The sequence below is a fragment of the Vidua chalybeata genome, chromosome 16 (assembly GCF_026979565.1).
Source record: "Vidua chalybeata isolate OUT-0048 chromosome 16, bVidCha1 merged haplotype, whole genome shotgun sequence".
In the NCBI taxonomy this organism is placed as follows: domain Eukaryota; kingdom Metazoa; phylum Chordata; class Aves; order Passeriformes; family Viduidae; genus Vidua; species Vidua chalybeata.
Window position 1 is genome coordinate 14,979,787 of NC_071545.1, and position 137,589 is coordinate 15,117,375.

The 137,589-nt window shown below is 49.4% G+C and overlaps 8 protein-coding genes and 2 long non-coding RNA genes across 16 annotated transcripts in view; 6 read left to right on the plus strand and 4 right to left on the minus strand.

Annotated features, from left to right (window-relative positions):
* LOC128796229 (uncharacterized) overlaps positions 1-77 on the minus strand; it is a 1,450-nt gene extending 1,373 nt beyond the window's left edge. Inside the window, exon 1 of the long non-coding RNA XR_008433753.1 lies at positions 1-77. This exon is cut by the window's left edge and continues 10 nt beyond it. This is a non-coding gene — a long non-coding RNA (uncharacterized LOC128796229).
* LOC128796228 (uncharacterized) overlaps positions 1-3,497 on the plus strand; it is a 3,961-nt gene extending 464 nt beyond the window's left edge. Inside the window, exons 1-2 of the long non-coding RNA XR_008433752.1 lie at positions 1-490; positions 1,967-3,497. The exon at positions 1-490 is cut by the window's left edge and continues 464 nt beyond it. This is a non-coding gene — a long non-coding RNA (uncharacterized LOC128796228). The remainder of the gene's footprint in view (positions 491-1,966) is intronic.
* Positions 3,498-23,940: 20,443 nt separating this feature from the next.
* On the minus strand, positions 23,941-27,912 carry LOC128796347 (uncharacterized). The gene is made up of 4 exons (XM_053957883.1): positions 27,590-27,912; positions 26,501-26,752; positions 25,014-25,172; positions 23,941-23,944 (listed from the first exon to the last, which is right to left on the minus strand). The coding sequence occupies exons 1-4, from the start codon at positions 27,910-27,912 to the stop codon at positions 23,941-23,943; spliced, it is 738 nt and encodes a 245-aa protein (XP_053813858.1).
* On the plus strand, positions 27,710-42,838 carry LOC128796360 (uncharacterized). 3 transcript variants are annotated; one of them, XM_053957898.1, is made up of 20 exons: positions 27,710-27,795; positions 29,173-29,540; positions 29,936-30,065; positions 30,200-30,293; positions 31,222-31,372; positions 32,590-32,752; positions 33,417-33,542; positions 34,546-34,614; positions 35,444-35,566; positions 35,857-36,012; positions 36,612-36,665; positions 37,085-37,302; positions 38,176-38,252; positions 38,396-38,506; positions 39,179-39,265; positions 39,981-40,088; positions 40,290-40,411; positions 40,693-40,815; positions 41,745-41,787; positions 41,922-42,838. In XM_053957898.1, exons 2-20 carry the CDS (start codon positions 29,339-29,341, stop codon positions 41,997-41,999), a joined length of 2,235 nt encoding a protein of 744 aa, XP_053813873.1. In that variant the 5' UTR covers positions 27,710-27,795; positions 29,173-29,338; the 3' UTR covers positions 42,000-42,838. The 3 variants fall into 3 exon arrangements, with proteins under 3 accessions (XP_053813873.1, XP_053813874.1, XP_053813875.1); XM_053957899.1 differs by lacking the exon at positions 27,710-27,795 and adding an exon at positions 27,879-27,955; XM_053957900.1 differs by lacking the exon at positions 27,710-27,795 and adding an exon at positions 28,005-28,026.
* A 5,741-nt stretch (positions 42,839-48,579) lies between these two features.
* GNG13 (G protein subunit gamma 13) lies at positions 48,580-50,986 on the plus strand. The gene is made up of 3 exons (XM_053957818.1): positions 48,580-48,768; positions 49,546-49,668; positions 50,489-50,986. The coding sequence occupies exons 2-3, from the start codon at positions 49,571-49,573 to the stop codon at positions 50,592-50,594; spliced, it is 204 nt and encodes a 67-aa protein (XP_053813793.1). The 5' UTR covers positions 48,580-48,768; positions 49,546-49,570; the 3' UTR covers positions 50,595-50,986.
* Positions 50,987-51,018: 32 nt separating this feature from the next.
* On the minus strand, positions 51,019-61,807 carry CHTF18 (chromosome transmission fidelity factor 18). Its single transcript, XM_053957991.1, has 22 exons — positions 61,693-61,807; positions 61,390-61,554; positions 61,150-61,276; positions 60,895-61,069; positions 60,720-60,809; positions 60,537-60,589; positions 60,189-60,330; positions 59,444-59,656; positions 59,234-59,331; positions 58,311-58,434; positions 58,063-58,190; positions 57,351-57,444; positions 57,154-57,252; positions 56,188-56,318; positions 55,511-55,673; positions 55,197-55,421; positions 54,958-55,107; positions 54,491-54,621; positions 53,201-53,333; positions 52,332-52,442; positions 51,641-51,698; positions 51,019-51,256 (listed from the first exon to the last, which is right to left on the minus strand). The coding sequence occupies exons 1-22, from the start codon at positions 61,784-61,786 to the stop codon at positions 51,120-51,122; spliced, it is 2,841 nt and encodes a 946-aa protein (XP_053813966.1). The 5' UTR covers positions 61,787-61,807; the 3' UTR covers positions 51,019-51,119.
* Positions 61,808-61,953: 146 nt separating this feature from the next.
* Positions 61,954-66,762, plus strand: RPUSD1 (RNA pseudouridine synthase domain containing 1). 4 transcript variants are annotated; one of them, XM_053957497.1, is made up of 6 exons: positions 61,954-62,435; positions 62,574-62,765; positions 62,850-62,973; positions 63,454-63,556; positions 63,639-63,740; positions 64,390-66,762. In XM_053957497.1, exons 2-6 carry the CDS (start codon positions 62,584-62,586, stop codon positions 64,779-64,781), a joined length of 903 nt encoding a protein of 300 aa, XP_053813472.1. In that variant the 5' UTR covers positions 61,954-62,435; positions 62,574-62,583; the 3' UTR covers positions 64,782-66,762. The 4 variants fall into 4 exon arrangements, with proteins under 4 accessions (XP_053813472.1, XP_053813474.1, XP_053813473.1 ...); XM_053957499.1 differs by having other exon boundaries at positions 62,626-62,765; XM_053957498.1 differs by having other exon boundaries at positions 61,954-62,369.
* Positions 66,763-69,203: 2,441 nt separating this feature from the next.
* On the plus strand, positions 69,204-76,276 carry LOC128796349 (mesothelin-like protein). The gene is made up of 13 exons (XM_053957886.1): positions 69,204-69,831; positions 70,236-70,267; positions 70,686-70,732; positions 71,102-71,251; positions 71,347-71,437; positions 71,669-71,813; positions 72,383-72,558; positions 72,735-72,893; positions 73,075-73,208; positions 73,896-74,029; positions 74,175-74,275; positions 74,503-75,417; positions 76,169-76,276. The coding sequence occupies exons 1-13, from the start codon at positions 69,786-69,788 to the stop codon at positions 76,274-76,276; spliced, it is 2,238 nt and encodes a 745-aa protein (XP_053813861.1). The 5' UTR covers positions 69,204-69,785.
* Positions 76,277-77,844: 1,568 nt separating this feature from the next.
* Positions 77,845-114,183, minus strand: LOC128796137 (mesothelin-like). Its single transcript, XM_053957496.1, has 28 exons — positions 114,126-114,183; positions 111,268-111,302; positions 109,673-109,694; positions 109,535-109,562; positions 107,612-107,696; positions 105,790-105,951; positions 105,323-105,525; positions 104,703-104,794; positions 104,079-104,209; positions 102,740-102,861; positions 100,834-100,996; positions 100,070-100,285; positions 98,239-98,409; positions 94,284-94,430; positions 94,101-94,150; positions 93,506-93,626; positions 92,364-92,449; positions 91,624-91,753; positions 90,024-90,214; positions 88,689-88,779; positions 87,468-87,579; positions 86,965-87,149; positions 84,057-84,209; positions 83,068-83,201; positions 82,321-82,448; positions 81,717-81,811; positions 79,388-79,577; positions 77,845-77,950 (listed from the first exon to the last, which is right to left on the minus strand). Exons 1-28 carry the CDS (start codon positions 114,169-114,171, stop codon positions 77,856-77,858), a joined length of 3,384 nt encoding a protein of 1,127 aa, XP_053813471.1. The 5' UTR covers positions 114,172-114,183; the 3' UTR covers positions 77,845-77,855.
* Positions 114,184-128,346: 14,163 nt separating this feature from the next.
* Positions 128,347-137,589, plus strand: part of CIAO3 (cytosolic iron-sulfur assembly component 3) — a 12,495-nt gene continuing 3,252 nt past the window's right edge. The window contains exons 1-8 of one of the 2 annotated variants that reach the window (XM_053957269.1): positions 128,347-128,462; positions 131,739-131,834; positions 132,893-133,036; positions 133,255-133,387; positions 134,001-134,135; positions 134,404-134,522; positions 135,805-135,934; positions 136,168-136,240. In XM_053957269.1, coding sequence (XP_053813244.1) covers positions 128,397-128,462; positions 131,739-131,834; positions 132,893-133,036; positions 133,255-133,387; positions 134,001-134,135; positions 134,404-134,522; positions 135,805-135,934; positions 136,168-136,240 — 896 coding nt within the window. In that variant the 5' untranslated portion in view covers positions 128,347-128,396. The remainder of the gene's footprint in view (positions 128,463-131,738; positions 131,835-132,892; positions 133,037-133,254; positions 133,388-134,000; positions 134,136-134,403; positions 134,523-135,804; positions 135,935-136,167; positions 136,241-137,589) is intronic. The other variant, XM_053957270.1, reaches the window with a different exon arrangement.

The window sequence follows — 137,589 nt, forward strand, 5'->3', positions numbered from 1 at the left end:
AGAGCAGCCGGAGCTGGAGCTCTTCCCAGAGGGGCAGCTCAGCTGGGATGGGATCTTTGGGATCCACCGCAGGAATTCTCCTGGTCTTCAGCCCTCCTGGCTGGTCCTGGGGCAGGTGGGGAGCAGGAGTGAGGTCACCCAGGAATTGTGAGGTCACCCAGGAATGTGAGGTCACCAGGAATGTGAGGTCACCAGGAATTGTGAGGTCACCCAGGAACGTGAGCCCAGATCCCTCTCCAGCCTCACCAGCAGCACTGGGAATTTGGGAGTTGCTGTTTCAGGGAGGCAAAGGAAACTTTTTTTTTTGCCTTTTTTTTTTCCCCCTTAATGTCCCCACTCGTGGTTGGTTTCAGTCTGGAATTACCTCCAGTCACCGGAGCTGTACCTGGGATGTCATGGGAGTCCCCAAGGCCTTTAACCCTTCCCTCTCCAAGCAGAGATGATGGATCCCTAAATCCTGCCCAGTCCTGGGCTCCAGGCTGAACTCCAGGTGAGGAATTTCTGTTCTGTCTCCACATCCCCAGGGCTGCTCCCAGCCCAGCCCAGCCCCCTGCCCTGGCAAGGATCTGCTGCAGGGGCAGAATTCCTTTTTCCCCTCATTTATTTTCTTTAACAAGTGAATTTTTACCTGCGAGCACTCTCTCCATGACTTCTCCTTGGGCAGCCCCTGTGCCTTCCTCCCCTCCCACTGCTCCAGTGCAAAATCCCAAAGAAAATCCCTCCTGGGAGGAGGAACCCCGAGGCAAACACCCTGGAGAGCTCTGACCCTCTCCAGCCCAGGAAATTCCGTGGCTGAGCGGGTTGGAAGACACTAAAAATCCCATTTATTGCAATATTCAGGGAGACAAGGTTTGGGTATTGCACCCACAGATCCCCCACAGCATCTCCCAGCAGCCTGAGGAGGATTTATTTTGAAATAAATGACACTGTGGTACTAAATACCTGATATTAGGAAGTACATATTGAATAATTATTAGGTTTTTTTGGGTTTTTTGGGGTTTTTTTTTTAATACAGGTTTTTCCGGCCCAGTCCCTCATTACAGAGGTCGGGATGCAGAGCTGGGATCTCGGGATGTCTTTCCGAGCCCTCCCTGTCCCGATCTGCAGGCGACAGTGCCCTCTAGTGCGCCCCAGCCCTGCCCGGGCCTGGCACAGCCGCCCGCCGAGTCCCCGCCGTTTGTACAATTTCATTTCTGCTTGGCCTCGGTGGTGTTTTCCAGCCCTTGGAATCTGTGATTCCATCCCAAGTCATCATTCAGGCGGCGCCTGGGGATGGTGGGGCACTCAAGGTTATCCCTGCGGGGAATTTCCATCTTCCTGTTGCTGACGGAGACTTTTCCCACTATTATTCTATTTAATTCCTTGAATATTCCTTGAAAAAAATATTTATATTTATATTTATATTTATATTTATATTTATATTTATATTTATATTTATATTTATATTTGTATTTATATCTGTATTTGTATTTATATTTATATTTATATCTGTATTTGTATTTATATTTATATTTATAATAGTTAAAATATATTTAAAATATATCTTATATATATATAAAATATATTATAAGATGTGTTATATATCATAAAATATATTACATTAATATTATTGTATTGATTATATCATGCTATATTATATTTATATTATTATATTATATATAATAGTATTCTAGTATAATAATATTATTATATTATAGTAATATTATATTACATTATATTATTATATAATATATGATATTATATATTATAATATTATTTATTTATATTATAGATTATTATATTAACATATTATATTAATGTTATAATAGTATATTAAATAATATACTATTATATAGTATATAGTATATTAAGTAATATAGTATTATTGTTTCTATTAATATATATTAATCTAATATACATTAATAGATATTAATCTATTATATATTGTAATATATATTAGATATATGATATATTATTATTCCTACAGAGCCATGGAGCAAGTCCTGAGTGCCTTCTCCAGCTCGGGGACCTTCAGGTGCTCCTCACCTGCCCTCAGAATTCCTTGGACTCTGCCCTGCTGAGCATCCCTGGATGACATTCCAACTTTGAAATTAATTAACCCTAATTAATTACAGCTCCCACTGGCCCTGCCTGCCTTCACTTCTCAAAGTCTCGCCTGGGGACGAGAATCCCAGAATCTTTTAGGGTGGAAAAGGACTCCCAGGTCGCTGAGCGCCCGATGCCCGGAGCTCTGAGTGCCACCTCCAGGAATTCCTGGGCACCTCCAGGGACGGGCACCCCAGAGCTCCCTGGGCAGCCCCTGCCAAGGCCTGAGCCCCCTTTCCAGGGGGAAATTCCTGCTGAGGGGCCGTGGCAGCCGTGCCAGCACCCACAGCCACGCCAGCCCTCACGAGACCCTCAGCCAAACTCCTCCATCTCCCGCTCAGGGAAAGGCTCCGTGAAAACCCTCGGGAATTGGGGGCTGAACATTCCTGGCGTGGCACAAGCAGGAGGGAACTGGGGAAGGGGCTCAGCCTGGAGAAAAGAGAAAAGAAAAGCCTGAAACCAACCACGAGTGGGGACATTTGGAGAGGGGGAAAAAAGGCCAAGAAGTTTCCTTTGCCTCCCTGAAACAGCAACTCCCAAATTCCCAGTGCTGCTGGTGAGGCTGGAGAGGGATCTGGGCTCACGTTCCTGGGTGACCTCACAATTCCTGGGTGACCTCACAATTCCTGGGTGACCTCACATTCCTGGTGACCTCACAATTCCTGGGCGACCTCACAATTCCTGGGTGACCTCACAATTCCTGGGTGACCTCACTCCTGCTCCACACCTGCCCCAGGACCAGCCAGGAGGGCTGAAGAGGTGGGAGAATTCCTGCTGTGAATCCCAAAGATCCCATCCCAGCTGAGCTGCCCCTCTGGGAAGGGGCTCAGCCTGGAGAAAAGGGGGATCAGGGGGAATTTCTGGCTCTGCACAGCTCCTGCCAGGAGGGGACAGCCAGAGGGGTCGGGCTGTGCTCCAGGGAACAGGGACAGGAGAGGGAACGGCCTCAGGCTGGGCCAGGGGAGCTCAGGGTGGATATTTGGGAGAATTTCCTCCCGGAAAGGCTGCTCAGGCATTGGGAGTGCCCAGGGAGGTTTGGAGTGCCCACCCTGGAGGTGTCCCAGGAATTCCTGGAGGTGGCACTCAGAGCTCTGGGCTGGGGACAGGGTGGCGATCAGGCCCAGCTTGGAGCTCTTTTCCAACCTCAGCGATTCTGGGATGAAAAAACTGCTTTTCCCAGAGCATCCCTGCACTCCCCACCTGGCAGTGCCAGAGGTGGGAGCTCCAGCAGGGCCCTGGCTGCAGCTCTTTAACACCCTCGGTGCTCTGAGGGCTCTTTAACCACGCACACCTTTGTGTTGCAAATGCAGGCGAAGCCAGTGGGAAGGAACGCTGATGTGTGACTCCAGCTCAGAAGGCTGAATGATTTCTTTATTAGAACTGTGCTATAATACATTAATATATTATATAAAGGAAGATATTAAAACTACAAACCTGCTTTTCTAACTGCCATATCTAACTCACAAGTCGTGACCCTCTCTGAGAGTGCAGCCACAGTGGGTTGGGTTGGATTGGGTTGGCTTGGGTTGGATTGGGTTGGGTTGGATTGGGTTGGATTGGATTGGGTTGGATTGGATTGGATTGGATTGGATTGGGTTGGATTGGTTGGATTGGGTTGGGTTGGATTGGGTTGGATTGGGTTGGGTTGGATTGGATTGGATTGGATTGGATTGGATTGGGTTGGATTGGTTGGATTGGGTTGGGTTGGATTGGGTTGGGTTGGATTGGGTTGGGTTGGATTGGATTGGGTTGGATTGGTTGGATTGGGTTGGGTTGGATTGGGTTGGGTTGGATTGGATTGGATTGGGTTGGATTGGGTTGGGTTGGATTGGATTGGGTTGGGTTGGATTGGACTGGATTGGGTTGGGTTGGATTGGGTTGGATTGGATTGGGTTGGATTGGGTTGGGTTGGATTGGATTGGGTTGGATTGGATGGATTGGATTGGATTGGATTGGGTTGGATTGGATTGGGTTGGATTGGGTTGGGTTGGATTGAGTTGGGTTGGATTGGATTGGATTGGGTTGGATTGGCTTGGATTGGGTTGGGTTGGATTGGGTTGGATTGGGTTGGGTTGGATTGGGTTGGATTGGATTGGGTTGGATTGGATTGAACTGGATTGGTTGGATTGGGTTGGATTGGATTGGATTGGGTTGGATTGGACTGGATTGGATTGGATTGGGTTGGATTGGATTGGGTTGGATTGGATTGGGTTGGATCGGGTTGGGTTGGGTTGGATTGGATTGGGTTGGATTGGATTGGATTGGATTGGATTGGGTTGGATTGGATTGGGTTGGGTTGGATTGGATTGGGTTGGGTTGGATTGGATTGGCCACCAGCCCCAAACAATCCTCACCAGAATCCAACCAAGCAATCACCCCAGGGAAACAATTCTCCAACCACATTCCACACGGGAAAAACAAGGGGCAGAAATAGAAATTGTTTTTTCTTTCTTTTTCTCTGTGCTCCTCGATGAAAAATCCTGAGAGAGAGAGAGAAATGTGCTGCCACACGTTTGTGTTCCTTGCCTCTGCCAGGGAAATCTGCTCCTCCAGGACTTCTCATTAAGCAAAAAAAATCACGAGGGAGGGTGAAAGTGGAGTTTTGCTGTCTGAGGCCAGGGGCAGCCGTTTCGAGTCGTTCAGCTGGGGAGGACGGGGGAAATTTCTCCGGTGAAACACAAAATTTCACTTCTCCGTTCGGAGACTCCGTCAGCGCATGGAGCAACGCCTGGAGTAACAACCTGATCCCTGTGGAGGCAGAATAAAAGGGAAACACCTCAGGATTTGTGTCCAGTGAAAAACAACGTGTCCATGATGGAAAACCTTGTGGGGTTTGATGCTAATTTTCGTGGTCACCTTGGCTGCGCTTGAGGAAGTGGCCGGCGCTGCCAAGAGCGAATTTCCCTGATGATGGATGAGGAATCAGAGCAGAAAATAAATAAATATCAGCAACACCTTTTCTTTTTCCTGCTTTTCTGGCAGATTGGTGTCATCCAAGGTCACACATTTGGGTGCTGGAAGCGCAGCCAGAGCTCGGTGCTTTCAAATCATGCTTAAGTCAGAGCAGCTTCTTGAAGGGCTCGGTTTAAAACAAGAAAGATTGAAGGAGAGTCTCCCAAAAAAAATCCTTAATTCATTAATTTTCAGCCTTCCTTAATTTCATTAATTTGAAGGAGAGTCTCCCAAAAAATTCCTTAATTCATTACTTTTCAGCATGCCTTAATTTCATTAATTTGAAGTAGAGTCTCCCAAAGAATTCCTGAATTCATGAATTTTCAGTATTCCTTAATTTCATTAATTTGAAGGAGAGTCTCCCAAAGAATTTCTTAATTCATTACTTTTAATCATTCCTTAATTTCATTAATTTGATGGAGAGTCTCCCAAAAAAATTCCTTAATTCATTACTTTTCAGCATGCCTTAATTTCATTAATTTGAAGGAGAGTCTCCCAAAAAATTCCTTAATTCATTACTTTTAATCATTCCTTAATTTCATTAATTTGATGGAGAGTCTCCCAAAAAAAATCCTTAATTCATTACTTTTCAGCATTCCTTATTTCATTAATTTTAAAATTCCTTAGCTCATTAATTTTCAGCATCCCCCACACCCCTCTAGAGTTGATTTTTTTTTATCCTGTCCGTGGAGAAAAAAATGGAGAAAAAGGAGGATTTTTGGACAAAACTCTACAAATCTCAACAAGCAGCGATCCCAGAGCAGCCCCGGGCAGGGCAGCAGCTCCTGCCACTCTCGGAGGATGAATTCGGGACTGCAAACCCTGGGAATTGCAGCCATTCCCACCTTTTTCTGATTTCTTTTCATTATCCCGGCCAGGGCTTTAGGAGGAGTAATGTTTCCACGTGATGGGACGCAGAGCATGGCATGAGCTGTTTTCTGTGTGCTCCCCCCCTACAAAAAAAAAAAAAAAAAAGGGTGAAAATTAAAAATCTTTGGCAAATGAATGTGGAAAAGGCCTGGGAGAAAACAGGCAGGAGGCTCCTGAAGTCACCGCTGATCCCACAGGCTCTGAGGGCAGCGAGTGTCACTCCTGCCTCTCCAAGCTGGTGCTAATTCCTGGGGGAAAAAAGGGAAAAATGAGGAAATTCCGCTGTAAAATCCCATATAAAAATAAAATAAAATAAAATAAAATAAATGTTTTATTTGTGTGGAACTCCGGCCATTCTGCAGGTTTGGAGATGACCCGGAAAGATTTCAGGATTGGGGGATTGTTGGGGGTTTTTTTTGTGTTTGTTTTTTGGGGTTTGTTTTTTTTTTTTATTATTATTATTTTTTTGGGGGGTGGGTTTTGGGGGTTTTTTATTTGATTGGTTTTTGGTTATTTTTATTTTTTATTTCTATCTCCCTCTCCAAAAAGGACGGAAGGAGATGTGTGAGGTGACAGCAACGACACAGCCCCAGAGGGAGGAGGACAGAGCTGGCGTGAGGTGAGGGAGGGATGGAACAAACAGAATTTATGGCAACCTCTGGAAAAATGATAAATGGAAGCTGTAATTTTTATTGGGAAAGGGGAGCAGAGCACGGGTGAGGGACCAGAGTAATCAAAAAAGCATAAATTAGAAATGGGGTTTGACAGGAGCACACAAAGCTTTTGGCTCGTGGAGAAGGGGAGTTTCTCCTGGAGTAAGATCCAGGGAAATGCACGGGAATTTCCTGCAGGAAGGTTTTTCAGGGAGTCACGCTGGGCTGCAATTCTCTGTCGTGGCTCCATGGGGATTCCCAGTGCTCCCAATCCCATCCCGCAGCCTGGGAGCAGCCGGGGAGAGGGGCAGGAACGAGGTGAGCTCCAGGCTCGCTCCCATCCCACGCCCCGATGTGAGGGTGAGCGTTCCCGAGGATTCCACGGCTCAGGGTGTGACGGGAATGGCCCCGGGTGTGCGGGAGCAGCCAGGAACGGGGATGCACTCAGCAGCTCTCCAGAACACTTCCCATCTCTCACCCCCCAGCCTGACCAAGCCTTGCCCTGAGCGCGTTTTTCCCTAAACCTGCGGGGTTTTTGGTTTGTTTTGTTGTTTTTTTTTGTTTTGGTTTGGTTTGGTTTGGTTTTTTTGTTTGTTTTTTTTTTTTTTTTTTGCTTTGAATCCACCTGCAAACCCCTTTTGATGGCAGAAAGGAGCCAGATTTCCCTGGGAATTGTCCTTTGGATGAGTTTGGGAAACTGCCTGAGCTCTGAGCTGGAGCAGCCTCGGGATCTTGGCGGGGCAAAGCCGGAGGAGCTTGGGAAAGGCAGGGATGGAGCTGGGGAAGGAAGGGATGGAGCCGGGGAAGGAAGGGATGGAGCTGCAGGGATGGAGTTGGGAAAGGCCGGGATGGAGCTGGGAAAGGCAGGGATGGAGCTGGGAAAGGCAGGGATGGAGCTGGGAAAGGCAGGGATGGAGCTGCAGGGATGGAGATGGGAAAGGCCAGGATACAGCTGGGAAAGGCAGGGATGAAGCTGGGGAAGGCAGGGATGGAGCTGGGAGAGGCAGGGATGGAGCTGGGAGAGGCAGGGATGGAGCTGGGGAAGGAAGGGATGGAGCTGCAGGAATGGAGCTGCAGGGATGGAGCCAGGGAAGGCAGGGATGGAGCTGCAGGGATGGAGCTGGGAAAGGCAGGGATGGAGCTGGGGAAGGAAGGGATGGAGCCACAGAAGGCAGGGTTGGAGCCAGAGAAGGCAGGGATGGAGTTGGGAAAGGAAGGGATGGAGCTGAGGAAGGTAGGGATGGAGTTGGGAAAGCAGGGATGGAGCCGGAGAAGGCAGGGATGGAGATGGGGAAGGAAGGGATGGAGCCACAGAAGGCAGGGATGGAGCTGCAGGGATGGAGCCAGGAAAGGCAGGGATGGAGTTGGGAAAGGAAGGGATGGAGCCACAGAAGGCAGGGATGGAGCTGGAGAAGGCAGGGATGGAGCAGATGTTGAGTGCAGGGAGAACACCGGGAGCCTGGGAGGATAAATCTGAAAAATTAACACGTGGGAGGCCGCGAAAAGGAGCAATGTGTTTTGGTAATCACCGGGAAGTGCCGACCCCTCCTCCTGCAGCTCCCAGACCTCGGGCACCACGCAGATGTCACTCAGCCCCTGATTAACACGTTACCGAATTTCTGCCGGCGTTTCATAAAAGTTTGACGTAACACGCAGGTAATTGCTTCCAAATGGCAGGGGAACAATGTGGCCCTCTGTGCATGGCATTGTTTTAGATCAGGTGAAAACTCCTCTTGTTGCCTCCACATCAGGGAAAATCCCCCAGCCAAGACCCCGCAGCTGCTTTCACCGTCGCTCCAGAGACAAAGGAACGCCCTGGGAAGAGCAGAGCTCCCAGCCCGGGAATATTTGTTCCTCAGATTTGTTCAGATGTCCACATGCAAGAAATTCGGGGAGATGCTGTTCCCAGAGCATGGAGTGGCAGCCAAGGGGGAATGGGTTTGGACTGCCAGAGGGCAGGGATGGATGGGGTGTTGGGATACAGGAATTCCTCCCTGGAAGGGAGGGCAGGCCCTGGCAGAGATTCCCAGAGGAGCTGGGGATGCCCCTGGATCTCTGGCAGTGCCCAAGGCCAGGCTGGACGGGGCTTGGGAATAGTGGGAATAGTGGAAGGTGTCCCTGTCCATGGCAGGGTGGCACTGGATGGGCTTTAAGGTCTGGTCCATTATGGGACTCCTGGAGATATCAGGGAGCTCCAAAGGCTCTTTCCTGTCCAGCTCCAGTGCTTTCCATCCCACCAGGACAAATCCCTTCCAGATCAAAGCCCCCCAGCCCAGAGCAGTGAGGACACACGGGAAGGACTCCTGGGCAGGAGCCAGCTTTGGGAAAATGGAGCAAAGTCTGGATAAAGCTCATGCGATGCTGATGCCTTGATTATTTTCTTTTTGTTTTTTTGGCCTTCTCTTCCTGCAAAAATCTGTTTGAGGTGTGTGGATATCACCTGTGCATGGAATGGGATTGGGATCTGAGGAGCTGGGACACAGGAACAGCAGGAGCTGTGTGGGTATCACCTGGGCATGGAATGGGATTGGGATCTCAGGAACAGCCTGGCAGGAGCTGTGTGAGCATCACCTGGGCATGGAATGGGATTGGGATCTCAGGAACAGCCTGGCAGGAGCTGTGTGAGCATCACCTGGGCATGGAATGGGATTGGGATCTCAGGAACAGCCTGGCAGGAGCTGTGTGAGCATCACCTGGGCATGGAATGGGATTGGGATCTCAGGAACAGCCTGGCAGGAGGGCTTTGCCTCGCTCCACATCTCTGTGCTGAAAAGAGATGCTGACATGAAACCCTGTGGCTCCTTCCCCCTCCTCCAAGGCAAACACAGACACTTCCATTCCCACTCCCAAAAATCCATTTCCCTGGGCTTGTGTGTGCTTTGTTTCATCCGGTGCCGCGGAGCTTGGACGCCTTTTCCATCTCACATTGAGCTTTGGATGCTGCCTCTTTTCCTCTCCTGCCTCCATAAAGAATAACAGTGGCCCTTGCTGTGTTTTCCCTGGATCATGGGCTGCTGGAAGCCAAAGGGAAGCTCTGGAGGAGGAGGAGGGCAGGAGGATCCTTTTCCCCAGCAGAGCTGCAGGCCGGGCTCTTTGGCCTCCTCAAGCCTTCATGGTGAGCAACAAATTGTCCTATAAAAATTCCCCTCTTGAGTTTTATTTTGCTAAGGAGCGAGGCCCAGCTTGGAAATCTGGGATTTTAATGTCCTACTTTTTAACAGGACAGCAAATCCAAGAGAAAAGGGCTGAAATCCAATGGGTTCTGCCTCTCCCTGAAAACAGAAGGAAAATTAAGACCCCGTGTTCAAACCAAGAAGGAGGAAAGGCTGGGGAGACACCTGAGCATCCCTCTTTTCACTCATTTTTCCCTTCTTTCCTGTTCCAGCCTGTGGACAACATCCAGGGAAATGTGGGTTTGGGGGTCTCTGAGACGCCTCAAAAAATCTCCAGAGGTTGGAATGACAGAGATCCTCCCATTTTACCCTGATTGTAAATAAGGTGCTGAGCAGAAATTCCTTTCAGAAAGGGATTTCTTCATCTTTCAGCCTCTGGGCTCTCAATGCTCCAGCTTGGATTATCTCCTAAAAATGAAGCTTCAACCCCCACCCTCCTTTCCCTGTTGGATCTGTGGTGCTTTCCAATGACCTTGGGAATGCTGAGTAACCCGGGATAGTGGAAGTGTCCTGCCCATGGCAGGGGGGTGGAACAGGGTGATGTTTAATGTCCCTTCCAACCCAAACCACGCCAGGATTCTACGCTGGAATCACTGGGCAATGTTTTGCCTCTGCACCTTGAGCTGGGAGTCCCTGGGCGATTTGAAGGGATTTGAAATCCGTGCCTGAGATTTGTGGTCGGTGCCACTCTCTGAGCTGAGAGCTCGGAGCTGGAGTCATCCAGAGCAGCTTTCCTGGGACCTGAGGCACCTGGGAGCGGGTTCCCAACAATATCCTTCCCAGCTGGTCCTCCACCTGGCAAACCCCATCCCCTCTGATTTCCTTAAACACATCAGCCTCTCTCAGTCTTGGGCTGCGAATCTGCCCCAAAGCGGGGCCAAAACTGCCCTGACTTTGGTTTTCTCAGTGGCACAGCTGGAGCTGCAAATCCAGGGTGGAGGATTTGGGATGGGCAGGGCTGGGAACAGCATCCTCCTGGGCCACAGGAGCATCTTCAGCTGCACAGAGCATGGAGACAAATGAACTGGAGGAAGCGTTTCCTCTGCCGAGGGCTCTCACCCGCGAGCTCCCTGCTCCAGCAGAGGTCAAGAGTTGAAAAATGAAGAAGAAAGGAAGAGGGATAGAAAGATTCATCTTCCCTCATGAAATCCCCAGAGCAGGGGCATTTGGAAGTCGTTTTTCACCGGGCTGAGAGCCGTTTCTGGCCTTTAGCAGACATTATTCTCTCCTCAAACCTCATAGATTTGGATGTTGGGAAGTGTTTCCCCCCATCCTCACGGGTGTTGGAAGAGGAGCTTACCCTGGGTGCAGGGCTGAACTTCCACACTCTGGTTTGTGTTTTGGGCTAAGAGGGAGCCAAATTCCCACTGCAAATTGCTCTGTTCCTCAAAATCCCAAGATTTTAAAGGCGTTGGGGCTCGGATGCAAAGAGGAATGAGTGGTTTGGGTTCGCTGGGGTTCATGCACGGGGAGGGCTCTGATAAAACCCATGCAAGGGGAGGAAGGAGAAGTTCAGCCTGGCTAAAGGAAATCTAAATAAAATTCCTTTCTGGAAGGAAGTCAAGAAAATTATTTTCCTTCTGTGTTTCTGTCTCTCTTCTTCTGGCTTATAAAAACACCTTGGCTGGGATATTCCACCAGCTCTGCCTTTTATGAAAAACCCCTGCTCGGGCTGTTCAGATTTCACGCTGTTCCATGAAAGTAAAATTTTATGACCAGAAGCTGAAATTAGGAAGGAACTTTTTTGCTGTTGTTTGTTGTCGTTGTCATGGCTTGGATTTTGATGGTAGTCAGGAGAGTTTGTTTATTTCTGCTTTTTCTACAGCACAGCCAGGTCTGAGCTCTCCAGGGTTTCTCGGGATGCTGCTCCAAACAGGTGCTGGTGGTGGGAAGCTGAGCAAGGGGTGGTGGTGCCTTCCCTGGAGCAGGAAGGGTTCCGTGGCTCTGTGAGGACAGATGTGTGGGAGAGCAAACATCCCACAGCAGGGGACGCAGGTGACCAGCCTGGAACAGCCTCATGGGGTGACGAAGTGGCTGTGACAAAGCAGGAGTTATCCCCTCCTCCCCTCTGGAAAGCCAGAGCCTGTGGATCACAGCTTGCTCTGAGCTCACATCCAACACCAGCTGCTTCTTGGCTGGCCAGTGCCAGCAGGCTTTTTCTGCCACTTCTCACTTGAAATGGAGCACTTCTGGTTTTCCATTAATTCCTCCTCCTCTGCTAAAAAAAAATCCTATGGAGAGGAGGAAAAAAAAACATTCTAAGAGGTCACTTGGTCCCTCTTTATTGGGTGAGTTCCAGTGACCCTGAGGGGTTGTGACACCTGGAGGGGTTAAAGGAGAGTTGCACAGGCTTAGATGAAAGTCAGAGCTGTTCATTCCAGTGTGGATTCCTCCAGGGTCCATCCCTGCAATCCCTGGGACAATTCAGAGCCCCCTGGTCGGTGGGAACAGCGACTGGGACCATCCAGTGACTCCAGCCTGGGCTCCTCTCCCTGCCCAGAGCAGCATCCCAAGGGGTTCCAGGGCACGGATCTGCTCTCCCTGCTCCAGAGAACACCCCAGGTGGGATGGGGGATGCAGGCCAAGCCCCCAGCCCTTCTTTTCCTCCCAGCCCAAACGTCTGCGCAGCCTCGGCAGATTTACGGGGCGGCCGTGAGTATTTCACCAGCTCTTTATTAATAATGCAGCCAGAAAAAGGGGCAGCCTTTCTTTCCAGGGCCTCTCCGAGCCCGGGATAATCCCAGGAGGGATTTGGCTGCCCCCAACAGAGGGTTTAGTGGTGGGCAGTGCTTTGCAGCCCTTTGTTGGAGCGGGGCTGCTCCCCCAGCATCAAACGGAGGCTCGGGATGGGCTCTCCATAAATCTCTCCCCTCTAATCCTTCCCTTCCCACCCTTTGCAAACTGGGGGAAGCTGGAAGGGCAGACTGGAGTGGGCAGGGCAGAGGTTTAACCCTTTGTGCTTTGGGGGGATCTCCGTGGGAGCAGAAGGGGCCGTGGGTGGAAGGAGAAGCAGGTTTGGGTTGTGCTCAGCAGATAAATCCCAGAGGCAGATCGAGGAGCTCCTCTGGGCGTTTGCTGATTCCAGCAGTGGATACAAGGAACAAATCTGGCTGCATTACAGTCACCTCAAGCTACTGAGGCCATAAATGCAGAGCTCTGAGGGTGATTTTGGTGTTTGCACCAACACCTTTGTCAAGGCTGGGTTTTGTTAGCCTGGACTGGCCTGTCCTGTGGGGCCAGCAGCTCCTGGGTCACGCAGGGATTTTTATGCTCCCAGCACCACTGGAGGTCAGGAACAGGTACCAGGGCCAGCAGTGATCACCTGGGGGTCACAGGTGGGAGCACACCTCGTGTGTCAGGGATTCCCACCCTCCTGGCCCTGTTCCCATCAGTATTCCCAGTCTGGGATATCTCCCTGCCCAAGAGAGGGCCAGGAGCAAGCCCAGGGCAGGAGTGGGGCAGCGAATTCATCTCTTCCTCCCCCCATCTCCATCCTTTAGGCACCGAGAGCTGAACTTTGTGTCCGTGTGGCCGTAAAAGAGCGCGGTTTTTTTTTTTTCAAGGCAGCTTTCCAGCAGCGATGAAAGGTCCTGCAGCGGGCAGAGGCTGCTTTGGGAATGGAACAAATTGTGGGTTTATGGCTCCCGTGTGTGTGGGGGGCTGTAAATCTCCCAACTTTTAACGCATCTGTTCTTTTCCGAGCAGGCTACCAACGGCTCGAGGAGGAGAGGGAGAAATATCCGACATTTCCTGACATCGGCTGCCCTGGGGAGCTCCTCAGGAAGGTTTTTAAAGGAATATTTATGGATGATCCTGGTGAATCAGGCCCTAAAAGGTACCGAGAAAGGGCTGGTGTTCATTAACATTTGGGAGCTGTGCATTGAGGATTTCCCTGTGGAGGGGCAAAAGAAATGGAGTGAAAGTGAAGGAGCTTTCGAGTTAATCCCGTTCTTTTTTCAGGTTATTGTTGTTGCTAAAAATCAGAACCTTATTTTTGATGGAGGGGGAAAAAAAAAATTACTAAAAGTCCATTTTTTGTACGATTTTCCTCCGAAGTTTCTTTCCAGAATTCCATACTGAGAAAAAGAACAGAATTTTGAGATTTGTGAAATCCCTCAGAGGTTCCTCAGTATTAATTACTCTGGGTTTAGGAATAGGAAAATCAGCACAGGATGGGTTGGTGGAAGAGCATCCTGGGGTTCTGACTTGCACTGCCTTTTCCTAAGGCCAACTTGAGTTGCTCAAGAATTTACCTCTGTAAATTCAGTGATGAGAAAGCCCCTCAGAGTTTGAGGATGAGGAACTCCTCCCAGATTTGTCCTTTCTGGAAAGTGCCTTTGGAACAGATTTTTTCAATGGATCCATGGGGAACATAAGGCTCCACAGTCCTGTTCCTTTCAGTGTCCTGTCTCCAGGTTTATCTGGGTGTGCTGAGTCAACCAGAGAAAAAGAAAATTCCGGTGTTTTGGCTAAAAATGCACAGATCCCTCCAGAATCCCCAAAGTCTGGGATTTTTGCTGTGGCTCTGCTCCTCCTGCTCTCTGAAGGGACCATTTTTCTGTGGCTCCCACAGCGTTTTCCTTTGGTCCTGGGGTGGGTGGGCACAAACTGGTGCTGGATGGGGCCTGCACCAGCGGGGTCAGCAGTGGTGATCTCGGGGTCTGGGTGTCAGGATGACCCCAGGATTGTAAATTCCTTGTTTTCCCAGCCCAGGCAGCCAAAGGAGTCTGAATGTGCAGGATCAGCTTCTCCAGGTTATTTATTTTCTCTTATCTGTCCCATTCTCTCTCTGCCCTGCTGAGCTCTGTCCAGCAGCTCGTCCGTGGTGTTCACATTTTATACCCAAAACTCCGTGTGCCGTGGCTACAATAACGTGCCAATGTCTGTCATTGATGTTGGACAGTGTGTCTGTGCCTTAAACCAACAGAAAAGTGTCACCAGCACAGCAGGACATGGAGGGCAAGGAGAAGGAGAAGGAGGTCAGGACACACCCAAATGTCTCCATCTTGTCCCTGAACCCCATTCTAAAAAGCCCCAAAATTCCACTTTTTCACCCTGTGTTAACTCAACTACCACACCACTCAAACTCTTGTGGCTGTAATTCTTCACACAGAGTTGGCAGCTTTTTCCACGGGCTAAAATCAAAGCCACAGGTGTTTTTGACTCTGTGCCAAGGTCCCCGAGCCCCCTGCCAGGGTCTGGAGCCAGCCAGGGCAGCCAGAGGGATGTCCTGGACTGTGACATGGTGACACTTCATTGATGTCACTGAAGCTCAGCAGCCACCCAGGCGTGAGGATCAGTGCCCAGAGCCCCCAGACTGTTGCTTCGGGGTCTCCTTCCATGCCTGGGATGATTTCAGAGGCTCAGCTGGAGCTGCAGGGCTGTGCATGCAGAGCCCTCAAGGGCTCCAGCAAGGATTCCCTGGGAGAAGCAGCTGGGCCACTCCTCTTTGTCAGGGGTGATGTGCAAAGTTCCAGGAACAACCAGGAAGTAAAAGTAAATTCTTCCTTCTCCTCACGAGCTTTGGAGCTGTGGTACCTCAGCTTGGGCAGTGGCAGCCAGAAGGACCTTGTTGAACATTTTCATCCATGAAAAAATGCTTGGATTCGGCTCTGCTCAGCTCTGGGTGCTCTGGGAACGAGGCAGGAGCTGAAGAGCTCAGCCCAGGCAGAGCAAACCTGTCCCCAAGGCCTGAGATCAGGGCCTGGGGAGGCACCAGGCAAGGACATGAGGATTTTCTGCCTTGAGATTGAGATTGGGGTCCCAGAGAGGCACAGGGCAAGCACACAAGGATTTTATACCCTGGGATTGGGGTCCCAGAGAGGCACAGGGCAAGGACACGAGGATTTTCTGCCCTGAAATCAGAGACCCAGAGAGGCACAGGGCAAGCACACAAGGATTTTATACCCTGAGATTGAGATTGGGGGCCCAGAGAGGCACAGGGCAAGCACACGAGGATTTTATACCCTGAGATTGAGATTGGGGTCCCAGAGAGGCACAGGGCAAGCACACGAGGATTTTCTACCCTGAAATCAGGGTCCCAGAGAGGCACAGGGCAAGCACACAAGGATTTTATACCCTGAGATTGAGATTGGGGGCCCAGAGAGGCACAGGGCAAGCACACGAGGATTTTCTGCCCTGACATTGAGATTGGGGTCCCAGAGAGGCACAGAGCAAGAATATGAGGATTTTCTACCCTGAAATCAGGGTCCCAGAGAGGCACAGGGCAAGCACACGAGGATTTTCTGCCCGATGAGCTGAGCTGCAGCTGCTCTGCTCCATCCTCGGGGGAGGGAGACAAGGAGGGGGTGCAAAGGCAGGATGACTTCAGCAGCAGGACAAGGACAGGCTGGTGTCCAGCTGATCCTTGTGAAACACCCTCTGGAGCGTGCTGGGAGCCGTGCCCAGCCCCGAGCGTGCCCGGTCCTCGCTCGCTCACTTCTAACCCAATGCTGGCTTCTTAGCACAGGCATGGAAAAGGAGTTTTTTTGCTTCTCAGCGACCTCGTGAATCCAAGACACTGCCAATTCTCCATCCATCTTGGCATTTAAAACATCAACACCTCCCTCGCAAATGGAAAGGGAGTCAAAGGTCCTGTGCTTCCCCGTGCCCTTTGCTCTGCCTCTGTCCTCAGCTGGGGATTGGCCTTTAGGGAAGCCCCCTCTGCTCCACTAAACTGGATTTGCAACTGTGGCCTTGTGATCCTGCACCCAGAGCTGCAGTGGGACGGGGAGCAGCCCTGGGGATCCTTGGATTTGTCACTCCAGCTCAGGAGCTCCTCTGGGACAGCTGGCTTTGGTCCGCGGCTGTGCATTCCCTGCTCCAACTCTTCACTCCCACGTGTTTCCAACATCTCTGCTCAAAAGAAAGCTCCATCTCTCCCTCCTCTTTGCTTTTCGCTGAGACTCTGCTTGGAACTTGCACAAACCCTCCCCAGGAATAACCCTGGCACCTCTCCCAGCCGTGGGCGTCAGGGCTCCTGCGCGGGGAAGGGGACGGCTGAGATCTCACTCCTTTTTGTGGCACATTTTGGTCACCTCTGGCACTTCACTGGTTCCAAATTTACAAGGTTCCTTTGCCTTCCCAGCTTTTGCCTCCTCTCCTGGGTTCACCTCTGCCCCTTGGAGGCCTCTGGAAGCACGAAGGGTTTTCTTCCGGAACGTGGCACCAACAAAGCCATAAAAGTGGCCAATAAATCCAGGGAGTTTTCCTCCTTTTTCTGCTTCCTTTGGGATGACATGAGGGTGCAGCAGAGAGGATGAGGCTGGCATCTTGTTCTGTTTGTGCCCTGGCCTGTGGGTAATTTTTCTTCTGGCCTGAGAAGAGTTTTGAGGATTTATTTTACAAAGGAAAACAGAGGGATAACGGCCACGGGTGCTCCTGGGCTCTTCCTGGTGTGCTTGCTCTGGGAAGCAGCCCTTAGGTCAGGGGTGGATAATCAAAACTGGGGGGAAAACCAAGGGCCCGGTGCCCAGCTGGTAAAAATTGGCCAAATCCTTCAGATTTTAATGAGTTTGACCCTCACAGTCACCTGTGTAACTCCCTCACATGCTCCTGGGGAGAGGCATTATAAGGAGAAGGGGAAGTGATTCCTCTTGGAAATCTCTTCACCTTCCCTGTGCAGAAGGGAAACTGAGTCCTGGCTGATCCAGGCAGGTTGGAGGAACTTTGAGACAAGGATGTGGCTTGGCTCTGTGGCAGTGTGGAATAGCTTCCTATTTAAGTACATAAATCACAGGAAAATGTCCCAAAATGGTGGGAATGAGCCTCGAGAGCAGCCTGAGCTGCGGGGAAACAGCAGCAGGAGAGGTTCAGGAGGGCTGGAAAGGCAGCCCTGGCCGTGCTCTGAGGACAATCCCCTGTCCCGGGGGTCTGCACAAGCCCAGGACCCACCTGCAGTGCCCGAGGGGTGACCAGAGCCACCTGGGCTGGGGACAGCCCTGCCAGGGACACCCTCCGAGGTAATTTGACCCTGACCCAATTTGAGCCATGGGGACCAGTGGTGACTTGTGTTAAACCAGCTGCAATCCTGCTTTTCTCCCTCCCCTGGGCACGGCTGCAGATTCCCTGGGCTGTGGTCGGAAGCAGGAGCCCTTCCCAGCCCCGGCCTGTCTCTGGATGAATTTAAGATGCTGTGAAGTGCGAGGTTTGGGGGTGGGAGATGCTGTCTAAAACTTGTTTGGAGGCCTGGCTGGATAAATCCCCGTGGAATTCAATTTAACTGAGCTGACACCAGTATGAATCACGGCAGCATTCCCAGCTCTTGGACACTTCCTACCAACTGCCTGCAGGGCTCTTGCTTTTTCAAGGGGAGACTAAAAGCATCTCAAAACTATTAAAGTCCTAAAATAATAGTGGAGGGTTTGGTTTTTGTTTTTTTTTTTTTTTTAATTTCACTGAGGAAAAAACAACATCTGCTATAAAAATCTGCTGGCCAGGGGCAGCGGGAGCGGATCCCACTTCTCAGGGTTTGGCTGGTGGAGGCTGGAAGTGCCTCAGCCCCGTGATCCCAGCATATCCCAAAGCCGTGCCTCATCCGTCTGCAGGATTAGGGGGACAGAGAGAGGCTGGAGAAGTCGGGATAAAAGAAAGGACAGAGGGAATTTGATGGAAAGAGGAAGGAAATGAAAGAAAGGCTTCCAGGAAAGGGAAGGAGACAACGCTGTATTTATAAATACTGGGTTGAAGTGAAGGCTCTGGGACACAGTCAGGCTGCTGCACAATGAAATCCATGAGGTAGCTGTCTGTTCCCGGGATTTAACTGAAGAGTGACATCTCTTCAGAGGCAGGAAAGTGGTCAGGACTAAGCATGAAACATGTAAGATGGCAGAATTCAAAAGGATAAACATTATTTGATACCTTATTTATAGGGCACCACAGGGGAAAGGTAAAGGTTTCAGAAAAGAAAGAAGCACTTTAATTTTATCTGGAGATTTTCCAACAATAAAATCTAATCCATCATTCTCCGTGTGTGACTGCTCTTAATGAAAATTTAGAGGCTGTGAGTGAAATTTAGAATTCCCAGGGGATGCTATTAGGAAGATGTCTAGCAGCTATGCAAAACCTGTTAGATCAGAGCCCTGCCAGAGGCTGGCCAGGGCTGCAGTGTGAAAAGGACACCTCGGAATTCGGGGAGCCGAGGCCCCGCCAGCCTCTCCCGGTGGGATTCCTCGGATGGACACTCATCCCAGGGCTCCCCCCGGCATCAGGGACACCAAAATCCAGCCACAGCAGCTGTGTTGATCCCAAAAGAGAGGGAGCTGGGCCACTTGTGTTTGTTTTTCACCCAAAGCACCTCATGGTGCTGAGAGTTGTGGATTTCTCTCGTGCGCTCCCCAGGTTTTTTAACTGATCCCAGTTAAGAGCTCTCAAAAGAAGCAGAGGGGAAACTTATTTAATCAGAGAATCCTGGAGTGCTTAGGGGTGGAAGGGAATTTTAAAGCTCATCCCTTTCCAAAGAAGGGAGAGAAAACCTATTTGATCAGAGAATCCTGGAGTGTTTTAGGGTGGAAGGGAATTTTAAAGCTCATCCCTTTCCAAAGAAGGGAGAGAAAACCTATTTGATCAGAGAATCCTGGAGTGGTTAGGGGTGGAAGGGAATTTTAAAGCTCATCCCTTTCCAAAGAAGGGAGAGAAAACCTATTTGATCAGAGAATCCTGGAGTGGTTAGGGGTGGAAGGGAATTTTAAAGCTCATCCCTTTCCAAAGAAGGGAGAGAAAACTTATTTAATCAGAGAATCCTGAAGTGGTTTGGGGGGGAATGGAATTTTGAAGCTCATCCCTTTCCAATCCCAACACCCTCCACAATCCCATCCAGCCTGGCCTTGGACGTCTCCAGGATCCAGGGGCAGCCACAGCTTCTCTGGGAATCTGTGCCAGGGCCTGCCCACCCTCCCAGCCAGGAATTCCTGCCCAATATCCCACCTAAACCTACCCAAGGTTGCTGCAAGGCACACCCAGCCTGGCTTTGGACTCCTCAGCCCGTCCTGGAGCTGCCCAGGGCCACAGAGTGCCTCTCATCCCCGCTCATTTCCAATCCTCTGCGCTTTATTTTTAATTAAAGCAGATCACCAGACTGTTTCCAATAGTTTTTAATGGTCCAAAAAGGGGCTTTGGTTATAAAGACAATAATGTTCAATTATTGAAGGGCCTGCATGTACATCATGAATCAGTTTAATACCAAAGTCACTGCCAATTATTCAACTGATTCAAAATGAGGCTCCATCAGAAAACGTTAAATCACAGGATAGATCTGTCCCGGGCAAGGCTTTAGTAATCAAAATTCTCTCAAAGCAGAAAAAGCTTTTTTTAAAAGCAGTGGGGGGGAAAGGTTACAGCCTAAGCCAGACATTAAATAGTAATGCCAGATGTTAAACAGTTGACTGAAATTATTGGCAGCTATCAGATGCAAGGTACTACTGGGTGCAGAGCTCTGCCACCAAGTTTGCAATCTGGGCAAGGGGCTTAAATATTCCTGTCATTTTCTGCCTATGGATAAGAGGCAATTTGGATTACAGGATAATAACCTCCTAATTCTCAGCAGATGAGCATCAGCCTCCTGCAACATCAAAAACCAAGCCCAGGTTTAATGTGGACCCTTCAGTGAGAGTTGGTTTTAAACTCTGTAATTCTGCTGGATTGTGGAATTAAGCACAAAGCGCTGCTGGGACCCCTGTGCCTGCAGACAGCAGAAAGCACCTCGAGAATTCCTAAAATGCAGAACAAAACACCCCAAAAAAAGGGTTTACAGATTTTCATGTCAATCTTTCTAACCCAAAATTTACTTTATTTCAGTTTTTCCATGGATTTCTGTGCTGGAGAACTCCAGTAGGCCAGGACCACTTGGAGCAGGTACTGCCTGCCCATGTGGGGTCTCAGTTCCTTGGGTGGCTCTGCCTTTCCCCCCTCTCCTTCCCCTCCCACATCCCCCATTGTCCAGCAGGATTTGGGGGCCTGCACTGGCACTGATTTATTGTGCAGCACGTGGGGTGTGGGATCCTTCAGGACTCCAGGCAGGTGTCCTGCACCAACCCCTGCTGTGGCATCAGCCACTGCTGCCATCCATGGCGGGGGAAAATGGGATCTGGCACTGCCAGCTCGGGGCAGGATGTGGGGAGTGCAGGAGGAGCAGTCAGGGATCTTCTCCCAGCAGGACGCTGAGCACCTCCTGCCCTGCAGGATGGCATCTGCTCTCTCTCCATGCTCAGCTTGGGCTACGTCAGAAATCACTTCTGTAGTGACAGGACAAGGGGGAAACTGAAAGGGAGGTGGTTGAGGTGGGATATTGGGAAGGAATTCCTCCCTGGGAGGGTGGGAAGGGACTGGGATGGAATTCCCAGAGAAGCTGTGGCTGCCCCTGGATCCCTGGCAGTGTCCAAGGCCAGACTGGACAGGATTTGGGATAGTGGAAGCTGTAGGTGGTACAATGGGATGGTTTTTAAGGCCTTTTCCAACCCAAACCCTTCAGTGATTCCGAATTTCTATGAATGGAGCTCTCCACAGGCACAAGCACAGCCCCAGCCCGTCCCACTCACTGCACCCTGTAGGAAATTGTCCCCAGTGCCTGGGCTGAGGCTGAAGTGACAAAACTCAGCTGCTCGGGCGAGCCAAACCCCACATTTGCTTTAATTTGGAATCATTTTCTCCCTCTTTTTCTCCCTCCTTCCTTGCTGGAGAGCCGAGAGCGTGGACAGCACGGCTGGGTTTGTTCCTGCCTCGGCAGCAGCGGGAACATCCCAGCTCCAAGGCTGGAGGATGGGCGAGGAAAGGGTCAGGACACATCCCCCGACTGCGAGCTGGAGAAAAATGTTGGCAGAGCAAAGCTTGCCACAGGAAGAAAAGGCTGTCCTGGCTGTTCATATTCCTCCACATGGGGTGAGTAAACCTGTCGGTCAGCCTGAAGCGTCTGATGCACAGAGGGGAATAAAAACTCATTAAAGGGCCAAAAGGAAACCCTATTAAAATATCAGATATAAACCGGAGGAGACTTGATCACCCAAGTGCTGGAGGAGTGTCAGGGCTTGAATGAATCCGACGTTTTTTTCCCCTGAAAGCAGAGGAAATGCGTTTTGTGGAAAGCCAGGTGGGATGAGGGGCAGGTAGGGTGTCAAAGAGCACTGATAATATTTCAGGGCCTCGCTCGGAGCCGGGAGTACGAAGGGGATTTATCCGGTTTTCGGCGGGGAGGAGAGTGCTGGCAGATTTTTGAAGGAATTCCAACGAGGTTCAGGCTCATCTGGTTCTTAAATCGAGAGCTCTTGGCCGCCGCCGTGCCGAGGCAGGAGCATCTCCTCTCCTCACTGCCGGGACACAGCCTGGCTCGGGAACCAGCGCCGGCGGCTCCGCCTGATTCTCCTGCCCCGGCCTGGCTCCTGTCCTGCTGGAAAGCCAAAAAAAAAAAAAAGAGCATTTCATGTGTTCTGAACTACCCAGAGAACCGTCCTTCTCACAGCATCTCATTTCTGCTTTATGTGGTCTTGAGAGAGGGAAGAAATTACAGGAGGAAAGAGCAGAACAAAACGTTTTCTTTCAAGCGCTGACATCTGTGTTGGTCCTGTCAGTGCTGGAAGGGATGGAGCCTGGTGTGCAATGGATTTGTGCCTCAGGGCTGATGGACTTTTAAACCCAACTGAACTGGGGCTCTGTCAGGCTTTCACCCCTTCCTACACACCAGGAAAACCACGTGAGGGGGAAAAAAACAGGATTTATCCCTCACCCAGAGCAGCTCTTGCCTGGTCAGCCACCCAGAGTCCTCTTTTTGGGGTTTTTCTCTTGTGTGGACCTCTGGTATCTCAGAGGTGTGAAGGCTTTTCCGTGGTTTGGGAATGTTTTCCCATTTCTTTGTGGATTTGAAGTTTTTTGGTTGTGATTAAACTCAGAGAAGGCATCAATGAAGGGTTTCTCACAAATCTGTTAAATGTGGTACCTCTGGGATTTGGAGCTGCTGTCCGGTTGGTTGAACTTGGCACCAGAATTCAGGAATGACATTGGGATGAGGTTGTGAGGGGAACATCACTGGGCCATCACCCCAGAAATTTCATTCCCTCACAAAATCGGGGCTCAGGTAACAGCTTGTTTCTAACTGAGGTGGAGCAGAGCCCTGCTGCAGGCCCTGAGCTTCAGCCACGTTCCTCGCTCTGCTCCCATTTCCCTCCCGCACAGTGAGGCACGTTCTTGTCCCAAGCCCTCCTCCTGAATCCAGGATTTTTTTGGACACCTGGGCTGGTTTCCTCCCATCTCAGCAACACCAGGGTACAAACAGGGCCCGTTGTTCCCTCACAGACACATTAGAATCACCTAAATCCTGTTTCCCCCTGAAACCTGAGCTGGTCCCACACAGCAAAGCGCTGAGGGGCTCCCCAAAGGTGAAAAGGGGGGACATGCCCTCACAACCCCATGGAAAGAGCTTGAAAATCCCACAGCTCTTTCCCAAAAGCTCAGTTCTAAGAATCTCGTTTCCATTTCCAGCTCTGAACATCATTTTTGGGGCCAAAAGAGGCGTGGCAGGAGTCAGCTGGGGTGGGCCCAGCTGCTGGATTAGCACCTGCCCAGGTGGGATTGGAGGTTTTGATCCTCAGAGCCTTTTCCAGTCCAGTGATCTCTCCCAAACCTTTCAGCAGGTACAAACTGTGCAGCAGAATGAAGTAGCAGTGAATGTAAATGGGACGTGGGAAGGGTTTTTTTAACAGATGTTTTAATGGTCTGTTTGCTGTTGTGGTCAGAGAGAAATTCCCTTTGACTTCAGGAGCTGGAGGGTAGAATCCCACTGCTCTGGCCCTCAGCTGCTCATTCCCAGGGAGCTGAAGTCTCCAGGTGATGTCCCAACAGCTGCAGAGTCTCCTGGAAGCAGGGATGTGGGAACCACCTGTCAAAGACATCAATCTGTTTGCATTTCTAGCTGTGTTTTGAGATGTTTCTGGCACAGATTCCAGAGAGGCTCTGGCTGTCCCTGGATCCCTGGCAGTGCCCAAGGCCAGGCTGGACAGGGCTTGGAGCAACCTGGGACAGTGGAAGGTGCTGGGATTGGAACTGGATGAGCTTTAAGGTCCCTTCCAGGATGCTCTGATTCCATGATGTCAGTCCCAGACGTCGAGCTTGGCTGGATCTGGGCACAAAACCCACCAGGGCAGAGCAGACCGAGCTCAGGCGATGTGAAATTCAATATTTTACACCCACACCACTAAAAATAAGCCGCCGCCGCCAGCTCTTCATCTGGAAAGAGGAACCACCGATGTCACTGTGTCTTGGACAAGGCACAGCACTTAAGTCCTGACCATATTTAGCCATAAGATCATCTCCCAGGACTTCACAAAATCATGGAATCACAGGATGGTTTGGGTTGGAAGGGACCTTAAAACTCATCCAGTCCCAACCCCCTGCCACGGGCAGAGAATCAGGAATTTCTGCATGAGAGCAGAGTTTTAGAGAAAAGTCTTCTGGCCAAGGGCCAGCTCTGCTGTTGTTATTTCTCCCTGCTATCTCCATACTTCATTTCATCCCCAAATTGCCCTGTTGAGTTACTCAAGGTTGCTAAAACCGTGTAGTGCTAAGGAGGCAGCAAGAGGGAGGAAATTATGTCTCTAGAAAATGCCCCACAGAGCTGAAATCAGGCCACCTCTTTAGGTGTCGGGTTTAGATTTTGTCACTGTAAGCAGAGAAACTTGAAACATTTTGCCCAAATGTGTTGAAAGCCACGAAGACATTAAAGATTATTCATGGAATAAATATTCATTTGCAGGAAGAGGGGTTTTTGGTTTTTTGTTTTAATGCATGAATATTTCAGGCAGGGTGTGCAGTTGCTTGAAGGAAAAGGTGATCATATTCTGAGTGCTGTTTAAGTGGTTCCTAATATTAAGGATAAGAATTAAAGGTATCAGGGCACTTCATTTTTAACATGTAACCATGGAATAGAATTCCAGAATGGTTTGGGTTGGAAGGGACTTTAAAGACCATCCAGTTTCAACCCCCTGCCATGGGGTTGCTTAAGTTAAAATCCTTCCTAGATTTTCTTTAACTGATTCCTATTAGTGAAAAACTCCCTCAGAATCTGTCCTCAAACTTTCCCTCCCAGGTGCTGTAACACCATCACTCTGCTGAACAACCTTAACCACAAACACATTGCGCTCGTAGCCCTGAACACCAGAAAAATATCTTTATTTTATTCACAGGTCCCGTCGGCTTTTCCCCCTTCAAAAACTCGATTCTCTGTGCCAGCAGCACATCAGAATTCCTTTTTTTTTTTTTTTTTTTTTTTTTTTTTTTTTTGAGGGCGAGTCCTGGCTGAGCCTGTGTGGAGCTCTGGTACCATCTAGTGTTACTGGGGGAAGCCTCAGCTGCTGGATGCGGCTTTTCCTCGCTGATGTCGCGACAGAAGGTGGCGATTGGGGTGAGCATCTCCTCGTCCAGCAGCTGAGGCTCGGGGCGGGCAGGTCCAGCAGGGCTGGGAGGGGGAACAACTCAGAATCACAGAATCAGGGAATAAATATCCCGAGCTGGAAGGGACCCCACGGGGATCATCCGGTCCCGCACAGAACCACCCCCAAAAAATCACATTTCCCTGGCGAGGAACCTGCAATGGGGCTCCTCTCTCCTGTGCTGGGTGCTCCTGCTGTAACTGGAGTAAGGACCTGGATGATTGTGATTATCATGGATGATTGTGATTATCTGAATTATTGTGATTATCTGAATTATTGTGATTATCATGGAATTCTGGAATGGTTGGGGTTGGGAGGCACCTTCAAGACCGTCTCGTGAATTATGGTGATTATCACAGAGTTCTTGTGATTATTATGGAATTCTGGGATGGTTGGGGTTTGGAATTACCTTTCAAGACCATCCTATTAATTATTGTGATAATCATGGAATTATTGTGATTATCATGGAATTCTGGAATGGTTTGGGGTTTGGAGGCACCTTCAAGACCATCCCATTAATTATTGTGATAATCATGGAATTATTGTGATTATCATGGAATTCTGGAATGGTTTGGGGTTTGGAGGCACCTTCAAGACCGTCTAGTGAATTATTGTGATTATCACGGAATTATTGTGATTATCATGGAATTCTGGAATGGTTGGGGTTTGGAATTACCTTCAAGACCATCCCATTAATTATTGTGATTATCACGGAATTATTGTGATTATCATGGAATTCTGGAATGGTTTGGAGGCACCTTCAAGACGGTCTAATCCAAATCCCTTGAACAGACCAAGTTCCCTCAACTGTTCCTCATTCGGATACTCTCCCACAGTTCAGTATTTTACATTTTGGTGACCAAAACTGCTCAAAATATTCGAGGTGGGGCCAACCCCAGTGCAGAGTGTGGTGTGGGGGGGGGTCTTCACTAATGAAAAATGTAACTAATTAGCTCTAAGAACGAATCAGGTCCTGGCAGAATGGGTGTGGGGGAGTCGTAGTAATTAGCTGACTAATTTGTCTTAATGTGGCAACTAATTGTGAAACAAATTAATTAGTCACTGGTAGAAAGGGTGTGGGGGTAACTGCAGGAGAAATGGGTGTTAATGTTTTTTGTAACGACTACATTTGAAAGAACCAATAAAGGTCTGGAGGAATGGTGTGGGGGTTGAAGAACCTCAAACCGATCAGATTCGTTGGTTAAGTAGAATCAGGGAAAAACATGCAGGTTTCATAGATCTGTGAGTAAGAACTTCATCCAGGTTCGGTTTAAATCGGATCTTAATGGTCATGCAACGCGTGATGGGGGAGGATACATGTTAAATGGGGAATATGTAGTATTTGGGACCGTACCTCCCTACTGCCTCGGCCAAGGGGTAAAAGAGGAGGGAAATGCGGATTAAAAGGAGGCTGTGCCTTCCAAAAAAAAACTCCCGAGAGACCCCACAGAGGTATGGCTCTGTCAGAGAGACCCCACAGAGGTATGGCTCTGTCGCCGTGGTCCGAATAAAGCTGATTTTTGCAGGACTCCTCTGCCTCTCGGTGGACGCTGGCCTGTCGCAGCGGCACTTCCCGCGGGGTGTGCGGTGTGAAAAACGCCAATCCCTTGTTTCAAAAAAAAAAAAAAAAAATTATAAAAGTTTAATAAAAATAAAATGGTTATAAAAATAATAATGCATGTATAGTAATAAATGTTAGACAATTAGAGTTAGGACAGTTAATGAGACAATAACAGCAAAGAGTTACAGCCCGGGCTGGGTACCTCTTTCTGGACAAAAATGAGCCAGGAAAAAGGACACCGTAAAAAGAGAATTTACTCCTTAAGAGGGGTAACCTGTTGCATATACAAACCACTTAATGATTATGCATATATTTTATTTAAAACAAGAAATTCGTCTGGTACTTGTCAAAAAGTTTCTGTTAATCCCCAGGCGCCTTCGAGTCTAAGTCAGGCTTGAAGAAGTTCGTTTCTGTTGATAGGGAAAGCCATAAATTCCTCTCCTCTGGAAAATTTAGGGGTTTCTGTAATTGCTATCTCTGTGCGAAGAATTTCTTGATTATCTTATCTCACACACATAGTTTCTATTTCAACTACTAAAGCTTAATTTTAATTACAAAACTACATTGACTCTATTATTAAAATGTTAATACAGCATAACTTTCCAACATTACACATATAATACTCATTTGTAACATTTGCGAAAAGCCAATCATAAAACACGCATTTTTCACATCAGGAACCAGCACGACGGAGACACCGGAGGCACCGCCCGCAGGGCGCTGCGCGGGTGCCGATTTTGCGGAGATTAAAGCGTTGGTTTAACCCCCTTTTTTTTTTTTTTAAACCGAAAGGGTTTTATTTTTATTATTATTAATTTTTTTTCTTATTTTTATTTTACCGAAAGGGTTTTTATTTATTTAGCCCCCAGCCCGTGCCCTCACCGAAGATGGCGGCGCCGCGCTGAGGGCGGAAGCGGCGCGCGCGGCCCGGCCCGGAAGCGCTCTCGGCCTTCAAAGAGTGGCGGGCGGCGGGAGCGGGAAAACAAACGCCGTGAATCCCGGGAAAACGCCGGGAAAACGCCGGGAATCCCGGGGAGAGCGGCACGGCTGGAAGGGCTGAGCGGGCAGCGCGGGCTGCTCCAGGGGAGGTTGGTCGCGGGGTGCGTTTGCGGCCGTTGGGGCTGTGGGGGCGAGGGGCGGGTGAGGCGTTGGGGGTGTCGGAGGGAGGGGAAAGGAGCGGGACATGAAGGGACGTTAAAAACCATCCCTGCCATGGGCAAGTTCTGCTTCAGTTAAAATCCTTCCTAGGTTTGCTTTAACTGATTCTTGGTAGTGAAAAAAATTCCCCCGGAATCAGCGCTGAGATTTTTCCCTCCCCGGTGCTGTAACACCCTCCCCACTTGGTGTTGTGGGGAGGGCTGGGATGGAGGATTTTGGGGTTTGGGAAGGGGGTTAGATGGGGAATATTGGAATTTGGGAATGGGGTGAGGTGGGGAATATTGGAATTTGGGAATGGGGTGAGGTGGGGGATGTTGGAGTTTGGGAAGGGGGTGAGATGGGGAATATTGGAATTTGGGAATGGGGTGACGTGGGAGATGTTGGGGTTTGGGAATGGGCTTAGGTGGAGGATGTTGGGGTTTGGGAAGGGGGTGAGATGGGGAATATTGGAATTTGGGAAGGGGGTGAGATGGGGAATGCTGGAGTTTGGGAATGGGGTGAGATGGAGAATATTGGAATTTGGGAATGGGGTGAGATGGGGGATGTTTGGGAAGGAGTTGAGATGGGGGATGTTGGGGTTTGGGAGTGGGGTGAGGTGAGGGATGTTGGGGTTTAGGAAGGAGATGTTGGAGTTTGGGGAAAGGGAGAAGGGAGTAGGGTTGTTGTTGTTGTGCTGAGTGTTTCTGGTGTGGCAGGTTTAAGGGACAGCTGAGTTGTTGTTAACAGGAGTTGTTGTTGTGGAATTCTGGAATGGTTTGGGACGGGAGGAACTTTAAAGCTCATCCTGTCAGCAGAATTTGGGAAGGATAAAAAAACCTCTCCAGCACTACATAGTGATAGAGAGCCAGGCTTTACTTTGTTCTGGCCAGGATGTGCCACAGAAAATACTCCCTATACAGATGGCTTTTTACTAGATACCTTGCAGATTCATACAAGAAAAACCCAAAGCAATTCCCCTTCATTGGTCCCAAATTTAATGTTGCATCATTTCCAGCAATCCAGTCCCACCATTTGCCATTGGCAGGGTCACCTTCCATTAGATCAGGATGCTCCAAGGCACATCCAGCCTGGCCCTGGACACTTCCAGGGATCCAGGAGCAGCCACAGCTTCTCTGGGAACCTGTCCCAGGGCCTCCCCACCCTCCCAGGAAAGGATTTATCCCAAAATCCCCTCTAACCCTTCCCTGTCACTGGGAACTCATTCCCCTTGTCCTCATTCCACAGCCAGTCCCACCAAACCCACCAGAAGAACAGCTCATCTCATAATTTAAAGTTTTTTTCTTCTTTTTCCCTCTCCTTATTTTCAGGGTTCTCTGAGCTCTGGATGGAAGCTCCAGTGGGTTTTGAGGTGCTGAGTGCACTGAGGATGAAGCATCTCTGTCTCTAGTGTAATTTACCCAGCAGAGAAGAAGAATTTGGGTCTCGGAGGAGTCTTTTTCTTCCTTTGTTGAAGAAAACACCTTAAAAGTACAAATGGACAGTCAGTGTTACCCTGGTGGCTGCCAGATGGTTCCAATTTGGAAGTTGGTGGCCATGTGGCCATCAGAAAAGGAGAAGGAGGGGAACATAATCCTGATCAGTGATGATGATGATGATGATGAAGTGCAATGCCCAGATGATGATGATGGAGGGGGAAGCACCCAAGGGAGTTCTGTCCTGTTTGTAGAGCCACAGGGTAAGAGCTGTTCCCTCGCCGCTGCTGGAGTTCCCTGAAAGATTTATTCAGGGAATATACTGAATTAATTCTCTGTTATGCTTGAAATCTGTCCTTGTGCTGCACAAGTGAATAAAGCCAGGAGGAAATCCCCAATTTGTTGGGATATCACTACTCCAAAGGCTGCTGCTGTGTAGTTTTCAGATACTTCAAATTTGGCTCAGACTGGGCCTTTTCGATGTCAGCTGGGTCCTTTTTGATTTGCTCTGATAGTTCATGGAAGTTTTGTGTGCCATTCTGTGAGATCCCCCCAAAAAAATGTGCTTTGAAGTGTTCAAAAAGTAAACGTCGGTAATTTCTAAGGACTTTGTAGCTGCCTTCACACTGATTTGCACCTCGTGCTCTCTTTCCTGCAGAGAAGTCTCCCCTGGAAGAGAAGAAATCAGAAGAACTGGTGGATGAGGAGGGGGATTTAGTGGTCACCTACTGTAAACAAGCCAATGTGATGCCCCACGCCAGACACGACTGCACCACGCACCCCTTTGAGTATGTCCAGGGCTGGGCAATCCCCTTTGGGCTCCCATTTTCCACATTTACCTTTGTAACAGCTGCAGGCAGCAGCAGAGCTGGACAAGGTTGTGATTTTTTCCTCATTAACCTTCTGGTTTTCAACCTTGCAGGAGGAGAGAGAGTGATACTTGCTTCCCCCTGGGGAAAAATGCAGATATTTGTGACCAGTGCTACTGCTACATCTGTGACAAACTGGCTGCTGAGGTAAGGGCAGGGCACAGCTTGCAGGAGACAAAACTGTGGCTCAAATGAGAGCTTTGGCCAAGCCCTGCCTTAGGCTCAGATTTTTGGCAGCAGCTCTGCTCAGGTGACTGTGCCTAAATCACTCTGGCTCAGGAGTTCTTTAGGTCAGATCTAATATCAAATGAGTTATTTATTGAATAGACAGGAGGGAGCAGAGAAAGGGCTTTTAGCAGTTATTTATTGCACAGGATAAAACAAAGCAGGTTACATAAAGCAGTGCACAATAACAAGGTACCTGTATTAAAGCTGGCAAAGAAACAGGATAGATGAGGAGTCAGCAATTCTACCCTCCCAGGAAAGAGTTTGGGGCTCTAAGAGAATAATACAGGAAATTTGATTAACAGTTCCTCGTAACTACTTAAATGTGGTTCTGTTGAGGTTTATTTCTAGTCCAGGCAGCTGTTGGAGTAACATACATTTATTTATATGTCCTGTTTGCTTTGGGCACAAAGTGCATTTCATAAAATCAGATTGCTAAATCAGACATTTTTTTAAATGAATTAGAGAAATGTCAGCTTTCTAGACTGTCCCCACTGGAGTTAGGAGTGGAGGGGATTGTGTGAGGGTGGTTTATTTGCTTGGACCTTTTGTGAATTTCAGAAGACTTTGAGCTGTGGGCAAAGTTGGGGTGAACCTACAAAGACAGGGCTCTGTTCCCAGTTTCCAGTGGGGAGCCCTGGGGGTCTCTCTGAAGGGCTCAGCAGTGACAGGTAATCAGTGAGAGGCTCTTCTGAAATGGTTGCCATCATATCAAATTATTGCTTGTCTATTTTAAAATATTTACTCAGGTGCAAGGAGGATAAAAGGAATTACAACCCCTCACTCAATGCTGAGGGGAAACACAAAAATCCATCAACCTCTCCCTTTTTTTTTGTATTTTCTGACACAGTGCCAGCTCTGGACAACCCCTTCCCTGTGCCACTGCAATGCCCACAACAAAAGCAACTTCTGGAAGGCACAGAGGAACTTTGCCCTGGCTGGGATCCTGGCCACCTTCAACCTGGAGCTGCTGGAGCTGGACACAGAGCTGCGGCGTGGGGGTGGGTGTTCTGTCCCCAGGGACCTGGGGCTGCTCAGGCCCTGTCCTGGGTGCTCTGTCCCCAAAGACCTGGGGCTGCTCAGGTCCTGTCCTGGGTGTTCTGTCCCCTGAGGGACCTGGGGCTGCTCAGGCCCTGTCCTGGGTGTTCTGTCCCCAGGGACCTGGGGCTGCTCAGGTCCTGTCCTGGGTGTTCTGTCCTCAAAGACCTGGGGCTGCTCAGGCCCTGTCCTGGGTGTTCTGTCCTCAAAGACCTGGGGCTGCTCAGGCCCTGTCCTGGGTGCTCTGTCCCCAGGGACCTGGGGCTGCTCAGGCCCTGTCCTGGGTGTTCTGTCCCCAGGGACCTGGGGCTGCTCAGGCCCTGTCCTGGGTGTTCTGTCCTCAAAGACCTGGGGCTGCTCAGGCCCTGTCCTGGGTGCTCTGTCCCCAGGGACCTGGGGCTGCTCAGGCCCTGTCCTGGGTGTTCTGTCCTCAAAGACCTGGGGCTGCTCAGGCCCTGTCCTGGGTGTTCTGTCCTCAAAGACCTGGGGCTGCTCAGGTCCTGTCCTGGGTGTTCTGTCCTCAAAGACCTGGGGCTGCTCAGGTCCTGTCCTGGGTAAGACCTGGGGCTGCTCAGGTCCTGTCCTGGGTGTTCTGTCCCCAAAGACCTGGGGTTGCTCAGGCCCTGTCCTGGGTGTTCTGTCCTCAAAGACCTGGGGTTGCTCAGGCCCTGTCCTGGGGAACAGCTTGGCTGCTCTGCTCCAATCCTTGGGAAGTTTTTAAGGAGTAAATTTATTTTTCCATGCTTGGACCAGGGATGGGTTTGCAGGTGCAGATTCCTGCCTTTCTCCATCTGGGAGTATCATAAGAATGGTTTGGGGTCATCTCATTCCAGCCCCTTTCCTTGGGCAGGGACACCTCCCATTCTCCCAGGGTGCTCCAAGCCCCATCCAGCCCGGCCTTGGACACTTCCAGGGCAGCCACAGCTTCTCTGGGCACCCTGTGCCAGGGCCTGCCCACCCTCCCAGGGAACAATTCCTTGCCAATATCCCACCTGAATTTTCCCTCTTCCAGCAACAAAGTTTTCCTGACCAATAAAACTGGATGCAAACAATTTCCTAAATAACTTCGCATGGGCAACTTTTTTTTTTTTCCTAAATAATTTCACATGGGGAACTTTTGATTTTGGAAAAAAGGTGCAAAACTCTATGTGCAACTTTTTTATTTTTTTTTTTCTCTCAGGAGATCTCCTAGAAAAATTCATCAGGGATCTTTCTGTAGCCTATAACAAATACCTGACAGGAGAAAGGGTGTGGCCCCCAGGACATGAATGCTGCTGCAAGCCAAAATTGCCCCCAGGGCAGTGCAATGTCTGCAGCTCACAGAACTTCGAGGTGGTGTACAAGTAAGTGACAATAGATTTGGGTTTGTCCGGGCAACTTTGATTTATTTTATGACTTATAATCAGAATTGTGGCACCTGAGACAGCAAAAATAGAGTGGAGAGAACTTGTATGGTCAGCAAGATAAAATTGCATTTGGCTGTAGTTTAAAATCCCTCCTAAATGTGTCTTTAAATCACCTGAGCTGTGCAGGACACCTGATGATCTCTGATTATTATAACCTGGGAAAGTGGGAACCTAAGGCCGGGGCTTTGGGGTGGCTTTAGGTGGGATATTGGGAAGGAATCCTTCCCTGGCACAGATTCCCAGAGCAGCTGTGGCTGCCCCTGGATCCCTGGCAGTGCCCAAGGCCAGGCTGGATGGGGCTTGGAGCAGCCTGGGACAGTGGAAGGTGTTGGGGTTGGAATTTAAGGTTCCTTCTAACCCAAACCATTCTGGGATTCTGGGATTTTTTACTTATTTCTTTCTTAGAATGAGTTTCACCTTTTCACTGGTATAACAAACCTTCAAAATACCCAAAGTATTGGTTGTGCCAGCACCTCAGGGTGCTGGAGATCCTCTGAAGGATCCTGATTGCTCTCAAGCTCTGGGATGGCCACAATTACCACTTGATTAGGAAGTCCGTTGTTGCAGACCCTTGATCTTACAAGCCACTTGACTTTCTCAGGTATTCTGATGTTTTCGAGCTGGTAACAAGATTTTTAAATCGGGCAGAACAAGAAAGCCCCAAAGCTGCTGCTGTCATGCTGCTGGGAGCAGCTAAACAGATTGCCCTGCACAAAGACCCTGCTCTGTAAGTACCTGACCCACGGAGAGAGGGGGATCTTCCTTCTTTCCTCCAGGGGAGGGGAATTAGTGAGAGAATCCCGGGTTGTTTTTTTTTTTTTAGGGGTGAGGAACGAGTAAAAATCCCTGCCTGGGCTGCAGCACAGCAAGAGGAAGATGAACACACAGAGGGAGAAGTGGGATCTGGGGGGAAAGGAGAGGTTGGATGTGAGAGGGAAAAGTTAAGCAGGAATGAGAGTTTGAGATGACTTTTAAAAATCCCCGCTAAGGGAAAGCTAGATTTAATATTAAACAACCAAGTTGGTTGGCAAGATTTGCTCCACTGCTTACAGGAGAGTTTAGGCACAACAAAGGAAAACAAGCAACAACAAAACCGAGCATAATCCAGGCATTCAGAAAAGGAAACAAACCGAGAACCACCGAGGGCAGCGTGGGACAAAGGGAACAGCAAAGATTAAAAGGAGCTCGGCCTTAAAAGCTTAACAGCACTCCCACTTAACAGTACTTTAAATTATACCTTAAGCTTAACAATTCAACAAAGAAACAGCGCTTAACACCTAACTTAAGCTTAGCTTAAAACTTAACCTTAACGATTTAAGGGGAGTAACACTTTAACAGCATTTAACCTAACTTAGAACTTGGAAGTTACACTTAGCAATTCAGCAAAACACTTCACAACAGCACAAGGAGCTTTGTGAAACCTGAACATTTTGGGGTTTAAATGCAGGGGTTTTGGTAAAAGAGAAGGGAATGGTGTATGGATTGGTTGGAAACAGCAGCTCCCCTGCAGTTCCTGCTGAGGAATGATCCAGGTTTGCAAGGAGCAGGCTGCATTTGTTATCTGGGAATTTTGCACTTCAGCACTTGTTTCAGTCTTTGCAGGAATTTTTTTTCAGCATGCCAGCTTCCAAGATTTTTCTTTAAAAAGTGTTTTATTCAACAGTTGAGTACAGAGAAGGGGAAAAGGCAGGAAAGGGAGCCAGGCATTAATTAGTGCTGTTTTTTTCCAGGCTTAGGAGCTGTCAGAACCTTGGCCACACTGCTTCCCTAAGGATTGCTGTCCCATTTCTGTTCCAGAGGTAAGATTGGTTTCCTTGCTGGCTGCAGACTTTCTGCTTGGCTTTAAAATGCATTTCAGGTGACAGAGGGCAGGTTGTGGGTGTTACACCAAGGAGTAAACAGTGGCTGGCAGAGGTGACAGCAGCAGCCTGGCAGGATTCCCCTGGGGTGGAGCATGGAAAAGCTCCCTAGAGGTGGAGAATGAGGACACCCAGCTCCCTTGGCTTAATTCACTTCCCATTTTAGCTCTGGCCTTCACCTTTCCCCCCAAATTCACCTGCCACAGAAGGTTGATGAGTGAAGAATTCAATTCTTTCCAACCCAGTTCTATATTCTCACCTTCTCTAGAACTAATGACAGGTACAACCTAAATCCTTCAGCAGTTCTCATTTTAAATTGCTATTCTTGATGTTTTTTTAATTTCTTACTTGGAACAAAAAAAGGGAAGAGTTTGTCTTTACCTCCCTGCCAACATTTTAAAGAGTAAAGTCTTCTTTTTTTATCTCCACTTATCAATTAATACAAAAATGGTTCCAGTAGCAGGGAAGGTGCAGGAGCTCAGGCCCAGCACAGTTTGAAGTGTTTGCTGTACACATTCCTTGGAGATCTTTGTTTTAAAGCTTAAACCCCACAGAACCTTGGTTTTAAAAATAACAGCACAATAATAATTTTATGACTCACTACAAAACTTAAACCAAAAATTTAAATACAGATCCAAACAAACAAACAAACAAAAAAAAACCCCTCCAAACTTGTGCAGTTTCCCATATGATTAAAAAAGACAACTCGTTAGTAACTCGCCTCATTTTAAAATACCCTTTTAAAATTATTTTTCTTTTCAAATCACAGGATCACAACCCGACTTCAGAGGATGCTGGTGTTGTGTGACTTCCCAAAAATTCTGTATGAAAAGTTTGTTGACTTTTTCCAGTCCATCTCCCTTCCCTGCCACTGCTATGCCTTCTCAAACAGGTGAGTTCTTGGGCCTCTGAGGATGTTTGGATCCAGCTGCCTGTGGAATGTTCTTTCCCTGATAATAACAAAAATGGGAGCATTTTAGAGGAATATTTCAGTATTTGCTGCTTTCCCTGTTTGTTGTTTGATGCCATGACTGAGCTGTTCTCCCTAAATTTATTTCCTTTCCCCCAGAACTGAGCTCTAAACCCCAAAATGTTTTATTCATCAAACTTCACAATCCTTAATGGAGCTAATTAGTGTGCAACAAAACACAGTTAAAAATTACTTTCTTTTTATCCTTCCAGCTTGAATGTTTTGCCCTGGGACCACATGTCACTGACCACAGTTTTAAAAGGCCAGAACATCACTGGGCAGAGGAGACAGAAAGGAAGGAAAATGTACCTGTGGGAAGCACTCCCTGTTGTGGAGGCTCGAGTGGAGAAACTGCTGGAGAAAAAAAAGTGAGATTGGTTTGACTTTTTTGCACTTTGACAACTCAATTCTTATATTTTGACTGCTCCAAACCTCTTTACTTTGGTGTAATGGGGAAACACAAAACAAACTTTTTTTTTTTTTTTTTAAATTTTTTTTTTTTTTTTTTTGCTTCTCAACAAGGCCAGGAGCTTTTTAAAGTTTCTCAAAGCCCTTTGAATGCCTCAGGACCAAAAAAAGATTGCTGGAGTGGCTCATTTCTGTCTCTCCATGAACTCTGCAGGTTTTACAGGTTGATTTTCCAAGCAATTCCTCTTCATCAAAGGCTGGCAAGTGGAAGGCAGCCAGGAGAGTCTGTTCTGGGTCTTCAGAGGGTTGTGCTCCAGAAAATCTAATATTCCAAAGAATCCAGTCCACTTAAAGAATTCACCTTTTATTTTGCCAGAGCTGAGATAATCTGGGAATAACCTCTAGGAATTTATTTCCAGCTGTATTTCTGTCCTGCTGTGCAATGTCTCTTGTGTGGGAAGCTCTCCTGGTTTGCTTCTTTCATTGTAGGAAATGTTTGCCCTGTGCACAGTTTTGCACTTACTTCCCCTTCCTTCTCCTCTTCTGTTTTTCTCCCCAGGTATAAGGAAGTTGTTCGGTACCTGAGAGCTGTGAAGTGCAATGAAAACCAAAGGTAAATGGCTTTTCCCTTTCTTTTCCCCTTCTTCTTTTTCCTCCCTTTCCTTTTCCCCTCTCTTTTCCCCTTTTCCCTTTTTCCTCCCCTTCCTTTCCCCCTTCTTTTTCCTCCCTTTCCTTTCCCCTCTCTTTTCCTCCCTTTCCTTTTCCCCTCTCTTTTCCTCCCTTTCCTTTTCCCCTCTCTTTTCCTCCCTTTCCTCTTCCCCTTCTTTTTCCTCCCTTTCCTCTTCCCCTTCTTTTTCCTCCCTTTCCTCTTCCCCTTCTTTTTCCTCCCTTTCCTTTTCCCCTTCTTTTTCCTCCCTTTCCTTATCCCCTCTCTTTCCTCCCCTCTGTAATGGTCAAGCACAATCAGATCTCTCCACAAATCCTATAAAAACTCATCCTAATGAAACCCAAACCTTCATTTCCCCTTCCCAGGCTCCGAGACCTTCGGGATCTGATCCCATTCTACCTGTGCAAAACTGGGAATTTCCTGGATGCTGCCCATTCCCTGCTGTTCCCTGTGAACAGCCTGGCCTGCTGCTCTGCCTGCCGGATCACTCCCTGCCAGTTCAAGGTCTACCTCAAGATCTTCAGGACAGGCTGTGTTCCCTCTGGGAATGACATGCTGGAGACAGAGCCCTGGGTTACAGCTGGCAAGTGTCATTCCTTCCTTCCTTCTCTGAGAATTTCATTCCAGCTCTTCACTGGCAGTCAAAGGAGTGACACCCTGAGCCCAGCTGAGAATTGGGTGAGGGTGGAGAGGCCCCTGCATCCCTGGAAGTGTCCCAGGCCAGGTTGGACAGGGCTTGGGACAGCCTGGGATAGTGGGAGGTGTTGGGTTGGAGCTGGGTGGGCTTTGAGGTTCTTTCCAAGCCAAACCATGAAAACAGCAGGCAGGAAGGATGACTTTGTACTGGAGCATGCATTTATTCACTTCACTTTGCTCAAAGCACTCATTTTGTCAGCTGTGAGCTTCTGCTGAAAGCAAAGCAAGAGAAACTATTCCAAGAAAATCCAGAGGCCTTCATTGCCTCCCAGCATTGCCAGTGGGGGACTTGGCTTTATGTCTCAGCCATGACCTTGAGGAGAAAACCTCCTGATGGGCAGTGTTTCATCCTCAGAATCATGAGCTCAGCCTCTGATAATTTGTCTTCATCTGTCCTGGGCTTTGTCACTTCTCAGGGTGTCATCTGCCACAAAAGATTTATTTGGGAATTGTTCCCTACTGGCAGAATCCTTGGAAGTGTGAGATCTCTCAGTGTGGTGTGATGTCCACAACAAACACTTCTCTGGGATCACCTGGCTCAGGCTGGATTGTGTGCAGACTTTGCAGCTTTCCAGAACTGTGGTTTCTAGCTGATATTTATCTATTCCACCAACAAACCTGTGTAAAACAGCTGTAAACACTTGCTGGCTCTGCAGAAAGAAGCCTGTAACCAAGTGAATATCCTGGTTGTGTTCCTGCTGTGGAGTTATTTGGGGTGTGTAGGATCTGGCTTTGATTCTTTTCATTTCCATCCCTGCAGGCTCTCCCCTGAGGAACACTGTGCTAATTAAGCAGGCACTCAAACTGCTCTACAGCAGCAAGGCACTCTACAGGAACGTGAGTGAGGCCAAAATTCCCTCTTCTCTCCTCTTCCCACTCCTTGAGAGGGCAAGGATTTACTCTGACCCCTTTTTTCTCTGAATAACTCACCCCTCTGCACAGATTTCACTTTGTAACACAAATGTTCTGTTGGTTTTTAGGCCAAATGTTGGAGTTCCTTCATCACAATTTTGGGGAGCAGTGATTTGCTGGAAAAGAGGGGGCACCTGCTTCCCTTAGCCCTGGGAGAGCCCCCCCTTGGCTTCCAAGAGGTACCAAACAGTGCTGGGAGAATCTCCTGGCTTGGGTTTGGACAAGATTCCACTGGATGTGGGAATTGGCTCCTTCTCCCAGATGCCAGAGTTAACTTCCAGTGCCTCATCCAGTGCTCCTGTGCCAGGGGTGGCTCTGCAGCATGTGGGGATTCAGGAATGTTAAAGGCAGCTGGAAATGGGTTCCTCCTGCTCCCAGCTCAGGCCTGGCACTGGTTCTGGATCTGTTCATGGTGAGATGGATCAGATCAGAAAGGGGGGAATGGCTTCCCACTGCCAGGGGCAGAGTCAGGTGGGAGATGGGGAAGGAATTCCTGGCTGGGAGGGTGGGCAGGCCCTGGCACAGATTCCCAGAGAAGCTGTGGCTGCCCCTGGATCCCTGGCAGTGCCCCAGGCCAGCTGGGACAGGGCTTGGAGCAGCCTGGGGCAGTGGGAGGTGCTTGGCACAAGGTGATTTTTCCATCTCAGCCCTACAAAAAAATAAGAGTTTTTTATAGAGTTTGGTTGGTGCTGCAGAGCCTCAACTTCCCTTGAGTGTGATGTGGAACAGGCACCATCCTCTGCAGAAATGCTGAAGGAGTCACTGCAAAGCACATGAAACCCCATTTCTGGCAGGTTTGGTGTTTGTTTGGGGAGGATCTGCCATGCTTGTCCCTCACTGTCCCCTTGCAGAACGTGCTGGCAGCCAGTGGCAACTTCCTGGAGGATCTCAAGTCTGGAGTTAATGTCTCTTTACCATCTGCTATTTTCTCTGGTCAGGTGAGTGATGACAACAAAGGAATTTATCCCCAGCAGTGAAGAATGTTGGGTTATTAAAAGCTTTTAAGAGGGGCCTGGAAGGTTTTTTGGGGGTGTTCAGCTTAAGATTAGCAGATATCTGGAGCAGATATGGAGGTAGAGAACTGAGGGTCTCTTCTGCTCTACATCTTCAGGCCAGGAGAAATCTCTATCCCTGTCCAAATGTATGGATTTATAAAGGAGGAGGGCTGGGAATAATTGATTGTGTCTTAACTTCTCCCAGGGTTTGGCTCCAACAGGACCCAAAAACTCAGAATTGCCCAGAAGTTCTAAATTTCTTTTCAATTAAGGGTTTCAGGTATGTGGGACTTGTTTGAAGGTAGCAGGAAAAACATTGCATATTCAATGCAGTCATCTAAGGAGCTGCCTCATTATTTTTTACTTTCTTGGAGGAAATTTTAGTTTATTCTCCCAAGATGTGACTCCTGAGCTGAATTTTTTCCCCTTTAATTCTCTATTTCTGCTCCTGTGTGAGATTTCACTTTTATGTGAGCACTTTGAGAGCACCAGAAATAAAACCCCTGGTTTTAACTCTTGATAAGGTTCTTGTGGATTTGTTGTGTGCCCTCCAAGCTCTCTGGCTGAACTGGAATAACTCAGTGCTGGTTTGAGTGGATAAATAAAGGGAAAGCAGCTGTTCAATCCATTTCTTTCCTTGTTGCTGTCTCTTGTGTAGCTGCACCACGAGGCTTCTCTCATCCTGGCAGTGCAAGCAGTGCAGCAGATGCTTTGTTGTGACCTTCCCCACTTGACTTCCTTCTTAGAGATAGTCCTGGCTTTTGGGGTGAGTCCTAGAAACTGATTCCTGTTCTAAGAGAAGAAAGCAAATAATGTTTAAAATCTCTGTGATGATGAAAACACCATCCTGGAAGTTTTAGCCATGTTTAATTTGACTTTGCTTTGATTTTTTTTTTTTCTTTTTTTATTATTATTATTTTAAGGAATGATTGGCACTGAGGTGAAATCATATTTTGTCTCTTCCTAGAAAAACTTCTGGGCTCTGAGGCTGTTGCTGGACCAGCTTTCCTGTGAGGAGCACATCCTGTGTGGCACTGCCAACCTGCTTTTGAGGGACCTGAGTCGTGAGGAAGCCACCATGCTGAGAGTGTGAGTGCAGCCCTGCTCCCAGAGCCTGGGAATGCAGCAGAGGGGATAACCTGGCCTGCAAATCTGGGGAATGCTCAGGTGGAGTGGAGTTCCTTCATCATGGTTCTGGGGAGCAGTTGCTGGAAAAGAAGGGGCCCCTGCTCCCCTTGGCTTCCAGCAGTGCTGGGAGAATCTCCTGCCTTGGGTTTGGATGAGATTCCATTGCCTGTGGGAATTGGCTCCTTCTCCCAGATGCCAGAGTGAACCTGCAGTGCCTCAGTCCTTGTGGTTTTGTTGTCCAGGTGGCAGAACCTTGGTCCCCAGTACGTGGGGGAGTTCCTGTGCCTGTTCCTGACCTGCAGACACAAGAGGATGCAATCTGTGGGGCTCTTCAGCCTCAACGTGGTCATAGAGAACCTGCACCTGTGAGTGACTGGGGACTGCCCAGGGCCCCCTGCAATCCTGGCATTGTCCCACTGGGACTGCCCTGGAACCACCTGAAATTCTGGCATTGTCCCACTGGGACTGCCCCAGGGCCCCCTGAAATAAATCCTGGCATTGTCCCACTGGGACTGCCCCAGGGCCCCCTGAAATAAATCCTGGCATTGTCCCACTGGGACTGCCCCAGGGCCCCCTGAAATAAATCCTGGCATTGTCCCACTGGGACTGCCCTGGAACCACCTGAAATAAATCCTGGCATTGTCCCACTGGGACTGCCCCAGAGCCCCCTGAAATAAATCCTGGCATTGTCCCACTGGGACTGCCCCAGAGCCACCTGAAATAAATCCTGGCATTGTCCCACTGGGACTGCCCTGGAACCACCTGAAATAAATCCTGGCATTGTCCCACTGGGACTGCCCTGGAACCACCTGAAATCCTGGCATTGTCCCACTGGGACTGCCCTGGAACCACCTGAAATAAATCCTGGCATTGTCCCACTGGGACTGCCCCAGAGCCACCTGAAATAAATCCTGGCATTGTCCCACTGGGACTGCCCTGGAACCACCTGAAATAAATCCTGGCATTGTCCCACTGGGACTGCCCTGGAACCACCTGAAATCCTGGCATTGTCCCACTGGGACTGCCCCAGAGCCACCTGAAATAAATCCTGGCATTGTCCCACTGGGACTGCCCTGGAACCACCTGAAATAAATCCTGGCATTGTCCCACTGGGACTGCCCTGGAACCACCTGAAATAAATCCTGGCATTGTCCCACTGGGACTGCCCTGGAATCCCCTTGGCTTGGAGCTGTGAGTGTTGGATTTTTGTAGGTGTTTGAGTCAAGCAAAGGCAGGGGTGGCTGCACCTGTGGCCAGCTGGGAGGGAATGAGTGGGAATTTCTCTCTCTTTCAGATGTCCCTGGGCAAAGCAGCTCTGCACCTTTTTCCACGAGTCAGTGAGTATCCCAATATTTGCAGGATTTAGCAGCAATGCAGATCAATCACACCCCTTACCAATTAAATATTGAAATGGTTTTTGTATTAAGAAACCATTCCTGAAGGGGATTAATTGTGCTTTGTCTCTTCCCAGGGGTTGGGGCAGCTCCCCTTTGGCACCACAGTTCACCAGGAAGTTTCCAAGTTCGTCAGTGCTTTTGAGAAGCTCTAATTGGGACCAAATCCTCAGGAATGTTTTCCAGTTGGTTTTTCATCCAGGCAATCTCTTCCTGGAGAGTTGCTTGGGTTTGGTTTGGTTTGGTTGTCACCTCCAGGAAGAGTCAGCTAACAACTGGGACTGGCTCTGGAGTGAGAATAGAACATTTGGGGAGTTTCTTGCAGTTCCACGTATTCAGGAATTGTTGGAAGAGGCAGCAGCTCGGAGTTGTTTTCAGAAGCTGACAAAAGCAGGGAAACACAGATGGAGCAGGAAGCAGCAAAGAATTTTTCCTCCTGTTGGAAGAGGCAACTGCTGAGAGGGAAAAGCTTAAACCAGGAAAACAGGGAGCTGAAAACTCCCTCTGCAGCAGTTTGGGGTCAAGTGCAGTTTGCACAGCTCTGATTTTGGGTTTCATTCTAAACCAAGAGGCTGGAAGATAAAACTGAGCTTTATTTTCTTCAGACAACCCCAGTGTGGGGCAGTGGGGAGCTGATTTGATTTGGAAATAATCCAGCTTTCAGGCTGGGCTGTTATTTTCTGCTGAAAATAAGGTTTAGATTGGTGCATTTCCCAAATCCTAATTCTGGGGGGAATTTGGAGTTCACTCTGTCCTGGGCAGGGGAAAGAGCTCTGGAGCCTGGGCTGGGCTCTGCCCCTTTGGGATCCCTCTGTGCTGCTTGGGCAGGCAGGAAAACAAACCTCAACGTGTGCCCAAGGGCACTTTGCACATTCCCAGGGGTTTGGGGGCTTCTGCAGCTCTTGATAGCCCAAATTTCCTACAAAAAAATGCACCTGGATGGAAATTTGACACCTTGTTCATTAAAACTGCCCGAGTTCCGTTGTTACATTGACATTTTGGGTGGGTTTTTTTTGTTGTTTACTTGGTTTGGGGTGGGATTTTTGGGGTTAGATTTTGTTTTGGGCTTGGGTTTTTGGTTTTTTTTTTTTTGCTTTGGTTTCTTTGGGGTTTTTTATATTTTTTTAATTGGATATTTTGGTCCTGTTTTTTAGGAGGGTTGGGTTTTTTTTGGCTTTGAGGGTTTTTTTGCCTCTTGGGGTTTTTTTGGCTTTGAGGTTTTTTTTGCCTCTTTGGGTTTTTTGCTTTGGGTTTATTTTGTTGAGGGATTGGGTTTTTGGATTTTTTGGGAGTTTTTTTGGGAGGTTTCTAGGAAGCTGAGGGGTTTGGGGGGTTTATGGTTTTTTTTAGGAAGTTGAGGGATTTTGGGGGGGTTGGGTTTTTTTAGGATGTTGAGAGGGTGTTGAGGGTGGGATTTTTTTTTGGACTTGAGAGGGTTTTGGGGGGGTTTAGGGGTTTTTAGGAAGTTGAGGGATTTTTGGGGGTTTAGGGATTTTTGTGGAGTTGAGATTTTCCTTTGAGTGTCGGGTTTTTAGTTTGGGATTTCTTTTTGAGGTTTGAATTTTTGCCTTGGGGTTGGACTGGGCCAGGCTGAGCCTCCTCCAATCCCTCCATCCCAGAACCCCAAAGAGGGAATGGGAACAGATTTAGGGCAGGTGCTTTGTGTCCCCTTCCAGCCTGGATTTCTCCCCCCTTGGCACAGAAAATCTGGGAAGTGCTTCTTTCCTGTAAGCAAACCCTTCTCCATTATTGATCCCTGCTGAATTTTAATGCCTTGGAGCAGCCCTATGGATCCTTTAGGTAATGATTTAATCTTTTATGGATGAGAAAAAAAAAAAAAAAAAACCTTTTCTGGAGCTCTGCACTTCTCTTTGGGCCTGGAGTGGTCCTGAAGGAAGGCTGAGCTCTGCTCCAGGTGAAATGGAGAGAACAGAGCTCATTAAAAATGGAAAAGTGGCCTCTGGAGCAGGAAATGGGGCCCTGGAGCTGCCTCATCCCAGAGCTGGAGCAGACACAGCTCTGCTGCTTCAGCAGGGCTGCCAAGCAGGAAGGAGCAGAGCTGCAAGGAAGTGACAGCACCAAAAGTGACATTTCACCTGGAAAATGGTGACATTTCACCTGGAAAATGGTGACATTTCACCTGGAAAAAAAAAAAAAAAAAGTGGATTTCACCTGGAAAATGGTGACATTTAACCTGGAATAAAAAAAAGTGAAATTTCACCTGGAAAAAAAAAAAGTGAAATTTCACCTGGGAAAAAAAAAAAAAAGTGAAATTTCACCTGGGAAAAAAAAAAAAAAGTGAAATTTCACCTGGAAAAAAAAAAGTGACATTTAACCTGGAAAAAAGGTGGATTTCACTTGGGAAAATGGTGAGATTCCACCTGGAAAAAAAAGGTGGATTTCACTTAGGAAAATGGTGAATTTAAGGGATTTCCCTAAAATCTGGAGTGGGAATGTCCTCCCCAGCTCCAGGGGAGGGCTGTCCCTGCCTTCCCTGGGGGCAGCAGTGTCCAGGGGGGTCCCAAGGACCCTCCTCATCCACTAATTGCTCACATTTCTAATTAATTGCTCTCATTTCTAATTAATTGTTTCCAATCTCTCCCCTTACTCCCAGTGCAGTGATTAGAAACCCACTCTGAGCATATTTTAAGGAACATTTCCAGCCCTCCACCCTCACCCAGCACCTTTCCCTGCTGGTGCAGTCTGTGCTTGGTGCCTGATCTCCAGGAAATCCCTCTGGGATTGGGGACTGCACATTCCTGGGATGGCCCAAACACGAGGGAGCTGGGCAAGGGCTCAGCCTGGAGAAAAGGGGGATCCCAAAGGGAAAAGCTTTGCTGCAGAGCCCTCCCCAAACTTCCCTCACTTTTTAAATTTTCTTCCCCCCCCCGTACATTTTCTCCCACTTTTTGATTTTCCCCTCATGACAAGAGAGATGTGGAGGGGCTGGAGAATTCCTGAGGGAGCTGGGAAGGGGCTCAGCCTGGAGAAAAGGGGGATCAGGGGGAATTTCTGGCTCTGCACAGCTCCTGCCAGGAGGGGACAGAGGGGGGGGGGGGGGGGTCGGGCTGTGCTCCAGGGACAGGGGGAGAGGGAACTCGCCTTCCCTCGGGTTGGATATTTGGGAAAATCCCTTCATGGAAGAGCTGGAAGGGGCTGCCCGGGGCAGGGACGTCCCTGGGAGTGTTGGGGACAGGAATCAGCGTGGGCTCTGGGGCAGTGGCCAGGCAGGGATCGATTAAAGGCTGGATTTTGGGATTGTGGAAGGAATTTTCCACCCTGAGCCTCCCCTGGCCCAGCCTGAGGCTGTTCCCTCTCCTTGTCCTTGTCACCCTCGGCTGTCCCCTCCTGTCAGGGACCAAAAATTCCCTCTGATCCCCCTTTTCTCCAGGCTGAGCCCCTTCCCAGCTCCCTCAGCCCCTCCTGGGGCTCCAGCCCCTTCCCAGCCCCCTTTCCCTGTCCTTGGCCCTAAATAATGTGGGATCAGCTCTGAGGACCGGGATTGAGTCCCTGCCCAGCTCCCCTGGGGTCACGGGGATTTTTTCCAGCTGCTCTCCCAGCTGGAGATGCTGGGATTTAATCCCAGGACTGTGGAAATGCCGGGTTAACAGATGGCTGAGCTCGTTGGTATTGCAGAGCCCGGGGAGCTCAGCGTCCCTTCATCTGCAAAAACCGGGGGGATGCACCCCAAATCCCTGGAATCCCCCCCTGCTCCTGCCTGGAGCACGGGATTCACCCCAAATCCCTGGAATCCCCCCCTGCTCCTGCCTGGAGCACGGGATTCACCCCAAATCCCTGGAATCCCCCCCTGCTCCTGCCTGGAGCACGGGATGGACCCCAAATCCATGGAGTCACACCCTGCTCCTGCCTGGAGCACGGGATTCACCCCAAATCCCTGGAATCACACCCTGCTCCTGCCTGGAGCACGGGATTCACCCCAAATCCCTGGAATCCCACCCTGCTCCTGCCTGGAGCATGGGATTCACCCCAAATCCCTGGAATCCCACCCTGCTCCTGCCTGGAGCACGGGATTCACCCCAAATCCCTGGAATCACACCCTGCTCCTGCCTGGAGTGTGGGATTAACCCCAAATCCCTGGAATCACACCCTGCTCCTGCCTGGAGCATGGGATTCACCCCAAATCCCTGGAATCCCCCCCTGCTCCTGCCTGGAGCATGGGATTCACCCCAAATCCCTGGAATCCCACCCTGCTCCTGCCTGGAGTGTGGGATGGACCCCAAATCTTTGGAATCACACCCTGCTCCTGCCTGGAGCATGGGATTCACCCCAAATCCCTGGAATCCCACCCTGCTCCTGCCTGGAGCACGGGATTCACCCCAAATCCCTGGAATCCCACCCTGCTCCTGCCTGGAGCACGGGATGCAGCCGCACTCCTGGGATGGAGCAGGATTCCCGGGATGGAGCCGCACTCCGGGATGGAGCAGGATTCCCGGGATGGAGCAGGATTCCCGGGATGCAGCCGCACTCCGGGATGGAGCAGGATTCCCGGGATGGAGCAGGAATCCCGGGATGGAGCAGGATTCCCGGGATGGAGCAGGATTCCCGGGATGCAGCAGGATTCCCGGGATACAGCCGCACTCCCTGCCCGCCCGGGGCTCTCTCCGGTGCCGCGGGGTTTCCCCGTTCGGGCCGGGCATTCCCGGGAAGCGGCGCCGGGCGGGACGGGAGCCGGGCACGGGCAGAGCACAGGGAACACAAATCAGCTCCTGAGAGATTTTCCATATTTTATATCCGTACTTCCTGTGCACGTCCTGTAAATGCCTCTTTCAGGAAGCCTATATATGTTTTTATATATTTATGTTTATATCTATATTTTTATTTTTATTTTTTAATATTTAATTTATATATTCATATTTATATTTTAAATTTCATCTTTAAATTTTTATTTTTATATTTATATTTTTATATGTGTATTTTTATATTTATATTTTTACTTATAATTTCTTATCTTTATATTTTTATCCTTATATTTTTGTCTTTATATTTTTATTTAGAATTTTTATATTTAAAATATTTGGTTTTATTTTTATACAACTATTTAGATAATAACATGCTAATTATAAATATTTTTATATTCATCATTATATAAATTATATTTAATTTTATTTATTATATTTATTAGATTATAATCATAATATAATAATATATGATAATTATAATATATAATAATTATATATAATATTATAATATAAAATTATATTATATAATTATAATATAATATATATTAAATATTATATTATATTATATTATATTATATTATATTATATTATATTATATTATATTATATTATATTATATTATATTATATTATATTATATGCCTTATGGAGAATATTTAATGTGTAGGAATACTTATATATGCACACATATATATGCATGCTTACATTTATGTGTGTAGATAGAAAATATAAATATAGATACATAAATATATATAAATATAAAAAATTCTATTTAATATACTCAAAATTCTGCCCAGAATTAGGATTGGGGGAATGCACAGAGCCACCTGAACCAATCTAAACCTTATTTTATATATAAAAATTAAATATATAAAATATGAAAAATAGAAATTAATATAATATAATATAATATAATATAATATAATATAATAATATAATATAATATAATATAATATAATCATAAATTAATGAATGTAATAATATAATATAATATAATATAATATAATATAATATAATATAATATAATATAATATAATATAATATAATATAATATAATATAATATAATATAATATAATATAATATAATATAATATATAAATGTTATATATCATGTTAGATATATGCTATAATATAGATTTTTGATTTTATTTATATTTCACCTCCATCTCGTGCCTCCCCCAGGGAATTCTGTCCCTCAGGATTGAGGGAATGCCTTCAGCCCCCGTTCTGTGGCTGGGACCAGCCCAGCCCAGGCGCGACGCAGAGACACAAAACCCAATATGAAATCCAAATTCACATCCACATTTACTATTAATCCGATATGAAATCCGTATTTATACGATTTTTATTCCTATAAATATTCGCTATTTATTCCCCTGGGCCAGGATTTGGGTGCGCTTTGCTTTGTGCAAGCCTTGGTTGGGTTTTTTTTCAAGCAACAACTTTTACCCCAAGTTTGTTTTTAATGGTTTAACGAAGGCGGGGGGGTCGCACCCCTGGTTTTCCATTGATTATTTTGGCTTTAATCAGCTCCAGCTGTTCCGGGCGTTTTGTCCTTCCCCATAAATCCCTCCTCGATAATTTTGGTTATTGATGACGCTGCCCTTTCACCCGCCGGGTGTTCCGTCCCAGCTGCTCACTCCTGCCGGTTATCCTGCTTTTGTTCGCCACTTTTTTATTCATTCCCAACCTCTCCAACTCCTCCAGCACCCGGGAAGGGGGAAAAGCCACAAAATCCAGCGGGGGAGCAGAGCGGGAACGCCGGGGAGGGATGAGGGAAAGGGATGAAGGAAAGGGATGAAGGAAAGGGATGAAGGAAAGGATGCGGGAAGGGATCGGGGCAGGGATGTGGGAAGGGATCGGAGCAGGGATCGGGGCAGGGATCCAAGCAGGGATCCAGGACCTCCCTGGGGATGTCCCCCACCCATCCCCTCCTCCCTGGCTCCCTCAGGAGCGGGGGGCAGCCGGGATAACCCCAATTCCAGAGTCCGGCCGGGTAGCGGGAGGCGCCTCCATCCCGGGCGCTCCAGCGGAGCCAAATCCCCCGGGAGCGGCGGGGGGAGGACGCTGCCGTGATCCGGCTCCTGCCGCACCAGCCGTGCATTAATAGATTATCCCGAGCTTTTGGGACCGCCAGGAGCCAGGGCAGCGCTGCGGGCGGAGCACGGGCAAGGCCAGGGCTGCAGACGCGGCCCCATTTCTCTGCTGCCGGCATTCCCAAACCAGGTGGGAGCGGGAGGCGCTGGGGATGAGCGGGAGGCACCCCCGGGGCAGGGAAGGGGCTGATCCCGCTCCCAAACTGGGATGGACTGGGGCTGGCATGGAGCTGTGCCCGCGGGAGGGTCTCACCCTCCCCGGCACCTCCAGCCCTTCCCTGCCCGTTCTCCCGGAGCTGGGGCACCCCTGGGGTTCACGGCCCCGGGGCTGGGGCTGGGCTTGGGGACAGGGCAACGTCTCCTTGTGCCACCAGCTTTTGGGGTGGCACTTGGGCCACCCCGCTGTGGGCACTGCTTGAGCCCCCTCAGCTGCTGTGCCTCAGTTTCCCCGTCACGCCCGTCCTCCCCCATGGTCACTGCTGGGGGACAATGGGGTGGGGGGTGCAGAGGGGTTTGCTTTGCTCCCCAAATCTGTGCTGGCCGCCCCCTGAGCCGTTTCCAGCGCTCTTTAGACGGCCCCAAATCCCTGCTGGTCCCTTCAGAGCCGTGGCCAGGCAGGACAAGGACAAACAGCCCCTTCCCAGACAGCCTCGGGCTGCTCCTTGCTGCTCCCCACCCAAATTTCGGTCAAATCTGCCTCAGTCCCTGCGTTTTGCATGAGAGGGGCACTGGGCAGCCTTTGCCCCAACCAAAACAACCCCAAAAGCTCCTGGAGCCCTTGGCTGCTCCTCTGGGGGCTTGGAAATCTCCCCCGGAGCCTGGGACACGCTGTCCCCATCCTGGGGGGGCCTTTGGGATGCAGCTGAGGGATCAGGGCAGGACAAGGCACCAAAATCCCCGTTCCCAGCCCAACGGAGCCCTCGGAGAGCGCGATGGACGAGTGGGATCTCCCACAATGGAAAAAAGAGGTGGAAAGCCTCAAGTACCAGCTGGCCTACAAGAGGGAGATGTCCTCCAAGACCATACCGGAGTGAGTGGGGGTTTCCTTTCCTTTCTTTTCCTTTTCCTTTTATTTTCCTTTTCCTTTCCTTTCCCTTTTCCTTTTCCTTTCCTTTCCCTTTTCCTTTCCTTCTTCCTTTCCTTCTTCCTTTCCCTTTCCCTTTCCTTTTTCCTTTCCCTTCCTTTTTCCTTTCCTCTCCTTTTTCCTTTCTTCTCCCTTCTTCCTTTCCTTTCCTTTCCTTTCCTTTCCTTTCCTTTCCTTTCCTTTCCTTTCCTTTCCTTTCCTTTCCTTTCCTTTCCTTTCCTTTCCTTTCCTTTCCTTTCCTTTCCTTTCCTTTCCTTTCCTTTCCTTTCCTTTCCTTTCCTTTCCTTTCCTTTTTCCTTTCCTTTTTCCTTTCCTTTCCTTTTTTCCTTTCCTTTTTCCTTTCCTCATCCCATCCCAGTGCCCCCAGGAGCAGAACCCACCTCCCTTTCCCCCCTCAGCTCCCCGGGTGCTCCCAGATGAGATTTTCCCTTTCTGGATCTCCAAACCCCAGGGGCAGAACCCCCCCCCGGTGTCCCCGAGCCCTTTCCAGCTGCCCAAGCTCTGCTGGTGCCAGGATGTGGTGGCACCTCCTGACCCCGGGGTGTCCCTGGCAGCCCCCAGCGTGCAGATCCCCCCTTCCCAGAGCTTTGCAAAGCTCAAAACGCTTCAAATCACGGATGGCTCTGTTCCCTGCCTGCTTTGTCACAGAGCTGGGGACACCCCCAGGATCCCCCCACCAGAGCAGGATTTACCCCGAGCCCCCCAAATCCCCCCTTTTTTGCTGCCCTGACCCCCCTGGGGCCGTGCCCACCTCCCCTCTCTGCAGGTTCGTGAAGTGGATCGAGGACGGAATTCCCGAGGATCCCTTCCTGAACCCGGAGCTGATGAAGAACAACCCCTGGGTGGAGAAAGGCAAATGCATCATCCTCTGAGGCTCCCCCCTGCAGGACGGAGTTTGCATTCCTCAGCTCCAGTTCCAGCACAGAACCCGAACAAAAGCCCTGCCCTCTCCTCCTTTCTTCTCCTGTAGTTGTAGAAGGGGTTTTAGAAATGGGGGAACACGGGGAAATGCCCCAGGATGGGCAGCCTGGGGGGAGGAGCAGCAAAGGCTGCTCCAGGAACGTGCTGCAGCTTCATCTCACACTCCTGCCACCAAAAAAGGCAGACTTTTGCAACTTGTAAAGAAGCTTTTTATAAAAACCCCCATTTTTAGTGCTTTTAGATACTTTTGTACACTGTAGGATATTGCTTCGCAGCAAACCAGGCAGAATCTGGCACCTCGAGGTTTATGAGTGAAATAAACAGAGCAATACTTCACTAGTGATTTTTTTTAGATACATTTTATTTTTTTTTTTTTTTTTAACAAAATAAGCAGGTAATAATAAAACACTACCCCAAGACGATGGCTGGAAAGCCAAAGGCAGCTGATCCCTGCAGCTGCAGCTCCAGAGGTGCCCCTAGAGCAGGTCCCTGATGTAAAGGTTCCTCCTGACAGCGTTGGAGAAGCCCTCGTTGAAGCGGAACCAGACGTCGCTCCTGCCCACGGCCTTGCCCATCTGCAGCTCCAGGGATTCCTCCTTGGAAAGCCGAGGGGCTGCAGGAGGAAAATCCACTTTAAAAACAGGCAGGAAACCTTCAACTCATCAGCTGGGCCCTGCCTGGAGAGGGGGGTGTGGGGAGGGTCTGGAAGGGCAGAGCTGATGCTCCCAAATCCCGGATGCTGCAACCAAAAATTCAGCCCAAATTCCCTCTGGATGGGGCCAGAATCCATGGATGTGCCCACAGGAACTCCCTGCCAGCTGGGCTGGGGACAGTTTGTCCCTGCTGCTGTCCCCTGGGGACGGGGCTGAGGGACAGGAGCCCCTCTTTGGGAATGGGGAGAGCCCCTGGTGGCACCCAGGGCCACCCTGTCCCTGTGCCACCCACCCAGAGCTCAGGGACGCTTTGTCCCTGTGCCACCCCCCCCTTTGTCACCTACCCGGGGCCGTGGCCGCCTCTTTCCGCTGGAGTGGCCTCCCAAAAAAATCCAGCTCAGGCTGTGGGAGGCAAAAAGCAGGAATGGGGTTGGCTCTGGGGCACCTGCACTTCCAGCTGCTGCTCAGAGAGGGACAAAGCCACGGCAGCCTCGTCCCTGGGCAAGGCTCAGCCACCCCAAGGCTCTCCTGAGCACAGCAGGAGCCAAATGCAAATCCTGCAGGAAGGGCCAGCGGCCTGGGAATGCAAACTGCATCCAAATTTGGGGGAAAAGACAAAATGTGAGGCTCAGGTGGGGTTTTATACCCAGGAAAAGGGCTGGCAGCTGAGCCCTGGAGAGGGGCAGTGCCAGGGAAGGATCCCAGCTCCTCTTGGAGCCCAGGGTGGGATCATTCCAGAGCTGCTTTTCCAAACTGCTTTCCCACAGAGCCCAAATTCAGCTCTTTCAGCCCAAATTCCCACAGCTCCTCCCTCCCCCAGCCCTCAAAACTTCCCGGGACACATCCAAAATGTCACCCAGCTCCAGTTCACACCGATCCCAGCGATGCCTTTACGGGACACGCGGAGCTGAGCTGGGCTATTATAGGAACCTGGACTAAAAATCCAAATTCCAGTGGAGCCAGGGAGTGCCTGGCAGGCCAGGAAAGAGCTGCTGGGAAGTGGGGCAGGAATTGGGGCAGGAATTGGGGCCTGACCTTGTCCTGCAGCACTGCTCTCCTCACGATGTGCTCCAGGCGCTGCTGGTGGTTGGGGGTCCCCGCTGGCTCCGTGTCCCCTCGCTCCTCCCCGGGGCCATTCCCAGGATCCTGTGGGGAGGACAGGCCTGAGCCAGGCTCCCCTCGGGGTGTCTGAGCTCCAGGCTCGGGCTCTGAGCATCTGTCACCCCCTTGGCCCCCATCCCACCCAGGTCGGGTTGCAACATCCCAAGGATTTTTCCATCACTTTCTGCCTCGTGGGATCAGCCCCAGCTGAAGCCCCTCTCCCTGGGATTTCACACCCGTACCACGTAAACAAGGAGCCTCCAGAGATGTTTTTGCACCTTCTCTTTGTCCCACACATCTCCCAGGAGCCCTTCTCCTGCTCCAAGGGGCTCCCAGGGATTAATTATCCCACTGGCACCAGGGCAGGGCAAGCATCAGCTACACCCGGGATGTTTCTCCACCTTTTCCACCTCTTCCCATCTTTTCCTGCCTCCAGGAGAGTGGGCAGAGCCACTCTGCTGCTCCTGGGGGCTTTGGGACCTCTGGAAGTGGCAGCAGCCAGGGAAAGGGGAGGCAGGGGAGAGGTCACCTCCCACACGGCCAGGTACAAACAGCAGCCAAAAATTCCCACCTGAAAAATTCCCACCTCCTCACACCCCTCACTGGACAGTGGAAGGGTTCAAAGCTTGAACTCCCTCCAGAATTCCTGCTGAGCCCAGCTGTGCAGGGCAACAGCTGCAGCCAGAGGGGGTTAATCCTGGATTTGCACTCAGCAGCCAAAGCCAGCGGCTGCTTTGGGACAAACACATCCCTGGGGATTTCCTCCACATCCACAGCCCTGCCAGCCCTTTGGGAATGCCCACCTGGGCCAGGTTCTTGGCCTCTGTCCTCCTCATCTTCTCCAGCTCGATCTCCCTGGCAATGAGCTGCTTGGCCTGGTAGCTGAGCTGCCTGCGGGCCGGCAGCTCCGGGAAGCGGCACACGGCCTCCACGTTCCTGCAGCACGGGAAAACAGGGGATCAACCCCAAAAACCTCCCAGCTCCGCGCAGCCTGCGAGCCCCAGCACCTCCCAGCCCCGCCCCGTGGCTGGTTCCTCAGTTTCCCCGCCGCGTGGGAATGGCAGGAGGGATTAGAGGGGTTTAAGCCTGGCTTGAAAGCAAAAAGAGGAGATTGGAGCTGTGCTGGACAGATTGTCCTGGAAAGCTCAGGGGCACAGCACAACCTTCAGAGCCCCCCCAGGTGCCCCTCGGGACAGGTTCAAAGGGAATCCAGCCAGGAACAGGAGTTTGGGATCATCAGAGCAGCTGCATTCTCAACAAGGCTGGAGCACCACATCTGGGGTTAGGCCTGTTTCAGTTTCCCCAGCACGGAGGAGCCACCAGTCCCTCTGCCAGCTCTGAATATTTCATATTTATCCACTAATTTTTTGCTGTTTATCCACTATTTATCCACTATTTGCCCACTACTTATCCACTATTTATTCATTATTTATCCACAATTTATTCAATATTAATCCACTATTTATCCACTATTTATCCACAATTTATTCACTATTTATCCACTATTTATCCGCTATTTATTCACTATTTATCCACTACTTATTCACTTTTTATCCACTATTTATTCAATATTTACCCACTATTTACCCACTATTTACCCACTATTTACCCACTATTTACCCACTATTATTGCCCCTAAAACAAAAGGAACAAAGCCCGGAGTCAGGTGGCTCTGCAGTCATTCAGAAATCAGTTGTCAAACCAAGCTTTAGAAAGTTTTACAGAAATAAACCCCAGGTTTTGCTGGCGACATCAGATTTGTTTGCCAGAGAGATGCTGGGACACAGCTGCCAGGTGCCACAGGGTCAGCCCTGTCCTGCCACCTCCTGGGGATGGAGCAAAGCCGAAAGTCCCAACTCCTTCCTGAGGATCATCACAGAATCCTGGAATGGTTTGGCTTGGGAGGGATCTTTAAACAGTCCAGCTCCAACCCTGACACCTTCCACTTGCTCCAATTCCCATCCAGCCCGGCCTTGGACACCTGCAGGGATGGGGCAGCCACGGCTGCTCTGGGAATTCCATCCCAGGGTCTCCCCCCCTCTCCCAGGGAAGGATTTTGACTCCCACTGCCCCTGCCCAGCCCCGGCACTCACGGATCCAGCTTGAAGACGTACTGGCCCTCGGGCAGGCGCTCCTGCAGGTAGGTGAGGTTGTAGGTGAGCATGGTGCTGATGAGCTCAGCCAGCTGCTGCTTCTCCTTCAGGCTGTAGAGCTGCGTGTTCACCTGGCCAGGGCACAGCAGAGAGCATGGAAACCCCAAAGAGCCCCAAGCACGGGGTTTGTTTCTGGGGGAGGAAGGACCCAGATCATGTTTAGCTCCCTCTCAGGGACACACGTGACAGACCCTCTCCTGGATGGGGGGTGACTCTGAGAGCTCCCCAAAGCTCTGCTCAGCCAAGCCCAGCCCAGGTGGGGCTCAGGACCCCTCCACAGAGTCGGGCACCTCTGCACCAGCTGCGACACCAAACCCAGCCCGGGTTTGGGACAGAAATCCAGGCTAGCTCATCGGGGTGGGGTTTGCAGAGGGCTCCCAGCAGGGCCAGGGGCTGGGGACACTCACGGGCCGCAGTTTGGGGGCGATGATGTCCAGCAGCAGGCACAGCACGTCCAGCACCAGCGCCTGCTGCCCCGCACGGCTGCGGGCGCCGGGCGCGATCCCCGCCACCATGGACAGCAGCAGGTTCTGCATCTGGCTCAGCTTGGCCACGGCCTGGGGGACAGCACGGGGAGCCTCCCTCAGGCCGTGTCCCTGCAGGGACGCAGCTGTGGGGGCGGCCAGCGGGGCCCTGCTGCACTCGCCTCGGGCTGGCTGCTGGGGTAGGCCAGCCGGGGCACGGCGGTGGCCGCGAAGAGCAGGTGGAAAGCCACGGGCAGGAAGGGCAGGTAGCGCAGCAGCTGGAAGCTCTGCCCCTGCAGCACGGCCCGGCCCAGCAGGTCGGAGAAGCCCAGCCACTCCAGGGCCAGGCACACGGAGGCCAGGCTGGAATCCCGCACCTTCATGTTCAGGAAGTTCTCAAACAGGCCCTGGAGGAGGGTGTGGCATCAGGTGGAGCCCACCTGGCTGGGGGGGGGGGTCTGAGCTTCCCTCTCCAGCCCCCCTTGGCTGCTCTCACCTGGGCCAGCTTCTCCTGCTCTCCCGAGGAGATGGAGAGGTGCAGGATGTGGTGGAAGCGGTGCGAGGAGGAATTGAAGCCCCCTGAGCCCCCAGGGTGGGACAGGTCCTCGTCCCCCAGCAGGAGCTGGGCTGGCAAAGAGGGGTCCATTCCCATCCTGTGCCTGGGGGAGCCCAAAGGGAAGAGCTGAGGAATATTTGGATCCTTGGAAACTGGACTGGAGGCAATGCCAGTGCTGACTTATTGGGAGCTAAGTGGAGTGCTAACAAAGCATCTGGAATGGCTTTAACAAAGAGGAGAGGTTTAGAAGGAAAATCCTTCACTGGCAGGGTGGGCAGGCCCTGGCACAGATTCCCAGAGCAGCTGGGGCTGCCCCTGGATCCCTGGGAGTGCCCCAGGCCAGGTTGGACAGGGCTTGGAGCAGCCTGGGACAGTGGAAGGTGTCCCTGCCATGGCAGGGGTGGCACTGGATGGGCTTTGAGGTCCCTTCCACCCCAAACCATTCCAGGATTCTATGATGGACACAAATCCTATCAAGAAGCTGCTCTCCAGGACCTTGCAGGTCCCATCCAGCCTCCCTTGAACACTTCCAGGGATGGGGCAGCCACACCTTCTCTGGGAAATGGGAACACCAACCCCCCAAGCACCCAAGAGATGTAAAAACCCCCTCCTTCTACCTCTGGGGCCTGGGGAGCTGGAAGATCTCTTGCCAGATGGAGAAGAGCCCCTTGTTCTGGTCCTTCAGGCCAATCCTCATGGTCTGCACCATCTGCACACTCAGCTCCTTCTGCCCTCGGCCGTGCAGGAACTGCAGCAGGAGCCAGGGGATGGAGGGGATGGGGATCCCGAAACCCCCGGGAACAGCAGGACACAGCCACCCCCCTCTTCCTCCACGTGTAGGGTTCAAAACCCCCCAGGGGACCGGGCGATGTTTCAGCAAGGGACTTTTGTCCCCTCTGTCCCCGTGTGAGCCTGGAGCTGCAGCAGGAGCCATGCCCGTGTCCTGATGGCCATACCCATGTCCCCAGAGCCATCCTTGTGACCCCAGGAACATCCCAGTGTCCCCAGGGCCCTGGCAGTGTCCTGATAGCCATCCCCACCTCCCCAAGGTCCTCTCCATGTCCCCAAGGCCCTCCCCAGAACCCTCTCCGTGTCCCCAGGGCCATCCCTGTGTCCCCAGGGCTCTCCCCATGTCCCCAAGGCCATCCCTGTTTCCCCAGGGCCCTGGCAGTGTCCTGATAGCCATCCCCATGTCCCCAGGGCTCTCCCCATGTCCCCAGAACCCTCTCCATGTCCCCAGGGCCATCCCCATGTCCCTAGGGCTCTCCCCGTGTCCCCAGGGCCCTGGCAGTGTCCTGATAGCCATCCCCACGTCACCAGGGCCCTCCCCGTGTCCCCAGGACCCTCTCCATGTCCCCAGGGCCCTGGCAGTGTCCTGACAGCCATCCTCATGTCCCCAGAACCCTCTCCATGTCCCCAGGGCCCTCCCTGTGTCCCCATGTCCTTCTCCGTGTCCCCAGGGCCCTCCTCGTGTCCCCAGGACCCTCTCCATGTCCCCAGGACCCTCCCCGTGTTCCCAGGGCTCTCCCCATGTCCCCATGTCCCTCCCCGTGTCCCCGGGGCCCTGGCAGTGTCCCCAGCACCTGCAGGGTGTTGATGCAGGAGCGGATGTCGCTGTCGGTTTTCTCGCAGAGCGCCAGCAGCGCGCCCGTGTCCGCCCGCATTCCCTGCCGGAGCGCGATCTGCAGGACACGGCGGGGCTCAGCGGGGAGGGGACACCGAGCCACGGGGACAGGGGACACCGAGCCACGGGGACAGGGCACCCTGGGAGAGCCCAGACCTCGCTGAGGCGCTGGGCGAGCCGGGAGGGAGCGGTGCGGGGGAAGCTGAGCAGGAAGGATTGCTGCCGGAGCGGGCGCAGCGCGGGCACGAACCTGGGGGAGGGAAACAAGGGGAGCTGAGAGAGCCCAGCACAGAATTCCCTTCTTAATCCTGGAATCATTTAGGTTGGGAAAGACCTCCCGGAGTGTCGAGTCCAACTGTTCCCCAAGCACTGCCAAGTCACCGTGAAATGATGTCCCCAAGTGCTACATCCACACAGCTCTGAAATTCTCTCAGGGATGGGAGAGAATTGGCCTGGAGCAACCAATGGCTGCCCTTTCCATGAAGGAATTTTCCCAAATATCCAATCTAAACTGTCCCTGGCCCAGCCTGAGGCTGTCCCCCTTTCTTCCTGTTGCTGTTCCCTGGGAGCAGAGCCTGACACCCCCGCCCCGGGCTGTCCCCTCCTGTCAGGAGCTGTGCAGAGCCACAAGGTCCCCCCTGATCCCCCTTTTCTCCAGGCTGAGCCCCTTCCCATCTCCCTCAGGAATTTTCCAGCCCCTTCCCAGCTCCATTCCCTTCCCTGCACACGCTCCAGCCCCCTCCATGTGAGGGGCCCAAACCAACCCCAGGACTTGAGGAGCTGCACTCAGACACCGCCAGCAGCCACCTCCTGTCTGGGGGCAGGGTTTGGTGTCCCTGTCCCCCCACCACGGGCAGGTGACACTCACTGGTCATTGCAGATGCAGATGATGGGTCGGAGCAGGAGCCCCCCCTCGCGCCGCCGCCGCCGCCCCACGCCCACCTCGCCCTCGCCGTCCTTCCGCTGGATGATGGCCAGCAGGACGTTGATGGAGGCCTGGGGGAAACAAGGATGGGAGGGATGGGTTCTCGCTCCTGGAACGCTGGAGGAGCTGTTGATGGGGTAATGTTTGAGGGGCTGGTGCCCACGGGGTCAGTGCAGGCACCCCGGGCTCACCGCGGGCGCGCCGTCGATCTCGTCGATGATGAGGCAGTTGGGCCTCTCGTGGGAGCCCAGCACCGACCTCATCTGGGTGGCAGCTTCAATGCGGGTCTGGAACACCTCGGGGCTGCGGTCATCGCTGTGAGGGGACACGGGGACAGCTGACCTCGGGGGTGGGGACACTGCCAGCATCACCCCTGGGACAGCATCACCTCCAGAACAGCATCACCTGCACACCACCAGCACCTCCAGAACAGCATCACCCCTGGGACAGCATCACCTTGAGAACAGCATCACCTCGAGAACAGCATCACCATCACCTCCAGCATCACCCCTTGGCCAGCATCACCTCCAGAACAGCATCAGCCCTTGAACAGCATCACCTCCAGAACAGCATCACCTCCAGAACAGCATCACCATCACCTCCAGCATCACCCCTGGGACAGCATCACTTCCACACCAGCATCACCTCCAGAACAGCATCACCATCACCTCCAGCATCACCCCTGGGACAGCATCACCTCCAGAAGAGCATCACCCCTTGGACAGCACCACCTCCACACCAGCATCACCTCCACAGCACCATCACCTCCAGCATCACCTGCACATCATCAGCACCTGCACACCACCAGCACCTCCATAACAGCATCACCATCACCTCCACCATCACCCCTGGGACAACATCATCTCCACAGCACCATCAGCTCCAGAACAGCATCACCATCACCTCCAGCATCACCTCCAGAACATCTCCACCTCTGGGACACCATCACCTCCAGAACACCATCACTTCCAGCATCACCCCGAGGCCACCATCATCTCCAGCATCACCCCTGCCACAGTGTCACCTGCTCCCTTTTGTGGGCAGGGCATGGGCTCACCTGGCACTCAGGGGCTCACCTGGCACTCGGGGGCTCACCTGGCACTCGGGGGCTCACCTGGCGTTCATCTCCACGGCGTTGTACCCCGCGTGCCTGGCGATGACGTGGGCCAGCGTGGTCTTGCCCAGGCCAGGGGGCCCACAGAGTAGGGCCACCTGTGGCACAGAAACGAGGTCACCCCTGGAGGGTTTCCCCCTTGGAGGGGACAACTCTGCTCCTCAGCTGGTGGCAGCACAGGGAGCCACAGCCACGTCCCCCCCTGCTCACCTTGTGTTTGGGTCTCTTGTGCTGGTCCAGCTCGGCCTCCAGCATCTCCTCGGTGAGCTGGACCTTGGTTTTCCACTTGTTGGGATGTTCCTTGGGATGGCTGAGCGGGGCATGAGCTGCAGGGCTGGGCTTGGGCTTCTTGCCAGCCTTGTCCTTGCCGAACACCACCGTGTCCCACAGCTTGAGCCACTTCAGCAGGCAGCGGTTGGTGTACTGCAGGAAAGCAGGAAAATCCCTGGAACCTGGGAAAAATCCAGCCTGGGGCAGAGGAAGGCTCTCCTTCATGGAGGAGGCTGCTCAGGGCTCCACCTGGCAGCTCCCTGGGACAAGTTGGGAATGTTTCCCTTCCCAGCTCAGCTCCATCCCTCAGGGAAACCCCGGGTAAGTCACACCAGCCCCATCCTTGTCTCGGCTCAACTCAGCAATTCCCAGCCTCTCCAATTCCTTACAAGACTTCTAACATTCCCCAAAAAAATTCAAAATAGCCGGCAATTTCTGGTTAAAATCTTCCCTGTGTTTTTTGTCTCATTTTGGTCACATTCCATAGTTTCTTGTGCCAGAACATCCCCAGTCTCCAGTGCAAACCTGCCACGGCAAGCTCCCAGGGACTCAGGCAGAGCAGCACAGACACAGCCCCCCAGGCAGTGCTTCCAGAGGCAATTCCTGATGCCATGGCATTAAGGAAGAGCTGCAGAGGTGCTGACCCCAGCCATCCCAAGCCCCCCTCCTTGCCCCAGCACCTCACATCATCACTGAGCAGCTCCATGTAGCGCTGGGGGGTGAACTTGTCCACCCAGAGGCAGTGGGATGCAGGCTCCTCCTGGGCTGCTGGAGCCGTGTCCATGCTGGCATCCGGGCTCTCAGCGCTGGGCTCGCTCCCCAGGCAACTGCAGCATGGGATTCATTTACCCCAAAGCACCCCAGGAGTCAGGGCAGGGTGGGAATTCCACCCAGACTCCCCAAGCGGGGGGTGATGAGGGCAAAAAGGCTCCTCTGCTTGCAGGTCCCCCAAAATTTGATCCTGAAGGAGCAGCTGGGAGGCAAATCCAGCAGCGTGGCAGGGACTGGGGGGGATTTCATCCCAACATCTCACCTGTTTATGATCTCTGTCAGCTGCTGGGAGGCCTCCAGAACCTGCCTGCGACGCTTGAGCAAAACAGAGAGGGGTCAGAGACACCCCCCAGTCCATGGCTGGGGAGGGGCAGGAATTTGGGAGCCAGCCCTGTGGCCAGCAGGGGTGACAGGGACAGAGGGGAAGGTCAGGGACATGTGGTACCTCCTGATCCACCTGCTCCTTCAGGTAGGAGAAGGGCACCCCCAGCAAGTGGAGAGGCCTGCGAGCGTTCCAGCCCAGGGAATCCGGGAGCTGCAAGGACACAGCACAACCAGCCCCGTCCTCAGCCAGCTGGAGGCCACAGAGGAGCAAAGCCGACCTTCAGATCCCTCCTCACCTCCAGCCCTGTCCTGCAGGGATCGTCCCTCAGCACCAGGAAGACCCTGGTGCCCTGCGTGGATGTCACGTTGATGTAATCCTCCAGGACAGGGGGTCTCCTCAGGACCCTCTTCTTCTCCAAGGGTGGTGTGGTCTGCAGGGGGATCATCCCACTCATCTCCAGGTGGTTCGAGCTGGAAAACACCGAATTCCTTCAGTAAGGGAAGGGCCCTTCTCCTCTCTCCTGTTAAAAACGGGGTTCAGGGTGCCCAACCTGGTATTGTGGGGAGCCAGAGGTGCCTCTGGGCCACCATCCCAGGAGACATCCGGAGCCAGCTCATCGTCTGCACCGAAATCGAGCTTCTTAACAGCTTCCAGGCGCTGCCGCTTCGGCTTCGGGGCTGGGGCAAGCGGAGAGCGTCACTGAGGTACCCAGGGGATGCTCCAGCACCCGGCACCGCTCGGGGCGGGCGGACAGGGGGCAGCAGCACCCGGGCAACCGGGTCAAACCTACTGCGGGGTTCGGCTGCTGGCGGCGACACGGCGGGGACACAGTCCCGGTCCCTCTTCTTGGCGCCGGTGCCCCCGGGAGAATCCCCGGGGACGTCGGGCTCCTCCGGCGGCTGCCTCTTGTCCCGGAACTGGGATGTTTTGGGGCCGGCGGGTGGGGAGGGCTCATCTGTGAGAAGGGTCAGACCACGGTGCCGGTCACCGGAGGGGACCCGCGGCGGGACGGGCACACGCGGGCGCGCAAAGCACGGTCCCGCCCGCTCCCTCCCTCCGCCGCCTTCCGTCCCGGCGCCGCAGCAGCGCCCACCTCCCAGCTCGGCCAGCACCTCCAGCTCGTCGGCGAAGCGCTCGTAGAAGCCATCCTCGGCGCCATCCTCGGGCCCGGCCTCGGTGCCCGCCATGGGCCGCGCCCGCCCCGCCGGCCCCGCGCCCGCCGCGCTTCCGCCCGCGCGCGCCGCGGGGGCCGGCGCTGATTGGGCGCGGCGCGCGCGGGAGGAGGCGGAGCCGGCGCTGATTGGACGCGGTGTGAGCGCTGCCGGGAGGCGCTGCGGGAGTGGGCGGGGCCGGGGCGGCGGGGGCGCTGCGCGGGTCCCCCCAGCCGGGGCCGGGGCCGGGGCCGGGGCACGGGCACGGGCACCTCCGCCCTGCCCGGGTCGCTTCTGCCCTGTCCGGGTCCTCCCCGCCGCGCGAATCCCCGCCCCTGTCCCCTCCCCTCTGTCCCGTGCCCTCCGCCGCTCGCGGCCGGGCTGCAGCGGGGAGCGGGGCGAGGCCGATCGCCGCCGCCGGGATGGGCAGAGCCGGCACCGCGCGGCTGCGGGGCCTCCACGCGTGACAGCGGGGCGGGGATGGGCCTTCCACGCGTGGCGCCAGGGCGTCCCGGGACAGCGGGAGAGCGGCGGGGCCGTGCGCCGTGACAGCGGCGGCGTGGCGGCGGCTGGAGCGCTGCTGTAGCATCCGGACCTGCATCCGCATGGTGTGACCCCGGTGAGGCCGGGGGACAGGCAGGGTGACAGCAGTGCTGCGGGTGACACCGGCACCTCGGCAGCAGCGGTACATCTCCATTCCCTGCTGGGGTATCCCAGCTCCAGGCCCTGCTCCCTGCCCGGCCTGTGTGTCCCGGGCTGCTGTGCCCATCCCGCAGCTGGCGGTTCCTCATCCCGATTCCCCCTGGCGCTCTCTGCCCCGCAGGGCGCTGGCCATGGAGCCGGGCACCATCGACAACCTGTCCATCCTGTACCAGAGCTCCGACTTCATCGTGGTCAACAAGCACTGGGACCTGCGCATCGACAGCAAGATGTGGTACGAGACGCTGACCCTGCAGAGCCAGCTCAAGCACCGCTTCCCCGAGCTGGCCGACCCCGACACCTACTACGGCTTCAGGTGAGCACCGAGCCCCGCTCTGCCCTCAGCTGGGGACACTCCTGAGATGCCCAGGATGCTGCTCTACGCCCGTGTCCTTCCCAGGTTCTGCCACCAGCTGGATTTCTCCACCAGCGGGGCCCTGTGTGTGGCACTCAACAAAGCGGCGGCGGGAAGTGCCTACAAGTGCTTCAAGGAGCGCCTGGTGACCAAAGCCTACCTGGCCCTGGTGAGCCCTCCCTGCCACCTCCTGCCTTGGCCTTTTGGTGTTCCTGAACGCCTCTGCCCTGAGGGAAAGCTGAGGGGGTTGGGGGTGTTCAGCTGGAGAAGAGGAAGATTCAGAGTTGGAGTCTAAAGGGGCTCAAAGAGAGCTGGAGAGGGATTTGGACAAGGGCATGGAGGGACAGGACACAGGGAATGGCTTCCTACTGCCAGGGGGTGGGGTTACGTTGGATATTAGGAAGGAATTCTGGCACAGGGTGCCCAGAGAAGCTGTGGCTGCCCCATCCCTGGAAGTGTCCAAGACCAGCTTGGATGGGGCTGGGAGCAACGTGGAAGGTGTCCCTGCCCCGACAGGGAGTTGGGCTTGGGGAAATGGATGGGCTTTAAGGTCCTTCCAACCCCACCCTTTCTGTGATTCCATGATTCCTGTCTGGGGGGTGGGTGAGGAGCAGGTGCCAGGGCTCAGTTTGCACATTCCTGCCCCCAGGTGAGGGGCCACGTGAGCCAGAGCCGGATGACGATCCGCTACGCCATCGGGAAGAACACCACGGAGGGCATGACCCACATGATGTGCATCGAGGGCACAGAGGGTGAGCAGCACCATCCCCTGCTCTGCCCGCACCCCCAGCGAGGCGCTGGGGCATCACAAACCCCCTCTGGATCTCCTTGCAGGCTGTGAGAATCCCAAGCCGTGCCAGTCGGAGCTGATCGTGCTGGAACACGGATCCTACAGCGGAGACCCCGTCACCAAAGTGCTGCTGCAGCCACTGACAGGTGGGGACAGGGGCAAGCTCTGACGTGGAGCAGAGCCTGGAAGGGGATGAGGGAAGCTGAGAACTGCAGTGCTCAGGGGGACAAATGCCATTAGGTGCCCTGAAGGAGAGATTCAGGAATTCCCTGTCCCTGATTCCCCTGAAGGAGAGATTCAGGAATTCCCTGGCCCTGATTCCCCTGAAGGAGAGATTCAGGAATTCCCTGGCCCTGATTCCCCTGAAGGAGAGATTCAGGAATTCCCTGGCCCTGATTCCCCATGCCCTGAAGGAGAGACTCAGGAATTCCCTGGCCCTGATTCCCCTGAAGGAGAGATTCAGGAATTCCCTGTCCCTGATTCCCCATGCCCTGAAGGAGAGACTCAGGAATTCCCTGGCCCTGATTCCCCTGAAGGAGAGATTCAGGAATTCCCTGTCCCTGATTCCCCATGCCCTGAAGGAGAGACTCAGGAATTCCCTGGCCCCGATTCCCCTGAAGGAGAGACTCAGGAATTCCCTGTTCCTGATTCCCCATGCCCTGAAGGAGAGATTCAGGAATTCCCTGGCCCTGATTCCCCTGAAGGAGAGACTCAGGAATTCCCTGACCCTGATTCCCCATGCCCTGAAGGAGAGATTCAGGAATTCCCTGTCCCCGATTCCCGCTCTCCCCCCAGGGAGGACTCACCAGCTCCGGGTTCACTGCAGTGCCATCGGCCACCCCATCGTGGGGGACTTCACGTACAGCCACAGGCAGGACAGCAATCCCTACAGGATGATGCTCCACGCCTACTACCTGCGCATTCCCACCGGCAAGGAGCTGATCGAGGTGCGCGCGCCCGACCCCTTCGTCACCGCCATGGACAGCAACTGGGTGCCCCAGCACGTCACCCAGCGGCTGGAGGATGTCATCCAGGAGCTCAAGGACAAGGGGACACACAAGGAGGAGGAGGAGGAGAGCCGGGAAGCTGCCAGAGAGGAGGGAGCAGGGGGTGAAGGCGGGAGGGAGGAGACGGAGGAGCAGCGGGCGCGGTGCGAGCAGTGGTTGGCTGAGTGGGCTCTGGAGTGAGCACGAAGCACATCCCTGCATTTCCAGCTCCAGCCTTGTCCCAGCGGGTCCCCACGGAGCCCCAGCGCTGCCTCCACACCTGCACTCCTCTGTGGCTTCCCTCGCTCCTGGCATCAGGTGGATTTTGGGAGCGGTTGAGGTGGGGTTATTTTGTAATGCCCGTCATCCCTCTGGGCACGGGATGTCCCTTTCCCAGTCCTGGACCTCAGCAGCAAAGTGTCACATTCCAGCTTAGAGTGACCCCAAAGCTTTCCATCCCTGTCCTGGGGCTCGGGCACAGCTGGGCACTGCCTTTGCCATGGACATTCCAAAACCTCTCCAGGCTTGGATGCAGAATTGCAGCCCAGCACAGGGAGGGGAGTGCTGGGTGCAGCTCCAGTGTCCCTGTCCCCCATTCCCATTCCCTCACTCCAGCTGCTGTGTTGTGTGGGAGGTGGGAGATTGGGGGCTGGAGCACATTCTGGGGACACTGATAGTCCCCCAGTCCTGGGGTGTCCTGTGGAACTGGACTGGGATGGGCATGGAAAGGTCCTTGCCCCTTGCCCCCTCCCTTCCTCAGCCTACCTGGGCAGTTTTTAAAGGTTTGGTGGAGGTGAAGAAGTTGATACCAATGGATTTTAAACTTTTTTCAATTTTCTAGGGAGAGAATCTAGTCTTTTAGGGTTTGTAAAATACGGGTGGTTTCAGGAATGAGGTATTTTTAGTACTTCTGTGGTCAGAGAGCCAGCAGCCCAAAGCTTTTTTTAATGGATTTTATTATTCCTTCTACTAGCACTGCCTTTCTTGCTTTTATCCCTGCTGAGACAGGTCAGAGGACACAAATCCCTTTCTGCTCACCAACATGAGGAGGGATCAATGTCCTGTGTAGGTCCCATGGGGTGGCTCCTGCCTGGCAGGTTTCCAGAGGGTCCTGCAGGCAGGTCCTTCAGCTGGGCAGTTTGGGAAAGCTCTGGAACATTAGGAAAAGGATAAAGGTGAAAGAAGGGCTGAGAACTGATGGGAAGAGCAGGCAGGAGCTCAGCTTTGACAGATGCCAAGAAATTTCCTTGGAAGTGCCCTTGCTTTGCTGGTCATCCTGCTTCGCTTTCCCCTTCCCTGCTCATCCTCTGCAGCCCTTGGGGGACATTTGGAAATGAGGAGGACAGGACAGCTGGAGAGGGACAGCTGGAGCCACACAGCCCCATCCCAGGGCTTTCAAGGACCACGTCAGCACACGCCCAGAGTTGTTGTCACCTCTCCAGCCCCATCCCGTTGAAAACACACCTGGATGGGGTTCACACAGTTGATATTCCCACCCCAAAGGAGAATTAAAACGTCACAGCCCCCTCCTTGTGGATAAACACACCCTGCAAGTCACCAAAATCCCCGGGCTGGGAAGGCAAGAACTGGATCACCTGTCCCACGGGTCCCTTTCTGGTGTGGCTTGGTGCCACCACTGCAGGGTGGGGGTGGCCTGAGGTGCCAGCCCTGGGCACCGAGCGGGCTCAGGGCTGGTGGCAGAGGGCTGGAGGAGCAGGAGCCCCTTGTCCTTCCTGCCAGGCCCCGTGGCCAGGAGGGGCTGGGCAGGTGCCACAGCTGGGAAGGAACACAGGGAACCTGCTTGCCAAAGATTCGAGGGGTGACTCGCACGGGAGGTGCTGGAAAGTGACAGCGGGGATTCGGCCGGGATGAGGGATTGGGACATGGGGACGTGGATGGGGCTGGCACCCCGAGCCCGCTGTGTTTGCGTCGAGGAGCCCGCACACCCCACCCCAGCCTTTGCGTGCTGCTTTTCCCCACAGATAAAAGGGAATTTTCCTTACCCTGCACAGGGAGTTTTCCAGGCGCCCTCCCCGGCTGCGTTCCCGGGCAATGTCCCCGTCCTGTCCCGGGGCTGTGGCTCCTCCGGTGCCCTGGGGTTGTGCTGTGGCTCTGATGTCCCGTGCACCCCGCAGTCGCAGTTTTGGTGTATTTGCTGTATTAAACGTGTCTCTGCCCTTCACTGATTGCTCTCTATCCATCCCGCTCTCCCGGGGGCTTCCAGGAATGAGGGGAATGAGGCCGGACCGGCCCCGCGGGAGCGGCCCCAGGGCTCCGGCCCGGCCGACCTGTTGTGTGAGGGAGGATTGGGTGTGAGAGGATGGTTGTGTGGGCTGCAGGATGGTTGTGTGAGGGAGAGGATTGTGTGAGGGGCAGGATTGTTGTGTGAGGAGGAGGACTGTTGTGTGAGGGGCAGGATCGTTGTGTGAGGGGCAGGATCGTTGTGTGAGGGGCAGGATTGTTGTGTGAGGGGCAGGATTGTTGTGTGGGCTGCAGGATGGTTGTGTGAGGGGCAGGATGGTTGTGTGAGCTGTGGGATTGTTGTGTGAGCTGCGGGATTGTGTGAGGGGCAGGATTGTTGTGTGGGCTGTAGGATGGTTGTGTGAGGGAGAGGATTGTGTGAGGGGCAGGATGGTTGTGTGAGGGAGGATTGAGTGTGAGAGGATGGTTGTGTGAGGGGCAGGATTGTTGTGTGAGGGAGAGGATTGTGTGAGGGGCAGGATTGTTGTGTGAGGGGCAGGATTGTTGTGTGAGGGAGGATTGGGTGCGAGAGGATGGTTGTGTGGGCTGTAGGATTGTTGTGTGAGGGAGGATTGAGTGTGAGAGGATGGTTGTGTGGGCTGTAGGATTGTTGTGTGAGGGGCAGGATTGTTCTGTGAGCTGTGGGATTGTTGTGTGAGCTGCGGGATTGTGTGAGGGGCAGGATTGCTGTGTGAGCTGTAGGATGGTTGTGTGAGGGAGAGGATTGTGTGAGGGAGAGGATTGTTGTGTGAGCTGTAGGATGGTTGTGTGAGCTGTAGGATGGTTGTGTGAGCTGTAGGATTGTTGTGTGAGGGAGAGGATTGTTGTGTGAGCTGTAGGATTGTTGTGTGAGCTGTAGGATGGTTGTGTGAGCTGCGAGATTGTTGTTTGAGGGGCAGGACTGTTGTATGAGCTGCGGGATTGTTGTGTGAGCTGTAGGATGGTTGTGTGAGCTGTAGGATTGTTGTGTGAGCTGCTGGATTGTTGTGTGAGGGACACTCATGCCTCAGGTTGGAGAAAAGGGAAAACCACTTGAAGACCCAAGGAATTATTGCAGTCTTTAAGACTGGGAGATTTTTTGAAGATTATGCACTAGACATGGGCAGAGGGCAACTGGTTAAGGGAGAGGAGCATTCCCAGCCCTCCTGGCACAGGGAGGTGCAGTCAGAGCTCACAGCTGACCTGGGAATGTCCCCAGGAATCGCCTGGGGCAGATGTTCCTCCACATGTTCAAGTTCAGGGTGGATCCTCCTGTGGCAGCTCCCGAGGGGGTTTCAGGGCCAGCTTTGATCTCTGCAGGGACGCAGTGGACGCGGTGACCCCCAGAGTGGCCCTGATGTGTCCCTGCCCTCCTGCTCCAGCCACCTCTGTCCAGCCAGCCTGGGGCAGGGGCCGTGTCCCTCCAGCAGCCTCATAGCAAAGACGTTTCTGTAATTTTACCGCCCCAACAGGAGTTATTTTTACAGTAAATCCTTCCAAAATAGAAGCCAGCAACACCCATGGGCGTCAACCCAGCCCTGGGGCTGCAGGACTGGTTGGGGGACGTGGCTGGGGACAGGACATGGCTGTGAGTGACAAACCCCGCTTGACACTGTGCCAGCAGCTCCAGGGACCCTCGGTGAGGGCTGGGACCCTCAAACCTGGCTGAGAGGGGGGTGCAACCCTGCTCCCACCCAGCCACCCTTCCCTTTTCCCGGCATAAACGCTCAGATAAAGTTTGTGCTCACAGCTCCTCCAGGTTGTCATCTCAGAGCCTCGGGAAGGACTTGATTCCTTTGGTCCTGGTCCCCTTCGTGGCACGTCCTTGACAGCATTTTGGAGCATGATCAGGGGAAAAGCTGTAAAAAAGGGAATGGGATTGGCTGTGATCCAGGGAAAAAGGAGAAGTACAGGGGATGCACCTTCCAGAGGCTGAGCCCATCACTGGGGTCTGTTCTGCACCCCAGCTGCCCTATAAAATAACCCCTGAGCAGCTCTACAGCTTTTCCCCTCACCAGCAGCACCTTAATCCCCCTCAGGAGCACAGAAACTCCCAAACCAGAGGCTTTAATTCCTTCTGGGTTCACTTTTGGTTCAGCCGAACCCAGAGCTCAGAGTGACCCATTACGAGAAGTAGGAAACAACCCCAGAGCAAAACCAGGGAGAAGGAAAGGAGCCTGACAAAACAGAGTTGAGAAACTGCCCCCGTCACACCCCGTGTGCGGAGCAACATCCCCACCCCGCACAGATAAAGTGCCGAGCGCTGCCCGGCCCCTGCCCCAGCCCCGTGAGCACCTTCCTGGCCGAATCCTCCCATCCCCGAGCCAAATCCCCCTGGCCAAGGGGGAGGAGAGCAGCTCGGCACAGCCACGGTAGGATTTGGGAGGGAAAAAAATTAGATTTGGGAGGGAAAAAAATTAGATTTAGGAGGGAAAATTCACTGCGTTGAGTTCAAACGGCGATAACGGATTGCTGTGGGCAGCCCCGAGGGAATTTCAGGAGCAGGGATCGATTTTGTATCAGAGGATCCTCCAGAGGGGTGTGGAGGGGTAGGGAAAACCTGCTGGGCTCCCCCACTGCCTTACACTGCATTTCTCCCAGTCTGTGCTGGTGAGGAGTGGGGATGGAGGGGGGCTCTGTCCCTGCAGGACAATTGTGGAGTTTCGTTTAATAACGGGTGGGAAAAGTCCTGTTTTTCTGTTATGTCGGATTTAAAATCTCTCCCGTGGTCGCTGGGGGTCTGTGCAGCGTCACAGAGATGGGGTGGGCACGGTGAGACCCCTGACCCCACAGCTCCAGCCCCAGTGCTGGGTGACAAAATCAGCCCCAGGACCTCCAGTGCTGTCCCCAAGCTCTGACCCCGAGTGTGGAACAGCTCCAGCCCCAGTGTCGGGTTGCAGAATCAGCCCCAGACCTCCAGCAATTCCAAGTGTGGGACACGGCTCTCCGGATCTGCTCCAAGGACGAACCCCCGGCACCAGCAGCATGGTGTGGGCAGCCCCAGCCCTGGCAGCCGTCACCCTCTGCCTCCGTGAGTCACATCCTGTCCCCAAAAACTGCCCTGGGACCCCCAGGCACCCCCTGGCACCAGGGATGCTCCAGCTGTGCTGCTCCTCATCCCAATCCCGCTCGGTTCAGCGCTCCCAGGGCTCTGCCTCCTGCTCCCCTCAGCATCTGCAGGCTTTTCCCAGGGACACATCTTCCCAGATTTCCCGGGATGGATTTACCCCTTTTTGTTTTTCACACCCTCCTGGAGGGAGCCGGGGGTGCTCGGGCTGGGGGCTGCTCTCTTCACAGTGCTGCAGCATTTCCTAAACATGAAATCAGCAAAGGAAAGGCTCTTCCCAGACTTCAAACCTGGAGCTGCTTAGAACAACCCCGACGAGCCGTTCACAATCCAGGGATGTTTCCTAACCTGCTCCTGCTTCCTTGCAGGTGCCTCCACGGACCCGGTGAAAGCCACAGCGGTGAGTCCCTGCCGGCTCTGCTGGCTCCCACCGTGCCAGGGCTTTCCCAAAATTCCCCAGCTGGCGCTGGAGGTGCCACCACTCCCGCCGTGGTCCGCTCCAGGGCGGCACAGCCACCACCTCCCTGCTGTCCCCCTGCGCAGAGCGTGTCCTTGTCCCATCCCTCACCTCCATGCCCTGCTCCCAAACCCAGCTCCAGGCAAGCAGGGACAGACCCACCCGAGTGTCCCCGCTCCTGAGAGTGGCTGTGATGGCTTTTGTCCCCACAAGTAGCCCAGGGGCTGCTGCAGCTCCTGCCTGTTCCCGTGGAGCCCCTGCTGGGCTGGGTGCTCCAGCTGGGTCAGATCCCATTCCCTGCATCTCAGATCCCTTCTTCCCTTCTCTTACCGGGGCTGAGCATCCCCCATCCTCTCCCCAGGCTGCCCTGATTATTGGAGCCGTCCTGTCCAACGCTGAGCATCCCCAGTAAGTGCCAGCCCCGGCGGGGGCTCTGGGGGTCGGGGGGGTGTCCCGGGGTGTCCGGCAGGGTGAATTTGCGTTTTTGCCACCTCTGCTGCTGTGCCGGGTCACTGAGGCAGGGAGGATTTACGGCCCTGTGCAGCCGGCTCCGTGCTGGGATTCCAGCGGGCTGGGCTCCTGCAGAAACACAAACACCGAGAATTCTGCTTCCTCCACGCGGCTGCAGCGGGAGCCTCGCCCCGGCTGAAACCCGGGCGCTGCTGTTTCCTCCCGCACCCAAACCCCGGGATACGGGGGCACCCACCCGGCCGTGGGGATGGCAGCACCCTGGCACTGATTTTAGGGGACATTTTTCATGACACCCCACGTGTACAGCCTCGGGGCGCTGGTGTGTGACCTGGAGCCGGGCACCATCCTGGCCTCGGATCCCAACATCCTGGACAAGCTGAAGCTCTGCCCGGCGCTGACAGGGGCACAGCAGGATGCCCTCAATGCCCTGCTCCTCTCGGGGGACACAGCGTACGGGTGAGGAGCCTTCCTGCTCCTGGAAGGGTGGGCGGCGGGCAGGAGGGGTGGGGATCCACGGGGATGCTGAGCCGGTCCTGCTCCTGCCGCCGCAGGGATCCTTCAAGCTGGGACCTACAGACTCTGCAAGATTTGGGGCCGCTCGTGCTGGCGTTGGACCAGACCACGCTGAGTTTGGTGGCCGAGGTAAGGTCCCTCCTGGCGGGGAGATGACCATCAGGCAGGTCAGCTCCGAGGCTGGGTGACACAGGATCCTGTGCCCCCGGTCCCAGCACCCTGTGTCGCTGTGCCCCCGGTCCCAGCACCCTGTGCCCCCGGTCCCAGCACCCTGTGTCGCTGTGCCCCCGGTCCCAGCACCCTGTGCCCCCCAGTCCCAGCACCCCGTGCCCCCGGTCCCAGCACCCCGTGCCCCCGCAGGCAGCACGGGAGGATTTCAGGAGGAGCATCGCGGCCGCCTACATCAGCCAGGGACATTCCCAGCGGGAGAAATCCCTGATCCTCCTCAGGGCGCTTGCAGCAGCATCAGCTGCCTCCCAGCCCAGGCTGCAGCGCAGCGCGGACCGTGAGTGTTTCCCCTCCCTCCGGCCGGTCCAGAGCGCTGGGAGGGGACAATGCCCCGGGGCTGGAAGGATCTGGGAGCTCCCGGCTGGACCAGGCAGAAATCTGGGATTCCCATAAACCGGGGAAGTGTCCTTGAAGCACAGGCGGGGTTTGCTCTTACCTGGGAGCAGGGATGTGGCGGCAGCACTCAGGAAGGAGCTGGGACAGGGGGACAGTCCCCAGGCAGGGCCAGCGCCAGGGCAGGACGCTGCAAGAGCAGAGGATGCTCGAGTAGGGGACATGGAGCAGTTTGAGCTGCCTTTAATAGGACAAAGCACAAGTGGGCTGCAAAACATCACCAGGTTCTTCTGGAATGACTTTAGGGAGTGACAGCAAATGAGGCACCTCCGTGGACTGGGGACCAGGAGATGGAAGCAGGACCCACCGTGGCTTGAGCCATGTTTTTGTGATTCCCTGTCCTTCACCAGGGCTCTTCCAAGGGGCTCTGAGCCCTGTGGCAGGAGCAGGGCCAGGTGGGAAGGGGACACACGGGACACACACCTTCTGCCTGACACAATTCCTTGTCCTCAGGCTGCCCGTACGGGCCCATCACCGCCGGAAACATCGATGACATCTTCATCTACCTCTCCCCTGACCAGCTTGACCAGTGCCTGAGCAATGATGTGCTAATAGAAAACCTGGAGGCTGTGCTGGAACTGCCAATCACCACAGACGCTTCCCGGGTCCTGAAAAAAAAGGTGGATGAGGTAAGGGGTGGCACAGGACAGGAACCCCCCAGCAGCACGGGCCAAGCCGGCACGGGCAGGGAACAGGGATCAGTGGGCACAGGGATGAAGGTGCCCAGGTGGGTCCTTTGCATTCATTCCTGCCCTATTTTCCCTTCCCTCGCCCTCTTTCCTGCCCCACGGGCCGGGCCCCACAGTTTTTCCAGGGGTCAGGGATCCCGGAGCAGCAGCTGAGGCGCCTGGGGGTGCTGTCCCGCCTGTACACGGAGGAGGAGATCAGCCAGTGGTCGGTGACATCCAGTGACACCCTCTCAGCCCTGCTCAGCTCCTCGGGGGGAGAGTGGAATGATTCCCAGGTAAGTCCATGGCAGCAGAAGGGGATGGGTGATGAGGAACCCAAACTGGGACTGCTCCTGTCCCAGCCCAGCTCAGGGTGGAGGCATTGTGGGGTTTTTTTGGGGGTTGGCAGCACTGCCATCCTTACCAGGAGCACCTCCCATCCCTGCCTGTGCCTTCCACGTGCCCTGTGTCCCTCAGGTGCAGCAGCTGCTCAGCAGGTACCTGGCCCTGGGGGGCTCCTTGACGGGGCCCCTGCTCCAGGAAATCGGAGGCAAGCACCTGTGCAACCTGCAGGAGGAGCAGATCCAGCAGATCCCTGCTGGAGCCATCGGGTGAGCCGCTTTTTGGGGCTGCTGCTCAGCCCTGAGAGGCTCCAGGGCTCTGGGGAGGTGGGATGGAAGAGCCCCAGCTCTGCTGTGGATGTCCCCACTCCCAATCAGAACAGTGGGAGGGCCGTGTCCCAATCCCAGATCCTACCTGAGCTCCAGGAGCATGAGCAGGGATATCCTGCTCATCCCTTCCAGCCACCAGAACAATTAATCTGCAATTTGGGGTGCTGCTGGTGCCTGGAGAGGCTGCCTGGAACAGAGGCTGGGCAGAGTTCAAGAATAAAGCAGGGATTTATGAAAAGGCCTTCAAAGGATGCACCTTGGGCAGTACAAGGGCCTGGCCAAGGCTCCACCCAAGATGGACCCTGGCTCAGGAGTTTTCACACTTTTCTAAGTTTTGTTCCATTTGCACACTGGGGTTCAGTGTCCAATTGCAGCTCAGGTGCTGCAGTCCCACCCTCCCAGGCTGCTCTCCTCCATTCCCTGCTGTTTGCACTTCTTGGGGCTGAAGCTGCAGCCGTGTCCTTGGTTCTGGGGCTGGAAAAGGATTGTTCTGTGTGCCTGAGCTGTGAGGAGAACTTGCTGACCCTTCAAATGGAGTTGAGAGTTATAAACCAATGCAGTCCCGAATCTGGAAACCATGAAAGCTCCAACTTAAGGCATCGCTGCTGACCTGTGCCCCCCTTCCAGGACTGCTGGGCAGTTGAACATCTCTTCATGCTCCCAAACCAAGAAGGATCAGCTCTATGGGAAGGCCCGGGAGGCCTTTGCCAGCCTGGCCAGCACCCCCAGCCACTATTACTGCCAGATCCAGCCATACCTGGGTAGGTGCTTCCCCTCCACCCTCCCTCCTACCACCAGGTTCGGGGTCTCTCCTCAGTCACAGACAGGTCTGGCAGTCTCCAGAACCTCCCCAGAAGTGCTGGAAGGGTTTGCACATCTCCACGTGTCCCCTGGGCTCTCTTTAAGGTGGAGCTCCGGCAGAGGATCTGAAGGACTTGGCTAATGCTGGCGTGGCCATAAACATGGATCTGAGCACCTTCCTCGCCCTAAATCCTGAGGAATTGCAGGTACAGCCCTGGGGTGCTGCTGTCCCTGTCCCCAGGGAAGGGCAGGGCTGGCTGAGGGCTGAGCAAGGGCGGGGGCTGAGGTCAGAGCCCAACCAAATCACCAATTCTCCACTTTCTCACCTTTATAAATGTCCTTTAGGAAGTTTTAGGTGCTCTGCAGCCCTGCTAGCAAAGCATCCGGGGGCTGTGAGGCTGAAGGAAGGGGGTGCTGTGTGTGTGTGTTGCAGAAACTCAGCGTCACCGACGTGAAACGTTTGCTGGGGGAAAACCTCCGAGAGCTGAGGAAGGCCGAGCACGAGCCCTCGGTGGTGAGCTGGGTGCAGCAGCAATTCCAGCAGGAGCTGGACTGCGTGCTGGGGATCGGCCTGCAGGGAGGGCGGCCCGAGCCCACGGGGACAGCCAGCCCTGCTGTCACCAGCCCGGCCGGCGTCACCTCCACGGCCACTGTCACTTCTCCTCACCCCACCACCTCAGCCAATGTCACCTCCACGGCCACTGTCCCCACCTCTCCTCACCCTGCCACCTCAGCCAGTGTCACGCCTGTGCCCACCACACTCCCCACTGTCCCCAGCACCTCGGCCAGTGTCACCTCCATGGCCATTGTCACCACCTCTCCTCACCCCAGCACCTCGACCAGTGTCACCTCCACGGCCACTGTCCCCACCCCTCCTCAGCCCTCGGCCAGTGTCCCTGTCCCCACCCCCACTGCCATTAGCAGCCACTCGACCCCTCAGCCGAGCACGGTCCCCCCCAGGACCCCCACCTCGAGCACTCTGAGCCCAACCCCCCCAGGCACCCCCCCCCACACTGGGGGTCCCACTGTGCCCCCTGTCCCCACTGCCACCCCCACTGCCCGTCCCGCTGCGACCAGCGCAGCGCCCTGCTCCACCCACCGGGCTCCCACCACAGACAGAGCCACCGCCCCCGCTGTCACCCTCCTCAGCACCCTCCTGGCCACCAGCAGCCCCAGTGCCACCCCAGTCCCTGCTGTCACCTCCAGGGCCACCACCAGCACTAGCCTTGGCACTAGCCTGGCTGGTACCACCCACAGCACTGTCACCACTGTCCCCAGCTCCTCCTCTGCTCCCACTGCCACCCACAGCACTGTCACCAGTGTCCCCAATTCCACCTCTGCTTCTACTGTCACCCCCATTCCCAAACCCTCCTGTGCTCACACTGTCACCACTGTCCCCAACCCCTCCTCTGCTCCCACTGCCACCCACAGCACTGTCACCACTGTCCCTAACCCTTCCTCTGCTCCCACTGCCACCCACCACACTGTCACCACTGTCCCAAACCCCACCTCTGCTCCCACTGCCACCCACCACACTGTCACCACTGTCCCAAACCCCACCTCTGCTCCCACTGCCACCCACCACACTGTCACCACTGTCCCAAACCCCACCTCTGCTCCCACTGCCACCCACAGCACTGTCACCACTGTCCCCAATTCCACCTCTGCTTCTACTGTCACCCCCATTCCCAAACCCTCCTGTGCTCACACTGTCACCACTGTCCCCAACCCCTCCTCTGCTCCCACAGCCACCCACAGCACTGTCACCACTGCCCTTAACCCTTCCTCTACTCCCACTGCCACCCATAGTACTGTCACCACTGTCCTCAGTTCCACCTCTGCTCCCACTGCCACCCACAGCACTGTCACCAGTGTCCCCAGTTCCACCTCTTCTCCCACTGCCACCCCTGTCCCTCACTCCCCCTCTGCCCCAGCTGCCACCCCAGCCCCAATTCCCAGCTCCACCCCAATCCCCAGCTCCACCATCCCCACCCAAACGAGCCTCGGCTCCTCCACGGCCGTGCCGTGCCAGCCCAGCTCCCCTCCGGGCCCTCCCAGCCCTCCCTCCAGCCCCACACCGACACCTGGGAACGTTCCAGAGCCACCACAGCCGACCTCCAACGGCCACATCAACCTGCAGCCTGCGCCTGGTGAGCTGGGAACGTTGGGAAAGGCTTGGCAATGCCGGGCAGGACAAAGTTGGCTGATCCCTCTGGTTCCCGGTGGGATTTGGGGCTGGGGGACAGGTGGGGACGTGGCCCTGGGGCTGCCCTCACGCTCTCAGGTGCACTTCAAGGTGTCTCATCACCTCCTGAGCACACAGCCCTCCGCAGGGAGCTGGAGAATCCCATTCCCTGTGTTCTCCCTGCAGGATCGGGATGCAGGCTCTGCTCCTGCCTCGCTCTCCTGCTGGCAGCCACCACGGGGAACGTTCTGCTGGGGGGGCTGCTCTGAGCACGCCCCTCCCTCCATCCCCCTGGGACTGCGCCGGGCAATTCCCTGCTGGACAGCAGAACCCCAGGCAAGGGAAGAGAATTCGTCCACGTTCGATGCCAGCACAGGATTTGGTTCTTTCTGAGGCTGGGCAGAGAAGGAGGACAGATTTTTTCCAGCCCGGAGAAGCCTCACAGGTCCTTACTAGAGATTTACTCCCTGTAGTACAACCAGCAGTGATGCTGACTGCTCTGCCAAGGCAAGAACACCAGGCCCAGCTCTTCCAGGGATTTCCTGTCCATCCCATCCCACTGGGATCTGCTAAACAGTGGGAAAACTCAGGGATTTGAGTCACTGGTGGCCCCGCACCGCAGCTGAGCCATGCCCAAAAATCCTATTCCACTTTTCTCACGAGCTGCTTTTTGATCAAGGTTTGTTCAAACCACACACAGACTCTCATGGCATGATTAGCTGGAGATAATTAATCTTGATTACTGCTCAGTGCTATACAATAAAACATCAATCAGCTGTTTTTTCCTAATCCAGCATGTCCTTTGAGGTGTTTATTAGTGCTTTGTGGGGAAGCTTTTCCAGCATAAATCCAAAATCTGCAGAGAAGGACAGACCTGCTCCCTCTCTAGAAAGCTCAGACAGTGAAGATTTATAAGATATTAAATATATAAATCCCTTTTTCCCTCCCAGACTCTCCTCCTGGACGAAAGGGGGATGTCAGGAGCTGGATACAGGTTTTACTGAGAGTTGGGTTTTTTGACAGATATTTCCAATGAGTAGGGAAAAAAAATGGAAAACCTTGTACAAAGTTCCTTTCCTCCATCCTAAATGTTGAACAGCCAACCCCAAGGAACAGGAACAGGCAGATCCTGGGATTCTGAGCCTTAATTTGGGGGGATTCCTGCAGACAGGAAGGTGAGGGCAGCCTCAAGGAAGAGCAGACACTCATCAGTTTGCTTCTGGCATTTTTACTCAGTTCCAGGATTTATTTACAAGCAGCTGGAAAACTTCACTCCCACCCTGAGGTCTTGGCAGTGTCACGAGGTCGGGCTCTGAGAAATGTCATTTTTAACCTGTAGAACTCACCCTTAAACCCAGCAGTAAGATGGGGCTTAGCAGTGGTTTGGGGCTGAGCTGGGCTTGGCTGTCTCAAAGGTAAAGATCCTCCGCCAAAGAGTCTGGAATCTTCCCTTCAGACACAACTGGGTTTTTTTTTTTCCAAGTGATTTGAAAGCCGAAAGTACCTAAAAGTGAGTCCTGGGCTGATCCCAGCTGCCTGGAGCTGTGGGCACTCCTCAGGCCAGGTCTCAGAGCAGGTCACAGGCTCGCGGGAGGAGATGGTCAAGACAGGATGGACACCATGAGGAAACTGAGGAACAGGGCAGGCAGGAGGTGGAACACCATGGCCACGGTCCCCAGAGGGGCTGAGGACGGTGCTGCAGGACAAAGAGGGCATCAGAGCAGAGAATCAGTGACTGAACCGTGGGAAATGGATTTACAGACATAAAATTTGTTTGAGATAAGAAATGCTGACTTAGAAATGCCATGGAATGAGACAGGCATTGTTGTGAGAGAGAAATGGAAGTGGGGACAAGTTTCAAAGGGTGGCCTTGCAAATGAGACTGGATACTTCAGAGAAATAGAGCTGTGGAAGATGCATTGGAGTAGCACCCACGAGGGGTAATTTTTAGATTATTAACTTTAAGGCATTTACAGCAGAGTGTAGCAAAAGCTGATAGGCCAAGAAAAGCTTATAATAGAATTAAGAAATATTCAGCTTCTGATTGTGATGGCGTGAATTATAACATCTGTATGGTCTCACCCTTCACGAGAGACTGAAAATGGAATAGAAGTTTTTAAAACACCTCTCAGTTACCCCATCTCTAAGTCAGAAAACAACTTAATCCAACAACTGAACCTCCATGGGGAAAACATCCCTCCGTACCCCCTCATGGGATTCTCTTTGCCTGTCTAACCACGGCAAGCACCAAGCTGAGTTTGGGGCTGGAACTGGAGGATCCTCAAGTCTCCTTCAACCCAAACCACTGTGATTCTGCCTCTAAGCCCAAACCCAGCACCCCCGAGGAGGAAGGCCTGGAGGTGCTCACTCAGCAGGGATGCTCCCAGTGGGATGCCAGGATTGCTCCTCACTTCTTGGGGTCTGGTTATCGAGGAGACCCCGAGAGTGTCAAAGTCCTCGTTTCCCAGCCCGAGCAGCCAAAGAAGTCTGAATGTGTAGGATCAGCTTCTCAAGGTCGTTTATTTTCCCTTATCTAGAACATTCTTTCTCTGACCTGCTGAGCTCTGTCCAGAGCATTCTGTCTGCTCTCAGGGCAGTGTTCACATTTTATACCCAAACCTCCGTGTGCCATGGTTACAATAACGTGCCAATGTCTGTCATTGATGTTGGACAGTGTGTCTGTGCCTTAAACCAACAGAAAAGTGTCACCAGCACAGCAGGACATGGAGGGCAAGGAGAAGGAGAAGAAGGTCAGGACACGCCCAAATCCCAACATCTTGTCCCTGGAACCCCATTCTAAAAAGCCCCAAAATTCCACTTTTCCACCCTGTGTTAATCCAACTACCACACCACTCAAACCCTTGTGGTTTGTGATTCCTCACACAAAGTTGGCAGCTTTTTCCCACTAAAATGGAAGCCACAGGTGTTTTTGACTCTGTGCCAAGGTCCCCGAGCCCCTGCCAGGGTGTGGAGCCAGCCAGGGCAGCCAGAGGGATGTGCTGGGCTCCAGAATTTTCGCTCTGGCCCCAGAATTTCCCCTGCAGGCTCCTCAGCAGAGCCGCCCCACTTCCAATCCTTTCTGCAACCCCCAAAAGAAACCGTCGAACCCCAAGCGCCAGGGCCCCAGAAGTACCTGGGAATTTGGGGGTGACGAGGTTGATGTAGCCCTCCTGCACGCCCCCCGTGAGCCCGATGTGGAGCGCGTCCAGCTCCGGCTGCTGCTGCAGCGCGATCCAGTCGCGCACGGGAGCGCGGCGCTGCCAGCGCGCCAGCTCGGGCAGGTGCACGCCCAGCAGCCCCTGCACCTCCCGGGGCGTCAGCACCTAGGAGAGAAAAGCCAGATGGATCCAACAATAATAATTAATGGGAGGGAAAAAAAAAAAAAAAAAAAAAAAAAAAAAAAAAAAAAAAAAAAAAAAAAAAAAAGCCAAATGGATCCAGAAGTGGAGGCAAATGGATCCCAATGGATCCAAATGAAGCCAAATGGATCAAAAAATGGAGCCAAATGGATCCAAAAATATCCAAAAAAATAATAACTAAAAAAAGCCAAAAGGATCCAAAAATATAAAAAAAAAAATTAATAATAAAAAGCCAAATGGATCCAAAAATGGATCCAAATGAAGCCAGATGGATCAAAAAATGGAGCCAAATGGATCAAAAAATGGATCAAAAATGGATCCAAATGGATCCAAATGGATCCAAAAATGGAGCCAAATGGACCCAAATGAAGCCAAATGGATCTAAAAATATACATATATTTTAAAAATGGATCCAAATGGATCAAAAAATGGATCCAAATGGATCCAAATGAAGCCAAATGGATCCAAATGAAGTAAAATGGATCCAAATGAAGCCAAATGGATCAAAAAAAAAAAAAAAAAAAAAAAAAAAAAAGCCAAATGGATCCAAATGGATCCAAATGAAGCCAAACGGATCCAAAAATATTAAAAAAAAAAAAAAGCCCATTCACAGGTGTTTATAGACCTCGTGTTGGAGATAGAAATGAGCAAAAAAAAGTTTAATATATTCATTAAAAAGTGATAGAAAATTAATCAATATGTAATATTAAATATATAGTAATATTAAATATATATAAATTTATAAATGTTATATATATAATATAATACGAGTAACAACATTTTTATACTCTTAAATCTATATTTAATATAATTTTATATCTTAATTAAATCTTGGTTTATTTTTCTGTTTTATTTTTTATATAAATTTGTTTTAATTTTGTAGTGGTTTAGTTTGTTATAAATTTTGTTATATATATATATATATATAACAATTTTAGTTTGTTATATAATTTTGTTATAAATTTGTTTTAATTGTGTAGTGGTTTTAGTTTGTTAACGTTGAGATTTCGTTGATTTTGAGATTTCTTGGTTAATGCACGAAATAGCCTGGTGGGTTTTAGTGTTGGTTAATTCTTAGTGCACCCCTTGTGAGAGAAAGGTAAAGCAGGTTTCAAATGTTAGAAGGGCATAAAGAAAAAAAATTGTTAACAGTAACTAGAAGAAAGAGTCAAAAGAACTAGAATAAAACTTTTAGAATACTTTTCTTTTTCTTAGAATTTTTTTCCTCACTGACAATGTAAAAAAATAATACTTAAAATTTCAGTTTACTACTCCTAGAACAGTCTTTTTTTAGTTTACTTAGGGAGAGAAATTGATATATTATTTTATATCTTAATAAGATATCTTCATTTTCTATCTTAAGAAGTCAATACCTTCATTTATAAGGGTTTTATAGAAATACTGTGCTTATTTTTAATTGGTTAGTAATTATGATTGGTTAGCACATAGAGGTGCCAACGTGCTGGTAATTTGTTTTTCTTTTAAGATACTGTTGGTATATTTTTCTTTAACGATTTAGGTGTGAGTAATTGTTGCAGTCAGGATTTTTTTTTTTTTTTTCATGAGAATAAGTTGTTTTTTATCATTATGGGATTCTATTCTTAGGAAAAGTTGGCAGGTTTCTTATGGCTGTTTATTAACCTTGCAATTCGCTTAGCTGAGGGCACAAGACTTCATTTTATAGAGGTTTTTTTTTCTTTTTTTTAAGTTTTTTTTTTTTTTTACCTATATGTAACAGGGTGGGAAGGTTGGGATGGAAAGGACCCCTCTGGAAATTATTTCTGTGGGCAGAAAAAAAAAAAAAAAAAATGTGCTGCACTCAGCTGGGGGTCCCTGGTGGGGTTTCTGCCCAAATTGGTGCCTCTGCCTTGTCTGTGCTCGTGGGCCTGTCCCTGGCACCTCCACTGGCTTTGCCTCCATCCAGGACTCCAATTTCTACTCCTTAAGGAATTTCAGGCCCTTTCTCCACTTTGTGCTGCTCTAACAGAAGGAGTTCTGGGTTTGACGGAATTTGGATGGGAGGATTCCCACCGCTGGGCAAGAGAGGCAAACCCCAAGCACTCAACACAACAAAATGCAGGGGGTGAAAGGATTCCAGCTCACCATCAGCGAGTCTCTTCTCAAAGTCACAAAGGTGGCCACGTTCATGTTCACGTCGTGCTCGCTGAGAACCTTGAGATCTGCAGCAGGAGCCCCCTCTGGCACCAAAGCAAGGAGAGTATCAAAGCACGGCAGACCCCAAAGGAGCACTCTGCACAAAATCAGGATTTCTCCAAAATCCATTGGGCTGGGGCTGGCAACACACTGAGGTCCAGCTGCAAAACGTGGGGACGCTCCTCCTCCTTTTATTGGCAGTTATTTTGTTGGGCATTAAAAATCCGTGGCCATGCCAGATGAGGGAAAGAAGGGTGAGGGGAATTTGGAAAAATTTTTGGCTTAACAGGGGGAAAAAAAAAAAAAAATTGTGACATGGAAAAGGGATTTGAGATAAATCCCGAGTTCGATTTTCCTTGTGATGGTCTGGAAACAGATTTGGACAATTTAAAGCAGGCAGAGAATATTTTATGCTGGAAAGACAAACTTTTAGCAACCTGACTTTGAAAATTCCCAAATCTTCGATGGATTTTGATACCCATTTATTTTGTGGCTAAGAGTTCTCTTTCCCCACAGCATCCTGTTTGTTTTTTGTTTTTTTTTTTTAACATACCCAGGTAAGGTAAAATCAGCTCATAGTAAGCAGGTAAATGGTGCTGGTCAGAGAAAGCTTCTTTGGCTTTCTGGTACAAGAGGTTCTTCGTCTCCTGGGAACAGGCTGAAGGATTCAGAGAGACCACTCTGCAGGAAAATAAAGATTTAGGGTGAAAATAGCTTTTACATGTTCAACTTTTGCATATTCTGAGTGTTTTTCTGGGTTTCCCTGCACAGCACAGGTGATCCCCAATTCCCAGCTCTATGCAGAGAAGCTGAGAGGAAAAACAACGGCCCAGTCTCCTGCTGAGAATTTCTCCTTCAAGGGATGATGGCTCTGATGGTGCCCAATAAATCCGTAATTACCACTTTGCCAAGTGGTAATTAATTAATTTCATTTCGTTTCACTCAGCCTTGCTGAGGAATTCAAACTGGAAATGCTTAAAAGCCACGAGGATGTGGCACTTGATGGTTTAGTGGTGACCACGGCGGTGGCTGATGATCTGAGAGGCCTTTCCCAGCCTTAAGGACTCAGTAACTCTGTGAAATCCAATTTAATTCACTCTTTTTGCAGACGAAAGCGGGCACAGAGTCAGATTCGCAGCCTGCTGGGCTGAAATAAACAGAGTTTGATTGGAAATCCGAGCCCTGCCCGGCAGGCTCGAAGGTGCTTCCTAAATTCCCTTTCCCTGAGAGCAAAAAAAAAAGGGGAAGGATGGGGAAGGGCTTTTGGAAGAAGCCCAGGACAGCCCGATTTGGGGCTCACCTGAGGCTGGGCGGGTCGATGGCTTTCAGCTGGGTGGCATTCAGCAGGCACACGTACTCGGTGCCAATGGCATCCAGGGCCGTGGCATTCAGGGCATTGCCCAGCTCCACGTAGCGTTTAATTGCTGCTGAGGCCTGGGGAACACAGTTAATTAGGTGAAGTTAATGGCACCAGAAGGTGTGGTTTCACCCCCGGGAAGAAAAGTCTGTATTTGATGCCTACAAAAATGCAACGGAACCATTTCAGATCTGTTCGTGTTGCTGTGAGTTTTGTGGTAGAGATGGAAATGAGATGAGATATTTGGGTTTTTTATGTAGAATAGTTGTTTTTTGTATTGTACACCATTTATATTATTTTGGTATTTTAATTTTTAATTTTATTTATTCTTTTATTTATTTATTTATTTACTTATTTTTATTTATTTATTTGTTTTTATTTATTTATTTATTTGATTTATTCTTTATTCTTTATTCTTTATTACTTATTATTTATTATTATTTTACGGCATACCATTTTTATACGGTATTAGAAGGTGTCGTGTTTGAATTTAATTGGTGTTTAATTGAATTTAATCTAGTGAAACTTAGTTCATTGGTTGGTAAGGGTTATTGTTTATTAAACAATATATGTTATATATTTATATATCTGTTATATGTTTATGGAACTCTTTTATAGGTATGTTTCTATATTTTTAATGGATTTTTATGGGATAAACTTCTTGTTTTATAGGTGTGAACTGTTTTTTTTACAGTAATAGATTGTTGTACTAACTGATTTTTATTCTTGTGTTGTTTCTTTTTTTTTAATGGGAATTTAACAGGTTAGCTTAGAACAGAAAGGCCTGATTTTATGAAGCCTTTCTTTTATAAAGCTTATGCTCGTTGGGCCACCCAAAATTCCAGCACCAGAGATGCTTCAACCACCTGGGAACCCCCTCAGCGAATCCCAAACCAGCCCCCAAAGCCAGGAAAGCAACGCCAAGCCCCTACCAGGGACTCCGAGGGCCGGGGCTGGGTTTTCAGGAATGCAGCCAGCATGTCAGCTGAGCTCAGCTTCCAGCTGGAAATCTCCTCCGGGCTGAGCAGGGGAAGGAACGGGCCCATGCTGGAGAGCACGTTTTCGGGATAACCATCGGGATACCTCTGCGGAGACACCGCGGTTTATGGGGACGGAGCGGGGCTGAGGGAAAGGTGGACTGAGGATTTTAGGGCTGGTTTCATCTCTCAGACAGGGATTGGAGGGAGGATGGAGCCACGTTGCTCTCAGAGGTGCCCTGTGAAAGGCTGAGGGCCAACAGGCCAGGCAAACTCTGATTAGACGTAGAAATAAGAGATAAGAAAGAAGCATTTTCCCAGTAAAGGTGGTGAAAACCTGGGAGAGGAGCTGAGAGACAGTGGATTAACATCCTTGCAGATCCTAAATTCCCCAGGACAAGCCCCTGAGAGATCCCATCACTGGAAATTTGAGCCTCATCCTTGGAGATCCTAAAATCCCCAGGACAAGGCCCCGAGAGATCCCATCAGTGGAAATTCGAGCCCTATCCTTGGAGATCCTAAATTCCCCAGGATAAGGCCCTGAGAGATCCCATCAGTGGAAATTTCTTGGAGATCCTAAATTCCCCAGGACAAGGCCCCTGAGAGATCCCATCAGTGGAAATTTGACTCCTATCCTTGGAGATCCTAAATTCCTCAGGACAAGCCCCTGAGAGATCCCATCAGTGGAAATTTGAGCCTCATCCTTGGAGATCCTAAAATCCCCAGGACAAGGCCCTGAGAGATCCCATCAGTGGAAATTCGAGCCCTATCCTTGGAGATCCTAAATTCCCAGGACAAGCCCCTGAGAGATCCCATCAGTGGAAATTTGAGCCCTATCCTTGGAGATCCTAAATTCCCCAGGACAAGCCCCTGAGAGATCCCATCAGTGGAAATTTGAGCCTCATCCTTGGAGATCCTAAATTCCCCAGGACAAGCCCCTGAGAGATCCCATCAGTGGAAATTTGAGCCCTGTCCTTGGAGATCCTAAATTCCCCAAGACAAGCCCCTGAGAGATCCCATCAGTGGAAATTTGAGCCTCATCCTTGGAGATCCTAAATTCCCCAGGACAAGCCCCTGAGAGATCCCATCACTGGAAATTTGAGCCTCATCCTTGGAGATCCTAAAATCCCCAGGACAAGCCCCTGAGAGATCCCATCAGTGGAAATTTGAGCCTCATCCTTGGAGATCCTAAAATCCCCAGGACAAGCCCCTGAGAGATCCCATCAGTGGAAATTTGAGCCTCATCCTTGGAGATCCTAAAATCCCCAGGACAAGGCCCTGAGAGATCCCATCACTGGAAATTCGAGCCCTATCCTTGGAGATCCTAAATTCCCAGGACAAGCCCCCGAGAGATCCCATCAGTGGAAATTTGAGCCTCATCCTTGGAGATCCTAAATTCCCCAGGACAAGCCCCCGAGAGATCCCATCAGTGGAAATTTCTTGGAGATCCTAAATTCCCCAGGATAAGGCCCCTGAGAGATCCCATCAGTGGAAATTTGACTCCTATCCTTGGAGATCCTAAATTCCCCAGGATAAGGCCCTGAGAGATCCCATCAGTGGAAATTTGAGCCTCATCCTTGGAGATCCTAAAATCCCCAGGACAAGGCCCTGAGAGATCCCATCACTGGAAATTTGAGCCTCATCCTTGGAGATCCTAAATTCCCCAGGACAAGGCCCCTGAGAGATCCCATCAGTGGAAATTTGACTCCTATCCTTGGAGATCCTAAATTCCTCAGGACAAGCCCCTGAGAGATCCCATCAGTGGAAATTTGAGCCTCATCCTTGGAGATCCTAAATTCCCCAGGACAAGGCCCTGAGAGATCCCATCAGTGGAAATTTGAGCCCTATCCTTGGAGATCCTAAATTCCCCAGGACAAGCCCCTGAGAGATCCCATCAGTGGAAATTTGACTCCTATCCTTGGAGATCCTAAAATCCCCAGGACAAGCCCATGAGAGATCCCATCAGTGGAAATTTGAGCCCTGTCCTTGGAGATCCTAAATTCCCCAAGACAAGCCCCCGAGAGATCCCATCAGTGGAAATTTGAGCCTCATCCTTGGAGATCCTAAAATCCCCAGGACAAGGCCCCGAGAGATCCCATCAGTGGAAATTCGAGCCCTATCCTTGGAGATCCTAAATTCCCCAGGATAAGGCCCTGAGAGATCCCATCAGTGGAAATTTCTTGGAGATCCTAAATTCCCCAGGACAAGGCCCCTGAGAGATCCCATCAGTGGAAATTTGACTCCTATCCTTGGAGATCCTAAATTCCTCAGGACAAGCCCCTGAGAGATCCCATCAGTGGAAATTTGAGCCTCATCCTTGGAGATCCTAAATTCCCCAAGACAAGCCCCCGAGAGATCCCATCAGTGGAAATTTGAGCCTCATCCTTGGAGATCCTAAATTCCCCAGGATAAGGCCCTGAGAGATCCCATCAGTGGAAATTTCTTGGAGATCCTAAATTCCCCAGGACAAGGCCCCTGAGAGATCCCATCAGTGGAAATTTGACTCCTATCCTTGGAGATCCTAAATTCCCCAGGATAAGGCCCCGAGAGATCCCATCAGTGGAAATTTGACTCCTATCCTTGGAGATCCTAAATTCCCCAGGACAAGCCCCTGAGAGATCCCATCACTGGAAATTTGAGCCTCATCCTTGGAGATCCTAAATTCCCCAGGACAAGCCCCTGAGAGATCCCATCAGTGGAAATTTGAGCCTCATCCTTAGAGATCCTAAATTCCCCAGGACAAGCCCCTGAGAGATCCCATCAGTGGAAATTTGACTCCTATCCTTGGAGATCCTAAAATCCCCAGGACAAGCCCATGAGAGATCCCATCAGTGGAAATTGGACATTTTTGGGCTGGAATTACCTCTTCCAGGTATTCCTTCAGCACAGCCAGCTGGGGGTTGCTGAAGGGGTAGGTGAGGACCTGGGAGAGGTGATTTTCCAGGGAGGAATTCCGGAGGCAGGCGCGCAGCTGCTCGGGGGTGTAGTAGGCAGGCATCAGCTCATCGTTCAGAATTGTCTCTGTTATCTCCAGCTCAGCTGGGCAACCTGCTGAAGCCATGGCAAACTCAGGGTTCAGTTAAATCCTTTGGCTCCAAGCTTTGGGCCCCAGAGTCATTTTGGCTGGAAAAGCCTCCAAGGTTGATCTGTGCCCCATCCCCACTTTGTCACCAGCACTGAGCTCCTCGGACACCTCCAGGGATGGGCACTCCAAACCTCCCTGGGAGCCCCTCCCGAGGCCTGAGGAGCTCCGGGGTGACCCCTGGTCCCCGAGGGAGTGTCAGGGTGACCCCTGATCCCAGAGGGAGTGTCAGGGTGACCCCTGATCCCAGAGGGAATGGTCTGGATCAGGGGGAGCTCCCGTACCGTCCGCTCGCTTGTGCCGGCGGGGCAGGAGCTCCCCGACGACGGTGGCCAGCTCCTCCCTGGACAGGGGGGAATCCCAGGCAAAGTTCCTCAGCCAGGTGGTCAAAGCCTTCTGCAAGGAAAAGGGATCATCAGGGGGATTTGGGAATGCTGGGTGTGCCTCCAGCACAGCCCCTGCTCCTCACACACCGGGCTCTGAGCCTGGAGATCCTGAACCAAAAGCGATTCCTTAAATGTTCGATTCCCCCTTTCCCCCAGCCCATCGGTGACTGGAGCTCCTCACAAAGCACCAGCAGTGATTCCTGCTCTCCCCAGGTGACAGGAAGGGCTGGATTTGCAGTTCCAGCCTGTCATCTCTGGTGCCTTAAGTTGGAGCTTTCATGGTTTCCAGATTCGGGACTGCATTGGTTTATAACTCTCAACTCCATTTGAAGGGTCAGCAAGTTCTCCTCACAGCTCAGGCACACAGAACAATCCTTTTCCAGCCCCAGAACCAAGGACACGGCTGCAGCTTCAGCCCCAAGAAGTGCAAACAGCAGGGAATGGAGGAGAGCAGCCTGGGAGGGTGGGACTGCAGCACCTGAGCTGGAATTGGACACTGAACCCCAGTGTGCAAATGGAACAAAACTTAGAAAAGTGTGAAAACTCCTGAGCCAGGGTCCATCTTGGGTGGAGCCTTGGCCAGGCCCTTGTACTGCCCAAGGTGCATCCTTTGAGGGCCTTTTCATAAATCCCTGCTTTATTCTTGAACTCTGCCCAGCCTCTGTTCCAGGCAGCCTCTCCAGGCACCAGCAGCACCCCAAATTGCAGATTAATTGTTCTGGTGGCTGGAAGGGATGAGCAGGATATCCCTGCTCATGCTCCTGGAGCTCAGGTAGGATCTGGGATTGGGACACGGCCCTCCCACTGTCCTGATTGGGAGTGGGGACATCCACAGCAGAGCTGGGGCTCTTCCATCCCACCTCCCCAGGGCCCTGGGGCCTCTCAGGGCTGAGCAGCAGCCCCAAAAAGCCTTTTCATAAATCCCTGCTTTATTCCTGAACTCTGCCCAGCCTCTGTTCCAGGCACCAGCAGCTCCGTGGAGCCTCCCTTCCCGCACATCCCCATCCCTGTGGCCCCAGGTGCTTTGGGAAGGCAGAAGGTCAGGCTGGCTCAGCACCCCCAGCAGCCCCCAGCCCCCCTCCCAGCCCAGCAGCACTTCCCAAAGCCCCCCAGGCCCACCCTGGGGATCTGCTGCAGGATGCTGGGATCCAGCACGGGGATCAGCCCGCTCAGCTCGCTCAGGGTGAACGCTGACCACGCCGCAGGAGGCCTGCACACAAACACGTGGGGCAAGTAAGTCAAACCTAGGAAAAGAAAAGCTTTATAAAACGTAATTTAAACCTTACTAAGCTCACCTATTGAATTTCCATAGGAAAATAAAAATAAATTTACAAAAAAATAAAAACACTTATTAAAAACACTTATAAAAATGAAAATTAATTTACATAACAATCTTGTAAGAAAACTACAATTCACATAACTATTCTTGTAAGACAACAGTTTGCACCTACTAAAATAAGACATCTATCCCATAAAAATCCATAAAGAAAATATATAGACTATCTAGAAGAAGTTTAATAAACATATACACTATCCATTACCAAGAAATCAACTGAGTTTCAATCATTTACTAACCTATTAAATTCAAACACAGTACCTTCTAATATCATATAAAATGAGCTATATACAGTAAAAATTCAGCTATTCTACACAAAAAAAATTAAAAACCAGTGTCTCATCTGTCCCATTTCTATCTCTAACAAAAAGCTACAACAGAAACGAGCAGGAATCACCTCTCAAGGAAGAGCAAAACTGAAAAATCCACCTTTAAATCCCCCGGGATTACATCCTCGTTACACGTGGCACTAAGAAAACATCAGGTTTAAACCCTCCAACACCTCAATCACTCCCTGTTGCACCAAAGGTCATTGCAGGAGAGCAGGAGAAGTTGTCCGGGACATAAATCAGAGCAGCTGGGTGGGAAAACGGCCTTGAGCAAACACATTCTTTTCTTAAGGCTCTTTCTGGAATCCAAGGAATTTCTCTTGCTCACTCTGGCCCAATTCAGCGCCAAGATCTTGGGGCAACTGACACGGGAAGGGAAATATTTTGCTTCCCTGCATGTTAGAATAGGGATTTATCAAACATCTCTGACTGGGCAGGCAGAGGCAGATTGGCTCCTGGAAATCTGGGCCTGAGCAACAGCTTGAGCTCACCTGTGATCACCAGGCCAGTCAGAGAAGTTTGATTAATGGACAATTAATTTTTTTTTTAAGAGGAAAAGCTTTTATAAAGAGCAAGAGAGACACAGAAGTGACCACTTATTTTTGAGGAGAATTACACCCAGGCCTTTCAACTGAAATAATTTCAACTAAACAACATAAAAGACCCAGTGCAAAGCTCAAAAGCAAGAAGATTTTGGGGTTTTGATCGAGCTGCTTGGCTGGAGTTCACTCAGGCCTTAATAGCACGATGGGTTTGATGAAGGGAACAGTCCAGGAGAAAAACCCATACCCAAAGGTGGTGTTGCCACTGCTGAGGACGTCCCTGATGGCCTCTTCTTGCTCAGGCAGGAAAGATCCACACTGGCTCAAATCCTTCAGCAAACTGCCCCCAGAACTCCTGATGTACTCCCCACCCAGGTCACACACCAGCCAGCCCAGGATCTCAGCGTTCTCCTTATTTATCTGTGTGCCTGGAATTCTCTGGAATGAAGGCAGAGGCATTAACTGGGATGGAGCATCCCTGGACCCCAATTCCTGCAGGATCCCAGTCAAGCCCCACAGGATCCCAATTCCTGCAGGATCCCAGTCAAGCCCCACAGGATCCCAAGCCCTGCAGGGTCTCAGCATTTTTCTTGTTTCTTTGTGTGCCAGGAATTCTCTGGAATAAAGGCAGAGGCATTAATTGGGATGGAGCATCCCTGGACCCCAAGCTCTGCGGGATCCCAATTCCTGCAGGATCCCAATTCCTGCAGGATCCCAAGCCCTGCAGGATCCCAAACCCTGCAGGATCTCAGCATTTTCCTTGTTTATTTGTGTGCCAGGAATTATCTGGAATAAAGCAAGAGGCATTAATTGGGATGGAGCATCCCTGGACCCCAATTCCTGCAGGATCCCAGTCAAGCCCCACAGGATCCCAATTCCTGCAGGATCCCAGTTCCTGCAGGATCCCAATCCCTGCAGGACCCCAAGCCCTGCAGGATCCCAAGCCCTGCAGGATCCCAGAATTTTCCTTGTTTATTTGTGTGCCAGGAATTCTCTGGAATGAAGGCAGAGGCATTAACTGGGATGGAGCATCCCTGGACCCCAATTCCTGCAGGATCCCAGTCAAGCCCCACAGGATCCCAGTTCCTGCAGGACCCCAATCCCTGCAGGATCCCAAACCCTGCAGGATCTCAGCATTTTCCTTGTTTATTTGTGTGCCAGGAATTCTCTGGAATAAAGGCAGAGGCATTAATTGGGATGGAGCATCCCTGGACTCCAAGCTCTGCAGGATCCCAATTCCTGCAGGATCCCAAGCCCTGCAGGATCCCAGTTCCTGCAGGATCTCAGCATTTTCCTTATTTATTTGTGTGCCAGGAATTCTCTGGAATAAAGCAAGAGGCATTACTTGGGATGGAGCATCCTTGGATCCCAAGCTCTGCAGGACCCCAGTCAAGCCCTACAGGACCCCAATCCCTGCAGGACCCCAATCCCTGCAGGATTCCAATCCCAGGGTCTCATCATTTTCCTTGTTTATTTGTGTGCCAGGAATTCTTTGGAATAAAGGCAGAGGCATTAATTGGGATGGAGCATCCCTGGACCCCAATCCCTGCAGGACCCCAATCCCTGCAGGACCCCAATTCCTGCAGGATCCCAATTCCTGCAGGACCCCAATCCCTGCAGGATCCCAATCCCTGCAGGACCCCAATCCCTGCAGGATCCCAATCCCTGCAGGACCCCAATCCCTGCAGGACCCCAATTCCTGCAGGACCCCAATCCCTGCAGGATCCCAATCCCTGCAGGACCCCAATCCCTGCAGGACCCCAATTCCTGCAGGACCCCAATCCCTGCAGGATCCCAATTCCTGCAGGACCCCAATTCCTGCAGGACCCCAATCCCTCTCCTCATACCAGACACTCCAGAGCCTCCAGGAGCAGCTGCTGCCTCTGAGGGGCCTCCCTGGGCAGAACATCCACGTTTGCCTTCCCAACGTTGGTGAAGAACTGGCTGCAGTTCCCTGTGGCTGCATAGTCTGAGGGGCTGGGAAGACAAACTCCATGAATTTTAGGGAATGAGATCGAGCTCAGCACATCCCGTGTCTGATAAAACATCTTCCACACTGAACTCCAGGAGCTGCTCTTCCCCCAGTTTTCTTCTATGCCATTAAATCCTTTTAAAATCCCTTGAGTTTAAAAAATGGTTCTTAAAAAAAAAATCAGTTTTCACCTGATGGAATTTTGTTGTGTGAGACACAGCTTAAAACTGTTCAGGGTTTGGGTACAGAACCACAGCAGGAAGGTGCTGGAACAGGGGAATCCACTTTATTCCCTGTTTTCTTTGGTGTTGTAAGGGAAAAGCACATTCAGAGGCCTGGGAATGCTAAAATTGGCCTTGGACACTGCCTGGGATGGGGCAGCCTCAGCTCCTCTGTGAAACCTGGGCCTCCCCACCCTCACAAGGAAGGATTTATTCCCATTTCTCACACAAATCTACCCTCCTGCAGCTTTCTGCAATCCCATTTTTTATTCCCCAGGAAGAAGCCTAAACAACTCTGAGCTAGAAATAAAATCAGTCAGCCTGGCTATAAACTAATCCTCATTTTTCCCTATGTTGCTCTAAGGCAACGGGATGAAAAGCACAGCAGAGTTACCTCAAAAACAGCAGCAGGTCTTGGGGATAACTGTCCCAATCCTTGGGAATCCCATGCAGAGTCACCAACTTCAGCAAGCAGCTCAGCTGGAGGGACACCAGGGATGGCATCAAGGAGAGGAAGCACCAGGAAACACAGGGAAAAGGTAAAATAATGTCAAGATTGTGGGAATTTCAGGCTTTCTGTGCTGGCAAGCCCCCAAGAGAATTGCATTGACCTGAGGCCGTGGAGAAGCTTCCAAAATGGAATGACAGAGCTGGGGTTGTGGGTGTGGAGTTTGGATAGAAGTAACATCCCATGGTGGGAAACGTAAGAGTTTAAAGCTTTAGAATATAGAATATAAAAGATGTATTTTTAGCATATAGTATATCTAGAACATAGCATTTTAGAATATAGTATTTATAGAATCTATTTTAGAATGTAGTAATAAATATTTTGTTTTAAGGCAGAGGCTGGTCCTTCTTCCCCTTCTCCCCCATGGGTTTGGGTGGTTTTGTGTAATTGGATAAAAAGTCCCCATTGCGGGCATGGGTGGTTGGTTATTGGGTTAAAAGTGAAAATAATTCAGGTGTCATTTCTTAATTGCTCAGTTTATCCTTAAAAAGCCTTGTAGAGAGAGAGACGGGGCTGCATTTTTAGTTTGTTGGAGTGAAGTGCTGCAGAACTCAGGGTTTGTGAGACTGTGACAGGGATGGGAACTAACAAACATCTGAGTCTGAACAAGAACTACTGACTCATGAATTTAATCCTGACCCTGGCAGAAGCAACAAAAAAGCAAAGAATCCACAAAGGGTTTTGCACTGCTCTGAAGAAAGAAAAAAAAAAAAAAAAAAAAAAAAAAAGAGAGAGGAGACAAAAAGATGGAAATCAGAGGGTTTGGAGTGCTCCTCTCTTCAGGGAAATTCCGAGCTGCGGGAAGGACACTCAGGACATTTGTTCACAGGAAGGGGCCACAGGGATCACCCTGCCACCCCAACGACCCCCCCTGTCCCTGGGTCACCCTCTGGGGGAAGAACCTGTCCCCAAAACCCATCCTAACCCCCTCTGGCACATCCCTGCTCCAGCCCCTGAAGCCTAAGGGTTGTTCTGGCTGAACAATTTCCTGCAGGACAACAGCAAACCCTTGGGAATGGGGGCATTACCTGGTCCTGGCCCAGCCTGACCTTCTTCTTCCTCATGACCTTGGCCAGCTCCTGGAACCTCTCTGCCCCCACAGCGCTGGCAGCTGCACAGGTGAAGCCCTGGAGCACAGACTGGGAGAGCCTGGGAATTCCCAGCAGGAAAATCAGAAGGGAAAAGCCTTCAGGAAGGTGCATTCAGAGCAGGACTCTGCTGACCCCACTGCTCCTTCCACATATAAATCTCTGCTTTCGTAACTTTCATCTCAAATACGCCAAAACACACATCAGCCCCTCTAAAGGAATCCCTGGAATTGCCCTCTGGAAGGTTGGGAAATGCATTCCCTGCTTGGAAATGCCTTCCAGAGGCAATCTGGAGCAAGATTCCAGGTGCAGCCTGAGCCAGCAGCATCACTTTAGACAGCAGATGTGGCCCCAGGGTGTATTTGACAGCTGAGCCCTGGTAAATCTGGGTGTTCCATGGCTGTGTTTGGGTTCCCATCCCATTTCCCATCTGCTTCCGTGGGTTCCAGGGGGTGGATGTGGGATGCACCACGGGAAGGGTGGGAACTGCCAGGAAAACAAGCAGAAAAAGGAAGGAGAGGAGGAAAACCTTTACCTGCTGAAGTCAGGCTCTGCCTTCACCACATCACTGAAGAACATGGCAGCCTGGGAAGCAGAGGCAGAGCTCGGAGGTTTTCCAGGGAAAAGGGCTCCCTTTCCAGGGGGGGTTTGTGGAATTCACGGCCCCACAGAGGGCAGGGCTGGCAGGGAGGGGAGGGAGGAGCCCAGCCCCCCTTACCTGCTCTCTGCTCCACGGTTTGCTGTTGAGATCCTGCACGTTTGGCTCCTCTTCCCCAAAAACAAGCAGGGATTTTGGGATGTAGCTGGCCAGAGCGTTGGGAATGAGTTTGACCAGCTCAGCGGGGCGGCCAACCCTGGAGGAAACCTTCAAAAACAGAACAAACCATGGCAAATCCCCCCCAGTTTTAACCCAAATCAGGGCAGCACCAGAACCAGAGCATTGCTTAGGTTGGGATCAAATCCAACCCTGAACGAATTCCGCTCCGTTTATACTCTTTCCCTGGGAACATCCACTGGGAAGCAGGATTTTGGGAGCGCCCCAGGAACCAAATCCCTGCTGTCCCCAGGAGGCTGAGCCGGCCGAGGACGGTGGCACAGGGGCAGTGGCAGGGTGAGAGTGGCCTGTCCTGCTGCCACCCTGCCTGGCAGTGACCGACCCCGCGGGGAGCGCTGGCAGGCGGGCAAGGCGCTGGAATGTGGAATTCAGGATACAGAACGTGCATCCTTAGAATAAAGCCTACCTAGAACACAGAATTCTAGACTATGCTATACCTGGAATCTATTTGAGAATATAGAAACACGTATTGCCTTTTAGAATCTATTTTATAGATATATAGAATATATTTTAGATATATATATATAGAATATATTTTAGAATATAGAAACACGTATTGCATTTTAGAATCTATTTTATAGATATATAGAATATATTTTAGAATATAGAAATATATATTTGGCTTTAGAATATATTTTATAGATATATAGAATATATTTTAGAATATAGAAATATATATTTCATTTTAGAATCCATTTTATAAATATATATAGAACCTATTTGAGAATATAGAAACACGTATTGCCTTTTAGAATCTATTTTATAGATATATAGAATATATTTTAGATATATATATATAGAATATATTTTAGAATATAGAAATATATATTTCATTTTAGAATCTATTTTATAGATATATAGAATATATTTTAGATATATATATATAGAATATATTTTAGAATATAGAAATATATATTTCATTTTAGAATCTATTTTATAGATATATAGAATATATTTTAGAATATAGAAATATATATTTCATTTTAGAATCTATTTTATAGATATATAGAATATATTTTAGAATATAGAAATATATATTTCATTTTAGAATCCATTTTATAGATATATAGAATCTATTTGAGAATATAGAAATATATATTTAGCTTTAGAATATATTTTATATATATATAGAATATATTTTAGAATATAGAAATATTTATTTCCTTTTAGAATCTATTTTATAAATATATATAGAATCTATTTGAGAATATAGAAACACGTATTTCCTTTTAGAATCTATTTTATAGATATATAGAATATATTTTAGATATATATATAGAATATATTTTAGAATATAGAAATATATATTTCATTTTAGAATCTATTTTATAGATATATAGAATATATTTTAGATATATATATAGAATATATTTGAGAATATAGAAACACGTATTGCATTTTAGAATCTATTTTATAGATATATAGAATATATTTTAGAATATATATATAGAATATATTTTAGAATATAGAAATATATATTTCATTTTAGAATCCATTTTATAGATATATAGAATCTATTTGAGAATATAGAAATATATATTTAGCTTTAGAATATATTTTATATATATATAGAATATATTTTAGAATATAGAAATATTTATTTCCTTTTAGAATCTATTTTATAAATATATATAGAATCTATTTGAGAATATAGAAACACGTATTTCCTTTTAGAATCTATTTTATAGATATATAGAATATATTTTAGAATATAGAAATATTTATTTCCTTTTAGAATCTATTTTATAGATATATAGAATATATTTTAGATATATATATATAGAATATATTTGAGAATATAGAAATATATATTTAGTTTTAGAATATATTTTATATATATATATAGAATATATTTTAGAATATAGTAATATATATTTCATTTTAGAATATATATTTAGTTTTAGAATATATTATATATATATAATATATTTTAGAATATAGAAATACATCTTTAGTTTTAGAATATATTTTATAGATATATAGAATATATTTTGGAATATAGAAATATATATTTCGTTTTAGAATATATTATATATATACAATATATTTTAGAATACAGAAATACATCTTTAGTTTCAGAATATATTTTATATATATATAAAATATATTTTAGAATATAGAAAAATATATTTCATTTTAGAATATATTTTATAGATATATAGAATATATTTTAGAATATAGAAATATATATTTCGTTTTAGAATCTATTTTATAGATATATATATATAGAATATATTTGAGAATATAGAAATATATATTTCGTTTTAGAATCTATTATAGATATATAGAGAATATATTTTAGAATATAGAAATATATATTTAGTTTTAGAATATATTTTATATATATAATCTATTTTAGAATATAGAAATATATATTTAGTTTTAGAATCTATTTTATATATGTATATAATCTATTTTAGAATATAGTAATATGTATTTAGTTTTAGAATATATTTTATAGATATACATATAGAATATATTTTAGAATATAGAAATATATATTTAGTTTTAGAATATATTTTATATATATAGAGAGAATATATTTTAGAATAAAGAAGTATATATTTCATTTTAGAATATATTTTATATATATATATAATATATTTTAGAATATAGAAATATATATATTTTTTTTAGAATAAATTTTATCGATATATAGAATGTATTTTAGAATATAGAAATATATATCTCGTTTTAGAATCTATTTTATATATATATATAACATATTTTTGAATATAGAAATATATATTTAGTTTTAGAATCTATTTTATATATATATATAAAATATAGAAATATATATTTAGTTTTAGAATCTATTATATATATATATACATAAAATATAGAAATATATATTTAGTTTTAGAATCTATTTTTTATATATGTATAAAATATAGAAATATAGATTTAATTTTAGAATCTATTTTATATATATATATATAAAATATAGAAATATAGATTTAGTTTTAGAATCTATTTATATATATATATATAAAATATAGAAATATATATTTAGTTTTAGAATCTATTTTTATATATATATATATAAAATATAGAAATATAGATTTAGTTTTAGAATCTATTTATATATATATATAAAATATAGAAATATAGATTTAGTTTTAGAATCTATTTATATATATATATATAAAATATAGAAATATAGATTTAGTTTTAGAATCTATTATATATATATATATATAAAATATAGAAATATAGATTTAGTTTTAGAATCTATTTTATATATATATATAAAATATAGAAATATAGATTTAGTTTTAGAATCTATTTATATATATATATATAAAATATAGAAATATAGATTTAGTTTTAGAATCTATTTTTATATATATATATATAAAATATAGAAATATAGATTTAGTTTTAGAATCTATTTTATATATATATATAAAATATAGAAATATAGATTTAGTTTTAGAATCTATTTTATATATAAAATATAGAAATATAGATTTAGTTTTAGAATCTATTTTATATATATAAAATATAGAAATATAGATTTAGTTTTAGAATCTATTTTATATATATATATAAAATATAGAAATATAGATTTAGTTTTAGAATCTATTTTATATCTATAAAATATAGAAATATAGATTTCGTTTTAGGCTGGAGGCTGCTCCTGGTTCCTCCCCTTCTCGCCGGTGCCTTTGGGTGGCTCTGTGAAATGGGGTAAAAAGCCCCACTGCGGGCAGGGCTGGCTGGTTTTTGGTTGCGCTAGAAATGGAAACAATTCAGGTGTGGTTTCTCAGGTGGGCCCGGCGAGCAGCGCTGCCAGCCCTGCTCCTGTGCCCGGCCTGAGCACACCAAGCGGGCTCACCTTTTCCACCAGGCTCCTCCTCAGAGCAGCGGGCAGAGCGTCCACGTGCCGGGCAAAGCCTGGCAGCTGCAGAGCCTCCAGGACAACCTCTGGGGACAAGCTCCGGAGCGTGCTGCTGTTGAGGCCGCCCACCAGCGTGCCCAGCTCTGCCAGGCTCCGTCCATCCAGGATCTGCAAGGGAATCCCACAGAAAATCAGCTTGGAAAAGACCCTCGAGACCTGTCGCTGTCGAGCAGGACGGGAACAGAGAACTCCAGATCAGAAGGCAAAGAAAATGAGCTCTGATTTATTTCAGATATACCACTCTATATATAGAGAACATCGAGAAGACTAATTTCATTGGTCTTAAAAACATCCCACACCATTGGTGTGCAGTGAATGACACACAGCAGCAAAACATATCTATAAACAATGTGAATAACAAGGTAGATTAGAGAATTATTTACATTCTTTCCCAACTGTTTCCCAGGCTCTTGCCTGGTTAGAAAACCTTTCTCTTTCTCTCTGCCTGAGCTGAGAATATCCACAGAGACCCTCGAGCCCCAGCTGTGCCCAAGGCCACCTTGTCCCCAGCCCAGAGCTCGGAGTGCTCATGCCTTCAGTTTGAGATTTTGTCTTTTCCAGCTTCTGAACTCCATTTGAAGGGTCAGCAAGTTCTCCTCACAGCTCAGGCACACAGAACAATCCTTTTTTTGTTGGATTAAGCCCTTTTCTAACCCAGGGATGGGGTAACTGAGAGGCATTCTAAAAACTTTTATTCCATTTTCAGTCTCTCGTGAAGGGTGAGACCATACAGATGTTATAATTCACGCCATCACAATCAGAAGCTGAATATTTCTTAATTCTATTATAAGCTTTTCTTGGCCTATCAGCTTTTGCTACACTCTGCTGTAAATGCCTTAAGGTTGATAATCTAAAAATTACCCCTCGTGGGTGCTACTCCAATGCATCTTCCACAGCTCTATTTCTCTGAAGTATCCAGTCTCATTTGCAAGGCCACCCTTCGAAACTTGTTCCACTTCCATTTCTCTCTCAACAGTGCCTGTTTCTCTAGAAATTCATATTTCTCTACAAACGTTTCTCTGCAAATTCATTTCCTGCACTTTTCCAGCCCCAGAACCAAGGACACGGCTGCAGCTTCAGCCCCAAGAAGTGCAAACAGCAGGGAATGGAGGAGAGCAGCCTGGGAGGGTGGGACTGCAGCACCTGAGCTGGAATTGGACACTGAACCCCAGTGTGGAACTGGAACAAAACTTAGAAAAGTGTGAAAACTCCTGAGCCAGGGTCCATCTTGGGTGGAGCCTTGGCCAGGCCCTTGTACTGCCCAAGGTGCATCCTTTGAAGGCCTTTTCATAAACCCCTGCTTTATTCTTGAACTCTGCCCAGCCTCTGTTCCAGGCAGCCTCTCCAGGCACCAGCAGCACCCCAAATTGCAGATTAATTGTTCTGGTGGCTGGAAGGGATGAGCAGGATATCCCTGCTCATGCTCCTGGAGCTCAGGTAGGATCTGGGATTGGGACACGGCCCTCCCACTGTCCTGATTGGGAGTGGGGACATCCACAGCAGAGCTGGGGCTCTTCCATCCCACCTCCCCAGAGCCCTGGGGCCTCTCAGGGCTGAGCAGCAGCCCCAAAAAGCCTTTTCATAAATCCCTGCTTTATTCCTGAACTCTGCCCAGCCTCTGTTCCAGGCAGCCTCTCCAGGCACCGGTGCCACCTCCGGACATTCCTTGGACACCTCCAGGGACGGGGACTCCAAACCTCCTCCCTGGGCACTTCCAATGGCTGAAACCCTTCCCAGGAGGAGTTTCTCCCTGCGAGGAGCTCTGTACCTGGTAGCCAGAGCGGAGCAGTTTGTTGACAACAGCCCTGGCCTGCTCAGCACTCCAGCCCCGGACGCTGGCCAGGGCAGGCAGAGCTGCCTCCAGCTGCTCCTCAGGGATGCTCTCCTGGATCCTGGACACCGAGAGCCCCAGGGCAGCCTGGCCCAGGGCTGCCAGCACCGCTGGGGAGAAATCCTCCAAATTCCTCAGCAGGGAGGACGCCACCTGCAAAAGTGCCAGGAGACAGAGCAGGGTCAGGGCAGCAGGATTGGATCCCACTGCCTTAAATCCCCGGATTTCCACCTCGGGTTTGCCTGCTGAAGGCTGTGGATGTGTGGGAGAGGTTTTACAGCAACTTCCGTGAGCCAGAGAGAAGGTTGAGAGGAGGATCCATGTTCACCCCCGAAATAATTTTCTACCAAGGTCGTTGACAGAGAAACCAAGAATGAAAGGAGAAATAAGAGAAAGCTGCAGGCGCCTGTTCCAATGAGCACCTTGCTTGTCTTGTGACCAATGAGTAAAGTGCAAACTTTGTAAGGATGGATAAAAAGCGTGAACGCTGGAATAAAAACACTTTGAAGCCTTCTGCAAACGGAACGTGCTGCTTTGGATTGGACCATTCCCACCCCCGAGCGCTGCGAGGTGACGAAAGCCCGGCCAGACACCGCAGCAAAGAGCCAGGGTGACCCACAGGAGGGTGACAAGAGGGGACACCCCCCTGGGCCCCCACCCCCGGCAGGTTTTGTGCAGCTGAGAGGATTCCAGGCGCTCACCTGCAGCTCCTGCGGTGCCAGCGAGGAGGGAGCTCTCCCTGCGGGCATCCCCCTGCTCCAGGGGCAGCTCCTCCCGAGCCTCTGGGCCACCCCCAAAGCCTCCTCCCTGCTCAGCTTCCCCACCGCCCGGGGGCTCAGGAAACAAAGGAACCTGTCCGGGAGGCTGCGGGGACAGAAGGAGAGGCTGGGTCACAGAGGGGTTATCAAGAGTTTTCTGAAGATTCTGAGTTTTCATTCTTGTAGAGAGCTTTCTCACACAACTTTCTGTAAATAACCTATTTTTTTGCATTCTTTCATAGAGGCGGAGAAATTTGATGTACAGGTAGTTTGTGCAGTGTCCTTGGAGAGGTGGCACGTTCACCCTCCAACCCACTGGCACCTTTTGAGAACTATAAAAGATTGGAGTCAGAGAAAATAAACGAGTCTCTTCATCGTGACCAGTGGTGCGTCGTTTTCGCTTGTGTCATCTGGTGACAAGGGGCTCCAGCCCTTCCCCCTTTTCCAGAGGAGCCTCCTCCAGGCTCCTTCCCCCGGCATTCCAGCCCTGCTGGGGCCAAAGCTCCAGCTCAGAGCTGGAAAAGCCCGCAGGGAAATCATCTCCCAGGAAAAACAACCTGGGACCTGGCCCTCCTCGAGAGCAAGGGCACTGGGGCTACGTGGACATGGAAGCTTTAAAGAGAAAATCAATGGAACCTTCAAAGAAAAAAAAAAAATAATGGAACCTTTAAAGAGGAAATTAATGGAACCTTTAAAAGAAAAAAAAATTAATAGAACCTTTAAAGAGGAAATTAATGGAACCTTTAAAGAGGAAATTAATGGAACCTTTAAAAGAAAAAAAAATTAATAGAACCTTTAAAGAGGAAATTAATGGAACCTTTACAGAGGAAATTAATGGAACCTTTAAAAGAAAAAAAAATAATAGAACCTTTAAAGAGGAAATTAATGGAACGTTTAAAAGGAAAAAAAAATAGAACCTTTAAAGAGGAAATTAATAGAACCTTTAAAGAGGAAATTAATGGAACCTTTAAAGAAAAAATAATAGAATTTTTAAAGAAAAAATTAATAGAACCTTTTAAAAAATTAATAGAACCTTTAAAGAAAAAATTAATAGAACCTTTATAGAGAAAATTAACAGAACCTTTAAAGAGGAAATTAATAGAACCTTTAAGGATGGAACCTTTTAGGAAAAAATTAATATAACCTTTAAAGAGAAAATTAATGGAAACTTTAAGGAAAAAATAATAGAACCTTTAAAGAGAAAATTAGTAGAACCTTTAAAGAGGAAATTAATAGAATCTTTAAAGAGGAAATTAATAGAATCTTTAAAGAGGAAATTAATGGAACCTTTAAAGAAAAAATAATAGAATTTTTAAAGAAAAAATTAATAGAACCTTTTAAAAAATTAATAGAACCTTTAAAGAAAAAATTAATAGAACCTTTAAAGAGGAAATGACTAGAACCTTCAAAGAAGAAATTAATGGAACCTTTAAAGAGGAAATTAATGGAACCTTTAAAGAGGAAATTAATGGAACCCTTAAAGAGGAAATTAATGGAACCTTTAAAGAGGAAATTAATGGAACCTTTAAAGAGGAAATTAATGGAACCTTTAAAGAGGAAATTAATGGAACCCTTAAAGAGGAAATTAATGGAACCTTTAAAGAGGAAATTAATGGAACCTTTAAAGAGGAAATTAATGGAACCTTTAAAGAGGAAATTAATGGAACCCTTAAAGAGGAAATTAATGGAACCTTTAAAGAGGAAATTAATGGAACCCTTAAAGAGGAAATTAATGGAACCTTTAAAGAGGAAATTAATGGAACCCTTAAAGAGGAAATTAATGGAACCTTTAAAGAGGAAATTAATCAACAGTGCCACGCCAGGAGATGAGATCCCCTCAGGGCCATACCTCGGCAGGGGAAAAGCAGGAGCAGAGCTCAGGAGCAGGGTGTAGTACAGGGCAGTGTTCCTGAGCAAGGTGAGGTTCCCGACCATCTCCATATTCACCGGATCCCTGGCAAATTTCTGAAGCTTGGAGGTGAAAAAAAAAAAAAAAATAAAAAGGGAAAATGATTGTGATGGATCCTTCAGTCCTGCCAGTGACACGGGGCAGTTTGAGCCAAGCTCGGGGTTTTTCACCCAGGTTTGGGGCTGTGCTGGGGTTTGGTTTGTTTTGTTTTCAAGTAAACACTGGGGCCTCGATATATAGGATCTATTTTAGAATATAGAAATATCTATTTCTGTGTATATTTATAGATATATAAATATCTATATATATAGAAATATATATTATAAATATAATATATAGAATATATATTATATATTATATATATAATATATATAATTATATATTATAAATACACTACATATAATATATATAAAATATATAAATATAATATATATATATAAAAAAATATATATTTCTATATCTATTTATACATATATAAATATATATATATAGAAATATATATATTATAAATATAATATATATAATATATTATATATTATAAATATATAAAAATATCTATATACTATATATATATTATATATATAAATATCTATCTATATATATAAATATAAATATCTATTTCTATATATATTTATAAATATATAAATATCTATATATAAATATATATTATAAATATAATATATATAATATATATATAAAATATATATTATATATTATATATTATATTATATAATATTATATATATAATATAATGTTATATAATATTATATTATATAATATTATATATCATATATTTCTATTAATATAATATTATATATTATATATAATATATATAATATATATATTATATTATATATATTATATGTATTATATATAATATATTATATATATAAATATATATATATAAATACATATTTCTATATATATTTATAGATATATAAATATCTATATTTATAGATATTTGGGCTTGCTCCTCTCACTGCCTCCAGTTTGCTCCCTGCAGAATTCCCTTTGCGCAAACAACTTCTGTGCAAGTCCCTCATCACGTGGCGGGGGGAAACAACTGCAGTGGCTGCTCACCTCAGGTCAGCCCGGGAGATTTTCCTGCTGGCAGGAATTCCAAGGCCAGATTGGAGCCCCCTGGGGCAGCGGAGGTGTCTCCCTGCCCGTGGCAGGGGCTGGAATGGGCTGGGTGGATTTAAATCCCTCCAAGGCCACCGTGCTGGGGGTCCGGGTTTGCTCAGGGCAGGACTGTCACCTCCCAGGCTCCCCACTTTACCCTTGCCTCGTCCCCAAAAAGCTGCAGGTCCTCCACGGTGGCGTGCTCCAGAAAGGAGCCCAGGAAATTCCGAAACCAGGCGGTGGAATTGAGCCCGGGAACGGCCTCGCTGTAGCACCTCTGGCTGGATCCTGCAGTCAGACAGAAACCCGGGAATGCGGACCCCATGGAATTACAGCCTGGCCCTGGGACCACGGGGAACTGGGGGCTTTCTGAGGGTGGAAGAGGCTGCAGCCCCATCAGAGAGCTCCCCTCACACCCAAATCCAGCGCTCACGCCCCGAATTCCCACGGGGCAGGACAGAAAAGAATCCCAGCCCTGCAAGAATTCCATGCCCAGCCTCTTTCTTCCTCCCTCCAAATGCACCAGGAGCTTCCTGCAGGACACTCATGGAAGCTCCTGCCCGGGTCCCTTTCTGAGCTGGATTCTTCACTCTCAGAACCAAACCTTGCACAGGCAGGCAATGCAGAGAATTTATAAAAAATCCTGGGTTAATAAAGCCTGCAGGCAGGGAAATGACTCCCAAATCCATTAATTGCTGGCATTCCCAGCCTGTTTCCATCCCCAAAACCCCCGGTGAAGCCTCAGCCCCGTGACAGAGCCCAGGGAAATCGGGTCCTTTACCATCCTGGGTGAGGAAATGCTTGATCCCAGCGTAGAGATTCCTCTGCTCCTCCACGGGGAGCTGGCCATAGATTCCATCCAGGGCAGCCACCCTGCAAAAGGAAAGGAGAACACCTCAAACATTGCTGAGCTCAGGGCTGGGCTCTCACAGAAAACTGAAATTTTCAGTTTTTTATCAGAAATTTTTTATCAGAAAACTGATATTCCCAATCCCATCCTTTTCTGTGGCATTAAACCCTTTTCTGAGCCAGAGATGGGGCAACTGGGAGGTGTTTTAAAAACTTTTATTCCATTTTCAGTCAATGCAGATGTTACAATCCACACCATCACAGTCAGAAGCCATTGTACTGTAATCCCCTAACTGCAAAAAAAACCCAGTGGACTGTAATTTCCTAATTCCAATACACTACAAGCATTTCTTGGCCTATCTATAATATTTCCAAACCAACATTTCTTACCTTAAAACCGATATATAGATACACACTACAAAAACCTCTTGGTAAACTTTAAGGGTTTTCCTACAAATCCATTTCCCACCCTTTTCCAAAGTGGTTTTCCCCCCCCGGGAGGAGCCCCCAGGGCATGGCTGTGGTGGCACAGAGGGGACATTCCCCACTTACAGCAGCTGGAATTCCTCACAGGACACATCCTTGGCACGGAGGCAGCCAAAGACCTCGGGCTGCACCAGGAATGGCTCCAGGCCCTCGTGGAGCCACTGGAACAGCACTGGGGGGGTCTCAATTCCAGGCACTTGGAGCATCCTCTCCCACAGACCATTGATGAAAACCAGGCTCCACTCCAGGGAAAGGGGCACCTGGGAAAACTGGGGGCAAGGGAGGAGAAGAAATCCCTGAATCCCTGAATTCTGACCAGCCATCGACACAAATCCAAGCAAATCTGAGTGCTGGGAGTGGAATCTGTCGTTTTGAATGGGGCTCTTTCCAAAATAAGGTAAAAAATATAATAATAATCATCATCATCATCATCATCATCATCAGGGGATTTGAAATAAAGCCTTTTTTTCTGGAGAGTGAACAGAGCAAAAATTCCCTGGATTTGAGGGAATTCCATGTTGGGAAGGACTCACCTTCTGGCTGAACGCAGTCAGAGAAGCCAAAAGCTTCCTGGCATCATATTTGGAAAAGAACAGGATGGAATATTCTGGATCCACAGCTGTGCTAGGTTTAGAGGCCAGGCAGGAATATAAGGAAGTGAGGAAATCATCCTGAAGGTCCTGGAGCCAAGCTCCCTGGAAAAGAGAAGGGAAATGCAAATAAAGAGAATATTTAGAGGGGAAATCACCCTCAGGGGGCTCATCCACACCTGAGCATTTGGGGAGGGATTCCTCCCTGGAGGGGGGTAAAACACTGGCACAGGTTTTAAAAGCTTTATTAAAAAAAAAAAAAAACAAAAAAAAACAACAAAAAAAAACAAAAAAAAAACCAACAAAAAACCAACAAAACAAAACAAAACAAAAAGCCCCAAAAAACCCCAAAAAACAACAAAACAAAAAAAAAAACAACAAAACAAAACAAAAAACCCAAAAAGCCCAAAAAACCCACAAAAAACAACAAAACAAAACAAAACAAAACAAACCACCACACAAAATTGCCAAAACTTTGCCCAAATATCTGAAAAATTTCATCTAACTAGGAACTTCCATGGGGAACTCTTTAAAACTCTTTAATTCCCAAACATTTTCTCAGGGAAATGGCTTACAAACAGTAGAAGACAAAGAAAAAACAAACACCAAAAAATTCCAACCCCTCCCAGAAACCCCACTGACAAATATTTGCAGAAGTGCCATCCCGCTGTCAGAAATATTCACCAAGAACCACCAAATGCTGTCAACTAAATTGCAATTACTGGCAGCAACTTAGGAGGTGATGACAAAAGCAGGGAAGAAAGCAAACCTGGAATAGTGCAGGTGGCATTTTCCACACTGCAACCACTTCTGATTGTGCTTTTTCCCCTTTTAATTGTGTTTTTTCCCCTTTCAATTGTGTTTTTCCCACCCCTAGTTGTGCTTTTACCCCTTTTAATTGTGCTTTTTCCCCTTTCAATTGTATTTTTACCACCCCTAGTTGTGCTTTTTCCCCTTTCAATTGTGTTTTTTCCACTCCTAGTTGTGCTTTTTCCCCTTTCAATTGTGTTTTTTCCCCTTTCAATTGTGTTTTTTCCACTCCTAGTTGTGCTTTTACCCCTTTCAATTGTGTTTTTCCCCTTTCAATTGTGTTTTTTCCACTCCTAGTTGTGCTTTTACCCCTTTCAATTGTGTTTTTACCACTCCTAGTTGTGCTTTTACCCCTTTCAATTGTTTTTAGCACTCCTAGTTGTGCTTTCACCCCTTTTAATTGTGTTTTTCCCCTTTCAATTGTGTTTTTCCCCTTTCAATTGTGTTTTTACCACTCCTAGTTGTGCTTTCCCCCCCCCTTTTTATTGTGCTTTTACCCCTTTTATTTTGCCTTTACCCCTTTTAATTGTGTTTTTAGCCCTTTTATTGTGCTTTTACCCCTTTTAATTGTGTTGTTTCCCCCTCTAATTGTGCTTTACCCCAACAGCCCAGGGTGACTCTCCTGCAGAGATCCATTCCAATGCTGTGATGTCAATTTTTAAGAGTCAATTTAATTTGGAAAGTGCCTTTACCCCAGCTTCCCTCTCACTCCAGGGGTCTGGAGAAGGAAATCCCCACTTCCCAAAGGTGGTTTGGGCACTCCTGCTCCCCGTGGCACAGGGCAGGTGTCCCCTGGAGGGTGGCACTGCCACAGCTCGGGCTTGGGGGGGGGATGAAAACCTGGCAAAGCTTTGGCTGCTGCCCCCACAGCACCACCAGGGCTGGTTTTAAGTGTCAGAATTGCCCAGGAAAACAAACCCCAGCCCCGTGGGAAGCAGGGGTGGGTGGTCCTCACCTGGGCACAGGCGAGTTGGCCAAAGGTGAGGCTGCACGGGGACCTCTGGCCTCGGGCCACCTCCAGGAGCTGCTCCTGGCTGGCACTGGGGGAACAAGGACAGCATGGGAAAGGGGGAAACTGAGGCAGGATGGGCTGGGAGTGGGGAAACTGGGAGAGGATGGGCTGGGAGTGGGGGAAACTGGGGCAGGATGGGATGGGAATGGGGGAAACTGGGGCAGGATGGGATGGGAATGGGGGAACCGGGAGAGGATGGGCTGGGAGTGGGGAAACTGGGAGAGGATGGGCTGGGAATGGGGGAACCGGGAGAGGATGGGCTGGGAGTGGGGGAAACTGGGGCAGGATGGGCTGGGAATGGGGGAAACTGGGAGAGAATGTGATCGGAATGGGGGAAACTGGGAGAGGATGGGCTGGGAATGGGGGAAACTGGGGCAGGATGGGCTGGGAATGGGGAAAATGGGAGAGGATGGGGGAAACTGGGGCAGGATGGGCTGGGAGTGGGGGAAACGGAGAGAATGGGATGGGAATGGGAGAACTGGGAGAGGATGGGATGGGAATGGAGAAACTGGGAGAGGATGGGGGAAACTGGGGCAGGATGGGCTGGGAATGGGGGAAACTGGGAGAGAATGTGATCGGAATGGGGGAAACTGGGAGAGGATGGGGGAAACTGGGAGAGGATGGGCTGGGAGTGGGGAAAATGGGAGAGAATGGGCTGGGAATGGGGGAAACTGGGGCAGGATGGGATGGGAATGGGGGAAACTGGGAGAGAATGGGGGAAACTGGGGCAGGATGGGCTGGGAATGGGGAAACTGAGGATGAGACATTAGTTTTGAAGAATTAAGAGTTTTAGGAAAGTTCAGGTGATGGTTAAATTAGACATTGCTGAGTTAGCAGAAGTAGATAGAGAGGCTTTGCTCATAATTAACAGTAGCCAGATCTGAGATAAGAGATCCAGGATCTAGTAACTCATTGCTTGTCAACTTTACGTTTGGGTAGCTGTGCCTGGCATGAAAAACAGAATGTGATAAACAGATTTCAGGCACACAAAACCAGCTGCAGAATTCCCATACTTGAGGAATCCACTGAACACAGGAAAGCTGCAAGGGTTCATTTGCCACGTGTGCATGGGAAAGGTAGAAAGGTCAGAACGAGGAGGACTTATTTTAATTCTTCATTTTGGAGACCTCTCCCCAAAATGGACCCCCAACTCATTTCAGGGAACAAAACTACAGATGCTTAATAGCCTTTTTGCCAATTAGCACACGAAGCAGAGCAGAGGAAATAACAGGGATAGGAACATGCATTCTTGTTTTGTGTATTCAAGACTTCTTCTGTAAATAAAAGGGTTTTGTAATGCCTGTGATTTTTGCAGTGCACGTCAGGGAGTTATCCCACCTGCTGCCTGGCCATTGCAATAACGGCTCGGGGAACTTTAAACTAACTTAAAACTGCTTTAAACTAACTTTAAACTGCTAGGGAGTTTTTGTCCGTCTCAGCTGGACCTCGATGCTGGATCGATATTCGCGTTTTGGTAAATCAAGGCACGAAGGGACAGCAGGGAGCTGGCAGCAGGGCCAGGCAGGGCACACTGCTGACCCCAGGTACAAATCAGGGTGAGCAAGGTTTGGAGTGGAGCTGTCTGAGCCCCGCTTGGAGCCAAGATAAGCTCAGCACCGGTGCCAAGGGCTCTTGGCTGCCTCCCCAGAGCCTGGCCCTGCCTTTCTTTGTCCTGCCCAGACACAAAACCCCAGCAGGGCCCTTTCCCTTCACTGTTTGAACAAGTGCAGCCAGAGCCCTCCCTGCCCACAGGCAACCCCGCGGGGAAAAGTCCCAAAATCTGGGCTCAGAGGGATCTCATCAGCCCAAGAAAGCAGAATCCCCCTCCCAAGGAAATGCCAGGATCACTGGGGACGGCTCACCTACCTCGGCACTGAGGCACACACGGCAGATTCTGCTCCCCAGAACAAAAAAAAAGAGAGAGAAAGGTAAGGAATTGTGGGAGGATTTGGCACACAGAGCCCTCTCTGAGTTTCCCTGGAGGATATTTGGAAGGGAACTCACCATTGACAGGGGAGCTGGAGCACTGCACCAGGAGAAAGGGAAAAGAGATGGTGTTAAAATGCAGCTCCAACATTATCTGTGCTCACTGCAGAATGAGTGGTGGGAGCCCTCTGGATTGGGATGGGACCAGAGCACACTGAAACCCCAAATTCTGGGCACACTGAAACCCCAAATCCTGAGCACACTGAAACCCCAAATCCTGGGCACACTGAAACCCCAAATCCTGAGCACACTGAAACCCCAAATTCTGGGCACACTGAAACCCCAAATCCTGGGCACACTCAAGCCCCAAATCCTGGGCACACTGAGATCCCAAATCCTGGGCACACTCAAACCCCAAATCCTGGGCACACTCAAACCCCAAATCCTGGGCACACTGAAACCCCAAATCCTGGGCACACTCAAACCCCAAATCCTGGGCACACTGAAACCCCAAATCCTGGGCACACTGAAATCCCAAATCCTGAGCACACTGAAACCCCAAATCCTGGGCACACTCAAACCCCAAATCCTGGGCACACTGAAATCCCAGATCCTGAGCACACTCAAACCCCAAATCCTGGGCACACTGAGATCCCAAATCCTGAGCACACTGAAACCCCAAATCCTGAGCACACTCAAACCCCAAATCTGAGCACACAGAAACCCCAAATCTGAGCACACTGAAACCCCAAATCCTGGGCACACTCAAACCCCAAATCCTGGGCACACTGAAACCCCAAATCCTGAGCACACTGAAACCCCAAATCCTGGGCACACTGAAACCCCAAATCCTGGGCACACTGAAACCCCAAATCTGAGCACACTCAAACCCCAAATCTGAGCACACTGAAACCCCAAATCCTGGGCACACTGAAACCCCAAATCCTGAGCACACTGAAACCCCAAATCCTGGGCACACTGAAACCCCAAATCCTGAGCACACTGAAATCCCAAAACCTGAGCACACTGAAATCCCAAATCCTGGGCACACTCAAACCCCAGATCCTGAGCACACTGAAATCCCAGATCCTGAGCACATTCAAACCCCAAATCCTGAGCACACTGAGATCCCAGATCCTGAGCACATTCAAACCCCAAATCCTGAGCACACTGAGATCCCAGATCCTGAGCACACTGAAACCCCAAATCCTGGGCACACTCAAACCCCAAATCCTGGGCACACTCAAACCCCAAATCCTGGGCACACTGAAACCCCAGATCCTGAGCACACTGAAACCCCAAATCCTGGGCACACTCAAACCCCAAATTCTGGGCACACTGAAACCCCAAAACCTGAGCACACTGAAATCCCAAATCCTGGGCACACTCAAGCCCCAAATCCTGGGCACACTGAAACCCCAAATCCTGGGCACACTCAAACCCCAAATCCAGAGCCCCAGGACACGTTGCTGGCTCTGTGCCTCGATCAGTTGGGAAGTGCCAGCCCATCCCACCCCCAGGCATGAGGAGGGAAATTTCTCCTGGTGATTTCAGCTGGTTCCAGAGAAAAGCGGGGCTGGAGCTGGCTGATCTTTAAGGTCCCCCCCACCCGAACCATCCAGGAGGTTTTTTGAACCACACCAATTCAAATTTTGGGTTGAAATTTGCCTTACCAGCTCCGTGCCAGCAGCAGCAGCTCCCTGGCAGCCTGCAAGAAAAGGAGATTTCAGAGCAGAGGCAGCACAAAGCTCCTGCCCAGCCTCCCCCAGCTCCCTGCAGCCCTCCAGAGCTCCTTTTTTGTTGGATTCTGCTTTTTTTCCTGACTCAGAAATGGCCTGAGAGGTGTTTTAAATTTTTTTTATTCTGTTTTTAGTCTCACGTGAAGGGTGAGACCATAGAAATATTATAGTTTATGCTATTATAGAATTTATGATATCAATATATAACATAGCATAATATATAGAAAATATTATCTATTATTAATTACCTATATATTATCTATATATAATATATAATAATAGATATAGATATATAATAATATAATATATTATAATGTAATGTAATATAATATAATATAATATAATATAATATAATATAATATAATATAATATAATATAATATAATATAATATAATATAATATAATATAATATAATATAATATAGTATAATATAATATAATATAATATAATATAATATAATATAATATAATATAATATAATATAATATAATATAATATAATATAATATAATATAATATAATATAATATAATATAATATAATATAATATAATATAATATAATATAATATGATATAATATGATATGATATAATATAATATAATATAATATATATTATCTATTATTAATTATTATATTAGCTATTATTAATGCAGCATATCAATTAATATATAATATAATCTATAATATATATAATACATATTGTAATAATAACATATAATAACATAATAATATAATACAACACATAAATATAATATATAATATTACGTTCATAAATTAATGAATGTAATCTTATAATACTGCAATATTATAATATTATATAATATAATATAATATAATAATGAATGTAATCTTATAATATTGCAGTATTATAAGATATTATGTAATATATATTGTATATTAATATATTATAATATATTAATATATATTATAATATATTAATAGTTAGAAGCTATTTTATAATTACAATACATTATAAGTGTTTCTTAGCCCATCAGCTTTTGCTACACTTGGCTGTGTATACTTTAAAGCTAATTATTTAAAATTAAAGCTAATTATTTAAAATTACCCTTTGTGAGTCTTACTACCATGTATCTTTCACAGCTCTATTTCTCTGAAATATTATTTCTGTTAGTCCCATTTCTCTAAAATCTTATTTTCAGACCATCTTTTAAAACTTGTTTCTAGTTCCATTTCCCTAAAGTTTTCTTCGTAAGTCCATCTTTTAACACCTGGTTCTAGTTCCACTTCTCTCCCAACATCTGCCCTATTCTATGGCACTTTTGAGTCAACATTCCTTATCTTTAAATATTATCTACAGATACACACTATATAAACCTTCCATCAAGCTTTAGAAAAAAAAAAAAAAAATCCCTACAAATCTATTTCCCAGAGTTTTTGACCCAGGATTTCACACACTCCCTCCTGCTTCCCTGAATTTTGGAAGCCTCTCGCAGCGTTCTCCTGGGGGTCAGAGGCTGCCAGCCCAGGAAATGTGAAATTCTCAGCAGCCGGGCTTGCAGCAGGGAGCAGCCCCTGGGAGCTGCTCCTGCCCTTCCCCTGCTGTCCCTCTCAGGGTCTTGGGGGTGTCAGGATCACCCCGAGAGTGTCAAAATCCTCGTTTCCCAGCCCAGGCAGCCAAAGGAGTCTGAATGTGCAGGATCAGCTTCTCAAGGTCGTTTATTTTCCCTTATCTGTCCCATTCTGTCTCTGCCCTGCTGAGCTCTGTCCAGCAGCTCGTCCGTGGTGTTCACATTTTATACCCAAACCTCCGTGTGCCGTGGTTACAATAACGTGCCAATGTCTGCCATTGATGTTGGACAGTGTGTCTGTGCCTTAAACCAACAGAAAAGTGTCACCAGCACAGCAGGACATGGAGGGCAAGGAGAAGGAGGTCAGGACACGCCCAAATCCCAACATCTTATCCCCTGAACCCCATTCTAAAAAGCCCCAAAATTCCACTTTTCCACCCTGTGTTAACTCAACTACCACACTGCTCAAACCCTTGTAATTCCTCACACAAAGCTGGCAGTTTTTCCCACTAAAATCAAAGCCACAGGTGTTTTTGACTCTGTGCCAAGGTCCCCGAGCCCCCTGCCAGGGTCTGGAGCCAGCCAGAGGGATGAGCTGGGGTCCCACACCTGGGGACAGGTGTGGCAGGTCCCTGGTGCCACCTGGGCACAGCCAGGCCGAGCTGTGGCTGTCCCCCCTCAGGGAGCACAGCCCTGAACACACAGGAGGAGAATCAGTCCCAGTGGGACCTCCCTGGTGCCCTGATTTTTAAAAGCGTTAAATTTTCTTTTCTAGTTCTTTTGAAAGTTGTAAAGTTCTCATAAAACTTCTTTGACTTTCTAATAACGTTTACATATTTGAGAGTCAGAGTTCCCACACAATTTTCATGTATAAATAGAATAGTTTTCATATTTCCCTGTGGGTGTAGAGAAATGATGGATTGATCTTTGCACCAGTGTGGTTGGAGAGGTGATAATTCCACCCTCCAATCCACATTTATATTCTATAAATATCAGATGTTTGAATAAAACTGGCTCTTTTTCTCTTTTGAACTTACCAAGCTTCTGTGTACTCATTTCGTGTCCAATAACAACACATCCCCACCCCAAAAACTGAAATATTTCACTCACAGACCCAACAACAAACAGGACAACAAAAGGCTGGGAGTTTAGAGCAACCACCAAAGTCACATCCTGTGCTCTGGCAGAACAATTTCTCTTTTTGAGGGTGGTCTCAGGTATGGAAAACCCTCCTGGCACAGCCCTCCCTCCACAGCAGAACTCACCCAGCAGCAGCAGGAGGAATCCCAGCCCTGGCAGCAGAGGAGGCATTTCTGGCCAGCTCTTCAGGAACCACCTCAGGTCAGCCAGGAAAAAACCAAACAGGAATAAATAAATAAATAAAATAGAATTTAAAACAAACAAAACCAGGACAGGTCTTCAGGACAGCCACAGGAATCAGTTCAGAAAGGAAAAATCAAACAGGAAATAAATAAATAAGAACCAAATCAGGACAGGTCTTCAGGACAGCCACAGGAATCAGTTCAGAAAGGAAAAAGCAAACAGGAATAAATAAATAAAGAAATAAATAAAAACCAAATCAGGACAGGTCTTCAGGACATCACAGGAATCAGTTCAGAAAGGAAAAAGCAAACAGGAATAAATAAATACCAACCTCAAACTCGGGGGAGGAAAGGTAAAAGTCACGTGGAAATCTGGACACCCCCAACGCCCTCCACAAACCCCAAAATTAGACCCAAAGAGCAGGAAAAGCTCCTGGGAGGGGCTGGGAAAGCAGGCGGAGAATTTGGGGCTAATCAAGGCACCACGCCCTGAGCCGGGTCTGGGGCGGGACAGGGACAGGGGCTGGCACAGGGACAGGGGCTGGCACAGGGACAGGAGGTGGCACAGGGACAGGGGCTGGCACAGGGACAGGAGGTGGCACAGGGACAGGGGCTGGCACAGGGACAGGGGCTGGCACAGGGACAGGGCATGGCACAGGGACAGGAGGTGGCACAGGGACAGGGGCTGGCACAGGGACAGGAGGTGGCACAGGGACAGGGGCTGGCACAGGGACAGGGGCTGGCACAGGGACAGGGGCTGGCACAGGGACAGGGGGCGGCAGAGGGGCAGGAGGTGACCCAGGGAAAGGGGGTGGCAGAGGTGGGTGACATAGGACAAGGGGTGGCAGAGGGACAGGGAGTGACCCAGGCAGGTGGCAGAGGACAGGAGGTGGCAGAGGCACAGGAGGTGGCAGAGGTGGGTGGCACAGGGACAGGAGGTGACCCAGGGAAAGGGGGTGACCTGGGCAGGTGGCAGAGGGACAGGGCGTGACCCAGGTGGGTGGCAGAGGGGCAGGGGGTGACCCAGGGACAGGAGGTGGCAGAGGGGCAGGGGGTGACGTGGGGACAGGAGGTGGCAGAGGCAGGTGGCAGAGGGACAGGGGGTGGCAGAGGACAGGAGGTGACCCAGGTGGGTGGCAGAGGACAGGAGGTGACCCAGGTGGGTGGCAGAGGACAGGAGGTGACCCAGGGACAGGAGGTGGCAGAGGGACAGGAGGTGGCCCAGGCTGGTGGCAGAGGACAGGAGGTGACCCAGGGGGGTGGCATAGGGACAGGGGGTGACATGCAGACAGTAGGTGGCAGAAGGAGAGGAGGTGACCCAGGGACAGGGGGTGGCAGAGGTGGGTGGCAGAGGGACAGGGGCTGACCCAGGCGGGTGGCAGAGGACAGGGGGTGACCCAGTTTGGGGGCCCAGGGACAGGAGGTGGCAGAGGCAGGTGGCAGAGGGACAGGAGGTGGCAGAGGGACAGGAGGTGGCAGAGGGACAGGGGCTGACCCAAGGCGGGTGGCAGAGGACAGGAGGTGGCAGAGGACAGGAGGTGACCCAGGGACAGGGGGTGGCCCGGTTTGGGGGCCCAGGGACAGGGGGTGACCCAGGGACAGGGGCTGACCCAGGTGGGTGGCACAGGGACAGGAGGTGGCAGAGGGACAGGGGGTGACCCAGGCGGGTGGCAGAGGACAGGAGGTGGCCCAGGGACAGGAGGTGACCCAGTTTGGGGGCCCAGGGACAGGAGGTGGCAGAGGCAGGTGGCAGAGGGACAGGGGCTGACCCAGGGGGGTGGCAGAGGACAGGAGGTGGCAGAGGGACAGGGGCTGACCCAGGGGGGTGGCAGAGGACAGGAGGTGGCCCAGGGACAGGAGGTGGCCCAGGCGGGTGGCAGAGGACAGGTGGTGACCCAGTTTGGGGGCCCAGGGACAGGAGGTGGCAGAGGGGCAGGAGGTGACCCAGGGACAGGGGGTGGCCCGGTTTGGTGGCCCAGGGACAGGCGGTGGCCCAGGGACAGGAGGTGGCCCTGGCCGGCCGCAGGGGACCCTGTGCCGCTCACCTGTGCCCGGCGGGTCCCTGTGCCAGGCTCGGGCATCGCGGGCTCCTTTTGACGGCGCGCCCGGGGCGTGTCCCGGCCGCATCCCGGGCACTCCCTCGGCTCCGGGAGCACAAAGGGGCTGCGGGACAAGCCCGGGGCTGTTGGGGTTCGTTCCCTCCCTCCTTCCCTCCCTGGCACTCAAAGCCGCCCGTGCTGGGCGAGCTGCTCCCTCCGGGCGCTTATCTGAGTACGTCTGTCAGTCTTGATAAGCTTGGAGACAGAGGAGCCCCTTCACCCGCGTCCTTTGCATCCCCTGCTCTCCTCCCGTACTGATCTTTATGCCAGAAGCGTCAGAAATTTGCATTTTCCTACCGCGGCAGAGGTTTCTTAAGTAAAAGTTCAAAATGCGACACGTAACAAGATGAAATTGAAATGCTCCATTCATTTTTGTTAACTCAAGGGAACTCCAAAAATCTCCACACGTAACGAGCTAAAATTGAAATGCTTCATTCATTTTGTTAAGGGAACTCCAAAAATCTCCACACGTAACGAGCTAAAATTGAAATGCTTCATTCATTTTTGTTAACTCAAGGGAACTCCAAAAATCTCCACTTCGCGGGCACCGGGGATTTTGTGTCGGGAGCTTGGAGTGGTCGGAGTTTTGGGAAATCTCTGCGTGTTCCGGCTGGGAGACGCCAAAGCTCCGGGCTGGAGCCAGGGAGGGGCAGGCTGCGTTTTTTTTTTTTTTTTTTTTTTTTTTTTTTTTTTTTTTTTGGGGGAAGGGTTCATCCCCTGGGAGCGGCCCCAAGAGCTCCAGGAGGGTTTGGAGGTGCCCAGGGTGGGATTGTTGGGGTACAGCCCCCCTGAGCCCTCCCCACTCAGGGTGTTCCGTGATTCCAGAGCGTGGGGAGGGCAGAGCGGGAGCTCCGTGCCTCGGGACAGGTTTGCGTCCTCGGATTTGGGGGGGAAAAACAAAAATCAGCAACAAAAAACCACAACAAAACCAGCAACAAAAAAAGCCAGCAATAAAAGCCTAACAACAACAACAAAAAAACCACCCCAACAACAAAAACCCAGCAACAACAAAAATAAAAAAACAACAACAAAAACCCAACCAAAAAAACCCAGCAACAACAAAAATTGAAAAACCCCAACAACCAAAAAACCCCAACAACAAAAAAAAGACAATCAAAAAAAAAAAAACCAACAACCAAAAAAAAAGCCCAAAAACAACAACAAAAAAAACCTGAACAACAAAAAACAACAGCAAAACCAACGACAACAACAAAAAAAACCCAAACAAACCCTCAAAAAACAAAAAAAAAACCAAAAAAAAACCACAAAAAACCACAAAAAAAAAAACCACAAAAAAAAAAAAAAAAAAAAAAACACAAAAAAAACCCCCCAAAAATCGAAAACCAAACAAAACCACACAAAAAAAAAAATAAAAAAGAAATAAAACAAAAACGTTGCTTGGTGACTTTCTTGGTGTTTCTCCAGACAAGTTTTTGCAAAGCCCAGCTCTGGGCCCGGCCTAGGCTTGCCCAGTTCCTGGCCATCAATAATTGGTGTCACTGTCACCTCCCAGGGTCACCACACCCCTGCTTTTCTCAGCGCACTCCAGGTTCCTTATCAGCTCCTCTGGAATTCCTGGAGTCACAAACTCGGCTGCTCTGACTCAGAGGCTCCCCAGAATCAGGGACTCCCCCCAGGACCCATCCCAAGCCACCCAAACCCACAAAAAACCATCAGCAGCTTGTAATTAGTCCCACTCTGGGGATCCTCCAGCCAGGCTTCAGAGCCCAGAGCTCTGGTGTTTGGCACTTTTTGGGGGGGATTTTTTGGCGCTTTTTGGGGATTTTTGGCACCTTTTTGGGGGATTTCAGCTCTCCTGGCAGGATCAGATGGAAAAGTGCTGGAAAACCTGGGGCTCCAAAAGGGAGCAAGCAAAGAGCTCTGCCCCGGCAGCCGTGGGGTGTTCGGGGCTTGGGGGGGACCTGAAAGCTCATCCAGCCCCAAGCCCAACACCTCCCACACCCCTGGTGGCTCCAAACCCCGTCCAAGTGACCCCTGGGCACTGCCAGGGATGGGCACCCCCTGCCCAGCCCAGCCCAGAGCTGCCAGGAGCCCTGCAGGGCTCTGGAGGGGGATTGGGGGCTCACCTGGGATAGAAAATCCCCTTTAGCTCACCCCATGAGACACAGCCCTGCAGGGCTCTGGGAAGGAGATTTTGGGGCTCACCTGGGATAAAAAATCCCCTTTAGCACCACTGTCACACACCAGCCCTGCAGGGCTCTGTGAGGAGGATTTTGGGGGCTCACCTGGGATAAAAAATCCCCTTTAGCACCACTGTCACACACCAGCCCTGCACAGCTCTGTGAGGAGGATTTTGGGGCTCACCTGGGATAAAAAACCCCATGAGACACAGCCCTGCAGGGTTCTGGGAAGGAGATTTTGGGGCTCACCTGGGATAGAAAATCCCCTTTAGCTCACCCCATGATACACCAGCCCTGCAGGGCTCTGTGAGGAGAATTTTGGGGCTCACCTGGGATAAAAAACCCCATGAAACACCAGCCCTGCAGGGCTCTGTGAGGAGGATTTTGGGGGCTCACCTGGGATAAAAAACCCCATGAGACACCAGCCCTGTGAGGGGGATTTAGGATCTCACCTGAATTAAAAAATCCCCTTTAGCACCGCTGTCACACACCAGCCCTGCACAGATCTGTGAGGAGGATTTTGGGGCTCACCTGGAATAAAAAACCCCATGATGCACAGCTCTGTGAGGAGAATTTGGGGGTTCACCTGGGATAAAAAACCCCATGAGACACCAGTCCTGCAGGGCTCTGTGAGGAGGATTTTGGGGGCTCACCTGGGATAAAAAACCCCATGATGCACAGCTCTGTGAGGGGGATTTTGGGGCTCACCTGGGATAAAAAAATCCCCTTTAGCACCACTGTCACACACCAGCCCTGCAGGGCTCTGTGAGGAGAATTTTGGGTGCTCACCTGGAATAAAAAACCCCATGAGACACAGCTCTGTGAGGCGGATTTTGGGGCTCACCTGGGATAAAAAAATCCCCTTTAGCCCACCCCATGACACACCAGCCCTGCCTCCAAGACGCTTTTTTTTCCCAAAACCTGCTCCCAGTTGTGCAGCAGGGCGGGGAGGAGAAGGGTGGGACACCCCAGAATGGGTGGGACACCCCAGAATGGGTGGGACACCCCAAAAGGAGCCGAGCCCTGGCAGGTGGCCGCGGGCTGGGCAGAGCCGTGCCTGAGCTCAGCCAGCTGTGACAGGGACAATAAATCCTCGCCAGTCCCAGCGGCCCCGCCCGCAGCCGCCACAAAGCGGCTTTGTGCTGGCCCGAGAAACGAGGCTCAGTCTTTCGGCTTTTTACAAGCAGAATAAAGGGAGAAAAGGGAGAAAATCCAGCAAAGTGCCATAAAAGCACAGCAATTATATTATATATAAAATATATATTATAATTATATCATAATTTATATAATATATATTATTATATATATTATTATTAATATAATATAATATAATATAATATAATATAATATAATATAATATAATATAATATAATATAATATAATATAATATAATATAATATAATATAATATAATATAATATAATATAATATGATATGATATAATATAATATAATATAATATAATATAATATAATATAATATAATATAATATATATTTATAATATATTTGTATTATATTATAATATAAAATATAGAATATATCTATATTATTTCTGTTATTTGTATATAATATTTTATAGATTATCTGTAAACATATTATATATAATTATTACATATAACATTTATATCTAGAAATACATTATTATATATATATTATTATTTATAGTATATAAAGATATGTTATTATAAAAATATGTTATATATATAATATATATAATTATATCTATATGGTATAGAATTATATATAATAATTATATCTATAAATCTATTTTCTATATATTATATAAATATATATAATTATATCGATTAAACATAAATATAATTATGTATAATAATTCTATATCTATTATTTCTATTATATAGATAAATATTTGAGTGTTTTTTTTTTTTTAATATATCCTGGGAATTCTTTAGCTTTGTTTCATCTTTTACTCATGGTGTGGATTTTATATTTTTTTGGTAGATTTTAGTGTAGATTTGATTTTTGGGAGTTGTGAATGCCATCTCCTCACAACGTGGGTGCTGCTTTTCCACAACCATCGCTTGCTTGTTCTGAGAGCTCCCCGCGTTTCAGATTCCAGCACCTCACCCTGGGTTTTCCCTCCTGGGAGGGAGAGAGCTCCAGCAGGGATGGGCCAGGGATGTCCCCAGGGCTGCTCCAGTGGTGGCAGAGGTTTTGCAGCGAGGCAGAGGGAAGCTGGATCAGAGGATCCACGCAGGAAGAATTTCCCACCGAGGCCATGAACAGAGAAACCAAGAAAGAAAGGAGGAGAGACAAGAGAAAGCTGCAGCTGCCTGCTCCAATAATCACTTTGTTTGCCTTTCCTGGGCAGTGAGTAAAGCGCAAACTTTGTAAAAAACGGAGAAAAAGCACGAACCCCGTGAGCTTGTGGGGCCCTGTTGGAGATGAGGTGAACTTAATGGGAAGAATGCTGATGTCTGACTCCATTTCAGAAGGCTGAATGATTGCTTTATTATAATTATAACACATTAATATGCTATGTAAAAGAGGATACTAAATACTACATGCTACTTTCTCTAATTATCATATCTAATTAACTCACAACTCGTGACCCTGTTCTCCAGAGCCCAGATTGGCTGTCAGGACCAAACAATCCACCATGGTCCAACCAAGCACTCACTCAGGGTAAGCAATTCTCCAGACACATCCCGCAAGAGAAAAACAAGGAGCAGAAACAGAAATTGTTTTCTCTTTCATTTCTCTCTGTGCTCCTCAATAAAAAATCCTGAGAGAGGGAGAAATGTGCTTGCCACACAGGACCCCCTGAGACCTCCCCAAAACCCCCTGAGACCCTCCCCAGACACCCCCAAAACCACTCTGAGACCCCCCAGAGCCCCGAAAACCCCTCAGGACCCCCCCAGACCCCCAAAACCCCTCTGAGACCCCTTGAAATCCCCCCAAAACCCCTCAGGACTGTTGTAGATGTCGGCGAACCCAATGGGAAGAATGCTGATGTCTGACTCCATTTCAGAAGGCTGAATGATTGCTTTATTATAATTATGTTATAATACATTAATATGCTATATAAAAGAGGATACTAAATACTACATGCTACTTTCTCTAACTATCATATCTAATTAACTCACAACTCGTGACCCTGTTCTCCAGAGCCCAGATTGGCTGTCAGGACCAAACAATCCACCATGATCCAACCAAGCACTCACTCAGGGTAAGCAATTCTCCAAACACATCCCGCAAGAGAAAAACAAGGAGCAGAAACAGAAATTGTTTTCTCTTTCATTTCTCTCTGTGCTCCTCAATAAAAAATCCTGAGAGAGGGAGAAATGTGCTTGCCACAGGCCCCGAGCTGGGAGCCCCCCTGGGGGCTCCAGGGAGACCCTCCTGGAGCAGTTCTGTGCCAGGAACAGGAGGCACATTGGGTTTTCTCGGTCTGCAGCCTCTGTTTGTTGTTATCTCATCAAAACTTCAGCGCTGTCTGCACCAGACTGTGCGTGCGGGAAAAGCAGCACAAAAATGGCAACGACCTCGTGCTGCAAGGCCTTTGGAGTCTCATCAAAAAATAAGCTAATTAAAAAGTGACACCTAAATTATTTTCCTTTCTAACCCAATAACTGACCCCTAAAGACCCGCAATGTGGATTTTTCCACCCAATTACAAGATACCACCCAAACCCAAGAAGAAAGAGGAAGAAGAAGAAAGAAGAAAGGAACTCGAAACACCCTGTACCCTCCATCTTGAACCCATCTATAACGTCCTAAAAATCCCAAATCCTAAATTTCTCACCCGTGTGACACACTACAACACTCTCCACAATCCATTTCACACTTGTGTGGTTTCTGGTTTACCTTGAGGCTATAACACCCTAAAAAATATAACACCCTAAAAATCTATAACACCCTAAAAAATATAACATCCTAAAAATCTATAACACCCTAAAAATCTATAACACCCTAAAAAATATAACACCCTAAAAATCCCCAAACCTAAATCTCTCACCATGTGACACACTACACTACTCTCCACAATCCATTTCACACTTTTGTGGTCTTTGGTTTACCTTGAGGCTGTAACACCCTAAAAAATATAACACCCTAAAAATCTATAACACCCTAAAAATCTATAACACCCTAAAAAATATAACACCCTAAAAATCTATAACACCCTAAAAATCTATAACACCCTAAAAAATATGACACCCTAAAAATCCCAAAAACCTAAATTTTTCACCCGTGTGACACACTACAACACTCTCCACAATCCATTTCACACTTGTGTGGTTTCTGGTTTGCCTTGAGGCTATAACACCCTAAAAAATATAACATCCTAAAAATCTATAACACCCTAAAAAATATAACATCCTAAAAATCTATAACACCCTAAAAATCTATAACACCCTAAAAATCTATAACACCTTAAAAAATCCCCAAACCTAAATCTCTCACCATGTGACACACTACACTACTCTCCACAATCCATTTCACACTTGTGTGGTTTCTGGTTTACCTTGAGGCTATAACACCCTAAAAAATATAACACCCTAAAAATCTATAACACCCTAAAAATCTATAACACCCTAAAAATCCCCAAACCTAAATCTCTCACCCGTGTGACACACTACAACACTCTCCACAATCCATTTCACACTTTTGTGGTCTTTGGTTTACCTTGAGGCTATAACACCCTAAAAAATTAACACCCTAAAAATCTATAACACCCTAAAAATCTATAACACCCTAAAAAATATAACATCCTAAAAATCTATAACACCCTAAAAATCTATAACACCCTAAAAATCCCCAAACCTAAATTTCTCACCCGTGTGACACACTACAACACTCTCCACAATCCATTTCACACTTTTGTGGTCTTTGGTTTACCTTGAGGCTATAACACCCTAAAAAATTAACACCCTAAAAATCTATAACACCCTAAAAAATATAACACCCTAAAAATCTATAACACCCTAAAAATCTATAACACCTTAAAAAATCCCCAAACCTAAATCTCTCACCCACGTGACACACTACACTAGTCTCTATCCATTCACACTCTCAATCCATTTCACACTTTTGTGGTCTTTGGTTTACCTTGAGGCTATAACACCCTAAAAAATATAACACCCTAAAAATCCCCAAACCTAAATCTCTCACCCATGTGACACACTACAACACTCTCCACAATCTATTCCACACTTTTGTGGTTTCTGGTTCACCTTGAGGCTTTGGAAGTTTTCTCCATGAACGAGGGTCAGAGTCAGTGCCCCCCTGACACTGAGAAATATTGGGACACCCCAGAATCTGGGGACACCCCAGAACAGAGAAATATCCCTGGGTTTCCACACAGCCCCGTGGCCTCGGGGGTGACCCAGCCTCGTTAAATGTCACCAGCAGGGAGATTCCTACAAACAGGACAATATTTGATTTGCTTCACCAAGGAGCTTGTGTCACTCTGTTTGCTCAGGGCTGCAGCTCCCAGCGGGGAATTCGGGAACAGAAGCAAATTTTGGCTCCCAAGGTGCTGCAGAGCCCACGCCTAGAAATGCCAGAGGGGTCAGGCACGGAGGGTTTGGGTTTCACAGCTCATGCACGTCCGTCTGTCCCGGGGAACCGGGGACAGGACAGCAGGAAATGGCCTCAAGTTGCACCAGGGGAAGTTTAATTTGGGGATTAATAAAGAATTTCCTCACCCAGAGGGGTGAGCAGCCCTGGCACAGCTGCAGGGAGGCACAGCCCTGCAGGGATTCCAGAGCTGGCCCTGGGGACAGGCTTTAGGGGTGGCCTTGGGGACAGGCAGATTTTAGGGGTGGCCCTGGGGACAGACAGACTTTAGGGGTGATCCTGGGGACAGACAGGCTTTAGGGGTGGCCCTGGGGACAGGCAGGCTTTAGGGGTGGCCTTGGGGACAGACTTTAGGGGTGGCCCTGGGGACAGACAGGCTTTAGGGGTGGCCCTGGGGACAGGCAGATTTTAGGGGTGGCCCTGGGGACAGACTTTAGGGGTGGCCCTGGGGACAGGCAGATTTTAGGGATGATCCTGGGGACAGACAGGCTTTAGGGGTGGCCCTGGGGACAGGCAGGCTTTAGGGGTGGCCTTGGGGACAGACTTTAGGGGTGGCCCTGGGGACAGACAGGCTTTAGGGGTGGCCCTGGCAGTGCTGGGGGAACAGCTGGGTTTCTAAAAGTCTTTTTAAACCTCAGTGATTCCGTGATCCCATCCTCAGCTGCCTCCGAGGGGGATTTTAAGCAGCAGAGGAGGAGAGAGGGAAGCCAGGGGTGTCAGGAATCTTCTCCTACCACCAAACACCCCAACCCCTCTAACCTCAACCCTGATTTATCCCCTGCTCTGGGAGCTGCAGAGCAAAAATGCAAACACCTCAACCTCCCTAACCCCAGCCCTGATTTATCCCCTGCTCTGGGAGCTGCGGAGCAATCCCACAAAGACCCCAGCCCTGATTGATCTAACCCCAGCCCTGATTTTTTTAACCCCAGCCCTGATTTTTCTAACCCCAGCCCTGAGTTATCCCCTTCTCTGGGAGCTGCGGAGCAATCCCACAAAGACCCCAGCCCTGATTTTTCTAACCCCAGCCCTGATTGATCTAACCCCAGCCCTGATTTTTCTAACCCCAGCCCTGATTTTTCTAACCCCAGCCCTGATTGATCTAACCCCAGCCCTGATTTTTCTAACCCCAGCCCTGATTTATCCCCTGCTCTGGGAGCTGCAGAGCAATCCCACAAAGACCCCAGCCCTGATTTTTCTAACCCCAGCCCTGATTTTTCTAACCCCAGCCCTGATTTTTCTAACCCCAGCCCTGGGAGCCGTCCCACAGCCCCTCCTGTGCCAGGGGCAGGTCCCAGAGGCCAAGCAGCACCAAACATCCGTTTGGAGCTGGAATCCAAGCCCGGCCATCCCTCTGCTCCTCCCTGCAGGTTTGCACAAGAGATTTTTCCTTGGCTTCCCCCCTCCCTCCCTCCCTCCCTCTGCCCCCTGCAATATTTGCATTGCACAAGCCACAGACCACGCACAGGTGACGCTCCAAGCGCTGCAGGGCAAACAAACTAAAAACTGAGAGGTAAAAAAAAGGGGAAAGGGATTGCTGGGACGTGAGCTGTGCCCGGCTCTGGGGAGCCAGCAGTGCCCAGAAACGTGCCCAGCAGTGCCCCAGCCCCTCCTGCTCGGGGCTGGCCTTGGGGACACTCCGGGGACGCTCCTGGCACAGCAGGGCCAGCAGGGAGAGGTGGGGCAGGATTTAGGGTCGCTTCAGGGTTTAGGGAGAGCGGGAGGAGGCTCAGGGCTGACCACGGCTGCTCAGGAGCCGTCCCATGGATCTTGTTCCATCCCATGGATCCCATCCTATTCCATCCCATCCCATTGATCCTATTCCATCCCATGGATCCCATCCCATGGATCCCGTCCTATTCCATCCCATGGATCTTGTTCCATCCCATGGATCCCATCCCATCCCATCCCATGGATCTTGTTCCATCCTATGGATCCCATCCCATCCCATGGATCCCTTCCAATGGATCCCATCCCATCGATCCTATTCCATCCCATGGATCCCATCCCATGGATCCCATCCTATTCCATCCCATCCCATGGATCTTGTTCCATCCCATGGATCCCATCCCATTCCATCCCATCCCATGGATCTCATCCCATTGATTCCATCCCATCCCATGGATGTCTTCCAATGGATCCCATCCCATCCCATTGATCCTATTCCATTCCATGGATCCCATCCTATAGATCCCGTCCCATGGATCCCACTCCATCCTATTCCATCCCATCCCATGGACCCCATCGATCCCTTCCCATGGATCCCATCCCTCCCCATGGATCCTTTCCCGTCCTATTCCATTCCATGGATCCCATCCCATGGATCCCACCCCATCCTATTCCATCCCACCCCATGGATCCCATCCCACCCCATCCCATGGATCTCATCCCATTGATTCCACTCCATCCCATGGATCCCTTCACATCCCATCCCACCCCATGGATCCCTCCCCATGGATCCCATTCTATTGCATCCCATCCTATCCCACTCCATCCCATGGATCCCATCCCATCCCATTCCATTGACCCCATCCCATAGATCCCTTCCCATCCCATGGAACCAACTCCATCCTATTCCATCCCATCCCATGGATCTCATCCCATTGATTCCATTCCATCCCATGGATCCCTTCCAATGGATCCTTTCCCATGGATCCCTTCCCATCCTATTCCACTCCATCCCATGGATCTCGTTCCATCCCATGGATCCCATCCCATGGATCCCATCCCTCCCCATGGATCCCATCCCATCCTATTCCATTCCATGGATCCCATCCCATAGATCCCATTCCATCCTATTCCATCCCACCCCATGGATCCCATCCCACCCCACCCCATGGATCTCATCCCATCCTATTCCATCCCACCCCATGGATCCCTCCCCATGGATCCTATTCCATTCCATGGATCCCATCCCATCCTATTCCATCCCATAGATCCCACTCCATCCTATTCCATCCCACCCCATGGATCCCTTCCAATGGATCCCATCCCATGGATTCTCATGGATCCCACCCCATGGATCCCATCCCATCCCATCCCACCCCCTCCCATCCCAGCCCAGGTTCCCAGCGCCCCCAGGACCCCCAGCCCAGCTGGGCTCTGTCCCCCGCTCCCAGCCGAGGCAGGGACGGGGTTCTGGGGTCCCCAAATCGCTGAAGCTCCTGCCGGGACCAGCAGCCCTACCCAGCCCCGTTTCCATTCCCAGCACAAAGGGATCGGGAAAAGGAGCCCGGGGGGCACGGCCAGAGCAGCTTCACCTGCTGGGGCAGAGATGGAGACACAAGAGATAGAAATATAGAAATAGAACACATAAATCTACAATTATAGGAAATATATAAAATTAGATGCAAAATATAAATAGAATATATAAGAATATAGAAAAAATAAATAGAAATATAAAATAGAAATATATCAATATAAAATACAGATATATAAACATAAACCACATATAATTATAAATACAAATAGATAAATATATAAATATAAAATACAGATATACAAATATAAAATACATATAAAACTAAATACAACTATATAAATATAAAATACAAACATAAATCTAAATACAAATGTATAACTATAAAATATAAATATACAAATAAATATCAATATAAAATTACAGATATAAAATATAAATTTAAAAATATAATTACAAAAAAAAATAAAACTATCAATTATAAAATTACAAATATATAAACACGAATGTGTAACTAGTGCGTGCGCAGAGTAACCCGCAGTGGTGCCGGGTCCGGCTCGGCCCGGTCGGGACCAGCAGAGCCGGGACCAGCAGAGCCGGGACCAGCAGGGCCAGGACCAGCAGAGCCGGGACCAGCAGGGCCGGGACCAGCAGAGCCGGGACCAGCAGGGCCGGGACCAGCAGAGCTGAGCTATCTGAGCCCCGAGCAGCTGCGGGGATTTGCCTCAGCTGACAGGGGCGAATCCGCCTCATTTTCCACCTCATTCCCACCAGTGTTGTTTGTTTCTGTTTCCGCAGAGCCCGGAACATTTGCTGGGATTTAATTTTGGGATTAAATCAAAGGCAGGAGATTCACAGCACCCCCGGCGCGTGAAAGAAGAGGAGTTACACCAAATTTTCCAGGCGCTGACGCATTTCCACTCGCTTAGAACGCCAAAAGGCCTTATATAGAACCAGTTTATTCCAAAAAGGTGAAATCCACGGAGCAAAAATTAAAAATATCCGACTGTAATTGCGGCGGGCACTTTTACGACAGTGGTGCTCTTCGCTTTGCGGCGGCGTGGCAGCCCGGTTGTACGACAGCGCGGCGCCTCGCTTGGCGGCGGTGCTGTAGTCCGGTTGTACGACAGCGCGGCGCCTCGCTTGGCGGCGGTGCTGTAGTCCCGTTTTACGACGTGCGGCGGTTCGCTTGGCGGCGGTGCTGTAGTCCCGTTGTACGACACTCGCTTGGCGGCAGCCATGGCGGCGCGCTTCAGCGGGGTGCTGCAGCTGACGGAGCTGGACGATTTCATCGCCCCCTCGCAGGTGGGGCCGCCGCGGCGGTGACAGCGCCGGGGAGCCGCGGGGCTCACGGGGAGCCGCGGGGCGGGCGCTGCGGAGGGGCCCTGAGGGGAGGCGGCGGTGCCGCCCTCAGCCGTGGCCCTGTCGCTGTCCCCTCACGGCAGAGCTCCCCGCTGTGCCGGGCTGGGGAAAAGGGGGAAAGGCGGGGATTGGGCTGGTCCTGCCGCAGGGTCACTGGGACACTGTAGGGACACAGTGGGGACACTGCGGGGTCACTGTGGGACACTGCGGGGTCACTGTGAGGACACTGTGGGGTCACTGTAGGGACACTGCGGGGTCACTCTGGGGTCACTGGGACACTGCGGTATCACTGTGAGGATACTTTGGGATCACTCTGGGGTCACTGGGACACTTTGGGGTCACTGTGGGACACTGCGGGGTCACTGTGAGGACACTGTGGGGTCACTCTGGGGTCACTGGGACACTTTGGGGTCACGGCAGTGTCACTGTGGGACACTGTGGGGTCACTCTGGGGTTATTGTGGGGTCACTGGGACACTGTGGGATACTGCGGGGTCACTGGGACACTGTGGGGTCACTGTGGGGTCATTGTGGGACACTGCGGGGTCACTGGGACACTGTAGGGACACAGTGGGGACACTGCGGGGTCACTGTGGGACACTGCGGGGTCACTGTGGGACACTGCGGGGTCACTGTGAGGACACTGCGGGGTCACTCTGGGGTCACTGGGACACTGCGGTATCACTGTGAGGATACTTTGGGATCACTCTGGGGTCACTGGGACACTGCGGGGTCACTGTGAGGACACTGTGGGGTCACTCTGGGGTCACTGGGACACTTTGGGGTCAGGGCAGTGTCACTGTGGGACACTGTGGGGTCACTCTGGGGCCATTGTGGGACACTGTGGGGTCACTGGGACACTACTGGGACACTGTGGGGTCACTCTGGGGACATTGTGGGACATTGTGGGGTCACTGGGACACTACTGGGACACTGTGGGGTCACTCTGGGGACATTGTGGGACATTGTGGGGTCACTGGGACGCTACTGGGACACTGTGGGGTCACTCTGGGGACATTGTGGGACATTGTGGGGTCACTGGGACACTGCGGGACACTGTGGGGTCACTGGGGCCCACCCCAGAGCCTGCAGCTGCCCTGTGGGGTTGAGCTGGGGCTCCCAGGAGCAGCTGCAGCCTGGGCAGGGCTCCGTGGCTGGAGCGAGGAGGGATCTTCAGGCACTGCAGAACTGCAAAACGTCAGGCCTGGCTTTATAGCCAGATTGATATCCAGTTATATCCAGGATTCATATCCAGGATTTATATCCAGGTTTATATCCAGGATTCATATCCAGGTTTATATCCAGATTGATGTCCAGGATTCATATCTAGATCCATATCCAGATTTATATCCAGGTTTATATCCAGGATTCATATCCAGGTTTATATCCAGATTGATGTCCAGGATTCGTATCTAGATCCATATCCAGATTTATATCCAGGTTTATATCCAGGATTCATATACAGATTTATGTCCAGATTGATATCCAGGATTCATACCCAGGATTTATATCCAGGTTTATATCCAGGATTCATATCCAGGTTTATATCCAGATTGATATCCAGGATTCGTATCTAGATTCATATCCAGATTTATATCCAGGATTCATATCCAGGTTTATATCCAAGATTCATATCCAGATTCATACCCAGGTTTATATCCAGAATTCATACCCAGGATTTATATCCAGGTTTATATCCAGATTGATATCCAGATTCATACCCAGGATTCAGGATTCATATCCAGGTTTATATCCAGGATTCATACCCAGGATTCATATCCAGATTGATGTCCAGGTTTATACCCAGGTTTATTTCCAGGTTTATACCCAGATTGGTATCTAGACTCATATCCAGATTCATCTCCAGGTTTATATCCAGGTTTCTAGCCTGTATTTGCTGAGAAGAGCAAATACAGAAGGGCTCATGGAAAGGGAGCTAGCAAAGCCCTGAATGGTGAATTCCCCGTGTGGGGTGTGGGTTTGTGAGGGAATCCCTCACCTGGGTAAGCAGCTCTGCTCTGCTTTGGGGTGAAGGAGCCGAGTGAGAGGCTCCTGCAGGGCTCTGAGTCCTGCAAAGGGGGGTTCATTTCTATTTCATCCCCTATATTTCTTTTTTATTTAAACCCCTATATTTATTTTTTATTCAATCCCCCATATTTATTTCTATTTCATCCCCTATATTTCTTTTTAATTCAATCCCCAATATTTATTTTTTATTTATTCCCCAATATTTATTTTTTATTGAACCCCCTATATTTATTTTTTATTCAATCCCCCATATTTATTTCTATTTCCTCCCCTATATTTATTTTTTATTTAACCCCCTATATTTATTTTTTATTCAATCCCCAATATTTATTTCTATTTAATCCCCTATATTTCTTTTTTATTCAATCCCCTATATTTCTTTTTTATTCAATCCCCAATATTTCTTTCTATTTAATCCCATATTTATTTTTTATTCAATCCCCCATATTTATTTCTATTTCATCCCCTATATTTCTTTTTAATTCAATCCCCAATATTTATTTTTTATTTATTCCCCAATATTTATTTTTTATTGAACCCCCTATATTTATTTTTTATTCAATCCCCCATATTTATTTCTATTTCATCCCCTATATTTATTTTTTATTCAATCCCCAATATTTATTTCTATTTAATCCCCTATATTTATTTTTTATTTAATCCCCAATATTTGTTTTTATTCAATCCCCAATATTTATTTATATTTAATCCCCTATATTTCTTTTTTATTCAATCCCCCATATTTCTTTTTTATTTATTCCCCAATATTTATTTTTTATTTAATCCCCAATATTTCTTTTTTATTCAACCCCCTATACTTATTTTTATTCAATCCCCAATATTTCTTTTTTATTGATCCCCTATATTTATTTTTTATTTAATCCCCAGTATTTATTTTTATTTAATCCCCAATATTTATTTTTATTTATTCCCCAATATTTATTTCTATTTAATCCCCTATATTTCTTTTTTATTCAGTCCCCTATATTTATTTTTATTGATCCCCTATATTTATTTTTATTGATCCCCTATATTTTTTTTTTAATCCCCAATATTTCTTTTTTATTGAACCCCCTATTTTTTTTATTTAATCCCCTATTGTTATTTTTTATTCAGTCCCCAATATTTATTTTTTATTGAGCCCCCTCTTCCTTGCTCAGCTCCTCACTTCCCAGCTCTGCTGCTCTTTCAGGAGTGCATCAAGCCTGTCAAAGTGGACAAAAAGCCTGGAAAAGCAGCAGCCAGGATCAGAATCGAAGCTGATGGAAGCTATTTCCAGGTCAATCAGGTACGTGGGGTCTTTGTTCAGTGTAAAAAACCAGAAAAATGAGTGTATTCTAATGCATTACATCCATTTAATGCCAAAAAGAGATGCTGTCAGCATTGTTTTTTAATTTATAATTAATAATTCCAATTTTGTGCCACTTTTACACTCTGAAGCATTGGCATTAGTTACTGATTATTAATAGAAGAGCAGATAAACTGAGATTGTATTAAACTTTAATTTATCAGCATTTTAATTGATAAATTCTTTTCTAAGCAGTCATAATCAGTAATTCCAATTTATTCCAGTTTTTTGTGCTCTGAAACCCTGCTATTAATTGGTGATGGTTCTCATAAGAGAGCAGATAAGATGGAAAGTTTATTTATTTTATCAACATTTAAGGATTGACAATTCCAGGTTTTTGTGACAATGTCCTTGTGCTCACTCAAAGATTTAATCAAGATATTTTTAATAAATCCTGATGGATTAAAAAGAAAATTCAAATGATTTCTCTCAAAGCTTGAAGAATTCAGAAGCTTCCAGAATTCAGGCTGAGTTTTTCCTGTTTTCACCAACAAAAGTTGGCATTGCTCAGTTAACCAGGCTTTAATTCCCTCTAGGAATGGAGCTTGGAATTCAGGCAGATTTTGATTTAAAGAAAGGAGGACACAGCACTTCCAAAGGAGTCTGGTTCCTTAGTTTGAAATGTTAATAGTGCCTCATTTCCTGGGCTATTCCTGGCTCTACTGAGGAGTGGTGATCAGAGGAGAATCTCTTGGGAAAATCAAATTATTCAGGGCAGATAGAAGGGAAAATATTCCCTTCCAGTGTCTGAAATCCCCCAGCAAATCCCCCTTGCTGTGCCAAATAATCCCATTGAAAGCAGCCAGCTTCAGGTGCCTTTGTCCTCATTAAAAATAAAGATTTTTTTTTTTAAATGATAAACCAACAGCAGCAAAAGAGCAACATCATTATTATTTGTAACAAAGTGGGGAAACTGCTCCTTAAATTCTGGGGTCAGAACTGAGCCCTGCTCTGGGTTTTTTTTTTTGTTGTTTTTTTTTTGGGTTTGTTTTTTGTAGGATGGGGAAGCACAAAAGCTGGAGAAGGCCAAAATCACCCTGAATGATTGCCTGGCCTGCAGTGGCTGCATCACCTCGGCTGAGAGTGTCCTGGTCAGCCAGCAGAGCCACGGGGAGCTCTGCAAGGTGCTGGCCCTCAACAAGGTGGGAACCACTCATCCCTGCAGGAACAGGGGCCAAATCCACAGGAGAAGGGAATTCCTGAACCATCCCAGGCTCTTCCTGCCGGTTTATTCTCATTTTGAAAGAGTTTGGTGTAAATTCCTGCCTGGGGGTGAGCTCTTGTGCTGCTGCCAGCTCTGCCTGTGCCACACTTTGGGATTGTTTGGGTTTTTTTTGTTTTTTTTTTTTTTTTTTTCCAGGCTGCTGCTGCCCACGAGCAGAAGCTGGTGGTGGTTTCTGTCTCCCCCCAGTCCAGAGCCTCCCTGGCTGCAAGGTGCAAACTGGGGCTGCTGGAGACAGCCCAGAAGCTGACCACCTTCCTCAAGGGTTTGGGCAAGTGTGGGGTTTTCTGCTCTCTGGGCTGAGCACAAGTTAAAGGGATTTAACCCCCACGGGGATTCCAGGCTGTGCAAAACCTCAGTCCCACGATGAGCTTGGAGAGAGGGGAGGAGAGCTTGGAGAAAGGAGGGTGAGGGATTTTTTTATAAGGGCAGATGGTAACAGGACAAGGGAAAGGGTTTAAACTCTCAGGGGGGGATGCTGGGGAGGAATTCCTGGCTGGGAGGGTGGGCAGGCCCTGGCACAGATTCCCAGAGAAGCTGTGGCTGCCCCTGGATCCCTGGCAGTGTCCAAGGCCAGGCTGCCTCACCCTGGCATAGTGGGAGATATCCCTGCCCATGGAACTGGCTGAGTTTTGAGGTCCTTTCCAACCCAAAGCATTCCACCAGTCTAGAAAACCTCTAAAGAACCACTGAAAAGAACTTTTACGTTCTACATTTCCACCTCTCCTGTCACTTTTCCTCCTCTTCCCCTCCTGAAAAATGTTCCCTGCCAACTGCAGGGCTCAGTGCCCGTGCCTCAGTTTGCCTCTGGTTGAAGTGGGAGGGTTTTTTGCTGTGTTTTGCTGCATCCTGAGGGTTCTCACCCAGCTGCTGTTGCTGCCCAGGTGTGCACCACGTGTTTGACACGACTTTCTCCAGGAACTTCAGCCTCCTGGAGAGCCAGCAGGAGTTTGTGAGACGCTTCCACAAACAAGCAGAGGACAAAAAGGCCCTGCCCATGCTGGCCTCTGCCTGCCCAGGTATGGCTCCAGTTCCAGCTGCCATCCAAAATCCAGCAGCTGCTCAGAAAGCTGCAAATGTTTGTTCTTACCTGCAGGATTATTCTCCTCACAGCACAGATTTTGGTGCTAAAGCAGTGGTGAGACACCTTCAAATCAGTCTGGGCTTTGCTTTTTGGGCTGAATTGAGGCTGAAAATGGTTATTAAACCTGGGGTTTGGGGAGAATGGGCAGAGTGAAGGTCTGCTTCTTATTTTTTAATTGGATTTGGTGATGATGTTCCTTCCAGGCTGGATCTGCTACGCAGAGAAAACCCACGGCAGCTTCATCATCCCCCACATCAGCACCACCAAATCCCCCCAGCAGGTCATGGGCTCCCTGGTCAAGGGCTACTTTGCAGAGCAGCAGGTAAAGCTCTAAAAATGCTCTTCTTGCTGCAAAACTCCTCCAGTTCAACACTTCAGGCTGATTTTTTTATAAATTTGCTATGTGTAACACACATTTAAGGGTCAATATTGCCTTGCAGAAGGCAGAAATCTTCCTCACTTCTGTCTTGGCTAATGAGTAGTAATTAGGGTAGAACACTGAGCATGGGCTAATTAACTTAAAGCCTCTGAATTATTTGGGAAAGCTGAGAAACCTTATTTTCAATGTCTTTGTGCTCCTGTTTGTTTAAAGTTGGTGAATAATTTCAAATAATGACCCAGGCCAAGGCCACAGTGGGTGCTTAGATCATGGCTTCTCCAAAAATGATCCCTCATTCCCAGCTTGATGTTCTGCTTCTGTCCTTAGCCTGTAACCTCTGGAATCTTTCCAGGTGGGAGCTGGAAATCCCCACAGCCAGCCTGGACTGGGCCAGGAAGGGGCTGCAGCACCCACTGGGGTTTCTTGTGGGGGTTACTGGCTGTGAGGCAGCTGCAGATTTGGGACAAAATTTGGCACTTTCTGGGAATATTTGGCACAAGAGACTGAAACAGGGGCCCAGGGTCAGTGACCTGTTGGCTCAGGCTGTGTTTATTGCTTGGATGATCCCGAGGTTTCTGTGGGACTCCAGATCATGTCCTGAGGGGCTGAGCTTTGGGAGCAGGGAGGAATTTTATTCCCTAATGCCTTAATTAGGGTTTGGCTTCTCTGCTGACCTTGGATCACTGCACCGGAGTGAGAGAAACTTCCAGGAGCTGAAGGAAACCTGAGGAAAGATGGAAAGAGATTATTCCCAAAGGCCTGGAGTGCCAGGACACAGGGAATGGCTGCCCACTGCCAGAGGGCAGGGTTGGATGGGTACTGGGAAGGAATTCCTCCCTGGGAGGGTGAGAAGGGGCTGGGATGGAATTCCAAGAGCAGCTCTGGCTGCCCCTGGATCCCTGGCAGTGCCCAAGGCCAGCTTGGAGCAGCCTGGGACAGTGGGAGGTGTTGGGGTTGGGCTGGATGGGCTTTAAGGTCCCTCCCAACCCAACCCATTCCAGGATTCCATGAAACCTGTGAAGGTCCATAACTGCTGACCCTGACTGCAGCTGAAATTGGCTTCTAGGAGAGAAGTAATTTCATTTACTCATCAATATTTAAATGCACAAATACTCAGTCATAGTGGGGGCACAGTGGCATTATTTCCCCCACTCTCCTTTGCCCCTGGAATGCACTCCCTGAGCACAGGGGGATTTTGGCTGCCCCAGCCTTGTCTCCCTTGCAGCACCTGCCCCCTGACAGGATCTACCACGTCACTGTCATGCCCTGCTATGACAAAAAGCTGGAGGCCTCCAGGCCAGACTTTTTCAACCAGGAATACCAGACCAGGGATGTGGATTGTGTCATCACCACAGGTAAGCAGAGCCACAGGAGATTCCCAGTTCCAGCAAATTCTGGGAGCCTTGCAGTGTTCCCTGGCTTTGACAGAGGTTGGATATTGATCTATATTTACATTTATATACATCTGTATTTACAATAGTGCAAATCATGCCCTGGTAAAATGCAGGTGCAGTTTAGGGACTGCTCTGTGGGGTTTGTTTCCCTGTATCCCAAAAATAAGAACTCTTTGTGCCTGGTTCTGCCCTAGGAGAAGTGCTGAAGCTGCTGGAGCAAGAAGGAGTGTCCCTGTCAGATGTAGATCCTGCTCCTCTGGACACCATGTAAGAGTAAAATCCCATTTCAGTCATGTTCCTTTTCCTCCAGGGAGTTTAGAATTTCCCTGTTCCCTTTCCTCCAGGATTTAGGGAGTTCAGAATTCTCTTTACTCCAGGATTTAAGGAGCTCAGAATTTCCCTTTCCCTGTTCCCTTTCCTCCAGGATTTAGGGAGTTCAGAATTCTCTTTACTCCAGGATTTAAGGAGCTCAGAATTTCCCTTTCCCTGTTCCCTTTCCTCCAGGATTTAGGGAGTTCAGAATTCTCTTTACTCCAGGATTTAAGGAGCTCAGAATTTCCCTTTCCCTGTTCCCTTTCCTCCAGGATTTAGGGAGTTCAGAATTCTCTTTACTCCAGGATTTAAGGAGCTCAGAATTTCCCTTTCCCTGTTCCCTTTCCTCCAGGATTTAGGGAGTTCAGAATTCTCTACTCCAGGATTTAAGGAGCTCAGAATTTCCCTTTCCCTGTTCTCTTTCCTCCAAGAATTAGGGAGTTCAGAATTCCCTTTTCCCTGTTCCTTTTCCTCAGGATTTAGGGAGTTCAGATTTTCCCTCTCCTCCAGCATTCAGAGAGTTCAGAATTCCCCTTTTCTTGCTGTTTTACACAAGCGTGTTTGCCCTTGGTTTGGTTTCTTGTGCCACTTGAACCAGAACAATTGGGAGTTAAAATATTTAATGTACAGAATATGTACATTTCCACTGGACAATCACTCCAGCTCCTTTCATCCCACAAAAAGCTGCTGCAGCAGGCTTTGGGAAGGACAAGGATCTGTCCCAGTGCTAAAAATGTCCTGAAGCAGAATGCTTCTCCTTAACCAGAGCCACTGCAGAGACCCCAGAATTAAAGCAGAAATCACAAATATTTAGGTCACCCAGGTAATCTGCAGAAGGCTCTTGGTGAAAAATGCCATTTAGGACGTGTCAGATGGGACTGGGGCTGTTGAACTGAGGAGGAGCCTCTGCTCCAGGCCCAGCTGCACACGTGGGGTGGGGTGGGAGCACATTTTGGGGTCTGAGGTGACAGCAGGGCTGGCTCTGCACTGAGCACCCAGAGCTGCCTGTGCTTCAGGGCACGGGGAACATCCCAGAGCTCCCAAAGGCTGTTTTTTTTATAAATTTGCTATTTGCTCCCTGATCACCAGCAGCACCTCCCTGAACTATTCATCAATTCCTGAGGATTAATTAGAGAATCATGGAATGCTTTGGGTGGGAAGGACTTGAAAATCATCCAACCCCAACACCTTGCACTGTCCCAGGCTGCTCCAAGCCCCGTCCAGCCTGGCCTGGGACACTTGCAGGGCTGCAGGGCCACCCACATGCCCTGGCACAGGCTGTGCCAGGTGTGCCAGCATTCCCT

Bases quoted from the DNA above. Each gene is read 5' to 3' on its own strand.
- LOC128796347 (XM_053957883.1), bottom strand. From the start codon at position 27,912: ATGGTTTTTAACGTCCCTTCATGTCCCGCTCCTTTCCCCTCCCTCCGA. The intron at 26,753-27,589 runs GTGAGGGCACGG...TTTTGAAACAAG, and splicing joins GCGCGGCGCCGCCATCTTCG to GGATTGGCGTTTTTCACACC. The intron at 25,173-26,500 runs GTACGGTCCCAA...TCCCCCTCCCAG, and splicing joins TTGGCCGAGGCAGTAGGGAG to CCCTGCTGGACCTGCCCGCC.
- LOC128796360 (XM_053957898.1), top strand. From the start codon at position 29,339: ATGGACAGTCAGTGTTACCCTGGTGGCTGCCAGATGGTTCCAATTTGG. The intron at 30,294-31,221 runs GTAAGGGCAGGG...TTTCTGACACAG, and splicing joins GTGACAAACTGGCTGCTGAG to TGCCAGCTCTGGACAACCCC. The intron at 40,816-41,744 runs GTGAGTGACTGG...TCTCTCTTTCAG, and splicing joins GTCATAGAGAACCTGCACCT to ATGTCCCTGGGCAAAGCAGC.
- GNG13 (XM_053957818.1), top strand. From the start codon at position 49,571: ATGGACGAGTGGGATCTCCCACAATGGAAAAAAGAGGTGGAAAGCCTC. The intron at 49,669-50,488 runs GTGAGTGGGGGT...CCCTCTCTGCAG, and splicing joins TCCTCCAAGACCATACCGGA to GTTCGTGAAGTGGATCGAGG.
- CHTF18 (XM_053957991.1), bottom strand. From the start codon at position 61,786: ATGGCGGGCACCGAGGCCGGGCCCGAGGATGGCGCCGAGGATGGCTTC. The intron at 58,435-59,233 runs GTGAGCCCCCGA...GTCCCCTCACAG, and splicing joins GCCGTGGAGATGAACGCCAG to CGATGACCGCAGCCCCGAGG. The intron at 56,319-57,153 runs GTGCTGGGGACA...CTCCTGCTGCAG, and splicing joins CCTGCATCAACACCCTGCAG to TTCCTGCACGGCCGAGGGCA.
- RPUSD1 (XM_053957497.1), top strand. From the start codon at position 62,584: ATGGAGCCGGGCACCATCGACAACCTGTCCATCCTGTACCAGAGCTCC. The intron at 62,766-62,849 runs GTGAGCACCGAG...TGTCCTTCCCAG, and splicing joins GACACCTACTACGGCTTCAG to GTTCTGCCACCAGCTGGATT. The intron at 63,557-63,638 runs GTGAGCAGCACC...ATCTCCTTGCAG, and splicing joins GTGCATCGAGGGCACAGAGG to GCTGTGAGAATCCCAAGCCG.
- LOC128796349 (XM_053957886.1), top strand. From the start codon at position 69,786: ATGGTGTGGGCAGCCCCAGCCCTGGCAGCCGTCACCCTCTGCCTCC. The intron at 70,268-70,685 runs GTGAGTCCCTGC...TCCTCTCCCCAG, and splicing joins ACCCGGTGAAAGCCACAGCG to GCTGCCCTGATTATTGGAGC. The intron at 71,252-71,346 runs GTGAGGAGCCTT...CTGCCGCCGCAG, and splicing joins TCGGGGGACACAGCGTACGG to GGATCCTTCAAGCTGGGACC.
- LOC128796137 (XM_053957496.1), bottom strand. From the start codon at position 114,171: ATGCCTCCTCTGCTGCCAGGGCTGGGATTCCTCCTGCTGCTGCTGG. The intron at 105,526-105,789 runs GTGAGTCCTTCC...CCTTGCCCCCAG, and splicing joins TGACTGCGTTCAGCCAGAAG to TTTTCCCAGGTGCCCCTTTC. The intron at 83,202-84,056 runs GTAGGGGCTTGG...TGTGTTCCCCAG, and splicing joins CCCGGCCCTCGGAGTCCCTG to GCCTCAGCAGCAATTAAACG.